The 142,800-nt window shown below is 47.5% G+C and overlaps 2 protein-coding genes and 1 long non-coding RNA gene across 5 annotated transcripts; 2 read left to right on the forward strand and 1 right to left on the reverse strand.

The window, feature by feature from the left end:
• Positions 1–32,590: 32,590 nt before the first annotated feature.
• On the reverse strand, positions 32,591–41,922 carry LOC132497676 (uncharacterized). The gene is made up of 3 exons (XR_009533631.1): positions 40,938–41,922; positions 37,884–38,134; positions 32,591–35,799 (listed from the first exon to the last, which is right to left on the reverse strand). It is a non-coding gene; the product is annotated as an uncharacterized LOC132497676 (long non-coding RNA).
• DUSP22 (dual specificity phosphatase 22) lies at positions 41,486–93,489 on the forward strand. 2 transcript variants are annotated; one of them, XM_060111062.1, is made up of 8 exons: positions 41,486–41,985; positions 53,592–53,625; positions 57,540–57,622; positions 77,034–77,083; positions 85,774–85,848; positions 87,476–87,647; positions 88,083–88,155; positions 89,322–93,489. In XM_060111062.1, exons 1-8 carry the CDS (start codon positions 41,965–41,967, stop codon positions 89,366–89,368), a joined length of 555 nt encoding a protein of 184 aa, XP_059967045.1. In that variant the 5' UTR covers positions 41,486–41,964; the 3' UTR covers positions 89,369–93,489. The 2 variants fall into 2 exon arrangements, with proteins under 2 accessions (XP_059967045.1, XP_059967044.1); XM_060111061.1 differs by lacking the exon at positions 89,322–93,489 and having other exon boundaries at positions 88,083–88,817.
• A 31,833-nt stretch (positions 93,490–125,322) lies between these two features.
• IRF4 (interferon regulatory factor 4) lies at positions 125,323–137,926 on the forward strand. Of its 2 annotated transcripts, none has more exons than XM_060110379.1 (8): positions 125,323–125,538; positions 126,662–126,848; positions 127,632–127,720; positions 128,319–128,463; positions 130,517–130,624; positions 132,759–133,112; positions 135,521–135,633; positions 137,081–137,926. In XM_060110379.1, the coding sequence occupies exons 1-8, from the start codon at positions 125,323–125,325 to the stop codon at positions 137,222–137,224; spliced, it is 1,356 nt and encodes a 451-aa protein (XP_059966362.1). In that variant the 3' UTR covers positions 137,225–137,926. The 2 variants fall into 2 exon arrangements, with proteins under 2 accessions (XP_059966362.1, XP_059966363.1); XM_060110380.1 differs by having other exon boundaries at positions 128,322–128,463.
• The last annotated feature ends 4,874 nt before the right edge of the window (positions 137,927–142,800 follow it).

Consider the following 142,800-nt stretch of genomic DNA (forward strand, 5'->3'; position numbering starts at 1 on the left):
CTCATTCCTCAGCCTGAGATGCTCATGGGAAGCCCACGTTTGCCACGGCTCCTCCGCGCTGCAAGTCCTGCAGAGACAGACCTGCCACGAGGGGAGGACTCTGACATTACCTGTGACTGGGTTGGGAAGTCCATGCTTGCCTGTAAATATAAGTTATTTCTTCATTAATATATCAACTCATCTACCTTATTTCTTAATTGGTTCAAGCCTCAGGCGGGAATGAAATGTGAGGATCGTTAGGTTCCCACAAAGACTCTAACAATTGCCTTCCAGGCAAGAATAGATAAAAAGCTCCCTGCTTCTCTGAAACTAAAACTGGCATACCTGATTTAAGCCTTGCTAAAGCCTTGTAGAATTATTATATAAGAGTATCAGCTGACTTTTATTTGTTAACTTTTAAACAGCTTTCATTTTGAGGAAAATTAAATCTACTATTATTTTTGATGCTTGAGAATGAATTAATGACACACAGACACAGAAGCCAGATGTGGATCAACATATTGGCTTTGCTACTGGTAAGGTTAGATTAAAAATCTTGGTTTGCACCCAAGGCCCAAATGGTCTTCAAGTTACCACCCACCCACAAGCAAAACAGCTGTAAGCCTCCCCCAGCAAGGGCAGCACCTGGCTCCTTGGGCTCACCCCAGGAGGGGACGAGGACAGGTGCATCCTGTGGCCAGGCTGTTTTAAAAAATGTTGAGAGAGACAGACAGAGCACCAAGGGGAGGGAGGAGGGGGAGAAGAGAACTATATATGTTGACCCTGACCCGTAATGGGTAGCATCAGTAGTTATCCTTGCTGAGGAGTTAGAGAAGGGAAGAAGAAGAGAGGGAAAAGGTTCTTTCCAATACTTCTGAAAAGTTGGGTTGAGGCAGGAGCAGGTAGGGTCAGGGAGATGTCTCCCATTGGTGGATGATTCCAGTAGGTCACCGAGAGTGTTATTGTGAGCCAAAACTGAAACTAGGCTTTGCCTAACAGGCCTTTGCTTGTAATGCACCAAAACCTGAGAGCCCAGCAAAAGTTTTAAATATCATTTTAAAAAGACTGTGCATGCATTTAAATCCTACCTCCCCAACAAATACTCTGCCACCAGCACTATAGCCTCACCAAAAGAGGTCATGAGCCCAGATCAAGTCTCAGGCCAGCCTGGGAACCAGCAAAGATCATGGGACTAGAGACTCAATGTCCCTCTGTGGGCATAGGAAGTGTCCCTCTCTTCCTCTCCCCTTCCGTTTGCCTGCTGCATACCCTGGCACTTCTTTTGATTTGAGGAATTTTCCTTGCTGCTTGTCTCTAGCATCCAAATTGGTAGTTAGGAAGCTGAAGGTAGAAGAATTCCATTCCAATAAGTGTTGGAATTCTCTCAGCAGTGACCTATTGAGTACTTACTATGTGCTATTCTAGGTGCCAGATATGCTATACCAAACAAAATGGCTTATATTCTAGTGGAAGGAAGCAGCAGTGAACAAGTGATTAATTTTTGGAGATAATTTTGCTTGTGTGTGTTTGCCTTTTACATGCTTTCACATAAACCAGTTCATTAATAAGACATATTTCAGTTACTTCAAAGACAGTCATTGAGACAGTTCTTCGAGGAGTGATTATTGTAAGAAGGCATGAGTGACAAATCACAGACGCCAACACAGATACACAAAATTGATTTATTGACCATCCAGGCTGTGCAACAAACACTTTCATTTAAAAGCTTACTATATTGCAGGAAGTATATTAAAACCAAAAACTGATTCCTTTTTAATTGTGGACAATAAACCTTGAACTCACAACTCCGCTTTGTTTTAACCAGATAGCCAAAAAGAGCAATAGTAAAAGCTTTTGGCCTTTTCTCTTTTTTTTTCAAATAAAGACAAGTTTGAGAGGCAGATTTTCAAACTTATTCTTTAACCAAGTCACTTTATTGATCTGTGCCCAGTGACAATTGTTTCTTGGAGCCCACATCCTCGGGCTGCCTATGGCTTTTGCCCTTACTGGCTCTTTATAAACAACCATTTATTTATTTTGCAATCCAAAGAAAAGACACTTTTGTCAGATTGCAGCCTGTTGTCTGTATGTAGACTTATAGACTCAGCATGGGAGAAGCCTGAGACACCATGAAGTCCAATCTTGCCTGCAACATAGCTAAGAGATGGTCATCTATTTGGTGGCTGCAGGGCCCCAGTGAGCACATGCACTTCTGAGAAGGAACAACTATTCAACTGTTGTCCAGATGTGACTGTTAGAAAGTTCCCTCATATGTTGTGATACACCACATTAACAAATTGAAGAATAAAAACCATATGATCATCTCAATAAATGCAGAAAAAGCATTTGACAAAATTCAACATCCATTTTTGATAAAAACTCTCCAGAAAGTGGGTATAGAGGGAACATACCTCAACATAATAAAGACCTGGTATGACAAGCCCTTCACTAACATCATACTCAATGGTGAAAAGCTGAAAGCATTTCCTCTAAGATCAGGAATAAGAAAAGTATGCCCAGTCTCACCACTTCTGTTCAACATAGTATTGGAAGTCCTAGACACAGCCATCAGACAAGAAAAACAAATAAAAGTCATCCAAATTGGAAAGGAAGAAGTAAAACTCTCACTGTCTGTAGATGACATGACATTATACATATAAAATCCTAAAGACACCATCAAAAAGCTACTAAGGCTCATCAATGAATTCAATAAAGTTGCAGGATACAAAACTAATAAACAGAAATCTGTTGTATTTCTGTACACTAACAATGAACTATAAGAAAGAGAAATTAAGGAAACCATCCCATTTGTCATCACATCAAAAAGAATAAAATACCTGGGAATAAACCTACATAAGGAAGTAAAAGACCTATACTCAGAAAACTATAAGACACTGATGAAAGAAATTGAAGAAAACACAAACAGGTGGAAAGATATACCATGTTCATGGATTAGAAGAATTAATATTGTTAAAATGACCATACTACCCAAGGCAATCTACAGATTCAATGCAATCCCTATCAAAATACCCATGACATTTTTCACAGAACTAGAACAACTAATTTAAAAATTTGTATGGAAACACAGAAGACCCCAAATAGCCAAAAAAATTTTAAGAAAAAAGAACAGAGATGAAGGACTTACATTCCTTGACTTCAGACTATACTACAAAGCTACAGTAATCAAAACAGTATGGTACTGGCACAAAACAGACACATAGATCAATGGAACAGAATAGAGAGCCCAGAAATAAACCCACCCACCTATGGTCAATTAACCTATGACAAAGGAGGCAAGAATACACAATGGAGAAAAGACAGTCTCTTCAATACATAGTACAGGGACAACTTGATAGCTACCTGTAAAAGAGTGAAATTAGAACATTATCTAACACCACATACAAAAATAAACTCAAAATGGAATAAAGACCTAAATGTTAGACTGGAAACCATAAAACTCCTAGAAGAAAACATAAGCAGAACAGTCTTTGACATAAATCATAGCAATATTTTCTTAGATCAGTCTCCCAAGGCAAAAGAAATAAAAGCAAAGATAAACAAATGGGACCTAATCAAACTTGAAAGCTTTCGCACAGCAAAGGAAACCACTGACAAAATGAAAAGACAACCTACTGAATGGGAGAAAAATTTGCAAATGGTATGGATAAGAGGTTAATATTCAAAATATATTAACAGCTCATACAACTCAGCATCAAAAATGCAAACAACCAGGGGCTTCCCTGGTGGCGCAGTGGTTGAGAGTCCGCCTGCCGATGCAGGGGATACGGGTTCGTGCCCCGGTCTGGGAGGATCCCACATGCCGCGGAGCGGCTGGGCCCGTGGGCCATGGCCGCTGGGCCTGCGCGTCCGGAGCCTGTGCTCCACGGGGGGAGAGGTCACAGCAGTGAGAGGCCCGCGTACCGCCAAAAAAAAAAAAAAAAAAAAAAAAAAGCAAACAACCCAGTTAGAAAGTGGGCAGAATACCTGAATAGACATTTTTCCAAAGAATACATACAAATGCCAACAGGCACATGAAAAGATGCTCAACATCACTATTCATCAGTGAAATGCAAATCAAACCACAGTGAGATATCACCTCCCACCTGTCAGAATAGCGATTATCAAAAAAGCAAAAAACAAGTGTTGCTGAAGATGTGGAGAAAATGGTACCCTTGTGCACTGTTAGTGGGAATGTAAATTTGTCCAGCCACTATGCAAAACAGTATAGAGGTTCCTCAAAGAACTAAAAAAGAACGCCCATATAACCCATTAATTTCACTTCTGGGTTTATATCCAAATAAATCAAAATAGCTTATTCAAAAAGATATATGTACCCCTATGTTCATTGCAACACTAGGTACAATAATCAAGATATGGAAGCAACCTGTGTCCATTGATAGATAAATGGATGAAGATGTGATGCACGCGCACACACACACACACACAATGGAATATTACTCACCATAAAAAAGAATGAAATCTTGCCATTTGAGGCACCATGGATAGACCCGGAGGATACTATGCTAAGTGAAATAAGTCAGACAGGGAAAGGCAAACACCATGTGATTTCACTTATATGTGGAACCTAAAAAACAAAACAGGGGCTTCCCTGGTACTGCAGTGGTTAAGAATCTGCCTGCCAATGCAGGGTTAGGGTTAGGGTTCGAGCCCTGGTCTGGGAAGATCTCACATACCACAGAGCAACTAGGCCCGTGCGCCACAACTACTGAGCCCACGTGCCTAGAGCTCATGCTCTGCAACAAGAGAAGCCACTGCAATAAGCAGCCCACACACCACAATGAAGAGCAGCCCCCACTCGCCACAACTAGAGAAAGCCTGCGTGCAGCAACAAAGACCCAACACAGCCAAAAATAAATAAAATAAATAAATTTTTAAAAAGAAAAAGAAACAAAACAAAACAAAACAGACTCATAGATACAGAGAACAAGCAGATGGTTGCCATAGGGGAGGGATATGTGGGGGACAGATGAAAAAGATGAAGGGGATAAAGAGGTACAAACCTCCAGCTATTAAAAAAAATAAGGCTTTCTATAAACTTTGTATAAAATAGATACATAATAAGGACCTCCTGTATAGCACTACAGGAGGGAACTCTGCTCAATAGTCTGTAATGACCTATATGGGAAAAGAACCTTAAAAAGAGTGGATATATGTGTATGTATAACTGATTCACCTTGCTATACAGCAGAAACAAACACAACATTGTAAATCAACTATACTCCAATAAAAATTTTTTAAAAAATTTTTCCCAAAGGGAAAAAAAAGTTACAGAGATGTAAGATACAACATAGGATATAATACTGTAAAAACTTTGGTGACATGTGGTAATTAGATTATTGTAGTGATCATTTCATAATGTATAAAAATATTGAATCACTATGTTGCTATGTTGGACACCTGAAACTACTATAATGTTGTATGTTAGTTGTAATTCAATAAATAAATCCAACAAATATAAAAATAAAGAATTAGATTTAATGATTCATTACAAGAACTTACAGAGTTTGGCAAAGCTGTTATACCCCTGGTTACAATTTACTACAGCAAAGGATACAGATTAAAATCAAAAAGAAAAAGGCACATAGGGCAGAATGCAGGAGATCAGGCACAAGCTTCGAGGTGTCCCCTCCCACTGGAGTCTTTTTGATAACATTTAATTCTTCCAACAATGATGTGTGACAACATGCAGAAAGTGTTGCCAACCAGGTAAGCTCACCCAAGCCTTTATGTCAAGAGTTTTTATCCAGGGTCAGTCATGTAGACATGGCTGACTCTGTGGCTGAATTTGGTCTCCATTAAGGCCCAACCATAAGTCAGGGTATCAGCATAAACTCTCTGGTGTGGCCTCAGGTACTCTTAACTGACAGGGCTTAGAGGCTATCTCCTGGGAGCCCAGCAGGAGCCTGACCTTCCTTTGGAAACTACTAGTCTGGATGACCCAGGCCTGTTGAGTTAAACCTTTACTGCACAGAAGGTAGTCTTCTATTTCAAAAATTTTGCTTTGATCCATTTTAGTTAATTAAAACAAATTGTAAATTCAAAAGAAACAAAATGGTATACAATGAAAAGTATTCCTCTCACCTCTACTCAGTTTCCCTCCAAAAAACAACCTGTGTTCTCAAATTCTTGTATGTAATTCCAGTTATACTTTAGGTGCCTATGCATATATAAGCAAATATATGTTGTATGTTTGAAACCTCTACTACAAATAGCAGCTGAGAATTGTGAGTGGAAAAATGACACATTAACCACCAGGTTTTTTTTTTCTTTTGAGGCCACTGTTTCTTCTTCTCCTTCTTTTTTATTGTGGAAAATTTATACAACATGAAATTTATCATTTAAAATATTTTAGGTGTATAATTCAGTGGTATTGATTACATTCACAATGTTCTGCCACCATTATCACTGTTTCCAAAACTTTTTCAATCACCCCCAAACAGAAACCTTGTACCCAGTGAGCTATAACTCCTCATTGCCTCCTCACCCCCACCCAGCGCTTGATAACCTCTAATTTATTTCTATCTCTGTGTATTTGCCTATTCTAGATATTGCAAATAAGAGAAATCATGTGATTTTTTTGTCCTTTTGTGTCTGGCTTATTGCATTTAGCATATTGTTTTCAAGGTTCATCTGTGTTGTAGCATGAAGCAGAACTTCATTCCTTTTTATGCCCAAATAAGATTCTATTGAATGTATATACCACATTTTACGTGTCCATTCATCTATTTGTGGATAATTGAATGGTTTCTACCTTTTGACTATTGTAAATAATGCTGCAGTAAACATTGGCATAAAGTATCTGTTTGAGTTCCTGTTTTCAATTATTTGGGGTATATACCTAGGACTGGAATTCATGGGTAATGTGGTAATTCTATGTTTAACCTTTTGAGGAGCCACCAAACTGTTTTCCACAATGGCTGAACCATTTTCAATTATCATCAGCAACTTCTAATTCTCATTCTAATTTCTCCACATTCTTGCCAACACTTATAATTTTCTATTGTTTTAGTTATAGTCATCCTGGTAGGTGTAAAGTGGTATCATTTTGATTTTGATTTGCATTTCTCTAAAGATTCAATGATGTTGAGAATCTTTTCATGTGTTTATTGGCTGGTTGTATATCTTCTTTGGAGAAATGTCTATTCAAGCCCTTTACCCATTTTATTTATTCTTTAATTTGTCTTTGTGTTGTTGAGTTGTAGGAGTTCTCTATATATTCTGGATATCAATCCCTTATCAAATATATGATTTGCAAATATTTTTCTCCCATTCTGTAGGGTGTCTTCCACTTTCTTGATAATCTCCTTTGATGTACAAATTTAAAAATTTTGATAGTCAACTTATCTATTTTTTTCTTTTGTTGACTGAACTTTTGGTGTCTTATCTGAGTATTCATTAACAAATTCAAGGTTATGAAGATTTATTCCTATGTTTTCTTCTAAGAGTTTTATTATTTTAGCCCTTATATTTAGGTCATGACCCATTTTGGGTTAATTTTTATATATGGTGTAAGGTAGGGGTCCAACTTCATTCTTTTGCATATGGAAATTCAATTGTCCTTGCACCATTTGTTGAAGAGATGATTTCTTCCCCCATTGAATGGAGTTGGTACCCATGTCAAACATCAACTAGCCATAGATGTATGGGTTTATTTCCAGACCCTTGATTCTATTCCATTTGTCTATATATCTGTTCCTCTGCCAGTATCACATTGTTTTCACTAGTGTAGGTTTGCAGTCAATTTTGAAATCAGGAAGTGTGAGTTTTCCAACTTTGTTTTACTTTTTCAAGATTACTTGTCTATTTGGGGCCCCTTGTAATTCCCTATGATTCTGAGGATCAACTTTTCCATTTCTGCAGAAAAGTTTATTGGTATTTTGAAAAGGACTGCATTGAATCTGTAGATTGTTATGAGTAGCATTAACATATTTACAACATTAAATCTTCCAGCCCATAAGCATGGGATGCCTTTCCACTTATTTTTGTCTTCTTTAATTTCTTTAAGCAATATTTTATAGTTTTCAGTGCAAAGTCTTTCCTGGTTAAATTTATTCCTAGGTATTTATTATTTTAGATGCTAATGTAAATAAAATTGACTGTTAAATTTCCTTTTTGATTGTTTACTGCTGGCATAGAGAAACACAACTGAATTTTTGTGTGTTGATCTTGCAACCTACAACTTCACTGGATTTGTTTACTTGTGGATTCTTTAGGAATCTGTATATATAGAATCATGTCCTCTGCAAATGCAGATAGTTTTCCTTCTTCCTTTCCAATCTGGATGCCTTCTGTTTCTTTTTATTGTCTAATTGCTCTAGCTAGAACATTCAGTACAATTTTGAATAGCAGGAGTGGAAATGGGCATGTTTGTTTTGTTTCTGATCTTAGGGGAAAGGTTTTAGTCTTTCACAATTGAGTAATATATTAACTGTGGGTTTTTAATAAATGACTTTTATCATGCTTAGGAAGTTTTCTTCTATTCCTAGTTTCTTAGTGATTTTTCAACCATGAAAGGGTGTTAAATTTTGTCAAATGCCTTTTCTGCATCAATCTAGATGATCATATGTTCCCCCTTCTTTTAATGTGATCAATCTATTACATTGATTGCTTTTCTTATTTTGAAACACCTTTGCATTCCTGGCATAAACCCCACTTGGTCATGGTGTATTGTCCTTTTAATATGCCATTGGATTCCATTTGCTAATATTTTGTTGAGGGTTTTTGCATCTACGTTCATAAAAGATATTGGTTTGTAATTTTTCTTTCTTGTAATGTCTTCTGACTTTGACATCAGGGTGATTCTGGTCTCATGGAATGAGTTAGGAAGTATTCTCTCCTTTTCTATATTTTGGGAAGAGTTGATAAAGGATTGATTGTTAGTTCTTCTTTAAGTGTTTTGTAGAATTCACAAGTGAAGCCATCTGGTCCTGGACATTTCATTGTTTGGAGGTTTTTGTATTGCTGATTAAATCTATTTACTTGTTACGGATCTGTTGAGATTTTCTATTTCTTCTTCAGTCAGTTTGTCCATTTTATCTGGGTTATCTAATTTTTTGGTTACAATTGTTCATAGTATCCTCTTATAATCTTGTTATTTCTATAAAATACATGTCCCCACTTTTATTTTTTATTTTAGTTATTTGTGTCTTCTCTTTTTTCTTTGTCAGTATAGCTAAAAGTTTGTCAATTTTGTTATTTTTTCAAAAAAACAATTTTTGGTCTTGTTGACTTTCTATTTTTCTATTCTTTATTTCATTTATCTCCACTCTAATATTTATTATTTTCTTCCTTCTTTTAGTTTTGCAGAAGGGTGTGTAGTTTTCCCTCTCTCTCCCTCTTTTTCATAGATCCTCCAGGTGTAAATTTAGGTTATTGATTTGGAATCTTTTTTCTGTTTTAATGTAGATATTTACAGCTATAAGTTTCCCCTTGAGCACTGCTTTTGCTGCATCCCATGAGTTTTCATTTTTCTTCATCTCTAAGTATTTTCTAATTTCCCTTGTGGTTTCTTCTTTGAGCCATTTGTTGTTGAAGAGCACGTTGTTTAATTTCCACATATTTGTGACCAGTTTTCCTTCTGTTTTTTGTTTCTAGCTTATTCCACTGAGATTGGAGAAGATACTTTGTATTATTTCAATCTTTTAAAATTTACTGAGACAGTTTGTGCCCTAATATATGTTCTATCCTTGGGAATGTTCCACATGTACTTAAAAAGAATGTGTATTCTGATGTTGTTGGGTGGGGTGTTCTGCATATCTCTGTTAGATCTAGGTTTATAGTATTATTTGAGTTCTCTATTTCTTATTGATATTCTTTCTCTATGTCCTCTCCATCATTGAAAATGATATATTGAAATCTTCAACTATTATTATAGAAATATTTTCCCTTCAATTCTGTCACTGTTTGCTTAATATATTTTAACTCTGCTGTTTTATGCACATATATTTATAATTATTAGATATTTTTCGTGAATCTACTCCTATTCTCTTGCCAACACAGTGCTATCAAACTTTCATCTCTGCCAATATGCTTGGTTTATTTGAACTTTTCTTATTATGAGTGCAATTGAGCATCTTTTTATGTGCTAAAAGTCATTTGTTTTTTCTTTTCTATAAACCCTCTGCTCATATTCTTAGCTCATTTTTCTGCTACTTAAATATTACTGACATATATATATACACATATACATATATGTGTATATATAAAATCACAATATATTGGGGTAATTAGTCCTTTGTTTCAATGTGATTTGTAAATATCCATTTACTCAGTGTATCATTTGTTCTTTGACTCTGTTTATGTTGGCTTTTGCTATGCAGAAATGTTTGACTTTCATGTATCTAAATTTATGAATATTTTCTGAGTTTAGTATAATAGTTAGCCAGGGATACTTCACTCAATGGTAGTTTTAAAAACTTTTTTTCTTTAGTTTTTAGTTTGTTTTGTTTTGGTTTTTTTTGCACCTTCTGGTTTCATTTTTTTTCAAACTTATTATTAAATAAGTTCCATTGGGAATGTATGCTGGTGCAAAGTGTAAGGTATGGATTCATACTTATTTATTTGTCCAGATGGCTTTCCAATTATCCCAGACTATGTATTGACAACAAGCTTTTATGTGACTTAGCTTTAACAATCTGATGTTCTCCCTGATCAGGCAGATTTCTACTCACGACAGCATTACTTAAGAAAAGCCCACCTAAGAATGTACCTCTGTCCTGTATTTTCCTACCAAATCTGTCCATAGTAGAAAAGGCATCTATGGATCCCTAAGGTAGATAATTTGTCACCAAGTCAATATTCCTGTTTGTTCTACTCTGGCCTGTTCCAGTTTAGTAAATGGGCTTTCTGTAGTCAAGACTCCATCTGTACCCCATTTCAGGACCATATCTTTATTTTGTACAGATTTAAGTGGGCCACTGCCTTGAAAACTTGTTTAGTACCCTTATTTCCTTCATGACTGAGAAATGGAGCCCTATTATAACTTGTAGTGAGAATACTCTAAGGCCAACCATTTATCAGATGATCTGTACCTCTGAATGTTGTTTCCTCAGACTTCCTATTGTGAAGCTCCATGGAGAAAGTATTTGCAAATCACACATCTGCTAAAAACAAACAAACACCTTGTTTCGTTCCTTTTTATGGCTAATATTCCACTGTATATATGTACCACATCTTCTTTATCCATTCATCTGTTGATGGACATTTAGGTTGCTTCCATGTCCTGGCTATTGTAAATAATGCTGTGATAAACATTGGGGTGCATTGTCTTTTTGAATTATGGTTTTCTCAGGGTTTATGCCCAGTGGTGGGATTGCTGGGGCATATGGTAGTTCTATTTTTCATTTTTTAAGGAACCTCCATACTGTTCTCCACAGTGGCTGTATCAATTTACATTCCCACCAACAGTGCAAGTGGGTTCCCTTTGTTACAAAGTGAAGTAAGTCAGAAAGAGAAAAATAAATATCGTATATTAATGCATATATGTGGAATCTAGAAAAATGGTACAGATGAACCTATTTGCAGGGCAGAAATAGAGACACAGATGTAGAGAACAGACTTGTGGACAACGGGTGTAGGAAGGGGAGGTGGGATAAATTGGGAGAGTGGGATTGACATATATACACTACCATGTGTAAAACAGACGGCTAGTGGGAACCTGCTGTATGGAGCAGGAACTCAGCTCGGTGCTCTGTGGTGATGTAGGTGAGCGGGATGTGGTGGGGAAGGCAGGTCCAAGATGGAGGGGATATAGGTGTACATAGAGCTGATTCACTTCGTTGTACAGCAGAAACTAACACAACATTGTAAAGCAACTATACCCCAATTAAGAAAAACAAAAAACCTTGTATCTGGAATACATAAATAATTCTCAAAGCCCAATAATAAGACAATAAACTACCCTATCAAAATGTTCAAATTGTATAGACATTTTAACAAAGCAGAGTAACATATAGAAAATAAGCTCAGGAAAACATGTTCAGTATCATATGTCATTAAGGAATGAGATACCACTTCACATCTATTAGAATGTCTAAAATTACAGAGAGTGACCAAATTAGGTGTTGGTAAAAATGGGGAACAACTGGACCTCTCATACACTTTTGGTGGGAATGTAAGTCAAACATATTCAAACGTACACCTACCATATGATACAGCCATGTTTATACAAAGATTATACATAAATATTTATGACAGCTTTATGTGTAATAGCCATAACCTGAAAACAATCTAAATGTCCACCAACAGGTGAATGGATAAACAAATTTGGTATATCCATACAGTTGAATAGTACTCAATAATAGAAAGGAAATCAATATTGACACATGCAACAATATGGATGAATCTCAAAATAACTGTGCAAAGTGAAGGCAGACAGACCAAAAAAGTGTACAAACTCATGATTCTATTTATATAAAATTCTAGAAAGTACTAACTAATCTTTAGTGACAGAAAGCAGGTCAGTGGTTGCCTGGGGATGGAAGGTATACAAAGAGGGGAAGGAGAGAGAAATTACTGAAGGGTTCATGAAGAAACTTTTTGGGATGATGGATAAATTTATTTACTCACTTGATTGTGGCGATGGCTTCAGAGGCAAAACAACAAATTATACAGTTCAAACATGTACAATTAATTGTATATCAATTACACCTTTGTCAATAAAGTTGTAAAAGATAGGTATATAAGCTGAGAATTGATATCCGAGTCTGTATGCAATAAGCAAGTCACAGGAAGGTTTAGAGAGAAAGGTGATGCCCATAGGGCTATATGTAAAATTATAATCAAATTGATGAAACTGATATTTATGGAAAATTTTTTCAAATTATTACTCCCTAGAATGAACTGTGGTACTAGGTTAGAGTTAGAGACATCAGAATGAGCTCATGTTTAGCTTAACACAGACATAGATGGATAGATAAAGAAATTATAGATATTTGTGTATACATGGGTTAGTGTGTGTATATATATATATGGTATATATATATACCATATATGTCCTAACTCTGTCTACTAAGAGGGTCTAGAAGCAGTGGGACCACAGTAGCAATGAGCATACTCAGATCTTGATTTCTAACAACACCATTCTCTGATAAAAGAAACAAGGGCTCTTTGGAGAAAAGGCTAAGTCTGCAGCAGGGAAAATACAAGGTGAGACTGGAGCATCTAGTAGTGCCAGCAATAAAGGAAGTACTCAAGAAACAAAATGATTCAATCATGTCAAAGGGACACAAGAGCCAAGCTGAAAGAGCTCCCAATGGCAAAATTTGGAAAACTTTGAGCAACAAAATAAATAACATAGTATTGGACTCTAACCCAAAGTGTAGAATAAACATCCATGAGTCCATACTGATATAAATAAGTGGTTGAATGAGTGAATAAATGAAGAAAGAAAGAAAAAGAAAGAAGGGATCTTATATATAAAAGAATGACAAACAATTTATGTAGATACTTTGCCTTCCAAGAGATATTGCTTAATCCTTCCTCCCTGCCCCAGACTCCTCTTGAGTATGGGCTCTGTTTGATGACTTGCTTCCAAAGAGAAGAATAAGGACAAGGTAGGGGTAACTTTACAGTAAGGATACCTGAAAAACACTACTTCAGCCAGGTGGTCAAGATTACCATCACTGATAAGTCACATTGATAACATGTAACCCTAATATGATCAGAATGGCACTTCACCTCTATGGTGTTCCTTCTAAAAACCCGTAACCATAGTCTAACCATGAGCATCAGACAAACCCAAACTGAGGAACATTTCTACAAATACCTAACTAATACTCCTCAAAACTTTCAAGGTTATCAAAAACAAAGAAAGGGCTTCCCTGGTGGCACAGTGGTTGAGAGTCTGCCTACCGATGCAGGGGACATGGGTTCGTGCCCCAGTCCGGGAAGATCCCACATGCCGCGGAGTGGCTAGGCCCGTGAGCCATGGCCGCTGAGCCTGTGCATCCGGAGCCTGTGCTCCGCAACAGGAGAGGCCACAACAGTGAGAGGCCCGTGTACCACAAACACACACACACACACAAAAAAAAACAAAGAAAGTTTGAAAATCTCTCAAAGGCCAGAGGAGATGACTAAATTTAATAATTGTATCCTTGATGGGATTCCAGATTAGAAAAAAGACATTAGTGGAAAATTAGTGAAATCTGGATAAAATGTGGAGTTTAGTTAACAGTAACGTACCAGTGTTGGTGACCTAGTTTTGACAAATGTAGTATGGTTTTGTATGATGTTAACAATAGGGGATAAGTCAGACAGAGGAAGAAAAATACGGTATATCACTTATATGTGGAATCTAAAAAATACATTAAAGTAGTGACTATCGGGCTTCCCTGGTGGCGCAGTGGTTGAGAGTCTGCCTGCCGATGCAGGGGACACAGGTTCGTGCCCCGGTCCAGGAAGATCCCACGTTCTGCGGAGTGGCTAGGCCCGTGAGCCATGGCCGCTGAGCCTGCGTACCCAGAGCCTGTGCTCTGCAACGGGAGAGGCCACAACAGTGAGAGGCCCACGTACCGAAAAAAAAAAAAAATAGTGACTATAACAAAAAAGAAGCCATCTCACAGATATAGAGAACAAACTAGTGCTTACCAGTGGGGAGAGGGAAGAGGGGAGGGGCAATATAGGGTTAGGGGATTAAGAGGTACAAACTATTGGTATAAAATAAGCTACAAGGATATATTGTACAACACAGGGAATATAGTTATACATGGAGTATAACCTTTAAAAATTGTGAAACACTATGTTGTACACCTGAAACATATAATATTGTACATCAATTAAACTTCAATAAAAATTAAATAGAGAGATAAAAGACAATGGGGAAAGATAGAGCAAGTTTCTGCCCTTTTTTTGCAACTTTTCTATAAATCTAAACCTATTCTAAAATAAAATGTTTATTTTAAAAAGTATTATCCACCTTATTCTGACCTTTAGGCAGACTATTACAAACCAAAACAAACAAACAAAAACAAAGTAAAAACTATGGCCAAGATCAACTTTGTTCATCTCAAAGTGATACCTCATGAGAAAAGAAGAGGAAGTCCTCCTATTCCAAATCTAACACTTGGCTCTGGGTGTTATTGACTAAATTCCCAAAGTTTTATAGCTGAAATCTGAGGTCTTAGTATTCCCAACCTGATAAATGAAGTCCCATAAAGGAAATCATTAGTGGGCTAACAGGGGTCTAGTGAACTTGTTGAAGGTCCCCAGGGAAGCAAATTATGTTGATGGCTTCTTCCAGTTGGGGAGAGAAGCCTTAGAAGAAAGGTGCTGGAAGGCTTTATCCAAGGACAGAGGGTGAGGGGATGATCTCCACTATCAGAAATAAAGGCTGAGAACACAAGTCTTTGAAGTTCCCTGTTGTCATATTTTAAGTCTCCTTGAAATATCATGAATTTCCTGTATCCTCCAGCTGGGTTAGATCCCCTACACTGCTTTCAAAACACATTAAATATCCCATTTTTGCACCTGTGATTATTTAGTTAGTATTTCTTTCCCTAGCCAGATGGTAAACTCCATGAAGGTCATGCCTCTGCCTGTAGCTTTCCCCACTCCCCTCAACCCACTCTGACCTTGTGCCTTGCACTCAATAAATATTTTGTATTAGTTTCTGCCCTAACATTACCACAAACTTAGTAACTTAAAACAACACAAATTCATTAGCTTACAGTTCTGTAGGTCAGAAATCTGACATGGTTTTCACTAGAATAAAATCAATGTATTAGAAAGGCTACATTCCTTTCTGGAGGTTGTAGAGGAAATCTGTTTCCTCCGAATTTGGCTTGCTGGCAGAATCCAGTTCCTTGCAGTTGTAGGATGTAGGCTCATGTTCTCTTGCTGACTGTAACCTGAGAGCTATTCCTAGCTTCTAGAGGCCACGGTATTCCTTGGCTCTTGTCCCCCTTCCTCCATCTTTAAAGAAATGGCACTTTTCACACTGCATCTTTCCAACTCACTCTTCTTTTGTCATCTTCCACTTTTAAGGGTTGAGCCAGGATAATCTCCCCATCTCAGGGTTCTTAACCTTAATCATATCTGCAAAGCCCGTTGTGCCATTTGAGGTAAGATATTCACAGATACCAGGGATTAGGATGTGGACATCTCTGGGGGGAGAGCATTTTTCTGCCTACCACCACATTTGTTGAATGAGTCAAATTATAGAGTGAAAAGTTCTGTTTTAATACACTACAGGAACTTTATAAGTTTTGTAATTTCTTTACATTCGTTATTTGTTGTTACATCATTTCATTTTTTCTGTAGTGATTAGTTTTGTTATAATTGGCAGTGACACTGTAAAAAACAAAAGAAGAAAGTGTTCCACTTTAGAAAATCAAATCATAAAAGCACTTACTAAGCACTAAGATGTCCCAGGGACTCTGCTAAGTGCTTCAGATGCATTACATCCTTTGATTCTCACAAACCCTAGGAACTTAATACAGGTATTATGTCCCCATTTCGCAGATGAGGAAGCCAAGTTTAAAATATTTAATAAATCTCCCAAGTTTATACAGGTCATCACTAGTGGGGGAGCTAGAATTCAAAATCAGTTCTGACGAAGTCCAGAGCAGAAGTGGCTACCCAAGGAGCAACTCTGCCTAGCAAGGAAGAGGTTAATACAGGAAACCCTAGCATTAGCCCTTAACTGAGTTTCAGAGTTAAAAAATCCCAAGAGTTGGAAAGGATGGTGTCTAACTACCAACAGAGAGAAAAGAAAAATGAATTATTTGTGTCCTGAGCAAAGGAAAACATAAGAACAAGTAGGACAAGGCTGAAACTCGGGGTGGGTGAGAGGAGCTGATCTGAGCGTGGGAAGGGATCCAGGAACTGACTTGTGTCACTCTACTGAAATTGTATAAGTATAAAATTTATTTTTGTCATCTTTAAATCTTCTCAGCATTTCCCCCAGCAGCGTTATTAAGATACAATTCATTGCCATAATATTCACCCTTTTAAAGTGTAAAATTCAATGGTTTTTAGTATATGTATTCAGACAATCATACAACCATCATCACAATCTAATTGCAGAATATTTCTAATTACCTAAAAGAAACCCAGTACCCACAAGCCGTCACTCCGCATTCCTAATTCCCGCTCCTCAGCCTGAGGCAACCCCTAATTTATTTTTGGTCTGTATAGATTTGCCTATTCTGGACATTTCATGTGAGTTGAATCATGCAATATTTATCCTTTTGTGTCTGGTTTCTTTCGCTGTGCACAATGTCTTCAAGGTTCATCCATGTTACAGCATGTATTAGATTTTCATTTCATTTTAAAGCTAAATATCATTCAAGTGTATAATATACCACATTTTGTTTACCCATTCATCTGTTGATGGACATTTGTGTTGTTTCCACCTTTTAGCTATTGGGAATAATGCTGCTATGAACATGGATGTACAAATATCTGTTCAAGTCCCTAATTTCAATCCCCTTGTGTTTATATTCAGAAGTGGAATCCTGGATCACATGGTGATTCTGTGTTTAAATGTAATTACACAGAATGTAAAAGCGTCTGCACTATTTTACATTTTCAATGAAAGTGTGAAAGAGTTCCAGCTTCTCCACATTCCCACCAACACTTGTTGTTTTCTGTACTTTGGGGTTTTAAAATAATAGTCATCCTAGTGCTGTAACATGGTATCTCATGATTTTGATGTGTATTTCCTTAATGATTAGTGATGTTGAACTTTATTGGCCATTTGTATATCTTGTATATTTTCTTTGGAGAAATGTCTGTTCAAGACGTTTGCCCATTTTTGAATTGTGTTGTTTGTTTTTTATGGTTGTTGAGTTTTAGGCATTCTTTATATATTCTGGATAGTAATGCATTATCAGATATGTGGTTTGCAAATATTTTCTCTCATTCTGTGGGTTGCCTTTTTACTGTATTGATAGTGTTTTATGCAAAGAGTTTTAAATTCTGATGGAATCTGATTTGTGTATTTTTTCTTTTGTTGCCTGTGATTTTGGTGTCATATCCAAGATATTCCAAATCTAATGTCATGAAATTTTGAGCTAACTTTGTATATGGTGTTGGGTAAGGGTCTAAATTCATTCTTTTGTATATGGATACCCAGTTTTCCCAGCACCATTTGTTGAAAATAACATCTGTCCCCTCGAATGGTTTGAGTGTACTTGTCAAAAAACATTTGACCATATATTTGTGGGCTTATTTCTGAGCTCTCTGTCTCATCTATTGGTCTATTCATATGTCTTCATGCCAGTACCACACTGTTTTGACTTCTGTAAATTTGTATTGTAGTAAGTTTTTAAATCAGGAAGTGTGAGTACTCCAAATTTGGTCTTTTTTTCTGGACTTTTGGGGCAATATAAAGTCCCTTTCAGATTCCATACAAATTTTAGTATGAATTTTTTACTTCTGCAAAACAAATTGTTGAGATTTTGGTAGGGATTGTATTGACTCTGTAGACCCCTTTGGGGAGTAGTGACATCTTAAAAATATGATAATTGAACATGGGATGTATCTCCATTTATCTCTAATTTCTTTCAACAAGGTTTTATAGTTTTCAGTACAAGTTTTTCACCTCCTTGGTTAGCTCCTAAGTGGCTTATTATTTTCAATACTATTGTAAATGAAGTTGTTTTCTTAATTTCCTTTTTGGGTTGTTTATTGTGAGTGTATAGAAATGCAAATGGTTTTTGTGTGTTGATTTTGTATTCTGCAACTTGGCTGAAATTGCATATTAGTTCTAACAGTTTTTGCTTCTCTCTGTCTCTGTCTCTCTCTCTCTTTTGCTCTGTGTGTGTGTGTGTGTTTGTATGAAATTTGGGGGGTTTTCTACATATAAAATCATGTCATCTGTGAATAGATATGATTTTACTTTTTCCTTTCTAGTTTGAATATTTTTATTCATTTGCTTGCCTAATTGCTATGGTTATGTTATGGACTGAATGCTCCCCCGCCCCCACTGTCAAATTCATATGTTGAAGCCCTAATCCTCAAACTGCTGATATTTGGAAATGGATCCTTTGGGAGGTAATCTGGTCATGAGAGAGGAGTCCTCATGAATGGGATTCATATCCTTATTAAAAAAAAAAAAGAAAACACAAGAGAGATGATCTCTCTCTTTCAGCAAAGTGAGGGTACAGCAAGGGGGAGGCGATCAGCAAACCAAAAGTAGAGTTCTCACCAGGACCCATATTGTCTTTGATCTTAGCTTTCTCAGACTCCAGGACTGTGAGAAATAAAGGTCTGTTGTTTAAGCCGCCTGGTTTATGGTATTTTGTTACAGCAGCCCAAACTGACTAAAACAGGCTAGAACTTTCAATACTCTGTTGAACAGAAATGGTAAAAATTAACATTCCGGTCTTGTTTCTGATTTTAGAGGAAAAGCTCTCAGTCTTTCACCACTGAGTGTGATGTTAGCTGTGGGTTTTTCATATATAGGCTTTATTATGTTGAGTAGTTTTCTTCTATTTCTAGTTTGTTGAGTGTTTTTATCCATGAAAGGGCACTGGATTTTGTCAAATGCTTTTCCTGCATTAATTGAGAGGATCATGTAATGTTCCCCTCTGCATTCTGTTAATAGGTGTATTTCACGATTGGTTTTCATATGTTGAAGCATCTTCACATTGCAGGAATAAATCCCACTTGGCCATGGTGTATAATCCTTTCAATATGCCCATGAATTCAGTTGGGCTATATTTTCTTGAAGGCTTTTGGATCAATAATCCATAAGGGACATTCGTCTGTAGTTTTCTTTTCTTGTAGCGTTCCGTGGCTTTGGTATCAGGGCATTGCTAGCCTCTTGGAATAAGTTTAGAAGTATTCCCTTCTCTTGAATTCTTTGACTTTGAGAAGGATTTTGCTGCTATTTCTTCTTTAAGTGTGTGGCAGAATGTACCAGCGATGCCATCTGCTCCTGGGCTTTCCTTTGTAGGGAGGTTTTTGATTACTGATCCAACCTCCTCACTAGTCATAGATCTATTCAGATGTTCTATTTCTTCATGATTCAGTCTTGGTGGGTTTTGTGTCTCTAGGATTTTGTCCATTTCATTTAAGTTATTCAATTTGTTGATATACAGTTGTTTATGTGCCCTCTTATAATCTTTTGTATATCTGTAGATTTGGTAGTAATTTCCCCACTTTCATTTCTGATTTTAGTAATCTGAGTCTTTCTTTTTGCCTCAGCCCAGCTAGCTAAAGGTATGTCAATTTTGTTGATTTCTTTGAAGAACCAACTTCTGGCTTCATTGAATTTCTCCATTGTTTTTCTATTCTCTATTTTATTTATCTCTGTTCGAATCTTTATTATTTCCTTCCTTCTGCTAGCTTTGAGGTTAGTTTGTTCTTCTTTTTCTAGTTCCTTAAAGGATAAATTTAGATTGTTGATTTGAGATCTTTCTTCTTCTTTAAAGTAAGCATTTACAGTTATAAATTTTCCTCTTTACAGTGATTTCACTGCATCTTATCAATTTTGGTATGTTGTATTTTCATTTTTATTCAACTCTAAGTATTTTCTAATTTCTTTTGTGATTCCTTCTTTGACCAAGAAAGAAGAAATCTTTGCTTGTTAAAGACTATACTTTTACATGATTACATATTTGTAAATTTTTTTAACATCTTTATTGGAGTATAATTGCTTTACAAGGGTGTGTTAGTTTCTGCTGTATAACAAAGTGAATCAGCTATACGTATACATATATCCCCATATCTCTTCCCTCTTGCGTCTCCCTCCCACCCTCCCTATCCCACCCCTCTAGGTGGTCACAAAGCACCAAACTGATCTCCCTGTGCTATGTGGCTGCTTCCCACTAGCTATCTATTTTACATTTGATAGTGTATATATGTCCATGCCACTCTCTCACTTCGTCCCAGCTTACCTTTCCCCCTCCCCATGTCCTCAAGTCCATTCTCCACATCTGTGTATTTATTCCTGTCCTGCCCCTAGGTTCTTCAGAACCACTTTTTTTTTTTTAGATTCCATATATATGTGTTAGCATACAGTATTTGTTTTTCTCTTTCTGACTTACTTCACTCTGTATGACAGTCCCTAAGTCCATCCACCTCACTACAAATAACAATTTCCTTTCTTTTTATGGCTGAGTAATATTCCATCGTATATATGTGCCACATCTTCTTTACCCATTCATCTGTTGATAGACAGAATTTTTTTGTTTTCTTTCTGTTATTAATTTCTAACTTCAACTTGTGTTTAGAAAGGGTATTTTGTGTGATATCAATTTTTAAAAATCTATTGAGACAAGTTTTGTGGCCTAACTGGTCTATCCTGGAGAATGTGCCATGTGCACTTGAGAAGAATGTGTATGCTGTTGTTGGGTGAAGTGTTCTGCGTATGTTTGTTAGATCTAGCTGGTTGGTTGTGTTGTTCAAGTCTTCTGTTTTCTTACTTATTTCTGTCTGGTTGGTCTATCCATTATTTTTTTAAATAAATTTATTTATTTATTTATTTATTGGTTGCATTGGGTCTTCGTTGCTGCACGCAGGCTTCCTCTAGTTGCAGCGAGCAGGGGCTACTCTTCATTGCAGTGCACAGGCTTCTCATTGTGGTGGCTTCTCTTGTTGCAGAGCACAGACTCTAGAGCATGCGGGCTTCAGTAGTTGTTGCACACAGGCTAAGTACTTGTGGCTCACGGGCTCTAGAGAGCAGGCTCAGTAGTTGTGGTGCACAGGCTTAGTTGCTTCGCGGCATGTGGGATCTTCCTGGACCAGGGCTTGAACCTGTGTCCCCTGCATTGGCAGGCAGATTCTTAACCAATGCACCGCCAGGGAAGTCCCTGTTCTATTCATTATTGAAGGTGGGGTAATGAAATCTCCAACTATTGTTGTAGAACTGTCTATATCTCCCGTAAATTCTGTCAGTCTTTGCTTCATATCTATTTTGAGGGCCTGTTATTAGGTGTGTAAATATTTATAATGGTTATATAATCTTGCTGTATTGAAACTTATTAATATATAATGAATTTTTTGTCTCTTACAGGCTTTTTAAAGTCTATTTTGTATGATATTAGTATAACCTCCCCAACTCTCTTGGTTACTATTTACATAGAATACCTTTTTCCATCTTTTCACCCTAAATCCTTTTGTGTCTTTGAATCTAAAGTGAATTCCTTGTAGGCAGCATATAGTTGGATTATTTTTAAAAATCCATTCTGCAAATCTCTGTCTTTTCATTTGAGAGTTTAATCCATTTACATTTAAACTACTGATAAGGAGGGGCTTGCTTCTGTCATTTTGCTATTTGTTTTCTGTAGGGTTTATTGCTTCTTTGTCCTTCATTTCCTGCATTACTGTATTATTTTGTGTTTAATTGAAACATTTTTCTTCTCTTCTCATTTCCTTCTATGTACATACTATAGCTATTTTCTTTGTGGTTACCATGGGGGTTATATTTAATATCTTAAAGTTATAACATTCTAATTTGAGGTTTACCAGTTTGCGTTTAATACCAGACAAAATCTCTGCTCCTATACAGCTCTGTCCCCACCCTCTGTCAATTATCGATGTCACAAATTACAAAGTTGCACACACTGTGTTGCCTAAAACAATGACTAGTAATTGTTTTTCTATGCATTTGTCTTTTAAAACTTGTAGAAAATAAAGAAGAGTTACAAACCAAAATACAATAATACTAGTTTTCATAATGTCTATGTATTTACTTTTACTGGAAACATTTATTTCTTCAAATGGCTTTGAGTTCCTGTCTAGCATCCATTTATTTCAACCTGAAGAATTTCCTTTAGCATTTCTTGCACGGTGGTCAGATGCTAATGATTCCCCTCAGCTTTTGCTTATCTGGAAATGTCTTAATTTATCCTTTATTTTTGAAGAAGAGTTTTGCTAAATGTAGAATTCTCAGTTGACAGTTTTCTTCTCTCAGCACTTTAATTCTCTCAACCCAATGCCTTCTGGTCTCCAAGGCTTCTGGGTGTCATGTGTATGATGAATAACTTCTCTCTTCTACTTTCAAGATACTCTTTGTCTTTGTTTTTCAACAGTTTGAGTGTAACTTGTCTCAGTGTGAATGTCTTTGAATTTATCCTGCTTGGAGTCCATTGAGCTTCTTAGATTTGAAGATTCATACCTTGCTTTCAAATTTGGGAAGTTTTTAGTCATTATTTCTTCAAATATCTCTCTGCACCTTTCTCTCTCTCCTCTTCTGGGACAATGCATATGTTTCTTTTCTTGATGATGTTCCACAGATCCCTTAGGCTTTATTCCTATTTCTTCAACCTTTTTCCTTTCTGTTCCTTAGACTTGATCATTTCAATTGTCCTTTCTTCAAGTCTACTGATCCTTTCTTCTGCCTGCTCAAATATGCTTTCAAATCCCTTTAGTGAATTTTTCATTTCAGTTATACTTTTCAATTTCAGGATTTGTTTTTGTTCCTTTTATGCTTTCTGTGTCTTTATTGATATTTCTATTCTGTCCATACATTGTTTTCCTGACTTTGTCCATATCTTCCTTTAGCTCTTTGAGCATTTTTAAGAAAGTTGCTTTAAAGACTTTGTCAGGTCTGGCGTTTGGTCTTCCTCAGGAATCATTTCTATCCATAGATTTTGTCTCTCTGCATGAGTCATAATTTCCTGTTTCTTTGTATGCCTTATAATTTGTTGTTGTTTTTGTTGAAACCTGGACATTGGAATCTTATAATACGGTGACTCTGGAAATTAGATTCTCTCCATTCCCCAAGGTCTGCTGTTTTGTTTTGTTTATTTCCCTATGAAGAAAGGCAGACAAACTTTTGAAATATTGGGAGCATCATATGCCATGAATTCTGACCTTTACATGTGACATTTTATTGCTGAAAACTATTTGTGAAATGGAATGAGACCTTTCCCTTATGTTAAAAAATGTATAGTGTAATAAATCTTTGACATTTGCTAGATTATTTTGAGACCTTTTCCATTTCCCCAAATTTGCAAGTATCTTTGTGTCATAGCAGTTGAATTTCTTCTGAGGCCATCTCACAAAGAGCAAAGCTTTTATCTAATTATGGTGATGAATAGAGTACAACAAACCCTAAATGAAATTTGGATACTGATCAGTGGGTAAGCACACATATCAACTAAGTGACTTGGTCCTACACATTATAAAGCAAAAATGATTCAAATTTGCCTCAGCAAAGTTATACATGACCATATGTCAAAGACCTTTGACATCTCTCATACTTAATCTTTAAATGCCATGGTACAGATTTAGACCATAAGTAGAATTTATATTTTTCCTTTGTTCATTTTAGTTTTTTCTCTCTCTCCCTGCCTTCCTCCATCCTTCCCTCCATCCCTCTTTCTCTCAGGGCAGAAAAAAGAAAATCTGAGCTGCTTATTTAGGACAGGTCTTGTCATTGTGCTTAATTTAAAAAGTCACAACAGCCTTAATAAAAATGATAGAATCCTTATATTCTGTACATAAAAATGACCACCAAGTACTTACCATGGGCAAGACACTGAGTTGTTTACATGTTTCTTTGCCCTGCCCATGCAGTATAATCACCCAGGGAACTTTTTAAAACACAGATACCCAGGTCTAGGCTCAGACCTGCTGAACCAAAGGCAGGTAACCAGTGGATTCCTGGGTTCCTAGCTACACTAGCCACTTTCATACATATCACTTAATTCTCATAACTGTGCTAGGTGGTATCTTGTCACACACTATGCCTGAGATGACTGACTCACTTTAGCAACTTGCCCAGGGTCACATGGCTGTTGAGTGTAGCAAGATTTAAACTGAAATCTGTTTGATGCCATAGCCCATGTTCTTTCCACTGTGTGATAAGTTAACAAATGCTACAAAAATTTAATCTCTGTAGGGTTTTTTTTCTCTTTCCAGCGTTTCTCCTTGATATCCTTGGCTGTACTGTGCGTTTTATTTAAATGGAAAAATATATCAAGAATTTCCCTTTTGTAAGAACCACTTTTATTTTTGTGGTTCCTATAATACCAGCTCCTCCTCCATTTCTCTAATTCTTTTTTGTTTGTTTGTTTTATTGAGATATAATTAACATATAACATTGTATTAGTTTTAGGTGTACAACATAATAATTGATATATGTATATATTGTGAAATGACATCACAATAAGCTTAGCTAACACATATCACCTCACATAGTTACGAATGTTTTCTTCTGTGATAAGAGCTATTAAGATCAACTATCTTAGCAACTTTGAAATATACAGTACAGTATTATTAACTATAGTCACCATGCTGTTCATTATTATATCTGCAGTACTTATTTATCTCATAACTGAAAGTTTGTACCTTTTGACAACCCTCACCCACTTCTCCCACACCCCACTGCTTCTGGCAAATACCAATCTATTCTCCTTTTCTCTGAGGTTTTTTTTTCCCCCATATATAAGTGAGATCATACTGTATTTGTCTTTCTCTGCCTGACTTATTTCACTTACATAATGCCCTCAAGGTCCATTCATGTTGTCACAAATGGCAGGATTTTTAATGGCTAAATAATATTCCATTATAGATATAGATCTATAAAATCACATTTTCTTTATCCTTTGATCCATTAATGGACACTTAGATTGGTTCCCAGCCTAGGCTATTTTGAAAATGCTGCAGTGAATATTGGGTGCAGCCAGCTCTTTGAGATAGTGATATAGTGACTTCATTTCCTTCAGACATATACCAAGTAGTGGAATTGCTGGGTCATATGGTAGTCTTATTTTTAACTTTTTGAGGAACACTATTTTCCAATGTGGTGTATCAGTTTACATTCCCACCAATGGTGCACAGGGATTCTTTTTCTTCACATCCTTGCCTGCATTTGTTATCTCTTATCTTTTTGATGACAGTCATACTAATATGTGTGAGGTGATAAATCATTGTGGTTTTGATTTGCATTTCTCTGATGATTATTGATGTTAAGCATTTTTTCATGTACTTATTGGCCATCTGTATGTCTTCTTTGGAAAAATGTCTAGTTCTTTTGCCCACTTTGTAGTTCAGATTGTTTGTTTTTATGCTGTTGAGGTGTATGAGTTTTATATATTTGGATATTAACCCCTTATCAGATATATGATTTGCAAATATTTTATCCCATTCTGTATGTTACCTTTTTATTTAGGTGATGTTTTCCTTTGCTGTGCAGAAGCTTTTTAGTTTGATACAGTAGCATTTGTTTATGTTTGCTTTTGTTGCTTTTGTTTTTGGTATCAAATACAAAAAAACTTTGGCAAGGCCTATGTCAAAGAGTTTACCCTCAATGTTTTCTCCTAGGAGTTGTATGGTTTCAGTTCTTATGTTCAAGTCTTTAATCCATTTTGAGCTGATTTTTTGGTGTATGGTATAAGATAAGGGTCCAGTTTCATTCTTTGGCATGTGGCTGTCCAGTTTTCCAAACACCACTTATTGAAGAGACTATCTTTTCCCCATTGTATATTCTTGACTCTTTCATCATAAATTAATTGACCATATGTGCGTGGGTTTATTTTTTGGCTCTATATTCTGTTCCCTTGATCTCTGTTTCTGTTTTTATGCCAAGTCTATACTATATTACAAAGCCATCGCTTTGTAATATAGTTTGAAATCAGGAAGTGTGATGCCTCCAGCTTTGTTCTTCTTTCTCAAGATGGCTTTGGTTATTTGGGGTCTTCTGCAGTTCTATACAACTTCTAGAATTGTTTATTCTATTTCTTTGGGGGAAAATGCCATTGAAATTTTGATAGGGATGACATTAAATCTGTAGATTGCTTTGAGTAGCATGGACATTTTAACAATATTAATTCTTCCAATTTATGAGCACAGAATATCTTTCTATTTATTTGTGTCATCTTCAATTTCTTTTCTCCATGTCTTATAGTTTTCAGAATATAGGTCTTTCACCTTCCTGGTTAAATTTATTCCTACGTACTTAATTTTTTTGGATACAATTGTAAATGGCATTCTTTTCTTCATTTCTCTTTCTGATAGTTCATTGCTAGTGTATAGAAATACAACTGACTTTTGTATATTGATTTTGTATCTTGCAACTTTACTTGTTTATTATTTCTAACAGTGTTGGTAGAGTCTTTTATGATTTTCTATATATAATATTATGTCATCTGCAGATAGAGAATTTTCCTTCTTTCTTTTCGATGTCATTTATTTCTTTTTCTTCCTAGTTGCTCTGGCTAGAAATTCCAGTACTAGGTTAAATAAAAGTGGCAAGAGGAGGCATTCTTGTCTTGTTCCTGAGCTTAGAGAAAAAGCTTTCAGCTCTTCACCATTGAGTATGATGTTAATAGAATCCTCCATATAGGTAAGTAGTTTTGAGAGGGATAAACAGGCAACAGTAAAGGTTACCACTTCTGAAGTATTAGTGTAAAATTTTATTCATACGCTTCATATTTTTGGTAGAATCATCACTAGACATTTCTTGCATTAGCACATTAACTTTAGTTCTCATCAAATAAGTTAAATGAGATGTAAACATTAATTTAACTTAGTGAATATATTTCAATGTTATTTGGAAAAACTTCTGCCACTACACTGTGTTGGCCATCATTATCACATAATAAAATCATGACCCAGTCATCTAGTCAGAATTTCAATTTTTAAGTTTCATCCATATTTACTTTTTTAGCATTCACAGACATCACTTTGCTAAAGGTTCATCTAATAATTACCATTGCTCTAGAATAGTCTTCAATACACAGGGTTAGATGTCCAGGGTTAGGCCTTGTCTTCACTAAATGTCCCTGACTTCAGGGTCATAATTGATAAACCCAGGGGTGGGCATCTCACTTAACCTGGGCCAATCAAATTTTTTTCTCCCAGGGATTTAAAGTCTAGAAGTAAAAATGCAGATTTATATTAGGAGTTGTTGGAGGAGAGTCACATTATTGTATTATCTAGGGACAAGCTTCACAAATCTCTCTTGCTCAGATCCTTGGAGACATGCTGGGAATTTCTCTTCTGACTATTGGCTGCTTTATTTTTCATTTGATTCTGTGAGATAACTCATTGTTCACTGCCTACTCAAGAACCCTCCCCTATTCTTCTTTGCTTAAAACCCCCAGATATTTCCCATGATGGTCTCATGAGATAACTTATAATTGCTCTAAGACTTTCCAGACAATATAGTTCATCTTTGCCAGGTACTCTATTTTTTATCCTTTCTTGCTACAAGGGTGGCCACATGACCCTGTTCTGATCAAAGATATATAAGGAAGTTTGAAGGAGAGATTCTGTAATAGCTCTCCCTCTGTTTTCTAACCTTGAAAGCAGACGTAGTGCCTGGGACTGCAGCAACATCAGCAAGTCAAAACACTAAAGATGATAGAGTGGAAAGATGAAAGAGGCCAGACCCTGATGGGCACCCAAACCTAATCTCACTGCCTCCAGACCCCATTCTATCACAGAAAAATAATTCCTATTTCTTTAACTCACTAGCAGTCAGGTTTTCTATTTGCAGCTTCAAAATTCTTAACTAATCTCCATATATGGTAGGCAGAATAAATCAAAGATGTCCACATCCTAATCCCCTGTGAATATGCTGCTGCCTTACATGGCAAAAATGCACTTTGCAGGTGTGATTAAGGTTAAGAACCCTGAGATAGAGATATTATCCTGGCCCAGTCTAAACATGTGAATCCTTAAAAGTGGAAGACAATGAAAGAAGAGTGGTTCAGAGAAACGCAATGTGCAAAGGATTCAGGCTGCTAATGCTTTGAAGATGGAGAAAGCAATCTAGTGACCTCCAGAAGCTGGAAATGGCCCTCAACTTACAGCCAGCAAGAAAACATGGACATAGGTTTTACAACTGCAGGGACTGAATTCTGCCAGCAGACCAATGAGGAGGAACCAGATTCTCCTCTACAACCTCCAGAAGGGAAGGTAGCCTGCCAACACCTGGATTTTAGCCCAGTGAAACCCATGTCAGACCTCTAACCTGCAAAACTGTAAGCTAATAACGTTGTTTCGTTTCAAGCCACCAAGTTTGTGGTAAATTGTTAAAGCAGCAAGAGAAAATTAATTAACATAATATTATCTCAGGAAATTCAATTTCCCTCCCGTAGAACTAGAAGAATTTTTGTAATTCAAGAATTTAGTTTTATAAAATTAAAACCGTATCTTCTCTGCATTTAAAGGAAACTATGCTTTCCCAAGACTCTCAGACATGTGCCTGACTGTGCCCAGTATTATCATTTTTTTGTTTTGTTTTGTTAGTCTATACTCTAAGAAGACAAGGAAATTTCTATATTCCTCTCTGTTATTCTTCAGAATTATATCTGGAGTTGTGGTTCCTCTTTGTTGCTTCCTCCATCAACTTAGACAAACTCAGTCAAGCAGAGACAAATATTTAGCAGATGTTCTTTTTTAGCAGAATTAGAATCACAGTAGATGTCTAGAAATATAAGTGTGTGAAATAAAAAACAATAAGTCCTAATCTGTGATTCTATTAATCAGGTCAACATATGGAAAAAATTTTAATATTATTAAAAAATTAAAAACAATTTTATTATTTAAAAAATGGTTGTTAGAAATCCATGGGGGGTTGCTCTGTAATTATCTCTAATGAAATACAGTGTTGTAAGTAAGTGTGCACAGTACAGAGAGAATTCACGTTGGAGTAGCAGTTAAGTGCTGGTGCCCTGAAGACACACCACCTGGTAGAAAGACCACACTTTCCACTTACTCAGCACATGATTATGGGGAGTTACCCTCTTTTAACTTTAGTTTTTGGTCAGTTAAAATGGGAATCATAGAACCGTAAGCATTAATAACCCATACTAATGCTAAAAAATTATTTGTTGTGTATGTAAAATTCAAATTTAATTTTTTTTTCTGATAACCCTACCCATACTTGAGCTGCCAAAGATATGCAGAATAATTTGACTCCATGGGAAGAGGGGAAGCCCAATCCTGGAGTGCCAGGCACACAGGACCCATCTGAGACTGAAGCTAGACCAGGACAACAAAGCATTCTCCTGTTTCCCATCACAAAGATAGTGAGTGCTAAGGAACAAGCAACGGCCGTCTACCACTGGGAGGTGACATACTTACACAGAATTTTTTTTATTGTTTTTGTGAAATTCAGATTTAGCTCTAGCTTTACTTGCTAAATCTGGTAACCCTAGTGTTGCAGTTCCCAGCCCTCTCCCAGTGGCAGGAGCCCTCCAAGGTACTGGTATGGGATCCTGGGCCAGGACTGTTTTCTGTCCCTCCCCCAGAGATAGATCGTTTTTAATCTTTCCTCAGACACAACGCATGCTCCTTTGTGCATGTCCCTCTCCCAGGGACGTAAAGCTTTAGTCGAAAAGGGGAGAAAGGCCTGGATGGGACTTGGATTTCCCTGGACTGGCAGCACTCCCCTCCTCCATGCCTGCGCCCCACAGGGGCTGCCTTCCACCTCCTACCCCCAGCCCTGATGAGAGTCTGTGGGGAAGAGCCTGTGAGTGGGCACACACTCTCCTCATGTCACCTGGGGGCCTTTCACACTAGCTCGTACTTGGCCTCTGGCAATCTGTTACCAAAATTTTAGCTCTTACCTACTTGTATGGTGCCCGATATCTTTTCCTGCTATGTTCTACCATGGGTGGGCAAGTGCTTGTATCCTCTCTATCGTTGAAAGGGCCTACCTTTCCTTGGACTTGGGGCTATTTGGTTTACCTGTGACCTCAGGTCTCTGATGAGTTCAAGAAAAGTTATAATTATATTGTTTATCTAGTTTTTACTTGTTAGAGTAGGAGCAATACTCCTTGTCTTCTGTATGTTTAGAACTCCTTGCCTTTCTATTTTTTATGTCTTAAGTGAAATTTCAATTAGGATATAACAAAGTACATAGTTTTTTTATTGCAATAAAGAAAATGCATGGTGCCTTATCTTTCGTATTATCCAAATATATATTAGGGGCATTTGTTTGACCAACAGTATAACCACACAGATGTTTTTGCAAAGGGCCTTTTAGGAGGACTGAGAGCCATTTTTCAAGGAGGCTGTCTCTCTTTTATACTACTTGGCACCTGAGGAATTCCTGCTGACCATAATTAGGGTTGTCAGAACTACCAAGCCACTGAAGTTGAGGTGGATGATAAAATAAATTACTTCGAATTAAGATCTCATAAAACCATCTTTGGAGTCTCTTATTTAGAATACACAGGCATCTTTACTATCTTTACAAGTTTCGGTATTTCATAGTTCACTTCCTCATTATTTGTTGCCTATTAGAGCTAATTTGAAATGATACACTAGAAAGAGGCCTCCTGCATGACATGTATAATGTGGGGGTTAAGACTTGTTGCCTTTATCTGGCCCTTATTCCTATTATTCTTTTCTATTGCTGACAACATAACTGGAATGTGATTTATGAGTAGCTTAGTCATCACACTAGTGTTTCAGTTGGAAAACTTGAGACATACCATGTCCATATTTAAGTCCATCCTCTTTGGGTCACTCTTTTGTTTCATTTTTGTAACTCCATCAGCTATTCCTGGAAGACTCTATTTTATTCATCTTTCACTATTACCTTACTATCTCCCAATACCTATTTTAGTACTTTATGTAAAATTGGAACAATAATTGTTGTTTAAAAAATTATTGAAATAACATGCTTATAACTATGACCTAATCATGGTGGTATTTGTTTATCTCTCAGAACAAAGGTAGGAAAAATAATCACTTTTTAGAGCAATCAAAATATTGTGATTTATGCTGTAAGATACAACAAAATTTAAGTCATCATTGGGTTTTCCGTATTTTCTGGAGTAATTTAGCTCTGTATTTTCTACCTGGATAACCCAGAGGTATCTGAAACTCGGCATGTCCAGACAATAATCATCACTCTCCCACCAACCCTGTCCCTCCTCCTGTGTTCCCACCCTTGTGAATGGCGCCACCATCTATACAGTTACCAAAGCTAGAAACCTGGGGGTAACCCTTTGCCCTTCTCCCTTTCCAATCTCCTATATCCAATTAATCTTCAAGTCCTACGAATTCTCCCTCTTCCCTTTTCCCCAACCAGCCCTTCTCTCCATCACCTCTGCCAGTCTTTATTTCGGGCTCTCATGATTTTTCACCAGGCAACGGCCTTCTAAGTGATCTCCCCATCTTCAGTCTCACCTACTAAAATGCGACATACTCCAAAAAGCCCTCAGGATGCTCATTCTAAAATCCAAATCCTGAAAAGGGTCCCCAACATCTCTGAAAGGGAGTCTAAACTTCCTGGCATGGCATATGAAGATGTCTTTAAACTGCCTCTGCCCCCCTTCCACTGATGTCTTGCCTCTCTCCACTTTGCATTCTATGTTGCCACCTTGGTAAACCACCTCAGGTCCCCAAAGCTGCCACAGTCTCTCTTGCCAACATGCCTTTGTGTCTGTAACATCCTCTTTCGGAATTGTCCTTTATTCAGGCTTCATCATCTGGCTGATGGCTATCAGGGATGCAACCTGGACTGGTGGCTTCTGAGCTAGGCAGGCCTGAATATGAAAGCTGGCTTAGCCATTTGCTCAACCTCTTTCAGCCTAATTCTCTTATCTGTAAAAGGGGGGAAATAATACCAACCTTCCTGGACCGCTAGGATGAACTAGAAATAATAAATAGAAAGGGTATGGTGGTAAAAACAACAACACACACAACTCATATTATGGTACAAATAAGCTTCTAAGTACTTTATTCATATTAACTCATTTATTATTCCACACGCAGTTCAAGAGCCACCTCCTCCATGGAGCCCTTCTTGATTTTTCAAAACTTGATGAGATATCTTTGCTGATCATTTTCTATTTGTCCCCCCGAATCCATTCTTACCATTCTCTGTCCTGCAAGTGCCCTGGGAGAGTGTACATATGGAACAAATCACTTGGGCTCCTTTGCCGGCCTCCAGGTAGGTTCATTTTTTAAGTGAGATCAGAGAGCAGTTGGAGAGAGAGGCTAGGGTATCTCTTCCCCATGGCCTCCCTGACAAAGTCATGGTTCTGGCAGTGGCTGCTTCCTTCTCTGTATTAGTTTGCTAGAACTGCTGCCATAACAAAGTACCACAGACTGGACAGACAACATCTGTTATTTCTTTTAACAGCAGAACATTATTGTCTCACAGTACTGGAAGCTGGAAGTCCAAGACCAAGGTGTCAGCAGGGTTGGTTTCTCCTGAGGCCTCTCTCCTTGGTGTGCAGGCAGCCGTCTTCTCCCTGTGTCCTCATAAGGTCTTCCCTCTGTGTGTGTCTGTGTCCTAACCGCCTCTTCCTTGTTAAGATAGGATGCTTACTTTTATAGAAAAGAAGAGCCAGCTAAGGCAGTTCTGAGTGCCCTCCTCTAAGTTCCAAAAAGCAAGCTTTACAAACTCAGAGTATACCACATTACATGGAAATTATTTATATGTAAGTTCCTATTTCCAATGAACTTATAAATAAATGTGAGTTAAGTGTGGGGCAGTTTTGTTTTTATTTCTGTATCCTAAGCTTCTGGCACAATGCCTAGAACCTAGTAGGTTTTCAATAAATGTTGGTCGAATGAATAAAAATGGCACCTTAATGCTTGGAAATGGGGTTGCAAAAGGATATCTAAGGCCATGTTACCTGGGGAGCAGTAACTAGGCTGAGGGACAGTAGGCAGTGAGGGGGTTTTAAGAGGAGAAAGAAGATGCTCAATTAAAGCACTTATGTACCCAAACCCTCCACTTTATGAAAATCTAACCGCTTTTAGGAAACTGTCCATTTTCCTTGAAATAAGTACTCTTTCAAGCATTGTGATCTCGTCAATTTAATACTATAAGGAAAATCTATTAGGCTCTCATGGTTACTCTGAGATAGTTTCTAGGGAAAATATTCAAATTGAACCTAACACAACTATTGATTTGTTTGGGGGAAGATCAATATGCATTTTTCTTCAGGGAGAAATACTGACATTGACTTTTCTTTAGCCAATACTTCCCTTCTGGAAAGTAGCAGCTGCTATAACTGTTGAGGAGAGACCAGTTCCCGCCACATAGAAGCAGCTGAAGACAGCCTGGCTCTGTCCAGTAATGGGAGACAGCTGCCCCTTTTCAACATTTCACACCTGGAACTATTTGTAAATAAAGAGGAAGGTGCTTAAATAACAATTAAGTATTTTTTCTTATTTAAAGCTAATGTGTATTTCCCCAAGATACATCATAGATCTAGGGTAACCAGCTGTCCTGGATTGCCAAGGATTAAAGGGCTTCCTGGGACACAGGACTTCCAGTTGTAAAATGAGGGAAATCCTGGGCAAACTGGGACAAGATAGTAACACTCATGACAGATGCTTTATACTGAGTGAAGGGACCAAACTGTCCCCTCTTTTTTTTTTTTTTTTTTTTTTTTTTTGCGGTACGCGGGCCTCTCACTGTTGTGGCCTCTCCCGTTGCGGAGCACAGGCTCCGGACGCGCAGGCTCAGCTGCCATGGCTCACGGGCCCAGCCGCTCCGCGGCATGTGGGATCTTCCCGGACCGGGGCACGAACTCGTGTCCCCTGCATCGGCAGGCGGACTCTCAACCACTGCGCCACCAGGGAAGCCCTGTCCCCTCTTTTTTATGTGATAACTAAACATTTTAGAAATAAGAAATTTCATAAAATTAAAAAGAACAGAAAGTGACTGATACAAACTAAAACCATATATTTTTTTAGGAAATAGGTAAAGAGGGCTAAGGGGTTATTATCTTGACTCAGTGAAACTTTACACTTAAGAACCAGAAGGGAACACGGTCTGTTTCAAGGTAGTTCTGCCTCTACCACACAGCAGACATTTTACCTCTGCAGCCCTGTCATAGCCAGATATGTAATTCTGGAGATCAGAGTCAATACTTATACTGACTCTGAAGTCCTAGAGTTACTATTACTCAAGGGAAAAAAACACACACATACCTTTATACCAAAAAGAAACTTCATACATGGCTTGAATAAAATAACCACAAAGCAGAGAGCTTCCTGCCCCATTTGCTTGGTTGTTATGACTGCAATGAAAATAGTGAGATTTTAAAAGCAAAAGTTTGCCTTAAATTGTACATTTTTTTATTATATTCAATATCTTGCAATAACCTATAATGGAAAATAATCTGAAAATGTGTAATATATATAACTGAATCACTTAGCTATACACATGAAACCAACACAATATTGTAAATGACTATACTTAAAAAAATTATACACATTTTTAGAAGCACTGCAGTGAGGAAAGATGTCCACATACCATACTGTCTTATATATCAATTATCTATCTCTCTAACCAACCACTGCACTTGCCCTTGGGCTGCCTTACGAAACCTTGACAAGCAGGAGAGGAGACTGATATTTAAAAGTCACAAAGTTTTCTATGTTTAGAGATAGAGATCTCACATCACCTTGAAGACAAACTGTGCCTTTGATAGGGTAAAAGCACCATCATGGACCCTTTAATTACAAGAGAGGTAAAGTAAGGACTTCCTTGTATTTTGGAGCAGAATGGGGGAGAAACTGATGCCATTATAAAGCCAAATATAAATGTTTTTAGATTGAGACATCACTCTAGTCTGTACCGTATGCAAGTTGTGTGTTGGTGAATCAGGGCGAGCATTGCCTCAGACTTTCCTGACCTCTCTCAGGGATTACTGGATGTATAAGAGGTGAAAGAGAAACACACCCTAACTTCCTGTGAACTGAATTCACCTCGTGCTACAGTGGCTTGATCCTCCTTGCAGCAGTTGCTCCTGTGCTAGTGGCTGTCTATGCAGACCTGGAGTTGAAGCCCTGCATAGAAAGGACACACAGGTATGACAGAGATGGTAAACAGTGCAGGCCACCTAGCACTGGGAAGGTGCCAGGCTTTGAACAGCGATATGCAGCTCCGAGTGAATTTGTCTTGTCTGGGCGGAGGCAGGTGGTCTCCTGCAGACCAAGAGATGGTCAGTGAGAAAACACAAATGCCCTGTCATGTATAAGAAAGAAAATGATCCTGATCTATTGTTTAGCCTGAGTAGCACTTTATGTATAATGGTCTTTCTGTAATTCACAGGATTTTAATGATGAATGACAAATCAAAATAATGATAAATATTAACAAATTGCCCAACAGAGTGTTGAACAATGACACCATTATGTCATATGAAATGGACTTCCCCTCTCACAATAAGTGAAATTTCTCTTGGGACATTCCATCCTCTGAGGAAACCCCCTTCTCCCTCCAGCCCCCTACCCAGACGCTTTTTAATGTCTTCAGATCTAGCTCAATTTCTCTTTCACATAAAAGGGGGGAAAAACAAACAAAACTAACCACCATGAAGCTCTTCAGTAGGAAAGGACTCTAAAGTAACATTCAGCAGATGGGGATCAGTTTCTCTAAGGAGCGCTGCCCTTGCCCAGCTGTTTCTCAGAGCTGAGGCTTCTCTTGCCATCTTCTCTCGTATCTTCACTTCAGGGCTGCCCCCAACCACCAAAGGCATTTGAAGAAGCAGAAGTACGCCTCCCAGAGGGCAGCTGGGCATGCAGGTGTGGTAAATGCAGATGGATCCTCTGGCCAGGGACACTTAGGGACTATCCCGCTCTCCACTAGATTGCAGGCCATGCTGTCACTTTGAATAGGGTTTTAGGAAGATCTAGAGACCGTGAAAACAGTCTGAACCACTTAGCTATACGCATGAAACCAGCTAACATCACCTACTAGTGTACATTTAAGTGGTTATCAAGTGAGAGAAAGAGAGAGGGAAAGAGACACACGGAGAAAGAAGTTTCGTCCCTAAAAGATCCCATCCCTATGGGCCCACTGCACAAACAACACTGGCAGGGGCTGCGTTTGCTCTCCAAGGGCTGGAGACATTTCTGATCGTCATCAGGGAAGTACCTAGTGTGTCTCCTTGCACCCAGATGAGCTAGGATAAAAAGTAAGGCCCAGGTTGTACCTTATGCCAGCCTTGTCACACACAGATGGAAAGGACAATTATTCTACTGAATCTAAAATACATTCGTTGTTCAGATTTTGTCAGCTCTTTTGGGCTGGGATCATCAACCATGCAAGGTTTCTGTTTTTTCCACCATGAAAAGTTTTAAAGGACCTGTTTGTTGCCTCAGGTAGACCTTCCTTAGTAGAGAGAGGGAAGTGCATAGGTGGAGTCAAACCATTCCAAATAAGAAAAAGAACCACAGCCAACCTGCAAGATGATGTTCATAAACCAGGAATGCTTTCCTAACCAAAGCTCAAAGAACAACATGATGTCAAGGGCAGAATGACAGAAAGTGCTGGGCTCTGCCAACCACAGCTATGGCTGCAAATCAAGAGGAAGGGTACAGCAACACATGAAAACACTGTGTTCAATCTCTCTCTCTCTGTCTTTCTGTCTCTGTCTCTCTCTCTCACCAGTATATACTGCATCAGTTTCAAAAACAAAGCACAGTAGGACTTTGGTCACTCCTAGATCACAGCCATCCCACATGGAAATTGCATTGCTCTAGAAGAGGCAGGCTAAGTAGATACAGCATTGATAGAGTATCTGGCATGTAAAGGGATGAATTATTTGTGAACCTTACATCTGGATAAATGCAACAGTCTCCCAGTTGTGCTTTCTCTCCTTAATCAACAAACATCTGAAAGTTTCCCCACATAGTAGGGGCTATTTCAGGTGCTGGATACTAAGACTGATGACAACCTGTCCCTGCCCTCATGAAGCTTACAATTTGGAAACGAGGTATACTGACAACACACAGGCACACGCGCTACAGCCTGCAGGCTGAAAGCAGTGTCACCATCCTCCAGTCTTTAGGCACCCGGGCTCTGTCTTATTCCCCCTTTGCCTGATCCTCTGCCCTATCATCGGCCTCACAGCTCCATTCCTCCACAACTGGCCTTGCCTCTGCCAACCCAGCTGGAAGCTCTACATGCCAACGTAATTTATTGATTCCCAACTACATGCCTGCTGGCATCTCTCCACTTACCTCCTCCCAGACTCTCCACCACGTCTCTCTGCCTTGCTTACCTACCTGGGTATTCATTTCTCCTGCTGTTTTCCCCTGACGCCACACTCTCCAGTTGTTAGTGCTCTGAGATCTGAGGTCCCCAAACCTCTTAAGTGGAAGAAGGAAACCAAGTTCATATTCAGGAGACTGCTTGCAGGGCTGGAAATTAGTGGCCTGTCAAACGCTGAGATCACTGAAGGGGCCATCCTCATGGTCAGACTGCTCGGCATAGACCGAAGCAGTCAACTGGATACCCACTCTCTTTCTGGACAGTTCTGGAGAAGCAGAGAAAAATGTTTTGTGCTTTTGTTTCAGTAGTTATAGACTTTTTTTTTTTTTTTTTTTACTTATTTCCACAATTCATTAGGTTCTAGCTTTTTTTTTTTTTTAACTTTTAGTCATGTTTTGGCTAGATTAGCTCTTCACCTTAACTTCTTGTTCTTAATTTGTTCTAATTTGACCGTGTGGCCTGAGGATTCTGCAGAGGGCTAACATCACCTACCAGTGTACATTTAAGTGGTTATCAAGTGAGAGAAAGAGAGAGGGAAAGAGACACACGGAGAAAGAAATTTCGTCCCTAAGAGATCTCATCCCCATGGGCCCACTGCACAAACAACACTGGCAGGGGCTGCGTTTGCTCTCCAAGGGCTGGAGACATTTCTGATCGTCATGACTGAGGGGTGCCCCTGGCATCCAGTAGTAGAGGCCAGGGATACCGCTAAACATCGTACAACGCACAGGACAGCCCCACAAGACAAAAAAAAAAAAAAAGATCTAGCCCCAAATGTCAGCAGTGCTGAGGCTGAGACACTCCAGATTACAGTATGTTCAAAAGGCCAAGGAAGATTACTTAACTACTTCCCACTTGGGCCAAGGTCTACCTCAATTCTCTGAATTATCAGCAACACCCGTAATGACTTGGCTGGTTCTAACGGCTGACCTTCTGCTTGTGGGCTTTTACCCACTCCCACCTTAAAGTTCAAAGTTACCGCTCACGAAATACACCACTAACCAGTTATCCGTAACCACATGCGTGCGGTCCCTGCTGGCCCACGTGACTAGTAACCATTCCGCACTGGGCACACATGAAAGCTTTATTTGTTTGGGAGTTGCTGCCAAAATTTGTGGTGTTGGCTGTGCTGAGACACAGGAAAACAGCAGGAAGAAAAGTAGAAGTAAAAATCTTACATGGAGTGAAATTCCACTAGGCTTATGATGCCTTAACAATTTTACGAATAAGAATGCAAGTGAATAGATTCTACTCTAAATGTGAAGCCAGCCAGCTTCGTCTAGGAGTCTTCTTCCCTCCCTTCTTTCCATTATCAGCAGCTATAAAGAACAAAAGAGGAAGACAGGAAGGAGCTTGGAGATGAGTATTGTCACCTGTTCAGCATGAGAGCTGAACCTGAAAATCTCTGAGGTGGTGCTGTGAAAATCAAAAGAGAAAACCAGGACATGTTGAAATGGATCGGACTTGCTCTTTTCCTTTTCTTTACTCACAGAATTGCAACACACGACAATGATAATTTTTGGGTTATGATGCAGAGAGTTGGGGTTAGCTTCAAGGATAAGGTGGACGGGAGTGCAGGGAGATAGAGTCCCTTATGGAAAACTTTCCCGACACACCCACGCACGCACACGCACGCGCACACCCACGCACACAGACACAGACACACACACAAATACAGACTCACAAACGCACGCACACACACACACCATAGCTGGTTCTGAGCTTAGGAGAGCTTGTTAAGCAGATGGTCTGAGCTAGAAAAATAAGTTTATAAGAAATGAATAAGAGAAAGAAAATGTTCCAAATGGATGGCAGAAGAAAAAAAGGGTGTGGCTCTGTCATTTATGGGCAAATGCTAACTCAAGACTTGTTCATGTTTTCGAAGGTTCATCTGAACTGGAAGTAACAGCAGCACAAGTAGAGGAGGGGAATAAAAGTCGCTCCCCGATTGCGGGCTATTAGGACCTTTGAAAACCCACAGTCCAATGCTCTATTTTAAGCAGGAAAACAATGGTTCAGAAAAGCTGATCATCTTGCCCAATAGCACTGTGAGATTTAGGGACACAGCTTGGTCTTGGGATTCCCCAGGCAGCCCACTAACCATGCTGTGCTGTCTATAAGCAGGAAGGCAGTAAAAGTAATGATGGTGAGGGGCAGAGGAGGTGGGCTGTCCAGGTGACTGGGAGGTGGGAGGGAAAAGAGGAAGTGAAGGTGGTGGGGAAGGAACACCCCAGAAGCAAGGGATAGGAAGGGTCCTATCCTACCCACGGGGGACAATTTTGGTGTACACCCAGGGGGGCTTCCTACACATGGGGCTCTGGTACCTGTTGTGGCCCAGAAGACATCAACAAGGAGGGAAATGACTAAGATGGAGTCTGCAAGTTCTTTTCAAAATGCCAGCATTCCTTAGAACCTCACTACTGTTTCCTCAGTCTTCTGGAATTTGTGAACTTATTCCACAAATATTTACTGAACACCTATTCTGTGCCAGGCCCTGTCCCGGGCCACGTGGCTGCAGCAGTGAATAAGACAGACAAGGTCCTTTTCCTCTGCAGGATGCTTTCTAGTGAGATAGATAGCAAATAAATACGAGAATGTCCACTCATCTTAAGTGCTATGAAGAAAACAATACAGGATAATATGATGGTGACTGGAGGATCTCCTTTAGATTGGGTGGTCAGGAAAAGCCTCTTTGAGGAGGTGACATTTGGGCTGGGAGCTTGAAGAGCCAGCTAGGGACTGAGGTGGCTGGGTGGAGAGCACAGCCCACACGAAGGCTCAAGGCCATGGTCAAGTGATCAAGCGCCAAGTGTGGCACGTTCACGGGACACACAGAAAGTCTGTGTGGCTGCGACTCGGGAAAGGAGGAGCAGATGAAATGAGGTCATCGGAGGTGAGCCCGGCCGTATCAGAATGAGGCATCCGTTCATTTAACAAATAATTATCAAGCACCCACGATGTGCAGGGTATTGCTGAGGGTATAAAAATGAAACGGCTAGACGCCTAGTTCAAGGATTCTGTCCGCAGGGAAGAAGTCAGGAGTTTAGTAAGGGTGACAGAATACTTACACAATTCTGCTACAGCTTAGAAAGTATTCCACTCCAGGCAGAACCACAGCGCAGACATTACCGTGTTGCTTAGCAAGGAAAGGGGCTTTCCGGAAGCAATTGTATCAACATACCCATGCAACTACTAGAGCCAGTTTACAATCTGAAGGGGACACACTGGCCGTCCAAAGTCACGGTATGACGTCTGACATCCGGACATCTGCTCCGCCAGGGTCGGGAGGTTAGGTCATCCCAGAGATGAGTCACCGAGCCCACCTTTCTCCACCGGGTGAGCCTTCTCGCTCTTCGTGGGTGCGGCAGGACCGTAGGAATCCCCCCACCAGGCCTAAATCGGTAGCACTCAGAAAACCCAGGCAGGGGAGCCTGCAAGACCAAGGCTTCGATTAGCACCTGATTCACCCAGGCAGTCAAGGCAGGGCGGCGACTGCCGGTAACAGGCCCCCAGTGGCCCTGGGGAAAGGCCTGCTGGAGTTTTGGTGACCCTGACCCCGGGGGAGCGACCCGTGACACGCCTCACTGGCCAGGGGCTGCGCCTGCGTGACCACCGGCCCCGCCCCGTCTCGGAACGCGCAGGGCGACGGCGGCCAGGGCGGGGGTGCGCGTGCGCCCTGGGCCCGGGCCCCCGAGGAGCCAGAGTCCTGGAGGCCCCCGCTCCCAGGAGTCATGTCCCTGCGCCCCGGCCCCCGGGAGACATAATCCCTGCCCCCCGGCCGGGGCCCTAGGAACCGCGTCCACAAGTCCCGGGGGCCGGCGTGGCAGGCGCCGGGCTCACTCCGGGAGGGGGCGGGCGCCGCGAGCCCCTTCCCGCAGGGGCGCCTGTGCCGCCGCCCGGTGGACGGGGAGCCCGGGAGCCGCGGGGGACAGGAGCGCAGCGGACAGAGAAGCCTGGGCACCGCCGGTCCCTCTTGCTGTTTACGCTGCGGGCGCGCAGTGCCCCCTGCCCGCCCGCCCACTGCTCCCCCGCCCGCTCCAACATGCCCTCAGTGCGCCTGCCGCCGCGCCCCGGGCGCTAGACCGCGCGGCCGCCATGGGGAATGGGATGAACAAGGTAACGTGTCCCTCGTTCCTGCCCTCTGCCTCCGCTCCTCAGCCTGCCTGCGCGGGGCTTCGCCGGCGAGGGGAGCCCTCCGCGCCCCGTCCGCGCCCCCGGGCCCCCGAGAGGCGGGGTCCCCGCGTGCCTGCGTCTGCGAGGCCCCCGGGCCCCGCCGCTTCCGGCTTGTGGCTGAGAACTAGCCGTGCCCTTTAGCGGCGCCGGCGCTTGTTCTACCCCGACTTGGGCTGAGCTCACAAGGATTGTGGTTTCTGCCTTTTCTCCCCTCCCCTTCACCCCCAGCCTCGGCTCTAGAAGCATCACCACCCACGTCATTACTAAAGTGGGGTAGATAAGTGTCTTCTCTTCCGTAATTTCCTCTTCCCAGATTTTTTTTTCCGTGTGCGCAGATAACTTTATCTTGTGGAGAGAAAAGTTGACAGAGGCCTAAATCCTGAGGTGCTTTTAATTCCTTGGGGGGGCGGGTGGGGCGGGTGGTGAGAGCACAGAGTCAGAGCTGATTTATCCGGATCGTATGGTTTCTGCGCAGGGCGACCTGTGCCTTCCGGAATAGAAAACCCGGCTTGCCTCTGCTCTCCGGCGCCCCAGACCCTTCTTCCGAGGCCGTGGGACGGTCTGTGCCTTTCCTGCCGGTGGAGGGGACCAGATTCCAACTCTTACAGTTAAGAGTTGCCTGGGATGTATTCATGTCAAACGCAAGGTTAAGGAGCTTTTGATCTGGTACTACTGGTTTAAGGAAAAGACTTACAAAACTTTTTTTTGAAAAGCCCTCATCTTCACGGGTCTTTGAAATGGTCCTGGATCAGCGATTAGTCCCTGGTCTGCTCTTCCCCGGTGTATTCCACTCACCCGCGTCTCCGCGCGCTTTCAGCTTCCCTACTGGGTGGGTATAAAGCTGATTTGTCAGCCCTGGGGTTCTTTCAGCTGGCGTGTCAGCAGTCCAGGCAGGTAGGAAAGGTGCCCACTTAACTCTTCACCTGCCACGTCAAGTTCACAGTCATGGAGACTCAGTTTATATAAAAGGACGATTGTGTAGTTTAGGCCTGCGTACCAGAGGTTTTTTGGTAACCAGAATGGTATTCCTTGTGAGGGCTTTTTTGGTGGGAAGGGTGGGTGGAAAGAGACTCTTTCTTTCTTGGATAAGTACTCGCAGTATGTATGTCCCCATTAGCACTAGAATCCGTCAGCACCACGTGCTTTTGCTTTTTTAATGCAGACAGAACAATAAAGGGGCTTCTTCGAGTTTGTGGGCTCTGTTTGCCTTCCCATTAGTTGTGGTCACACCTCAGCTTTACTTTGTTGTTTTCCTACAGTTATTTCCCCTTGAGGTGTTCACTCTCCACCTCTTTCAGCATTTAATTTGTAATGTTTTTCTATTACAACTCAAAGAACGTGTTTAGGAATACAAATCATTGCCTAAGAGTTCCAAATTAATTGCAGGCTTTTCAGCAAAAGCAGTCATATTCATATCATGATTTTTACCTTTCAAAGAAAGCACTACATTTCTTGATGATGTTATTCTCATGACCATCTTATATTTTAAGTAGAGCCACTATCTCCAATGTAGAGACGGGGAAACATACATACAGACAGATTTAGAGACACCATTAAATCAACGAATTGTTATTGTGTACTTCCTATTAACCAGGTGCTGTACTGGTTGAGGGGGCTAGGAGAGGTGCAGTGGTAAAAAACACAGACAGAGGGCTTTCACAGAACCTTCAGTATAGACCAGCAATTGCCCAATAGAAATATAATGTGAGCTATATATGTAACTTAAATTTTTCTAGTAGCCACATTAAAAAAGTAAAAAGAAACCAATTTTAATAATATATTTAACTGAAATATGTTGAGAATATTGTTGTTTCAACATTTAGCCGTGATAAAGTTACTCTTAAAATGGTTTGTATATATTTTTTTGTACTAAGTCTTCAAAGTCTGGTGTGTATTTGATGTTTAAATCACATCTCACTTGGGATTAGCCACATTTTAAGTACTCAAAGCCACTGTGGCTAATGGCTACTGTATTACACAACACGGGTTGTGTGCGTGTGTGTGTGTGTGTGTGTTTGAGAAAGAGAGAGAAAACAAACACAAGGTGGGGAGGAGTGGAGGCTCCAGAGGATAAGATAGGCAATTTCTTGAGAGTCGGGTAAGTAGATGTGATGAGCACAGCCTAGAAGCAGCATTCAGTCCAGGCCAAGGATCATGCTGGAGAAAAGATGTTTAAGCTGAGATCTGAAGAATTGCTCTAAGTTGCAAGGTTATTTCGTGGCAAAGTAGATTGCTGGAAGCGAGAAGTTAAAAGCCTTAATTAGAATTTGCTCATGTGTTAGTGTGTGACTTGGAACTAGGCTTCATTTCTCTGTTAAAAAAACAAAAAGAATGGTTGATTTGCAGACGTAGTGGAATTAGTATAAGGTGGTAGCCGTAGAAATGCTTTTCTAAGAACATTTACAGATAAAAACGCAGTGCCTTTGGAACTGAAAACTTTATTTGCGCTGTGTGTTACCTGAGGTGCTTGGGACAAGATTTATTTCCAGTCTCACAGAAGTCGGTCATCCTTGGCAAAAGGAAACTTATGAACTAAGCAATGCAGCAGTTTTTGAATACAGCAGTTTTCATTTCTATTCTTTGTCCTCGTGGAGGATCTTCTCATCAATACACCCCCAGTCTCCTGTGTGGCCAGAATATCGTGCCCATCTCAGTTAGGTGTACACAGCGTGCTACGTGGAGAGTGTTAGGGGAAGAAGCATCTGTGTTCTGGCCAATTAAAGATGATGAGGGAACAGAAGAGGATACAGCAGTTGTAATCTTTTTTTGAGCCTCATACAACGTGCCTGCAGTTTATAAATCTAAGCCTCACCGTAGCCCCAGGAGTCAGTCTGTCTTATCTTACTCTCTGTGCAGAGTAGGAAATGGAGACTCAGATTAAGTAGCACGTCTAAGGTCCTAATGCTAGGAAGTGGCAGAACTGCGTTTTGAACCCAGTTCCCACTGATGTTGAAGATAGAGTCTTTGAACTAGAACACCAGTTCATTCCAAGTGATTTGTGAAGACACTGAAAAAAGCTCCCCGGAGTCCCAAAGTAGGTGCAAAATAGGAAAAGCCATCTCCTCTCTCCCTTCACGTTTGATATTGATAAGGAGGAGAGGGTTAAGTCAGGCAACTACGACTATTTTTTCATTGTTTTTTGTGCAGTTTCCAAATAGATCCTCTAAAGTGACGAAAATTATAGTCACTGATGAACTTACGGTGTGCCAAGGCCTGTTTTGAGACTTCCCCACGTGGAGTAACTCAACGAATCCCCGCCACGGCTCCATGAAGCAGGTGCTGCCATACAGATGACCTGGCCAGAGTCACCCACTGTGTGAGTGGCAGAGCCCGGTCTCAAAGCCAGGTGGCCTAGCTCTTGGCTTCACGCAGATTGCCCCGCCTTGCTGCTGAAGGCCAGTCTGGCAAGTGTCTCTAGTAGGATTAGGTTAAACTAAACAGGCTGCTGCAAGCAAATGTGTTTCTGTGGAGCCTTTGAAAATTCCTAGCTGAGTTGAAGTTTTCTCAAAGGTCTGACCCCCAAATCTTTTGGGGGAGGGCCTGTAGAGAAAAGTCCTCATTCTCATCTTATTAGTCTTAAGTGCTATAATAGCCCATTAAAAACAAAAATCTAATCTCTCTGGCCAAGCATTCTATTAGAGAAATATGCATGTTTTTATCTTGAGCAACCTGAACTAATGATCTAAAAGTGGGCTGAAGCATTACCATTCTAGGGCAGATTGTAAGGACCCAGCATTTGGTTCAGTTCATCCAGCACACAGCTGCCCAGTCTGGTGGCCTTTTCCTTCCTCACTGCCCTGTTTCCCCTGAAAGCATCCTACTTGGTGGAAACGGATGCTGCCCAGTATTTCATGGGCAACTTGCTCATGGCAGCGGGAGGCAAACACTTAGCTTGGTGCATCACTTTTCTATGAGAAGCCCACTGTTGTGAAAGAGAGGGCCAGAGCTATCAGAAAGTCTGATTTGTGGTGTCTGCCACTCTGCTACTGCATGGGTGTGTCCTTGAAAAGGTCACTCAGTGTTTCTGAGCATCAGTTTCTTTATTGCCCTTGATTCATAGGGACGGTGGTTTGCTTAACTAGTCTCCTTATGTTACTTCCCCCAATTACTACCCAGATTCTTGGGAGAAGCAAATGAGAATGTATTAGAAGACATTTTTTGCAAACTGTAAAGTACAAATATGCACTGCTATTAGTGTTCTTGGATTTTTCCCATCAACGGTGACAGCAAAGACATCTGCTTTAGATATGGTTGACACCTGTTTTAGGATGACTTCTCAGGAAGACAAGGGAGTACAGTTGAGAAAGGAGTATAGTCCAAGGGCAAAGAGCAAGGAGAATATGTCCCCCTAGGCATAGACCGTTCCTCAACCTCTGCACTGTTGACATTTGGGGCTGGATCATTCTTTGATGTGGACCCCAGAGGGGGCTTCACGGCATGGTGGTGAACAGCATACCAGCCTCCACCCGCTAGGTGCCAGTAGCACTCTCCCCTCATGGTGACAACCAGAAATTTCTCTGGGCACTGCCAGGTGTCCTCTGGAGGGTAAAACTACAGTTGAGAACCACTGGCCTGGGGTTCTCCATTCACAGTCTCCTGAGCCCTGTGTGATATGGAACTGAATCATTATCAGAAGGTGGAATAAGGCTGAAAAGGTTGAGAAGCATGGTTTTAGTTTGGGAAGGGGCTAGACGGTCGGACATCCTTGTGCTGTTGGATGCTGTCCTTCCCACAGTGGAGCACCAGATGTGGCTGCCTTCAGAACTCAGTCATCTGTCCAGTCACCAGTGCATCAAATAAGGGTATGGAATTCCTGCTATCGTCAAGGCACCGTGCTCGGTCCTGTAGTGGGAAATAACGTGAAAGACAAGACCCTGCCACCCAAATTGGTCACAGGCAGCCTACAGGGGAGTCCTGCAGGAGGGAGCATGCCGCAAGCGGCGTGGTTGTGGGCCTGGTGGATGCATGGTTCCATGCTGGTGGTTTCTGTCTTCTCCACACCACCCCTTGAATGTTTTTTCTTCTCAACATTACAGTTTTATTTCATTTTAAAGAAATAGATGCTTAAGGCTCTGTTCTAAGTGCACACAAGAGTATTCTCGGATTCTTCCTTTCATAAATGCAAACGGTTAAGTCCATGGCCAAATGGCATTAAGAAAGTCTGTGATATTTAGACCTTCAGGGAATCCACCAAAGTCTTCCCCGTCGCCCCTGGCTTTGAAACCCACAGAGTCCTTTCTAACCTAGGAAGAATTAAGATCCCCCACCCCATGACCGTGTACTGCTACTTGATCAGGAATTATATCTTACATCTGTTTGGGTGGCGCTCTCGGATTCCATGGCATCCTGAAGTACTAAGAAAAATGTTTAAAAAATAAACTTAAAATATTTCCTGTCTTAGAAGCAATGTTGTTTTGTGCCCAGGTGCTTTTTTGTGGCGAAGGATTTGATTTTGTCCATGTGTCTGTGGTCAGCATTAGGACAGTGTGGCTGTGGAGGATGCTGACCAAGAGGAGCCATCAGCCATGGTCAGGCAGGGTTTCTGCAGGATATTCGTTATCTCTCCCAGACAGTGTTTTAGTAGAAAACAAGAATCATTTTTGACCAGCAGGGTGTCAGAGAGTGTTTCCCTTTGTGATGTGCTTCATCACCTTTTATTCAGTGATTACTGCTTCATGTGCCCATCTCTGGGCCTGGCTTTTGGGACACAGCAGGGAACAAGACAGACACAACCCCTGCTTCAAGGTCAATCAAAAAAGTAAGCAAACAAATGAAAAAATTTTAGGTACTGATCAACGTGATAAAGAAAATAAAACAGGGTAATGTGACAGAGGGTGCCAGGGAGTTTGATGGTCAGGGAAGACCTCCCTAGGAGCTGTGATCGCAACATGAGACCTAAGTGACAAGCAGCCACCCAGGTGGATGATGGGGCGTGAACATCCTCAGCAGAGGGAAAGAACAGTGGTTTCCAAGGCCCAAGGATGGTTGGGACCAATTCTCTAGTTTTCTTTTAGAGCCATAGAACATTCCCACGTTGCATTTACAGACGTTTTCCTTGATCTATCCTTACTTCTCACTATGTGGTGATAACTTCACTCCCCCTGTGTTCTTGCTTCGGGCTTGAGTTCAGACTTTCCATGAATTCACTGGTCAGCCACTTTGTCCCAGGTGCACGCTCTGCTCTTTCCTGGCCTCCCCCATGAGCCAAGAGGAGCCGTGAGCCTGCCGGAAAAATATTTCATTTCATTTTCTCTTTCTCTGTACTTAGGGATTACCAGCAACAATAATATCAGGGAAGTCAACCAGTCAAATTTTTTGAGTTTTAAATTTGAACTGAGGCTGACTGGTATAGAAATTTAAATATTTACGGGCTTTTTATTCTCCTTGAAAACAAAAATGTAATTTCTCTCCCTGGCAATGGCCAGTTCTCCAGCCTTCCTGGATCTTGTTTTGCAATTTTATATGGAAGAAACTGCAGAAACTGGGATTGAGCAATTTGCTTTCTATTTCTAGCCCCTGAATCTGTAGCTTATTCTCCTGGTCTGGAAAATGGAGTTAAAAGTTTACTGGCACAGCTCTGTCCTCTCCTTAAAATATTTAAGTGCATGTAAAATGTGCATCTGACGTGATGTTTGGTAAGTTGCCTCCTGGATTTTGCGAAGTTCAGACCTCTGTCCTTGCCAGCGCTCTGCCCCGGGGTCCCTTCTGGGAGCCTCTCTCCTTTAACACCAGCCCCAGAGCCAGTGGCCCTGAACAGAAAACTTCCCAGAGCAGAAAGGGGCAAAGCTTGATCTCTCAGGCCTCGCTCATCATGGTTTTCCATCTTTCTCTTCCTTGCTTGGCCCCCTCCCACCTGACTCACGTTGTCTATTTGTTCATTCGTTTGTTGAAGAAACATTTACTTAAGTATCTACCAATCAATGGAGAACCACTCAAGTTTAGAGAAGACATTCACAAATACGATGCAGGCAGCAGATAGAGGTCATAGACTAGATGTCTATGGCTCATACTCAGCCTACAGATGTTTTATTTATCACGGTATTTAAGGTTTTAAAAAAAATACAGTTGACAGTATTTGAAAATTGGGCTGTTTCCCATAAAACCCAGATGTTGGAATTGGGGATCCTGGCCTGCATCTCTGCATCATCACCTCGGCCAGGCATGGGGCCGGGCGGAGGCTAAAGACATAGAAACTTCCATCCTTGAAGGTCTTTCTTGCTGAGGTGTCGAATTTCTGATAGCTACTTGGAGCCCTAAGGAGATTTTAACGTGAAGTCCTGTGATCGACTTTGCACCTTGAAGGAGGCTTGAGGAATCCTTTGGAGAGACCAGTCCAGAGGTAGGCAGGTCTCTAAGAGCTGTTGCAGTAGGTCAGGCGGGAGCTGAACAAAGGCACTGCACCAGGGCCCAGAGGAGCGGACTAACTGGGGATCCGTGGAGGAGTGGAAGGTGGTGCTGACAGAGGCAGGACCGGTGTCCAGAGGAGGGAGGCATCTCCTGTTGGCTCCTGGAGTGCCCGTGGGGCTGCCCTTGCAGGTGGGTAGGGCTTTGCTAGTCTATGACTTGCTTGAAGGTCTGTGCAGTTCATTTGCATTTGTGCATTTTTCTGGGTTGAAAGGCCAACATCAGGGTCCCTGGTTGTAAGCAACAGAATCCAAATGTGACTCCTTTAGGTAGAATAGGTCAGAAGGCTGGGAAGTCTGGAGAACCAGATTTAGGCCACTCTGCCAGGAGCAGATCCTAGAACTGGTCTGGGGAGAGCATTTCTGCGGCTGCCCCGAGATGCTACTGCTGCTGCCAGTGGGTCCTGCATGTTCCACCTGCCCTGCTGGAAGAGAGGATGCTCTGAGTTACCTCTGGCTTCTAGTCTGGAGGAGCTGTGGAGACGTGTTGCACTTACGTCCCATGTCCCTGCCGTAGCAGGAAGGCAGCTGGGCGTGGGGATCTTACGGAGGAAGAGCTGGGCTCTGCTTCCCACTGAGACTCCAGCGTGGGGATGGGGATTCTCTAAACACAGGAAAGGGCTTCAGAGGCTAGGAAACCAATAAGATAACTGTCAATTACAGGGTTTATAATTTTCAAACATACCCATGGGATGAGGGACCCCAAAGAGTGAGCATCTCTTCCCTGTCTAGAGAGAGTGTTGGGAGCCGAGCAGGTGATAGTCCAAGGTGGAGCCAGTAGTGGGTGTTGGGGAAATAGGGGTTACCTGGCTTGACTGGAGACTGAAGGGAAGTGGGGAACCCTTTAGAGGTAGGACGCCATGTGGAAATTCTCAGTTCATTGTCAGTTTGGGCCTTCATTTTCTTGGGAAAGGGTTTGCCAACAAACACTTTGACCTAGAAAATGACCCAATGAGAATATGGCTTTCAGAAATCAATTTGATGAGGCAGAGAAGTTCAGTGGCTACTGCTCTAGCCTGTGAGGTTCTGCATTGGGACCCTTGGCCTCACTACCAAGGGGCAAGGGCCGTGATGGGACTTGGTAGCTCACTGAGGGGTGCCCTGCTGGGAGGGGACTCCACGTTGTTCATTCTGGGTGACGGGGAGAAGGTGACACCGTGAGGGGACACGTGGGATCAGTAGTGGGGGTGGGAGGATAATGGGGTGCAGAGTGTGGAAGACGCCCTGGAGGTGAGTTCCAAAGGATGGATTCAAGGATCATACAATCAGTTCGAGAGCAGTAGAGCCCAGAGATGAGCTAATCTCGTGCCCCTGTTTTATTTTATTTGAAAATAATATGAAATATATTCACTTATGTTTAGCAGAGAAGGTAATAGAAGTACAAAGAAGAAAAGCAAAAGTGGGCCATAATCTTTTCCCCAAATAACCCCACTTGACTTTCTGGAAAAACTAAATTGAAGTAATGCATGTGCACGATATGGAAAAGTGCAGACGGACATATAGAAGTGGTCTTTCCAGACCTCCCAGCCCCCAGTGTCCCCTTCACAGAGGTGAGCACGATAAGGAAGGCATTCCTTTATATTTATCATGATCTTTCCCAGATACCGTAGATAGAAATACTCCTTTCTAACAGCCCCACACACCCAGCATCTCAGCGGCACTTAACCTAGAGCCTGAACACTTGCCGCGGCCGCCCCTCCTCGGCACCTTCCGTCTCACCTCCTTCAGGCTTGCTGCCCGGAGAGCCGGGCCTTCTTTCTCAGGCTGGCTGTCTCCCCCGGCCCCCGCCTGCCCTTCCTCTCTCCCAACCCGCTTGTTTTGGACATCGGGGCCCCTGAGTGTCAACGCCTCCTGAAGGTCCTCGGGGGTCCCAGAGTGGTCAAGGCGCCTCTTCCCTCCCTAGGCAAGCAACTCAGCAAGGGAAGTGGGACACTGGCAGGGCCATGTCTCTTGGTCACACTGTATCCCGAGTGCCCAGAGGGTACCCGTGTGTGACAGGAACTCAGGAAACCATTCAGCCGCTGTAATACATTCTGCGACTTTGGGGAAGCAAACGTGCTCCATGACTGTGTTGTGGTCCATTGTAACTGTCAGCTGTATGAATTGGGAGACTTCTGTGGTCAGTGTTAGGAAAGAAAAATAACTTCGACACACTGGAAGTGGCGAGGAAGATTCTGTTCAAGACCATGACACGTGGGCGATGGAGCTCCACCCCCAGTGCCGCCGGGGCAGGTGAGGGAGTGGGTGGAAATCACTGATGGAGCTTGATCAGTAGCCAAGGGTGGAGGAAGGGGGGCTTGACTGATACCAAGAGCGGGTGGGCGCTTGACAACTGGCTCAGCAGGGTTCTTGGCTAAATCTGGCCAAGGACCAGCCAGGTGGAGAAGACTCGAAGTTCGGTCAGGGAGGAAGTCTGTGTCCCCATCAGCCAAAGGAGCTGGGTGATGATTTTGCCCTTGAGTATCTAATAAAGATAGGAGAGACCCTGGAAACCCGCAGATGACGCGTGAAGAAGCTCTGTGCAGGCAAGAGCTGCCAGAGCGTCAGTTCGAGGCGTCTCCCAGGTGAACTTGCATTGTTCTTACAACGTTGTTTTAAAACAGGAATGGTGAACTATTTACTCCACCCTTCCTCCCAGGAGAATCCCAAAGACTGATTATGTTTCAAGAAAGACCTGTCAAGTGTTTTAGTTCCTTGGCAGTTTTACATTTCCTGGTTCCAGGGCTAACCCTGCCCGCCTCAGTGCTGTGACTTTCTCAGTCCCCTGGGGCACTCTCCAAGCCAGTTTTGCCTCCCAGGGTGTTGAGTCAGCCAGAGTGACCACGTGTCTCCATGACGACGATGTCACTTCTGGATTTTGCCTTTTGTCCTAGATTATTAATAGTACCTCTTTTCACTCTCACAAGTGTCCTGTTTTGGTCTATTAGTTCTTTGGTCCCCCATGACAGACGCTGACCCTGGACCCAGTACTGCTGTGTCCCAGTAGATCCCCACAGTGACTTTTTAGCAGGCAGCTGGTTGTCAGGAAGATGCTTGAAGGAATCCAAGCACGTGAAGCACGCGTTACTACCTGCTGCTTTCAGCTTTCTTAGTGGAAGTGGGAAAAATAGGGAGTGTGAAGCAGATGGGGCTGAGAGGTGTGTGTAGCAGTGGTGCTGATGAGGGTGTCACCAAGGCACCAGGGGTTGCAGTGAAGTGTCACCACGGCCAGTGTGCTGTATGCACTTGGAAATCATATAGGTGGTGTAGCTTCCAAAGCAGTGTCCATATTTGGATTTCAGAGGTTCCATACAGAGTACTGGCAGGACAGGAATTAGCTTCGTGTTTTGTAAAGTGAGGGGTGCTTTAGGGTGAGAATTACAGTCACCCATTCCCATCTCAGGTCTACTGAATCATTCTGTGCGGAGCCTGGGGCTGGGGGCATCCCAGAAATCTGAAGTTTTAATAGATTCTGCTGATTCTGGTGGATAGTCGGGCTTGAGAACCACTGCCTTAGAAGTAGATGTTTTGCAGCAAATGTGTGTTCTTATTAACGTGAACGTTTAGACAGTTTTTTCATTCATTTAGCAGCTCTTTACTGAATGGTAATCACGGGCCAAGCCCTGGGCCGGGAGCTGGGTGTGCAGCCCAGCAGAGGGGACAGACCTCCGCATCACTGCAAGGGGAAGACAGTGGGCGCTGAAGCAGGGGTCACCCCAGACGCAGGGCTCAGGACAGGCCTCCCCAGGGCATGAGTCGGAGCTGGGGCCTGAAGGATAGGGAGAGCAGGGGTAGAGCTGCTGCCTGGCTGCGGAACAGCATGTGCGAAGCCTCAGACTGCAGAGGGCGGGTCTGCTGGAGCTGAGAGAGAAGTGGGAGAGGAGGAAGCGGGGGGTGGGGGGGGTGGGGGGGGGCGGGCAGGCAGGACGGGTGGAGGGGATGCTGGCGGTGCTTGGCTTGGGGCTGGAGTCAGAAAGCCAGCGAGCACTGCGAGCCCCGGAGACAAGGATGCCTTGTCCATGCTGTCCATCTGGGAGGGTGCTGGGAGGCGGGTGTGGTGGGCACAGGCCTGGGCTGCACTCCCACCTCCGGGAGGGCCCCGCCTCGTGCCAGATGCCGTCAGCCGCGGGCCTGTAACACTCGCGTCTGGTCTGTGTCTCCCCCTAGATCCTGCCTGGCCTGTATATCGGCAACTTCAAAGGTGAGTTCTCCTTTTTTATTATTGTGGTAAAATATGCAAACCATTAAATATGCCATTTTAACTTCTTTTTAAGCATGCAGATCAGTGGCATTAAGTACATTCACACCATCGTGCAGCCGTCTGCACCATCCGTCCACAGAACTCTTTCATTTTCCCAACTGAATCTGTCTCCATTGGACACTAACTCCCCATCGCCCAACCCAGCCCCTGGAAACCACACCCCTCCTTTCTGTCTATGAATCTGATGGCTCTGGGGACCTCGTATGAGTGGAGTCATGCAATATTAGTCCTTCTGTGACTTTTATTATTATTTTATTATTAGTCCTTTTATTTCACTGGGCATAACAAAGTTGATTCACTTTTGTAGCCTGCGTCAGAATTTCCTTCCTGTTTAAGGCTGAATAATGTTCCAATGTGTGGATGAACCACACGGTGTTTGTCCATCACCTGTGGACGGACACTTGGACGCCCCCGTTAGTGGTGAGTTCGCTTTTTTAAAGATTACCTTTAGGCTCTCACGCACGATGGGGTCCAGGTGTAGATGTCAGTTCATTAAGAGTCTGGTCTGGACACGGCCACCACTGTGCTCTGGTCCTTGTACCCCGACGCCTTGGCCAATGGCTGGCAGAGTGGCGTGGAGCCCTGCAGATTCCACCTTGACCTCTGACCTTCTTTTTAACTCTGCATGCTTGCTGGAGCTTTATTATCAAAAGAAGATGGCTAAAAGGCACATTCAGCAGCCATGTAACTTGTTTGTCATCTTTATCACTTTTATTTTCTAGTTATTAATAAATTTTCAGAAACCCATTTTTTTAATTACCTGGGGAAAACAAGTGGCAGTTTCATCCCTAGCAGATTATTCTTATCCTGTGTTGACTTTTCTGCTTACACATGTCTCTGCAGCTTGTTGAATATTTGTTGATATGCTGTCTGCTACTGACCTTTTATTTTTAGCTCGTTTGTCTCAAAATGCTCTGTAGATGCAAAGGTGAGTAGCAACCCATGGAGCAAAGTGCATGCGGAGGGGAGGGGCTGGTCTCCACGTCGTGAGGCATTTGAGTGTGTGTGATGGGGAGCCAGTTCTCCCTCGTGCTGGAGATGGACTGTGCGTCATCCAGGGACTGGGCCCAGGACACGTGCAGAAACAAGTCTCCTGTTCTGGTGGAGAGGGCCCTCCTCACCACGCCTCCCTCCCCAGACAAACAAGAACACACTCCTGTCTGTTTTCTGGTTGTTGCTTAAATCTGTGAGTTAGGTTCACATCGATTGTTAAAACAGTCTCAATGACTTCTCTGCATGATGTTCATTTCCTTTTCCCCCTGGGCTCCGAGGGCAGCTAACTGGCCTCAAAGAGAATTGAGCACAGTGAGCTGACAGCTGCTAATTGCTGCTGGAACATGTTAAAAATAGTCCTGGAGTTCCTAAATTAGTAAGCTCTGTAGTTCTGAAAAACTACAGAACTTTGTGGCAGGTAGGCGAGTGGTGCTAGAATGCATGAACATCTTTATGGTCATTTAGTGAATTATTATTAACGCTTTCATGGGGAGAGGGGAATGTCTTTGTTTTTGAAAACAACAGAATTTAGGATAAATTCTTGGAAGTAGAATTGCTGGGTGAATATTTTTACAAATCAAAGATTGTAATAAATACCAACCAAATTCAATACTTCTGCCAACAGTTTCCATCACGCTTACAGATGGTACCAGGCTGCTGCTTGCCAGACCTCGGTTTGAGCAGCAAAGGACTAAGTTCTCCTAAGATTTTGTGCTCAGGAAGAGCTTGTGCATGTGCACGTGGGCAAGCTGATGACCCCACGGCAGACCTTCCAGCTGCATTCACACTCATTACCACGGTGCCCATGGCTCTAGACAGCCATCCACCAATAACTTGTAGTCCTGAAGAATAAATGTCATCATTCCAATAGTGTTGGCTGAGCACTTATGCACGTAAATGGGTGGACAGAGCCTGTGCTATGGGAAAGAGTAATCCGAAGGTGGCGTATGCATGCGGACGGTGCTGCAAGAGAATAGAATGGAGCACAGAGCAGAAGGGGCACAAGCATCCCCAGGAGTCACTTCTGTTTTCTTTGGGGACCAACAGTCAGTTTTCTCATCTGTGGTATCAAGGGTGGTTGTATTCAAAAACAATTTTATCCCCAAACCACCGTTTTTGTTGTTGTTTATCTTAATCTGTGTTACAGAAGTATATTTATGGGGTGATGAAAATACTCTAAAATTAGATTGTGGTGATGGTTAAACAATTCTGAATATAATAAAACCCATTGAATTGTATGCTTTAAAAGGGTGAATTTTATGGTATGTGAATTATCTCAATAACACTGTTTTTTAAAAAAGGAAAACACGTATATTTAAACAGTCTTTAAAATTCAAGTCCTGGGTGGAGTCAGAATCTGGAAGAGCCTGGCCTGGAGTGCCTGGCGCTGCTCTGGAGACCCCAAAGGCCTCTCCCTCCTCGGCTGCCCCGCCTTGTCTGGGCGCCGAAAGCTCCAGCTTGACCCTGTTTCACCGCTCGTCTAAAATGCACATTACTGGTGGGGACTGGAAAACCACACTTTGGTGAACATGTGGGGTCTGCCTGCCTGTGGGACCCTAAATAATTCCAGTTCCCGCCGAATTCAAAACTCACTGAGGTACCGGCTTGGGGTAGTTAGTTGGTGGAGGGTCTACCGGGCCTGGTCCTGTGTGATGGGCGTGGAGGCTGCTTGGGGTTGTAGCGGCAGTTAAGAGAGTCTTAAAGTAAAACTGACGTTTTAAAATAAAAGGCTTGGGCTTCCCTGGTGGCGCAGTGGTTAAGAATCTGCCTGCCAATGCAGGGGACACAGGTTCGAGCCCTGGTCCGGGAAGATCCCACATGCCGCGGAGCAACTAAGCCCGTGAGCCACAACAACTGAGCCTGCGCGTCTGGAGCCTGTGCTCCACAACGGGAGAGGCCGTGACAGTGAGAGGCCCGCGCACCGCGATGAAGAGTGGCCTCCGCTCTCTGCAACTGGAGAAAGCCCTCGCACAGAAACGAAGACCCAACACAGCCAAAAATAAATAAATAAATAAATAAATAAAAATAAAAAATAAAAAAATAAAATAAAATAAAAGGCTTGCCCCAGGCCAGAACAGGGGCAGAGGGGGAGCGGACCTCCTTGATTCTTGCTGGGCTCTGTTTTGTAGATTAGCAGAAGTTCCAACTTGAGGGGATTTATTACGACTTTCTTCTCCAGGTATGATCACTGGAAGGGAATGTAATTTTGGTGTCTCCTTAGTTTCATATGCGGATAATTAATAACCAACTTATAACTTACGGACTATTTTGTTTGGAATTTCCAGAAAATGTTCCATTTTTAGTTTTGCCATAAAGTGAATGTAGATGTTATAAACCACAGTCTTACCTGCATCTGGAGCCATTCCCTGCTGTTTGACATTAGGGTTGATAAGTCTGGCAGATTCCTATATCTTATATAGTAAGTTGCTTTTTTGTATTTAATTTTAACTTAGATTACTAATCATTAAGAGGTAGTTTAAAAATATTTAAAACATCTTTCTTATTACATGTTTTATGTGAAAGACTAACCTAAGGGTCTACAACTTAACAAGTGTCAACTACGAAGTGACTTCCTTTAAACAGTAACACTCATGATTATGTTTATTAATCTAAATACATTTCAAGTTTTATATGACCACTTTTAACAAAAGATGTGCCAATCAGAAATAAACTTAGTTATCTGCAGAATACCTAAAAGCAATCATCCTAGATTCCCTAAGTCTAGATTATTCTGGTCTAGTCAGTTATGAATTTTTAAGAGAGAAATATGCAAGTCATTTTGTGTTTTTTTGCCGGCTAAACTTAAGGAGTGCTTCACTTGCAGAAAATATTAACATGTCCTCCTCTTTCTTCTATGACAGATGCCAGAGATGCAGAGCAATTGAGCAAGAACAAGGTGACACACATTCTCTCTGTGCACGACAGCGCCAGGCCAACATTGGAGGTAAGAGAACTGAGCTGCACGCATGTCTGCGCTGTGCTCCTGGGTCCAGGGGGCACTGACGAAGCAGCCATGTTCTCTCCAGCACCAGTGCGCTCCTCTGTCACTGGCTGTGTTAATCTTGTGCTCAGACCGTATCTGTGCCTGTGCCTGGGGCATGGCATGGCAGGAGGATGCCTTCTTTTTCTGATTGTCCTCCTGTTAACGTTGCTAGCTTGGCTTTCTTGGCTAAATGCCAAAGAACAAGCTGATGCTGCATTTCCCTTTGGATTTTCTTTTCTTTTTTTTTTTTTTTGAGAGCCATTCTGACAGGTGTGAGGGGGTTTCACTGTGGTTTTGCTTTGCACTTCCCTGATGATTAGTGATGTTCAGCACCTTTTCATGTGCGTGCTGGCATTCGTATGTCTTCTTTGGAAAAATGTCTGGATCCTCTGCCCATTTTTTAATCAGATTGGCTTTTTTTTTTTTTTTTTTTTTTTTTTTGCGGTACGCGGGCCTCTCACTGTTGTGGCCTCTCCCGTTGCGGAGCACAGTCTCCAGACGTGGAGGCTCAATGGCCATGGCTCACGGGCCCAGCCACCCTGCGGCATGTGGGATCTTCCCGGACCGGGGCACGAACCCATGTCCCCTGCATCGGCAGGCGGACTCTCAACCACTGCGCCACCAGGGAAGCCCTTCCCTTTGGATTTTAAGGACATTTAAAACCTATTTTAATTCCTTTCAAGATTATCTCCCGTTTTAGAATCCAGAAGAATTCAGGCTGCTCATTTCCTGATTTTTTCCATTTAAGCTCAATTATTTACTAGGAAAAAAAGGCAATAGAGGATAAATTGTCCCTGCAGATTTTCCGGGGCTTCTCTCTGCAGGCTGCCAGTGCAGAAGCTGTTGTTGTGTTTTAGGTTTTAAAGTAAACAGGGTGTGTCTGCCTTTACACTAATTCCAAAAGCATCTTCAATTTTACCCTAATGGACGGTTTGAGCTGTTGGCTGGGAGCAAAATATATTTCTGTTTATTAGCCTTGACAGAGCCCAAACTACCTCTTTTTAGAAAATAATACGAATGTGGTTGTGATGTGTATGTTTTTCTATTTTAGGGTTGGGTATTGGAGAGGGAGGTGTGGCTTGTTCTGAAAGAAATAATCCTAGTTCAATCAGTTTACACTTAAATTGATATTATACAACAGTAGGTATTATATTTTTATTTCAAATTTATCTCTTTTACTTGGCCATTAGAACTGCCAGATTTCAGTCAGTTTCAGATAAATGAGGATATAGAGTAATAAGTGATTCTAGTGACATCACCATACAGAGGACGGTGGGATGTGAACAAACCTCTGTTCCTTTCTCCAGATTTTTGAGCTTGCACGTCCCTTTGTTGTTTTAGCTCATGGGTTTTGTTAAGGTGCTGTAATTTGTGCTGCAGCATGATTTTATTGGAAACAACAACAACAACACATCATGTTTCTGGAGCCTAACGTTGCCCTTGAAAATAGCTACTCCATTTTTCATATATCAACAATTGTTTATATTAAACATATAGCCAAGCTATGGCCTAGATGATAAGTTAAATGTAAACTGGCCATGATTTACTTCCTCTTAAATCACAAGATGAGGCTTGAGGTTTCCTCTATTTTAATAAATTGCATAGATGTCCTCCCCACCCTCTCCCTCTAGGCTGCCTCGCACCCTTTTGCCCTGTTCAGCACAACACGTTGTCAGGTAGGAACACGGCCCCGAAATCCGTCCACGCTGCGGCTTCCGTGCAGATACCAGGTCTTCAGGCTCACAGAACTTCCTCCACGTGGGAGTTCTGTGAGCCTTGCTGCCCTGCCCGACACTGGAGGTGCTGCTGTGATGGATGAGATCAAGTTTGCTTATCCTCTGAGCCCTGGGGTGATGTGGTCAGTGGAGGGAAAGAGGTCCGAGCCTCCAGGTACCAGATCTGCTGCCTTTTCCCCACGGGACTGCTTTTATTTGGCAACATCCTGTTTCAGCCTTTGGGTGCTTTTATTACCTCTCTTGATAGTAAGTACTTTCCTGTGATTTCATTTTATTAAGGGTTAGACCTTCGTTTTATAGCATGACATACTTTAACGTTGCCCCTCTTACTTTATTCATTTTTAACTTCACAAGTAATTCATGAATATATTCTTAGTTTAAAAATTAAAACAATAGATTCTCTGATTGCACAAGTGGGGAAAACTGAGGCATCAAAAGTTATTTGATCGGGCGTGCTTGCCTTAAGTGATTGGGATCGAGGAAGTTCGCCAGGGTCCCAGAAGTTCCAGACCTTTGTTTAGCCCTCTGCCTGATGCATAAAGGCAGTTGTCTCTCTTAAATTTCAAACTCAGTTCCAGAAGCCATAATTTCACCCAGCCTGAGATGAGTCAGGGAAATTACTTGTTTGGAGTCAGTACGGAATTAATGGATAGATTTTATGTTTCAGCAGCTCCATGTTTTGCTGGCCCTGATCCTTGGATGGAAGTAGGGCAGGGATGAGGTGAGGGGGCAGATGGGTTCAGGGCCCTGATAAGGGGTGGAGGGATAAGGGATAGGAGAGGAGGGAGCTGGCACCTCGCGACCTTTCGGAGATCTTCAAAGCCATGCATGTTTATAGAACAGGCCCTAACTTTCTCTGGGCAGCCCTAGGCTGGGCTGGGCTGGGCTGGGCTGGAAGTGGGGAGGTAGTTACTATCTAAAATAGAAAGGTTTCAGTCCTGCCACATCCATGCGGGAGTTCTGTGAGCCTTGCTGCCCTGCACAACACCGTAGGTGCTTCTCTGGTGGATGAGATCAGGTTTGCTTATCCTCTGAAGGCTGTGGCGAGGTGGTCAGTGGAGGGAAAGAGGTCCAAGGCTCCAATTGCTGTCTCTTCAGAAGAGTATCTGAGGGTTAGATCTTCCAGAATAAAGAGTCTTAGAGAGTTGGCAGAAACTTAGGAGCCTCATGCTCCCTGAGTCAGCTCTAAACTAGTGTCTGAGATTTTGAGGAGCTCTGGCTCCATTTTTATGCTGCTGCTCTTTGTTTGCTGTAGAAATCCCAGCTGCACAGGGTCCTAGAGGTCACCTACCTGACTCCATCACTATGTGGACAGGAAGCTGAAGTTCAGAGACATGAAGGGACTCTCACAATCCCACAGCTGTTTTAGATGGCTTGATGGAAACCTGGATCTTCTCTCCCAGGCCAGAGATTTTCCCAGAATGCTTCACTGCCTTGGTCCTCTTCTAGCATGACTGACGCTTCTGACTTTGCTTAGCAGTATTAGTAGATATTGACACATCAGCTTTGGAAAGGTTGTACCATTTGTACCCGCACTGGCAGCGTATCAAAATACCTCTTTCCCCAAACCATCACCAGCACAGAGTTTTGCTCTTCTTTACTTTTAATTAGCAGTATTTTTGTTTTGTTTTATTTTCTGTGAATGCCTTCCTCACACTGTCGAGTCCCCTGTCCAGACAATTCTTCCATTTGAAGGCAGGCGGTGGATGGTTTACTCTTGAGCTCCTGCTGCATGCAGGGCCCTAGGACAGGTGCTAGAGATAAAGTGAATGCCAGTGTCTGCCATGGTGAAGCCCTCAGTGAATAAACAAAATACACACGGTAACTCTTTTATACATATTACTAATAATGACCATCAGGCTCAAGGCAGGAAACACTCAGAGAGCAAGGTTCCTCCTTTACCACATCAGTCTGGAGGCATTTGCGGTGCTGGGCTTTTGGCTGGGCCTTTGGAGACAACTGGGGATTTAGAAAATCTGGTTGGTACCGTTCTGGCTAGTAGAGTACCAGGATATGCCTTCTGGTGGGGCCCTGACTCCACGGAATCACATCGGTCCTTCTCATCCCCCATGGACCCTGGGGACCCAGCCTGGAGGATAGCAGTGTCCTGGTTCCTTTGTAGCATAACCAGACCTGGCGGCCTGCTCACGTCACCTGCTAGCAGATGGCAGAGCCAGGGGAGAAATCATTGCCATGTAGATGAATTTCAAGTAGGAATTAAGCCAAAATCTGTAATTATAACATCTAAGGGAGAAAAATCCCTTCCTCCGATTCCACATTGAGGACTGGGTGGGGCAGTGGCCTGCATTTGCTGAAAGTGTTTCCTTATTTGTGAGCCGTGTTTTCAGCGCCTACTGGTTGCTCCAGATTTGAGGGATGGTGAAAAGTCCTGTCACAAAGACAGTGCTTTTTCAAATCAGAAACCCCGTGTTGTTGTAGGTGCTGAGGAAGTAATATTGAGCAATGAAAGGTTTCTCCCTTCCTCTGAAAAAAGAACCAGAAGTCTATCTTTCTAATGTAAAAATTTCAGAGTTTGTTTCATTTTTCATGTTGGGTATTTAACCAGAGCACCTGCAGGAAACAACTATTTTTCACTATTAATAAAAATGCTTTAAAAAGTATTCTCATTCCTTCACTGGGCTAATAACAGAAACAATTTAATTTTTAAATGATTTATATTTTAGGATTAAATAGAAAAAAATAGTTTATATACATATATTCAAATCAGGGCATTGCATGCATGCCAGATAGATTTTTTTGAGCTTGAGTTCGGCTTGGATATTCTTCCCATTTTAAGTTGTGACTTTCGTATTTTGAACCATTTAAGCGTTTGTTTTTGTTTTTGTTTTCAAGAATAGGATGTTTTCGTAGGCCAGCATTTATTCCTGGTGATTCTGTTTTATATTTCCTTTAACACAAAAGACATTTTCTTGAGGTATCCAGACTCAGAAGTTAATTTTGTTAGTTTTGTTTGTAGTTGACCACTTCTCCTGGTTCTGATACTTACTGTTATTTATGTGTCTGTACATATAGGTGTGTATCTCCAAGAGATGCCCAGTCTGCTTGGACAGTGGTGCTGAGAGCCTGAGTGGCTCCTGTAGGGACCTCGTTCCCCTGCTGCATTTCTGTCTGGCGACCCACCCCGTTTCTCACCCTCAAAATTTTTGCTGGCTTCCTAAATGTAAAACAAGCCCAGTCCAAAGTGTGAAATGGCATTTGAAGTTTAAGAAGCTGTGCTTCTGTGTCCGCTTCTTTCTTCTACCCTTCTCTTGCCCACCCAAGTCCTACCCTCCCTCAGACCTTGGCCCAGCTCCTTTTTTGAGAAGGATACTCCCAGTGACCTCCAACCTCAGGAATTCTTCCCCTTTTCCTATACTACTTATAGTTTGCACTCTTTGTTGGGCCCTGAATTGTGCATGCTCTGTGACAGACCCTGCAGGCCATCAAATGGCTGTCTGACCTCCGTCTGATGGTCTAGCTCCTCAGCTGGTCTCAGGCCACTGCGGACAGTGGGTTTCTGCCGTGTTGGACTTCCTGGTCTCCCCAGCACTCAGCCTGGATCTGGTTCTGCAGATGCTTGCTGACAAACTCAGAGCCGAGTGCATTTAAGCTCCCCTCCCAAGTGAGAAGCCATGTCTTCGGTCATTTGTGGCTGACTTCAGGGTGTGAAAGAAGAGCAGTGTCAAGAATGGTATATTGACCACCAGTGATCTGTGAGGCCAGAGGTCTGTTAACGCAGTGCAGCCTCACTGCCCTCCCCCCACTGTCAGGACGCCTGGGCAGGTGCAGATGTTCTGCCATACACAGCTGGAGTGGCCTCCAGTTCAGAATTCCCTCTTGCTAAGTTCCTGCAACCACGTGACTCTTCTGTGACTCTCTGGCTGACCTCTCAGCGGTGCTTCATCTACCTTTGGTCTGCGTTGGAAGCCTGGTCCTACAAGGAAAGCACAGTCTAAGACACGGACGGTGGACGACCAATTAAAAGAAGACTGGCCACAGCCAAGGCAGCCCGAGGTCGGGAGGGCTGGCTGAGACATCCTCTCGGATCTCGGGGGCTTGTGGCCGGATCATGAAAGGCTAGGAGGACTTTCCGGGCACTGGGGCCGTGTTCTGATGCATTAGGGAGACCTTGGTTACCTTGTCCTCCTCTGGAGGCTTCGTAGGCAGACCCAGCTCTGCCTTTCTGCCTACCTGGTGACCGTGTCAGCTCAGCTCTTAGGACTCTGAGGCCCCTCCTGTCCATGACCTTGAAGTCACAGGGGCTATTGGCCACATTTGCCCTGGCACGAGGAAGAGAATTGCTGAAAGCCACATGCCTTGTCCTGTACACACAGGTATAGGCAGGGAGGTTCACTGCAGCTCTGTTTGTAATGCAAAAAATTGGAGCCAACCCACATATTCAGCAGAAGGGTACCTGTCAGCTGTGATACATCCATGTAAAAGAAACACTCTGCAGCAGTTCACAAAGAAGAGGAAGGCTTACATGTGTGCACAGGAAAAGGTTAATTGCTGAGCAAAAGAAGCAAGTTGTAGAATAATATACACAATATGATCCCATTTGTATAAAATTGCATATCAATCATGTATTCCTGTATGTACATAAATAAGTGTGTAAATGTACAGATAAGAGTTTGAAAGGACCACATCAGACTCCTAGGAATGGTAAAGAGCAGTAGGATAGGAGAAGAGGGTGGAAAGGATGAGTTTCACTTTTTTCTCTATTTATTTTCTACAATGGGAGTATCTTCATAGTATCATTTTGAAGGAAGAGAGGTAGGGAAGGAAGGTAAGCAGGTGGCCACACCTGGTGTCTGGAGTAGTGACAGGTAGATTGCATTTGGATGTGCAGGCTTGGCTGGAATGGGTTCTGTGTTTGGTAACAATGTTTCCCATGGGTTCACGTGTGAATGTGTGACCTCAGACACACTGCATGCTTGTCCTCCTCCTCGGTCGTGGATACAAAGCATCTCTTGTAGTCACCTTAATCTTCAAAGGGAGAAGAAAGCCCATGACACACCTTTCAACTATACACATTTTATTTTCAATATCAGTTATGTTGTACTTCTACTTGAATGTTTCAGTTAAATGAGTTTATGTCCTTTTTAGGAATCACAGATCCCCTAGTGATACACCTTGAAGCACTGGGCAGGGTTTCCTGGTCGGATTGGTCGGTGTGGATGAGTTCTGTTACTTTACTGGCATTACAGAAACCACCACACTATCATAATTGCTGATGAGGTCCAGGGCCTTTGAAAGTAAATCATTGTTCGACCTGGGATCGTTCTCAGGTTGACGGTTGTTTCCATCTCTCCGGTAAAGTGTTTGAGTATCGGTGGCACCTCCTGTGCCAAAAGTTTGCAGCTTTCATGTGTTGAGGTAAATTTCTTTGAAGCCAACCCCAGACTTAAATAGAAATGACTCAAATAGAAATGATTATGGTAGATATCGAAAACTGTCTAGTAATCGCTCTTTCTCAAATCCAGCTGTGTCTGAGTTCCCCGTGTGTGGGCCGTCAAGCGCGAAGAACGCAGCTCCCCTGGCTGCTGGCCTTCTGTGACAAGTGGAATTCTGAAGCCAGAATTCCAGCGCAGATGAGCCAGAGGGGCTGAAATTGCCGAGGCCTGCGTTGGTTCCAGGCGGGAAAGCAGGGCTTCTTGTCTCTAAGTGAAAGAGGTGTGTTAACTTCCCTTTGCCCGGCTCCCTGGAGCTCCTGGCACTTCAGCTGTGGGCACTCTCTCTAGTTCTCACACTTACTGACCAGCCTCCACCACGTAACTGAAGACTTTTGCAAAACACTCTTCTTCCTAGACTTTTCCTCTCAGTCAAGTCCCAGTTTCTTGAGCATCTCCTGCTGAGCTTCCGTCTCCTCTCTCTTCTGCAGACGCCCCTGTGCGATCACGTCCTGAGCATGGGCGCCAAGCGCTGCTTCTGGAGGGGGCTCTCCTAGCTCAGACCCTTCCCAGAGTCCTCAACGGGGAATATGCTAGTGGCAGGATCTGCCAGGCTTTCCAAACCAAGGTCTCAGGAGAAGCGTGTGACACGTGGTCTCTCCCCTCTGCTCCGGCTGGAATGGCAGTGTGCACTGACACACTGCAGCAGGATTGCCCGTAAGTGCTGGATGGTAGTTGGTCTGTTTATACAACGTCCTTATGCCCATGGCCTGGGGGTTGGGGAAGACTTTGTGAAGAGGAGCGTTGAGGCAGCCTTGCAGGACTGGTGTGTCCGCTTCAGTGGGGAGGTGTGTCTCAAGTAGGACCAGCCCTTCCGGGCTGGTCAGGAAGGGGGAAATAAGGACACGTGTGGATGTCGTCTGGTTACAGAGTGAGAGGGTGGTCAGCGTGGTGGGGTGAGGGTGGTGCCATCTTCAGTTCTCCTTTTGGCTAAATTGGGAGTTATTCCTTCAGATTCAGCAAGTGTTAATTGAGCACCTACCTTGTAGCAGGGATTGGGGATAAAATGCAAAGAGAAGTACCTGTGGCCCAGCACTAAGAAGAGACAGGCACGAGCTGCGAGTGCACGACAGAGCTGAGGGGCCTGGGGCACCATCCCCGCTGGGTCAGCCAGGCCTCGCCACAGAGCTGGCAGTGTGGAGTGACCCTCCAGGATAGGAGGGTCTGCTGGGTAGCGGTGGTGAGGAGGGGCAGTTGGAACGGGGGAAGGATTCTGGGTGAGGGCGTGTGTGCAGGGCACCAGGTGTGCAGAGCACAGGGCTCAGCAGGGCAGGAACGCCAGAGCCAGGCTGGAGGAGGAGGCGCGGGGAAGATGAGGAAAGGTCTTATTCGTCAAGCCGAGGAGTCTGAGCTTCGTCTTGTGTGAAGCAGAGACTCAGCAAAGGTTTATGAACAAAGTCAGGTGACTCATTCACATTTCTTTTCCAAGATGTTGCCTAGGGGGTGGGATGGAGTGAGGGAGACAGATACCAAAGAAACTGCTGGGAAGCTTTTATGGAAATCCTGGGCAGACATCGTGAGGGCGGAACTGGGACACCGGGACGTAGAGGGGTCACCTCCACAGCGTGGCACCGCAAGGTCAGAAACCAGAGGACGGGAGATGGGTCTCCAGCAAGCGTGAACCAGAAGAAAGGTGGCATAGTAATCGTCTTATAAGACAAAGTAGAATCCTTGTGGGCACCTTATAAAACCCTAAGCAGCTTTGCCATTTTCAGGTGCTCCTATAATTCCTTACCGGGTGGGCACTGCCAGTGGGCCCTGTGCCTGCCACACCTGCAAGGGAGGTGGCCCAACCTGACTCCAGAAGCTGGGTGTGAAGCAACAGTACCAGCTGGTGCCGTCGCCTCGCTGCAGCCGAGGTCCTGCCTTCCCCTCTCTGTGCTCTGACTCCTGGGATGTCGCGGGACATTTGCGTGTGTGCCGGGGCAGGACTGGCGGAGGCCCCGGGCCTGGAGTGAGAAATTGTTTCTCTCCTCTCAGTTGTCACCACGAGGAGCACAGTTGTGGTTCCAGCGTCCGTGACTGAGCTGGGCGTCTGCAGGCGGCCCTGCTCTCTTCTAAGGGAAAATCACTGAATCCGCGTTGAGGGTGGAGGCTGGCTGACGGAGAGGACACGGGTGCATCTGGATTCTGAGTGGGATCCTCCTCTTCTTGAGGGCCAGCTGTGGACAGGCTTGGTTGCTTCCCAGACTTTGTCCCAACTAAAGGAAGATCACCCGTAGAACTACTGCCAGAGCCAGAGCCAGAGAAAGGAGAGGCCACCCTGCATTGTCCCAGTGGCTGCAGAGGGACGCTGCCCTGACTTGTGTGATCACCTGAGGTATCTCAGATGACAGAGTGGAGCCTGGACTTCGGCTTGAGCCTTCCAGTCCTGGAAACTGTTCCTAACCAGAGTAGTTCAGAGGTCATTGCCAACTGTACCGGCCTTCAGAGTCATCAGGGCCTAGCGACGGTGGAGCTGGTCCAACCTGAACTTACCTGTGTAACCAGACCAGCCCCACGGAATCCAAGTGGAAGACACTCCCAGATCCCCAGATCAACCCAAAGGGACTGAATTCAAACGGCCTTGTAGAACACCCTGACTCACGGCAAAGAACTACCTTCCCAAGTGTTTGCTTCTCCCACGCCCCCTCCCGTGTTCCTGTAACCTGACGCTTCCCCACTTTTCCGCTGGAACCCTCTCCTGCCGCCACCCCTGCACTTGCAGTGGCGTCAAGACCAGTGGTTTCAACCAGTTGTCTTGACGTCCTGCCCACCCCCATGAGGGACCTCTGGCCTCCCCACACAGTTCTCCCCTCTGTGCCCACTGCGAGAGGATGCAGCTGTCAAAATAAAAATAGCCCGTCAGCTTGCTTTCAGCGGCAGCCCTCTGGGAGGGAGGGCTTGGTGAAGTGTTGCCCTTCAAGGAAGACCTGGGACACTGAGCACAGCAGAGTCACTCTTCGAGTAGAGCAGGGAAGGTGCCCCTCCCCTGTAGTGTCGGAGGTTGGACCCCCACACTGTGGTATGTCAGCGACCCGTGCGGCAGGGAGATCCAGTGCAATCTGACCGTCTGCATGTACCTGCCTTGGAGGGCGCGCCCTTCCTCACACCCAGGAGAAGCGGGAGTCACGGACTCACGCGCTGGCCTTTACCGCATCTCACCTCTGCGTGTCCTTACCCTGACCCCCCCCCACGCGGGACTGGCTGTCTCGCAGGGCAGTGCCCTGCTCTGGGTCAGTGTTTGCTTCATTCTCGAAACACACCATTTCTGGGGTCTGACCCCACTTGGAGGACGTGATGTTAGGCTCGAGGGACCTTGAATGCCGCTGAGAGAAAGCTCCTCAATTGCGGAGGACTGCGCCCCAGTGGAATCTGCAGCATTGGCCACTCGCCTGCAGGGAGGTCTCGTCCCATTGGGAGGGAGGGAGTCTGGACTCATTTGCTTGGCGACCTGCAAGAGGGACCGCAGACAACATTGCAAATGCTGAGCTCCTTGTGGAGGAGGGGCTGGGCGCCTCCAAACCCCTGGGCGACACCTCTGCAGCCTGGTCTGTGCTGGTGACAACACGCGCCTTGTTTCTTTGTTAGCACCTCCCACCGCTCAGTGCTTCACAGGTGGAATCAAATCTCCTTTTTTTAAAAAGTCCTGTGTTGGGGGGCTTCCCTGGTGGCGCCGATGCAGGGGACGCGGGTTCGTGCCCCGGTCCGGGAGGATCCCACATGCCGCGGAGCGGCTGGGCCGGTGAGCCATGGCCGCTGAGCCTGCGCGTCCGGAGCCTGTGCTCCGCAATGGGAGAGACCACAGCAGTGAGAGGCCCGCGTACTGCCAAAAAAAAAAAAAAAAAAAAAAAGTCCTGTGTTGGAGAGAAATTCCTCTGTGCCTCTCTTCAGAGTGAGGAAGAGAGCCAAGCACAAGTGATGGTTTAGGATCAGGCAATCCCAAGGCTGTCTCCTCACATCCCATGTGTGGAAGAGAAATGCGATGTGTGATTTACCGAATGAGCTCCATAGGAAGCGTCACTGTCCGATGGGGGCTCAGCACACCTTCTGTCAAGGGCCAGATGATGAATACGTTTGTTTCTAGGACCCTGAGGTTTCCGAGCAGCACTCCGCCGCCCCCTCCCACCGTGTCCTGAGAGAAGCTGCAGGCCACACGCAGATGAACAGGCGGGCTGAGTCCGGACACACACGGGCCTGTTTGTCACCTCTGGTCTTGGTGACCAGGTGGCAGGGAACGTAGCTGGGGTGCACCTCAGGGACTGAGCCAGCGGCTTCCAGGGGCCTGGTTTGGGTCTGAAACTTGGGGCCACTGAGTCCCCAGTTTAATGCGCTCCTGGAAATTTCTGAGCATCTGGCCAGCCTCCACCTTAGTAATAGTTTTTCATTGTTAGTGAGACCGGCCACAGCATCCTGCTGAGATTTAGAGCTCATAGGACCCTGCAGATGGAGACTTTGCCCTTGAAGACGGCTTGGCCGGCCTGCCTGCCTGCCCTGGGCGGTGCTTCCTGACAACTCTAGGGACCTCTGGCCCCCCTGGACACGGGACTCTCAGGGCACATTGGAATTTAACATTCTAAAGGTGGATCTCCCTTCCTTCACTTAGTGACCATGTATTGATGATCTCTGGAGACAGAGGTGCTAGGGTGCTGCAAGAAAGATGAATGAAATGGGACCCAGGCACTGAAGGAAACTGGGGTCTAAGGGAGATACCGTCAAATCAATTATCGTCCTCTCTCCTGGGGCCCCGGCACCCTTGGGGTCTAAGGGAGAGACTGACCCTCCAATCAATTACTGTCCTTTGTGCTGGGGCCCCGGCACCCTGTGCGGCCCGTTGGGTGCTGGGGGGCAGTTAGAGAAATCGCTGGAGTCAGCCTGGGACGGGGATGCTTTCTGAGGAAGTGCCCCTCAGGACTCCTGAGGGAGAGAGCCTGGGGAGGCGTGGGCAGGAAAGTGCAGGACACCTGGGGGACTCAGGCAGCAGGTGCCCGGGCTTGGTGGGCTTGGTGAGCTGGAGGAAGGGGGGTCGTAACAGAGCCACAGAGCTTGGGAGGGGGTCGTTTTACTTTGCAGACGGGGTGTTTCACCAGCCGAGACACATGATCAGATAAAAATCCACCTTTGTGTCTTTTACAGGCAAACTTGGTCCACTGCTGGTCACTCCTGAGGAGTGTTTCATTCACGGTTACTTTCAACATGGTCGTGTAGCATTAACGCCCATTAGGTTACACCGTAGAATTGCTCGATTTGGAGAGATTTTGCCGAAACTGCCCTGTTTTCACGAGTCATGTCGCGCGCACCAGCAGGTCCTCAGAGAGAACCCAGATCGCAGAAGAGGGTTGGGTGGTTAGGCTGGCGTGACCTCCCCATCGCCCGCCCTCGCAGCCTGAGGGACTCCAGCGGACTGTGCCCGTGTTAGCAAAAGGAGTTAGAGCAAAAATAAGCCTTTGGGTTCTCCACCTGTTGACCTGACGAGTCAAATGTATGTCGTTTTTTGACTAACCTGAAAGAAGCCAGCAGGTGCTGGAGGGTTCTCATTTGCATTTTTTCTCACAAAATCAAACTGAGGGCTAAATCTTGTCTCTCCACTCTGACCTTCCCACCCCTCCCCTCCCCACCAAACACCACAGAGTTCTTGGAAGTTGTTATTTGTGGTGGTGTTTCCTAAATTTAGCTGATGCAGGAAGAATCAGTGGCAAATGGGGACGTTAAGAAAAATGCATCTTCGGTTTAGAACCTGGATTTAAAACGTGTATTATATGGCACAACTAAAGGGCCACATTTAACTTCTGGGGTGATTTTCTACAGTAGTTTCTTTGAGATTTTTGCTGCGGTATAAACAACCAAAAAGAGAGATGGCGGGAACCTCACCCTCTGGACCTACCCTGTTTGGTGTTTTGGTGTTTTATGCTGATTTCCAGTTCTTAGTCCACAGACGTACATCGGGTTTTCCAGATGTAATCTCTTTATGGATATAATTTTGTACTGTACTTTTCCCCTTTAAAATGTTATTGACTGGGTGAAAATTCTTAAATCGAGGAAAAATACTAATCAAAATGTATGTGCCAGGAACTGGGCTTGGCTTCCACGTACATGAACGATTTGGGCATCTCTGCCCTGAGACTCTGCCAGGAGGGGCCCTGGAAACAGACAGTGAGGCTGTCAAACCTGGTATGTTTGTCCAAAAGCAATTTCAAGTCAGCAGTTGCCATCTGTTGGGTATGTGACCTTTAAGAGTGTGGCCAGACTAATTTTTGCAGAGTTTACCTACCTTTAGGTTTATATAAAAGTGCAGAAGTTGTCAAATTCATAGAGACAGAAAGTAGAAAGCTCCCAGGGGCTGGGAGGTGTGGGAACTATTGTTTAATGGGGACCGAGTTTCCATTTGGGAAGATGAAAAGGTTCTGAAGATGGGTGGCAGGGATGTGAATGTGAATACATTTAATGCCTGTGAGCTGTATACTTAAAATGGTTAATTCTATGTTACGTATATTTTACCACACCAAAAAAGTGGAGAGAGTGATTGTCTCAAGTGAGAGAGACTTTTTAAAAATTAGTATATAAGCTGTGGTCCTGCTTCTGATCAGGTGTGAGACAGTTCAAATTTACTTCTTCTTTTTTCAACACTGTATTTCCAGTCCTATTTATTTATTTATTTATTATTTTTGGCTGCGTTGGGTCTTCATTGCTTTGCACAGGCTTTCTCTAGTTGTGGTGAGCAGGGGCTACTCTTTGTTGCCGTGCACGGGCTTCTCACTACAGTGGCTTCTCTTGTTGCGGAGAACAGGCTCTAGGTGCACGGGCTTCAGTGGTTGCAGCACATGGGCTCAGTAGTTGCAGCACATGAGCTCAGTAGTTGTGGCGCACAGGCTCTAGGGTGCGGGGGCTCAGCAGTTGTGGCGCACGGGCTTAGTTGCTCTGCGGCATATGGGATCTTCCCAGAACAGGGCTCGAACCCATGTCCCCTGCATTGGCAGGCGGATTCTTAACCACCGCGCCACCAGGGAAGTCACCACACTTAATTCTCTTTAATTTTATGTTTCTTTTCTGGACTCAGAGTTTTTTGGGAAGGTGGTGAAACTAGCTCTTCGTGGGGTCTTCAGCGTATTTTCTCAAGCCGTGCGGTACAACCCCCAAACATGCTGGTCAAAGGAAAAATGCAGTCTCTTCAGGGGTCCTCCCATGCACACCCAAGTTGCTGCTGGCACTGAATGGGATAAATGAGAAACCAAGGTTTCTGATTATGTCGTTTCTGCCTGGATTTCCCGACTCTGGCCCCTTAGTGAGCCCCTGCTTCTCCTACTGACGTTTCCTCTTAGGTTGTAAAGAGGCAGAAAGGAGTTATTTTCTGTAACTGGTCTCCATTAGCTGCCTGGGAGAGAGAAGACAGCTCTGAAGGGCTTGGCCTTGCCTTTGAAAAGTAGAACGTCAGCTAGGTTCTTCAGAAGACTCTTACTTACGATGTTTCAGAAAGAAAAGAACAGTGAACTTTAGAAATTGTCCTTGAAACAAGCGAGAGTGTGATCCCTTCACGAGTCCTGAAATCAGAGCCTCGGCCCTGCTTCTCAAGTACTGGCCTACGTATCGTTTTAAGTGTAATCTTTAGTTTCAGACCCAAAGAAAGGCAAAAACCTGACTCTTGGTGGTTACTATGCTTGCTGAAACAGAAAACTGAAAATTATTAGAACTTTTGAGAATACGGACTTAGAAAGCTTTAACCTTTTGTTCAAGAAGAGCCTCTGGAATACTTTCTAAACTTTCTTTTCAGTCAAGTGATGACTACCGCTTCTTTGAAAGCCTAACAAAAACAAAAACTTCATCCAAAAAACGCTCCTTGGCAAATCCCACCTAACTCTTACTTCTTTCCTGTATTTTCCTAATTTTTTCCTACGTTGTGTCACATTAGTGTGACATCATGTCACACTAATCGATGTGTCACTTGGTATTGTGAATATTTAGTGTATATGTTTTTTGCCTTTTTCCTCCCTCTGGTTCCCATTTCATCAGTATTGGTGCCATTCTCAGGACATGTGAGGCCATTCAAAATGTCACGTAGTCCAAAGCATTTGGCTGCTCTTTCTTTGCCCCTCGTAGAAACCATGGCCGTCTTAACTGAGCTTGTTTTTGTGCTTCAGGGGGCACTCCTGGACCAGCTCTCTAAGTTGAGAGTCTGTAACTCGACACTTATTAGCTCCGTAAAAGTTTAATGTCAATTAGCTTTCCAACAATCACTTTTTTGAAGTATCATGGAAATACTGAATTTTTATTTATTTAGTAAGAATTTTGTTTCAAAGAAGATAACTGATTTTAGGGTTTAAAAAAAATATTAGCGGTAATATGAAGGAGGAAATACCACCTAGCAAATGCTCTAGTAAGGGAAAACATTGCTGCTGTTTCTATTACTTGTGAATTTTTCAGATTGCTCTAGAATTTTGTCCTATAATAAGATGTTCTTTATTTTTTTTTGCTAAACTTTCCGTAACTTAGCTAAACATATGTCTCTCTGAACTCCAGCAGAATGGTCCTTTGTTTAGGTCCAAGTAGATGAAAAATTCTATTCCACATCATATGAAAACATTTGCAGAGCCCAGTCCTTTAGTAATTTTAAGTCTGTCCAGCTTTCTCATTAGCGCTGTGGTCCTTCACGCTGCCAGCACTCTTGCTGCTTTCTGAATTAGTAATTAACTGAATCGTACACATGTGCAGGCATCTGAAGCCTTTTTTCAGGCACCTTATGTTCTGCAGTCTGTGGCCTCCAAGAAAGATACTTTTTGTGCTTTGTTAATGACTAAGCCAGGATAAGTAGACGTTCTTGGGTGGTGAGCAACTGAACCTTTTCGACAGTTTTGACTCCTTTCTTCACTGTATTTGCATAGTTTGTTCCCTTCTTATTGTAGATCACGGTGAGCTGCTTCTTAGCTGTATCCCGCTGGAGCGTGTGTGCGCGCGTGCCCCCAGCATGGCATGACTCTTGTTTTTGTGGTCACCAGAATAAGGCCTAGGCACTTCACAATATTTTTCTTCCCTTGTACTATTCTTACGATGTGATCTTCATGTTAACTGACTTTCACCTTGTCCTTATCATCCAACAGACATTTAGTAAGTGCCTGTGGTATGCCAGGCATCATTCCAGGGAAGGTTATTATTGCTGTTATTCTGTCTTTGAGAGAACATGATCTTATATTTTATATTTTCAGCATCCTTCCTTTGCAGTAGGGGATCCCCAAACTTGTGGCCAGGAGCCCCTGTGTTCCTCCTTAAACGCGTCACAGATGGGAAGCTGTCATTGCCACGTGCCCATCCCAGCTAGTGAGGCTGAGGGGACCCACATGGCCGAAAGGTGATTCCTCACCCTCGGCAGGCACGGAGTGGGGACACCCCTTGCCACCTTCTCCGGGCTTGCTCCTGCTGTGTGGTGCTGGCCTCTTTCCCTTCGTACATCAAGCACCACAGAGGGGAACGAGACCCCGTCCAGAGAACCCTGAAGAAGCAGGGCGCTTCCCCCAACACCATGCTGGCGTCAATGGTGGACGCTCTCAATAAGCTAAGAGCCATTTACCCTCCCCTCCTTCTCTTCCTTTTCTCCATTTTTTTCTCTCCTCCTGATGTATGGGCTGGGCAAGTTCTGGATTCTGCAGAATTAAGGGGCTGTCAGTCGGAAAGTATGGCAGCCGCTTTCATCCCACATTAGAGGGACCCACCTCAGCATCGCTGACTGACAAGTTGCTCCACCTGCCAGTCGCAGGAGAAGGGAAAGTGGAGCCCTGAGAGCCCTTCCCGTCCCTCTGGAAGGGTTGGCCTGAAGGAAGTTGGGGGAAGTGTGTGGGAGGGAAGTATTTCACAAGCTTCTGGGCCTGATCCAACCAACTCTCACTTAAGAGTAAAAGGAAAAAAGTAAATGAGTCATTTCAATGGCGGATTACAAGATGAGCAGTGTGTGTCTACACCAGCGAGCCTGTTGGCCTCCACGAGGGGAGGCGCGAAATGACTCTTTTTAACAGTATCGTTTCCTTTTCCATTTTCTTTCCCTTCAAATCAGGGCTGTCAAACCTCTCTGGGTTTGGAGGTGCTTTAGAACTTCAGGCAGCTGCTTCACTGTTTCCAGCAGAGCACAATGCCCGGAGTCCAGGGGGACGGGGACAGAGACAGAAGGAGACAGTGAGGTGACGAAGCGAAGCTTGAGCGAGGGACAGCCTGCTGCTTCACGTTCTTCTCCCAGCAGCTAACCCGTAGCGTGTTAGCACGTTTGGCCACACGTGGAGTGTTCCTCTGCGGACAAGTAGCAGTAAAACCCATCTTCTTGGAGATCCAAAGGAGCCTTTGTTGGAAGATGTCATGACTGACTCAAAACTGAAAAATATATATATACATATATTCATATACGTGTGTGTGTGTGTGTGTGTGTGTGTGTGAAATAAGCAGGAGAAATGATTTTTCTGACCTCTCATAACGGTGGGGGACAGGAAGGGGAATTGTGTCGCTCAGATCTTAGTTGCAGACAACAGATTCCACTCTGAGGCACTTCAGCAGAAAGGGGCTTGTTAATAGCCGGGGGCCATGTCTTTCCTCCGAAGAGCTGGAGAGACAGGCTGCCAGCTGCAGCTCGAGGAACGACACCCAGTGCACAGCCTGCGACTGCCCACTGCGACCCGCTGCCACGTCCGCCCAGCACTTCCCGCCTCTGCCACCACCTGCACCTGTTGAGCAGGTGCTCTTTACCCATCTGACCCTTCCCGTGTCCTGTTTCCAAATCTGCCTCAAGTAGGTGTGTCAGATGATGCAACCAGGTCTCGAGTCTGCACCCTAACAGCAAAGGAGGTTAAGAAACATAGTTTCAATAGCTTCTGGGTTGGAAGGTGGGACCCACAACGGGGAGAAGGACCACATGTTCCTCACAAGACTGCACTAGCAAATACAGCACAGAAATTCCTAATGATATGAGTTGAGTGTAAAGTTTTAATGACCAACTGCAAAAAAATTGCAAATAGTTCTAGAAATAACAATTTTATGCCTTCAACTGCTAAGGGACTTGTGGTTGTCTGCACCATGATTTCACATACTTCTCCTCCTTTGACTCTCTTAGGTTGGTTACTTTTCTAGTTTCTGATAATGTTTCCCCCCATTAATTACCTATGACCTGGTGGCTAGATTCTGTTAGATTAGGCTATCAAGAGAGAAAGGTTTAAAAGTGGTTTATTTAAGTCTTCATGAAGCCATATTCCTTCGCAAAGTTTGCTGAGATTTCTAGACTTTGTATTTTTACTTGACATTGAAGATCTTCTGAATTATACTTTAAATGCCTCCAAAGAAGAGGCAACCAAGCTTTTAATAAAACTCAAATTTGGCATGATTTTTTACAGTATGAATTTACATAAACATTTTTATAGATTTTTATAGTGAACAATGTGAAGTTCATTTTTTTTCAAATTGGGTCATTCTTTTAAAAACATATTAGTTTGGTATGTAAACTTTTACTCTTCTGAAAAGCAAGCAAAATAAATCAAATTGTTTCCAGTGTGTGAAGCTCCTACCATTGCATCAGTGAAACTGTAACTCTCCTCCTCCTAAGACTGTCATATAACATGTCATCATGATAAGGCTTTTACTATCAGTGCTTCCTTTTTGGCCATTCAGGATCTTTTTTTTTTTTTTTTTTTCTTTTTGCGGTATGCGGGCCTCTCACTGTCGTGGCCTCTCCCGTTGCGGAGCACAGGCTCCGGATGCGCAGGCCCAGCGGCCATGGCTCACGGGCCCAGCCGCTCCGCGGCATATGGGATCCTCCCAGATTGGGGCACGAACCCGTATCCCCTGCATCGGCAGGCGGACTCTCAACCACTGCGCCACCAGGGAGGCCCCATTCAGGATCTTAAATGAAATAGATTTAAAGAGTAGAGTATTTGAACAAGCATCAGAGATGATAGTTTTGAAACTTGTAGACACTTCCTGAGAAGGACTCAATTATCTCGCTTCTTTGATAAACCCTGTCTAACCTACCAACTAGAGCATGAATATATTTGTGTGCATGGTCATAGAAAATGACCAGGAACTTAACTAAGAGTTTTCCTCCGGTTCCTTGGCGATAGAAGATGAGTGAAAAACTTCTCCTTTTTACTTTTTATTTTTTGACCTGAGTAAATAGTTCCTTTAAATATTTTTCTCCACAGAGTATCATCTTTTTATCTTATTTTATTTTTTATCATTCCACAGGGGGTTAAATACCTGTGCATTCCAGCAGCGGATTCACCATCTCAAAACCTGTAAGTTTTTTTCTGTATTATTTGGACATGTTAAAGATAAAGGACTCAAAGTCATCAGAGCAGAGGGACCTCGATGCACAGCTGCTGCCCTGCAGTGAGGTGGGGGGCCCAAGAGGTCAGTGCTCCTGGTTTGCCGGTCCTTCCATTGTGCAGCTCTGACGGTGGGGTGTGTATGAGGAGCCTCATTTTGTAAAGGGTGCCTCAAACCAAACCTTGAGCATGTTCACCCTTTCCCTGGAAGCTGTTGCACTTTGTCCAACAGAAACAGAATATGAGCCACAAACACAAGCCACACATATAATTTTAAATATTCTAGGAGCCACATTAAAAAGTAGAAAAGAGACAGGTGACAATAATTTTAGTAATAGGTTTCATTTAACCCAATATACTCAAAATACTATCAGTTCAACATGTGCTCAGCATTTAAAAAATGAGATATTTTATATCCTTTTATTCATACAAAGTCTTCAAAATCTGGTGTGCTTTTTACACGTACATCACATTCCATTCGGACCAGCTCCGTCTCAAGTGCCTAGCAGCCTCACGTGGCCAGTGGCCACCTGAGGGACAGAATCCTTGGAAAGCTGGTCTGAGTTGAGAGACCAGGTTTTTCTGGTTAGGAAAGTCCTGCCCTCTCTTCCCCACAGCTGAATACATGTCTGGTGCCGCTTTAGCTCTGTCTGTCCCTCCAAAGAGAGATTCATAGTCGCTCTGCTTTCCAGATTCCCCACAGTCATATAAGACCTGTGGGACTGGGCTTTGGCGAATGGGAGACAGGGGTTGGAGACCACCGAGGTTACAGCTGAGACACCACACTCCTCGGTGTCTGGAGGTGACGTGGACTAGATGAAAGTTTTCCTGAGCCTGGATTTGAACCAGGCAGGCTGAGAGGCACAGGAGCCGAGGACATGGCTGTTCAGTATGTCCAGCAACCCAGCCTCTGCCTCTCAGGCTCACCTGTGCTGCCTGTTTTAGGTCAGACACAACAACCCTTCCAGAATGACATGTTGCTGCGTTTCATCAGGGAAGAGGCTGTGGTGTTTGAGAATTTGGGAGTCCACGGGCTTGTCAGGATTGAGAACCTTCATGGTTCTCAAGCTTTATCGCCTGCAAGGCCTACATGTCAGAAGTACAGACCATACAATCATACCCCTCTGAAGTCTGTCCAATACTGAATGTCAGCCAACCTTGGTTCTTCACTGCTGGAGAGTAGCGAAATCACAGGTTATGCAATAATTTTGTGAGGTCTACCTGTTTGGAAAAACGGGAGGCTATAGGCAGATGGGCGGGTGGGGGAAAGAGTCCAGGTGAGGGCAGGGGCAGGAGGTGTAGAGTCAGACCAGGAAGGGGCAGGGGAGGCTGGACGCAGGGCCCACACCTCCTACCCAGAGCCCGTGTTTCCACAACAGCTCTCCACATTTCACAGAACAAGTCAATCTTTACGATCGAGGATGGTGAGGGAAGAGTTTATAGGATCACCAGGAAAACAGGAGTAGCCTAGATCTGGAAGGAGAAGAAGTACCAGAGAACTTCCTTGGTTACTAGTCGTGTCGAGAAACAGAAGTGGTTGGAGGGCATGGTGTATACGGAAGGAAGCGAGCCACTGCCTTTCTCTCGAGACCACGGCAACCTTCGGCCCGTGTTTTGGTGGCTGTATTTAGACTGGTTGCTCTGCTCTTACCTCAAACCGAAATTCTAACATACTGTTGAACTTGTCGGTACCTGATTGGCATTCTGACCCTTCCGAAGAATCCGACTGCAGCAGTCCATGGGTGCTTGTGGTCAGGGCAGATGGCCACTGTGCTCCAACCGCCCCAGGACTCTTCAGCTTTGGTGGAGGCAGGCACTGTGCTCCACATCTGGGGCAAGGACCCTGACTCACCAGGTGAAGACAGCAGTCAGCGGTCCTGCCCTGTGCAGACAAGTGAGCGGTCGACCCAGACCGCTCAGAGATCTCAGGTTCAAAAGCAGCTCCCTCTGCCTCGGGCCCGTCATTCTAACGCCCCTGAGCTTCAGTTCTCTCATCTGCAAACGCCTGCCTCCAGGCTTTGTGGAGATGAGACCATGTGTGTGGAAGTGTTCTCTGCGACCTCCGAGCACTTTTGACAATAAGTGTGTTTTTACTCAAAGTGCATTGGTGCGGCCTGAGAGTTACAGGAAGGGTAGTTCTGGTGCTCAGGAGGCCCACTACGGATGCTGGGAAGGTGTGATCCAGGGAAGGATGGGGACAGAGGGTGCAGCAGCCGGTCCCCTGACTTCCGACGTCTCCTGGGTCTGTTCAGATCTGGCAAAACCAGCCCCGAGCCCAGTCAACCTGGGGCCAAAGGACTAGCTCCTAAGATTTGAACTAGTTCTCTCCTGTCCCAAGTATGTACAGATGTCTTGTTACGATGTGTGGTTTGCCTTCTTACCCTTTCCTTGAATCTGGCCAAGAGTGTGGTCCAGCAGGTGGGTGCTGCGGCGTCTGAGCTTGGGGCTGGTGACAGGTCGAGCTGGGCAGTGGCCATTGCTGCCATTGTGAGTGAAGCCCTGCAGCAGCCCGATCTCGGGTTCAGTTGGAAAACGGGGTCCAGACCATAACTCAGGGAAAGACAGTTGTGCTCATAGGCACGAGCGTGATTCTTTCGGGAAACTTTCATCTTTGATCCATTAGTAATAGCAAAGCTTATACACAAGTAAGGATTTAGGTGCATAAATGTCCACAATTCTATAAATGTTCCTTGCTTTAGTGAAGTTTTATAGAGATCGTGAAGTTAAGCTTGGAATTCGAGGGTACTTCGTACGTTAAGAGACAGCCTATGAAATAGTTTGAGTTTCTCTACCTGTTACAGATATTTCATTGGGAAGCACAGCCTGCCTTTTAACAGCGAGCATGCGTTCATTATAGAGTGAGACGGTGAACGCTGGCAGGCAGAACTCTTGACTTCTCTGTATCACCCACCTCGCTTTGGGTAGCTTGTATTTATTACTCACCAAGTAGTAGGAGCATGTGCAGGCTGACCGTGAACCCTCAGTTTCTGTATCATCAACCAATGTAGATGGTCAGGAAACAAATCCTCTTACTGCTCTGGAAACCCAGTTAGAACCAGGCGTCCTTCAGTCTAGCAACTTTTACTTCCTGGTGCCTAAGAGTTCCTATATTTAATGACAAAAATTAATTCTAGAAAACTGTATTGCTTATTTTTTTAAACTTAGTTAAAGATTTTAAAAATTATTTCCAACTTTGGACATAATTTAAGGTTTTATATCCTAACACTTTCCCCACAAATCCCTATACCAGCAGGAATTCTTCTTGCTAATTATGCTTGGTAAGAGGGTTGTGACCTCTGGGGACTAACTGCGTTCGGTCACCGCAGACGCGCCCGAAAGGTCAGTTTTCTGTCTTGGCCGAACGCCTCGCAAACTCCCCTCTGATCCTCCAGGAATTTGAAATGCAGAACCCTGGCTGGAGACGACAGTCACACATCAGGATTCTAGCTTGGTCCCCACTACCGCCCCGCCTCACAAAGTCAGGACACGCGGAAGTCCAGCTTCTCACAGTGGCGACAACCCCACAGACCCAAGGCTGACGCGTTCTGTGTGATTTGCAGAATTGGAGGTGGCGTTGGGTTTATTTCAAATGCACACCCCTTCTGCCAGTGGCAGACGTGCAGTGGTTGAGTGAACTGAGGCTTCTGGAAATTTTTGCTTTTGCTTTCTGTCTGTGCTTCCCTGGGCAAGTCATTTGAACCTCACTTGTCTCCCCTGTGAAATACCTGTCTCACACGATTTCTGTAGCATTAGGTGAGGTAGTGCAAGTGTGTAAAGACACTAAGTGTCTCCAAAGGATCAGATTCCATATCCTGCCTCTTCAAGAAAGGAGTGTTAACGTATCTTGAGAGTGAATGGTTGGAGGTATCGCAGCTTATTTTATTCATTCTTAGCTTAATATTTATCAGATTGGCACTTGTATTTAGACACCATAAGGGAAGGGTTATCTTTTTTGTCTTCTCTGTGGAGCTGCAGCATCGCATCTTCGCAGCAGAAACTTGGTGACAACAGCGGCTTGAGAGTCGAGCAGGGTCTCAGGTTCCTGGGGTTTTTGTGGAGAGAAGAGGCACCAGAAATGCAGAGAGCTTGCATTAAACCCTCCTTGCTTTATTCCACCTCCTGTCTTCTTGTGTGTGTTTTCTTTAGTTTAGCTCATGTCTTCTGTACTTCCAGCTCTCTTTTTCTCTCATTTACATTTTTCTTTATTTTTATTATTAAAAAGCAGTTTTGCAAGATCAGAGCTAAGTGGGCCCTGATGTGCTCTGTCCTGCTTCCAGACAAAGATGCACATGCACACCTGCACATACATGACTCCTGAGGACTTTGCAGTCGCAGAAATGAGAAATATGTGGAAAATGTGTATTGCGTTTTTCATAAGACTTCACTTATTCAACTTAAAAACCTATTTTTTAGTCTTAGACTATGTCGTCCTTGCTTTTTTGGGATGGAACTGTTCTTTGTAAAATGATGTTGTAGATGGTAGAGAGGGGATGTTTTTCTGTTTGTTTTTAAAATGACCTTATTTGGCAAAATGAAAAGTACAGAACACATTTGCCCCGCAATTTTTCTTTAAATGTTGACAGTGCAGGAAATGTAAAAGTTGCGGAAGCCTCGACATAAATGTGCTGCAGGCTGTGTGCAGTCTGCTCCGGGTGAGGAAGTTTCCTTCCCGCTCACCTCGGCTGCAGTGAGAGCTGCCCGGTCAGCGCAGGGCCTGGGGGGCTGGACTGACTCTGCCCAGGGGGAAACAGCTCTCTGATCTGAGCCCACCCTCCAGAGCCTGCGCCCAGAGAGGACACTCCACCCATAGGCTTTTTCTTTTCTGAGGGAAAGAACCCCTAAGGGTGCTGGCCTTTCCTGGTCTTTTTCTCCTTTGCTTTCCTATATGCATACTGCACACACGTGCATACACACGTACACACACATGTTCGTACTCTGATGAGGGGCAGGAGAAGTGGCCTGGATCTTGTTGTGGCTTGTGCTGTCAGCGCAGCCTGGTCTGGCACTGCTGGCTTTGGGGTGAGCCCAGCTGCCCCCCAAGGTGCTGGGCCAGGCCTCCCACAAGCAGAGTCCTTCCCAGCAGGACAGGACCGCCTCAGAGCCCCCAACAGTGGGGACCACAGCCTCCAAGTCTTGCAGTCTTGGAGTAAGAAGAGATTGTCCAAACTCAAAGAATGAGCGTCATGTGGTGTAGCTTTGCTAGATTCGTCCAGCATCCTTCCCCAAAGGTCAGGAAAGCCCAGCTGGTCCTGCTCTTGGCCTCTGGATGGAGAGGGTGGGCTGGGATGCACTGGCCAGTGAGGAGGGCCAGCACAGACTGGGGAGGAGGAAGAAAGGGACAGTGGCACAGCTGCCGGGCTGTGTACCAACCCCACGGAAGGGCACCTCTTGCCCGGCCCCCGTGCTCTTGGCGACTGTCGGCAGCTGCACGCTGGCAGCCACGCGCGCGTGTAGGTGCGCGTCCTTGTGGACGCGCCCAGTTGGCTGTCCTCGGACAGAGCTTGCCCGCGTGTCTTTGTGTGGAAGTAAAGGTACAGCACGAAGATCAGGAATAGGGAACCGGCGTTCAGTGAAACAGCCTGTGGCGGATGTGCTTCCCTCTGGGCTTCTGCTTTGATCCAGGGTTGAGTAACGTGCGGCCCGGAGCCCCGGGTATTTCCCACTGTGGAGGAGGGGGTGTGATGACCAGGCCAGGGCTTATGTCACAAGCTTCCCTGGAAATAACCTACCCCAAGAGCACTGAGCGCACCTGCCTCCTGGCTTTCCCTGGAAGAGGCACTTCTAGGAGTGTCTGTCCGGCTTGGCCTCGTGCCCAGTCTTGCCGGTGAGTCAGGTTTCGAGGTGGGGCTCCAAGCGGGCCCTCCGTGGGCATCATTAAGCTCCTGGGCCGGAGCCCTTGTCCCAACACAGCAACGGGCAGGAGCCATCGGTGGGTTTTTCCTGGACTTGACGCCTGATGCAGACAGAGCTGAAAGAGGAAAGGCTGGGGGGAGACCCTCCTCACAGCTTCCTTGTCTGGGGACCCCTCACACACACGCTCTGGGCTCTGGCCACTTTAGATGTTTCCCTGCTGACCACACCCCACCTCAGTCTCTCATGCTGAGATGCGGCAAAACTGACCCTTGAACCCGGCACCACGCCTTATTTAGGACCTGGGTTTCATCCTGCGTGTGGTTTCGGACATGCAGGCGTGAAAGGCAGACAGAAGAGGTTCCCACCCTGGGGTTTCAGTGAAGGGGCTCACTTGTCATCTCTGCAAGGTGTCGGTGGCCTCCCCAGGGCCGACAGGTCCCCGGGACAAGCCACCCGCCTGGTGTAGCCTCCACAGTATGTTCCGAGGCCGTCCGTGCTCCCCACGCGCTCAGGCCGTTGTCTCTCGTTTCCTGATTAGCTCTTCCTTTGCTGGGAGGGTGTTCTTCCCACCTGTCTCATCTCAGACACAGCTCTCCTGGACCAGAAAGAGCCCCACAGAGGACAGGAGAGAGCGTGGGCTGCAGGCGTGGAGAGGCCTTTTGGGGACCCTTGGATACTGCAGTGTGGCCACAGCCTAGGGTACGGAGGCGTGTGCCCTCGGCCACCAGCCTGCAGTTGAGATGAGCCTGGGTCCTGGGCGAACTGCCTAGCCCTGGACCTACAGTCAAACCTGCCCACCCTCTGGCGTGTCTGCAGGGGAAACCACGAGGCAGAGGGTGGACGGGCAGCCTGCAGCCACTCCTTGGCCACGTGAGTGGCTCAGTGTCTTTAAAACCGTCGCACTTGTTAATATCAGGTAGACAGTGCTTGGCTGTAAATAACAGAATATCTGATTGACAGTGTTTTAAGTTATAAAGACATTGATGTACTTCACTCCCTGCCCAAGAAGCCTGGGGTGGGTGCTCCAGGTCTGGGCAGCAGCTCCTGGAGCCCCCTTCCACCCCGGAGGCCTGCCACCTGTGGTCGCAGAGCGGCTGACGCAACTCTGGGCACGAGCCACTTCCCAGTCCCCTGGCAGGAAGCCTGGGGCAGAGATGCCCTTCCTTTTATCAGGAGGGGCCCCCAGCCCACAGCCTCCCCTTTACTTCTCTGTGGCCGGAACTGGAGGGAAGACGGGCCTCCGAGGGACTGGGAACTGCTGCCCCGACAGCCTCAGGGTGACGGAGGAGACCCCCTCAGCCCCAGCGCTTCCCAGTCATCAGAAGAGTTCACCGCCAGCTCCGCCTGCTGGGAGACGGGGTGGGCGGCATCACTCCCGCCTGCGCAGGGCAGCCTCGCCTCCAGGGCCACACCCTCTGCCCCTCCCTGCTCTGCTGCCTGGCCTTCCTGGCTTCTGCCTCGCAGCCCTGCTCCGAGGAGGTCTCCTCGGATTTCAGGATCACAGCAGGCATCTTTCCTTGCCTGATTAACAACAAGTCAGTTTGGAGGAGTAGCGTTGCGGCGCCCTGCTCACTTTGTACGTTTACACTGGGAGCGTTTGCCCCTGGGAAAGTCAGCAGAAGCACCCCTTGCCCTGCTCTATAGTCAGGTTTCAGGGGAGAGTCTAGAGTCTGTGGGTGGGACCCTGGCCCCTCCACACATGGTGGCGTCAGGCCTGCCACTACAGTTTCCTCTGTGCCAGCTGCCCTAATCTAGCCGGGCACCGGCACTTCGGTTGCTGCCTTCTGCAGTCAGTAGCTGGCTGAGTTTGTTTGTCCCACCACCTGAATTTCCCCATTCTTACTAGATTCATTCACCCTGACATGAGACAGCTGACGTAGTTTGGGTGGCTGGGAACTACACTTTATTCAGCTCTGAATCTCTTGCATCTTAGCAGAGTCCCTGCTGAATAATCAGTACTCAGTAGGTATTGTGACTTTAGTCCATGGGCACCTTTAGGTGTTTTGCTGCATTATAAGCCCTTCAAAGGCAGGAGACATTGAGAAGCATGTACTCTGCAGTTCCCCTCAGAGTACTTGTACTTAACCACCTACCCATCTAGAACATGCTCGTGCACACAGCTGGGCAGGAACCCGGGGCAGGGGAAGGGGGTCGTGTAAAAGCCGGGGGTCAGGAGAAACGATCATGGTTTCATCTTCATGCAGGACCTCAGAGTTTGCAAAGCACATTGGTGTATGTTTCTTCATCCCAGCCTGTGACACGTAGCTCCCACTTTCTAAGTGAGATTAAGGGAAGCCAGGTGATGTTCCAGAAGTCCATCCGGTGAGGCCGAGCGGGCCTGGAGCTGCGGTTCCCCTTCCCCGGCCTGGAGGACGGGCAGACAGGACCTATCCACAGATGGTCAGAAATGAACTGGCTTTAGGGCTCAGGGAGCCCACACTGGGTGGGCACCACCCAGGTACAGTGACCTGGGTGGCTGTTAAGCAGGTCACTGTACTGCTGAGTGTTGAGGGACCCAAACTGACCATGGGGCTGGGCAGGACCCACCCCCCAACAAGTCAGTGGCAACTGTGTGTTTCAGGGATCCCTTGCAGAGAACTTCTGAAAATTCCAGCGGACGGGCTGCCCTCCCAGACCTCAGCAGTGTGGGTCGGATTCAAAGCTGAGGCCGTTCCAGCCCCGGGCAGTGACTGGGGTCTGAAGCTGTGAACTCAAGACCTTTACAATAAACCTCAGTGGATTTTTCTTTTCATCATATGTTGAGTAAAATACAGAGATGTCACGTCTCTCCTTTTTCCTCACCCCAGGACAAGACATTTCAAAGAAAGTATTCAATTCATCCACGAGTGCCGCCTGCGAGGTGAGGGCTGCCTTGTTCACTGGTACGTGTGCCCCTGCCAGATGACCCCGGGCCTGTTCTGCTCACCTCCCCCAAACGCCCAGTGCACACCCCACCTGACCCCACCTGTTTGTTAGCCATTGTTTGCTTTTGTGCAGAGAGAACCGTACATTCTTTCTTTCCTTTTCACTTAGGATTTTCATTTTCTCAGTTAGGTTTCTGCAGGCACTGTTGAGGTCACGACACAGACACTCCTTTTCCAGCCTTCCTCCGAGATCCCGTCAGAATACGGGCTCCGCCCAGTGCCCATGCAAAACACTGCTTCTTGCTGGAGAGTTTTGATTGCATGTGTGGGTGCTTAGCATTGCGTTACTGTCACACCAAAATGCCCATTTCTTCTGTTTATAGATTGGAGCTTTTATGTGTTTGGGGCTTATACTTTGCTTTAAAGAGAACTGCACAGACTCTTAGAATTGAGCAGTTCCTATGCAGCTGTCCGCCTGCATTCAGCTGCCGTCTGTGTGGTACATACACATACACCTGTGCACACATTGTGCAGAGAAGGCTGCTCTGAAAAACAGAACTCAAGCACAGTGCCCTGCACCCGACACATTGCAAGTACTCAGGGAATGTGGGCCCTTGTTTCATCACTGCCCATTTTCATTTTACTTTTACAAAGAGCAGGACATGTAATAAACACAAAGTGCAGGTTTTGTGACATTTGCTCACATTTGCTTCAAAACACTTTGCGGTGCAGTCAGAGCCGTTTCAAGGGGCTCTGGAGTCCTGTGCCTGGTGAGTTAGCATCTGCCCGGGTGCAGCCCAAGAGTATGTATTTTTTTTTAACGCTCTCTCAGTTTTTCTGATACACAGGAAGAACCGCTACTTGAGAGTGGTTTTTTACTATTATTTATATTTGAATATGTGCAGGCCTGATATTCTAGGAATTTGTATCTCATACAGTTGTGTCAATCTGAAGATAGGCTTTTCTAAAAATGAGAAATGTGCTAAACTTCCCCATCTTAAACCGTTGCTGAGCACTCCAAGTCTGATGCAGCACAACCTCTCTGGGACCGCCGTAATTTGCATGTGCATTTAAAATCAGTCCCCTTACTCAGCCTGTGAGAGAAAATTGACCGTTATGGCCTGCAGAGCGTGCCCACGCTGGCATTCTGCTTATGTATGTGAAGAGGATCACAAAATATTTGGTAAGGGCTTCTGTATTTAATGAGTTGTTTAAGTTATAGACTTGGCCCTTATATCCCTAAGAAAACCAGACTTTAAAAACGTGAAGCTGTCTAAACGGCTGCAGATTATACCTGGGTTTGTTGCTCAGATCCTGGACCCGTCCAGTCCCTGGATGTCCTTTAGTTACTTTATCTGTCCAGGGAAATGGGGACTATCTGAAGAGGAGCTCAGGAGCAATAGAGAATCCGAAAATGAAGTGTCCGGAGACACAGCCAGTAGAAAACCAATAGAACAATGAGGCTACACAGGTAAAGGACGCCTGAGGTTCTGGTGTCGTGAAGGAGGGAGAGCTGGTATGTTCTGAGTCATTTCCTAGTAATGTGCTGGCGTGCTGTCCACTCGCACTCCAAGGCAGGAAGGCTTCCTCAGTGAGCCTCAGAGCCCCCGACCCTCCCTTGCCTGTGTGGTTCTTGGCCCTGCAGCCTGGCCGGCGTCTCCAGGAGTGTGACTCTCGTGGTCGCATACATCATGACGGTCACCGACTTCGGCTGGGAAGATGCCCTGCGCACTGTGCGTGCGGGGAGGTCCTGTGCAAACCCCAACCTGGGCTTCCAGAGGCAGCTGCAGGAGTTTGAGGAGCACCAGGTGCATCAGGTGGGCGCTCAGGGGCTGGGAACACACCTCCGTCCTTCCATGCCCACCTGGACTTGTGGAGGCGGCTGGAAAGGCCCCCATAGGTTGGCTGGTCCGAGGACACCCCTTCAGCCCCTCTGCAGCATCACTGGCCCCTCGTCCACCAGCCGCTGCGGTCATTCCCTTTTCCCACCGTCCTCAGGCCCCATGTTAGCTTCTGTTTCTCTGCCTTGGGGTCAAGTGCCATTTCCTTGGTCAGGCTTGCTTTCACATTCTCAGGCCAGAACCTGGAAGAAGCCGTCATTTCTCTTGCTAGACACTGGCTGGCCAGCCTCAGAGCTGACTGCCCGATGCCCCTTGGGCCCCTGTTCATAGGGGCAAACCTGCACCATCAGGTAACAGGTGGGAGTGTAAGGGGTGAGCTGTGTGACGTCCTGGCTTGTTTCACTTCTCCAGTTCCGCCAGTGGCTGAAGGAGGAGTACGGAGAGAGCCCTTTGCGGGATGCAGAAGAAGCCAGAGGCATTCTGGGTAAATACAAAGAGCAGGGGCGCGCGGAGCCCCCGCCTGGCGCCAGGCGCTGGGGTGGCCTCCCCGCCTCACCTCCTCTGGCCTACGGCGGCTGCACCACGGAGACCTAGCCGAGCCCTCGGCGCCCCTGCCCGCAGACAGGAAGGGGTGTCCCGGTGGATCCAGGCCCCCGCGAGACCCCAGCAGCCCCACCCCCAGCTTCTGCGCCGCCCAGACGCCGCTGCCTCGCACCCGTGGGCAGGCTGGGGAGCGTGCGCGCGCGCGCGTGTGCGAGTGAGTGAGCGTGAGTCCTGAACGTGCGCGCTGCGGGAGCTGCCGTGAAAGCCGCACTGCCGGCGGCGGCCTCACGGCCTTTCCCCGGGCGAGGTCGGCTGGAAGGCACTTGGAGGTGGCCGTGGAGGGCCCCCTGCTGCAGCCGGCCCTGCCCAGCCCTGCCCTTCCACGCCCTACTCGGTGGTGCCCGCCTGAACCACCTGCCCTTCGGTCGTGTGGGCAGCACCCCAGACGCCCACCCTCGGCCCCCATCCGGCTTCCCCTCCTCCCAGCCCCCCGCTGCTCTCACTCTGGGGGCCTCTTCGCAAGGCTTGCATGCACCTTTGGGGTTTGGGAAGGCACTGTCACGGTTTGCACTTAAAAATATATGTAAAATGCCTGAGCACTTATTAAGCGCCTGCGTGTCTGCTGTGGGTTTGGGCTTTGATCTCAGCTACCTCAGGAAATGGTGTTTGAAAAAGTGTTTTTCATTATTCCAACCAACTCCGCCTCACGGTTGAAAGCGTTTGGTCACGATTGCTTTTGAAGCCAAAGGGAAAAGGATCATGTCATTGGGCCCCTCGAAGCTTCTGACGCGGGCTTTGGGAGCACTTTGCGGTGGGTAAATCCGACGTCAGGCCAAGCCGGCTGGCAGGCTCCACACTCGTGCAGGCCCCAGATGTGCAGCAAGAAAGGAAAGCACAGCCGCGGAGCTTCTCACCTACAGCCGAGACAGTTTGCTCTAAAGCGATGTTTTCCTTAAACCAAAAAGAAATGTAAATATGTTAACAGAAGAAGTATTTAGGAGTCAGCTGGAAGGCTTAAATGCGGGCACAATGTGAACGCCTAGATCTATTCCTGTGACCTGACATGTTGTCCTAATATCGGTCGCCAGTAACATTCTTTCTCCACAGCCACCCCAGGGATTCTGAAGTACTGGGCCTCTCTCAGAAGACTGTAATGTACCTGAAATAGTGCAAAGCCAGAGTTTAGGTGCTGCCCAGAAGAAGAGCGACCAGAGTTCATTTTTCAGTGTCCAGAAGTAACTTGTGAGCCCGCCTGTTTTCATTTTAAACAATACATATGCAGTTGTGTCACCGTACGTTGGGAACTACGCGTCCTCTTTGACAAGGGAAGGATTTTTACCTGATTCCCCCGCTGCCCCACCCGGTGACCATGCGGTGACCCCGTCGCCGCTCCTGAGGACCCTGCTGGGCACACCTGCCCCTGGGGACTGTCTCCTGGGCTCTTTCGTCCTGGGGTCTCGCCTCCACCACACGTGCGCTGCACGCGCTACGCCCGCCCTCAGCTGGGGTGTGGATCCCACTTGCTTCTGCCACGGGTGCCGCGAGGCACGTTCGGAGGCTGCCCCTGGCAGTGACGCTGCTTTATTTTAAGGCCACTGCCTTCCTCCGGAAGGAGGGTAGTGACGGCAGGAGACGTGAACTACTTTCCCTGGGAGAGAAAGCAGGTCCCCCTCTCGAGCAGAGGGAAGTCCGGGGTGCGCAGGGCCATCTTCCAACTCCAGGCTCAGCTTCACTGTGAAGGACACTAGCAGGTGTGAAGACCACTTGAAGTCAGTTTCCCAACGTTCTCTCGTCTAACTCCAGCGGGGGAAGAAGGCAATGGAACGTTTTACTTAAAGGAGAGGTCTGGTGGGATCACAGGAGCTGAGGCGCGTGGGCTCAGTGGCGGGAGGAGGCTTGACCTGTGCGCTGCGTCTGCAGTGCCTGGACGCTCCTGGCAAGGGCTCGGGGCAGGACACTTTGTGCCAGAACGGCCCCTGATGGGTGTGGGAGGACAGGCATCACAATGCTTATGCTGACTTAACAGGCCTACCGGGGTGACGAACAGGTCATCCAAGTGGAGGTGCCAGGCCTCGAGGCCCTGAGGTGTCTCCACTGCCCACCTGTGAGGGCATGCCAGGGGGCATGAGGAAACAGCATGAGGGAAGCAGGGTTTCTGGTGATGGCCCCAACCCTGTGGGCTCCCCTACCCCTCGTGGCACCCACGACAATCACCTGTAATCAGTGCTCTGCGGGTCACGAACTATCACTTTGAAGCTGTATAAACCCACAGAGAAGGTATTATTTCATTCACTCGAGGCTCAGAGAGGCCAAGAAACACACCGAAAACTAAAAACGTCAGTGCTACTTTACCTGAACCTGGGTCTTTTGATCTCAAATCAGTGTGCAGTGTGAGAGGGAGGGGCAGAATGCCCTGGGCTTTGCACTTAGAGGTTTGTGAGGCTCTAACGCCAGGGCCCCTGGGAAAGCCAGCACCGCTGCCGTGTGCACGGCCGTCCGAGCCAAAACCTCTGCCCGCTCCCCCCAGTCTCTCTGGAGGATTTGTTTGGGGTCATGGTGGGTGGTGGCCAAAAGCACACGGACGTTTCCGTTAGGATGGTATTGACCGTGCTTAGATGTTAGAGGCAGAGGCCCCTTCTCCGAGACCAGAGCAGGTGTTCAGGTCACATGGACATGGGGACGGTGAACCCCCCTGCCCCAAGGGCCTTGCCTTGTTAGAGGAGGGGATCGTGGCCCTGGCAGTTTCTTTAGGCTGTCTTTTCTGTGATGTTCTTTGAACACAGGTCTGTCCAGCCTGGGTCTCAGGATCGTGGCCCGTGGTGGAGGAGACCTGCACTGCCTCTCTTCGTTCATTTGCCAGTTTGCTTGAGAAATGCTTATTCATCCCAGCAGGTGCTCTGGGACTCAGGCAGGATGCATAGACCCACCCCTGATTCTCAGAAAGACTAGCTTGGTGGGGTTGGCTGTTAGGAAAGCTGGCGGTTACAGAGCAGGCCATAAGCACTGGTATAAGTGCTCCTGGTGCTGTGTGTGGGGAAGGGAGCAGAGAGGCCATTCCAGTTTGGGTGAGGGAGGTCGTGTCTCAGGACGGCATCTCAGAGGAGGTGGTACCTAGTCGGGGCCTGAAGCATGAGTGCTGGAGTTGGCTGGCACAGTGGGTGCGGGGCAGTCCAGGCAGGGGCCTGGCATGCGTGCAGGAGAGGCACAGTCACTCTGAGTGACCAGAGCAGGCACGGGTGGGTGCTGATGAGAGGTGCAGACAAAGCTGCAGAAACAGGCAAAGGCCCAGGCTTTCGCTCTCTGCTTGGTACAGTAACTGGTTTCCTTCTCACACCAGCCCTGGAGCTGACCAAGCTCAGAGGGCGGGTGCCCTGCAGCTTCCCGGGGTCTGGTCCCCAGGCGTGGAGCCTTGCAAGCGCGTGGACACCGTTTTGCGGGCACAGAGTGGGGCTTGCCGAACGTGCTGGGCAGGCAGGTACCATGATGGTGCGGGGGAAGGGGGCCCACGCTGGGGGCCTGTCGGGAGGCAGCAATCACGGCCATCCAGGCGACAGTCGTGGCGCCCAGAGCGGGGCTTTGGTGTGGAGGCGAAGGGGCTTGAGGGAGACTGGGGAGGGGGAGGCCAGTGCTCCCAGGACCAGAGCCCGTGCGGGGCTTGCTTCCCCGGCGATGGCTCTTCCCACACCGAGGTAGGGTGTGGACTCTGGCACGTTGGGGGCAGACTGAAGGGGCCACTGGCCAGAGGCATCCACGGGGCTCACCCCCTGCTGGCACCCAGCTTCGCGCACCAGGGGCTCAAGTCTGTCTACAGACCCGGAACAGAGTCCCAGGCACCATACTTGTGACAATTCATGTCCAATCCAAATGTCCAATTTATTAATTTATTGTGAAAGATAAAACATTAGCTTTATGAAGACTAATTTTATCCCCTAACTAGGCTGTCTGTCATTATCAGATTTTTGGAAGCCAACATGCTGTATACCTTAACTTACACAATGTTATATGTCAGTTATATCTCAATAAAGTGGGGAAAAAAAGGAGTAAAGCACCTTGTAAATTAGTCCTGAGGTATCTCCCTACGCTCCCGGATGTGGGGCTGAGATCTGGGGGCGGGGTGTCCTGACAGGCGTATCCAGAGAGGCGTGCTGTTGCCATAGCGCCCTGGAGCATTTCTGCAGCCTCCAGCCTCCTACGTCCCTGTCCTCGTTCTCAGCAGCCACCCTGGTCCGCGCTCCCTCTGCCTGAGCTGGTTCTCTAACTTAACTCACGTCTCTCAGAGCAACTTTGTCAACCTTGGGCTTCTCCCTGGGGATAGGTTCCCACTGGGGGCTTTTTTATGTATGGGGTGCTGGTTCTCTCCAGCTTCCGTCTCAGCAAGGGACCCCACTTCCAACTTCTGGGGCTGCTTCCTTTTGCTGGTGCATGAGACAGCCTACAAATTCCAGGGACTGCTGTGCATGCGTGTGTGTGCACGCAGCTGTGTTCTGTCCTTCACTTTTGTTTTAGAGGACTCCTTAGGCTTCAGGGGAGCCATGTGGACCACATCAAGGGGCCTTGGGACCTTAGGCAGCAGAACCTGGGCGCCCAGGGAAAGTCAGAGCTGGTCACGGCAGGCTGCCCTGCACACCAGCATCTAGTCTTGAAAATAGGGAACATGCTAAGTCTCAATATCCTGTGATCCCACATTAGGTGACCCCTCCCATCCTGACCCTGCGTTATTAATAATTTTATCGAGAATGTGCTTTCAACACACTTGTATTTATAGATGTACTTAAGAAGAAATCACCAAGACTTCGGAGGGAAGTTCCTCTTCCCTTTCCTTTTTATTGCCCAGAGAAAGGGAGGGGGAAAAAAAAAAAAAAAAAAAAAACGGCCTTTGACTTGTCCCCAGAGGCTTGAGAATGTTCATTGTCCCTTCTGAGGATTTACTAGGGTCTCGCTAGGCCCCCAGCTAGGACACCCAGGCTGTCAGGTGCTTGAATCCGGTGACACCCGGCTGCATGTCACCGGGACGCTTTGCTCTTTTGTTTCCTCCCAGCTGCAACAGTGGGACGTGATCATCGCAGCCAGTATCAGAATTAGCATTCTCTTTTGCAGCCTGGGCTCCACCGCCTCGACGTGGGGCCGCGGGGCCGCTCTGGGCTCCCTGTCGGGGAAGCGTTGCCGTCCACGGCTGAACAAACACCTGCAAGTCTGGTGTATTTTGGCTCCAGACAATTATCAGGAGTTAACAGTTCGCAGTTCATTTCCTGAAGCTTCTGGTTCAGTTGTGAGAGTGGGTGTGTAAAGGGCTCTGTCAGCCTTGACTGAGCACAGGCTGCCGGTGTTCTGATCCAGGCGGTGTGCTGCGTCTGTGGGGATGGGGTCAGACCTGAGAACGTGCTTTATACCAAAGCCTGTGTAGGAAAACTAGACGGGGCAGGGGGGCTGGTTCTGGGGGAGAACACTCCGTTCTAGTATCGATGGTTCGGGACAGTTTTTGGGAAACATCGCTGACCATGCCAAGTCGTTTTGTGAGCTCGACCCAGGGAGACACATCAGCTCACGGGGGTCGGGGCCTGGCCCCCCAGACACTCTCACGATGAGCACGTGTGTGATGGGACCTTGACATGTGTGTCCCTCCGGCTGCAGAGAGGGACAGAGTCCACTTGCCCCAGACGTGGCCAGACCAACACCAACAGGAACCATGCTTTCTGGCAAGCGGCCCTGCCTGTCAGTCGGCTCTGGATTTCCCCAAGGCACTGATGGGGGCCTTTTTGGAAAATAATAATCAAAAGGCCTCCACGTGCCCCAGAGAAATGTCACCTGCTTTGCAAGGGGTGTGCCCTTCACAGCAAGAGGCCACGGGTGCCCAGCTTCCTCAGAGGGCATCCAGAGAGGCCCGGCCCGGCTCTGCCGGACGTCCCATTCCCCTTGGTGTGTGTGAAGCACACAGATGCCAACAGGAACAGCAGGACGGTGTGAGAGCAGGTGCATCTCAGGTGTGCTGCACGGTGGGCCATTCCCGCGGCACGAGGGCCCCTCCTGAGTCATCCGCTGCTGGGAGCTCGGAGCTGCGGGTACCGATGCGCAGCTCGGGGCAGAGGTGGTACCGGGCCGGGAGAGTGCAGCCGAGGCCTGGACCCGTGACCAGGTGGCCTGGTAGAAGTCCTCTGCGACCCCAGTTCCCTGGAACACCTTGGGAGCCCCCGAGGAGGCAGCCCACTCCGTGGGGACTTCTTCTCAGACCCGCCTGAAAGAGACTCCCTGGGAGGGATGAGCGGGGCTGGACGGCCAGAGCCCACCTCGCAGCCCCCCGGGGTGGCCCCTTATGGTCCAGGAAGGCCCCTTTGGCCCCCCTCCCGCCATCTGACAGGACAGGCAGCCTCTGGATGGTCAACAGTCACCGAGCACTTAGTGTGTGATGTTCCCGAAACCACATCCTCTCGACAATCTTGTCACATAGGTTTTACTTTTATCCCCAATTTTGAGATGAAGAAACTCTAGAAATTCTAGAGAACTTGAGTGTTGCCCAGTCTCAGGCCAGAAAGTGGCAGAGTGAGGCCTGGAGTCCAAGCAGCCTGACCCCACTGCGCCAAGGCCACCACTCCCTTGTAAACGCCAGCATCCCTGGGGCAATGCCAGTGGGTGCGGGCAGCCATGCTGGAGTCCTCTCCTGAGGTCGGGGCCGCATGGGGAGACGGGGTAGCACAGGCGAGGCACGAGGGGAGCCTTTCTTTCCACCACGTCCCCTTGCGTGGGCGCTGTGTCCACCATACGTGCCTCCACTGGGCCTTCCTGATTCCTCCCAGGGTGGCGGGCAGAGTCCCGGGGTGTCGTGACGCCCCAGGAGGCCCTTTGCAGGAACACGGAATTGGACCAGAGTGGGGTTGGTGCTGGGAGCCCAGCACCCGAAGCAGGTGGTGTTCTGTCCTTGAGATGCAGCGTTACACAAGCGGAGGGGCTCCCGGGTTGGGGGGGGGTGTGTGTGTGTGCAAGAAGCCCAGGGAGTTGCTGCTATTCAGCTCAGATAACTCAGTGGAGACTCATCAAGGACAGAGGCAGGGGAAGCAACAGTGGGTGCTGAAGGAACTGGGGGCCTCCTTCCGACTTTGGGGCTGAGGGCAGGGCTGGGGGCAGGGGGGCAGGGCAGGTCTTCAAGAAGGACGGGAAGGCTGGGGGCAGAAGAAGCTTCCCGTCCCGTGTCCTGTCCTGACTCCCCAGACCCAACGGGATGCTGGCTGGCAGGGTATTCTGCTCGCCGTGGGCCAGACTCCTTCCTACAGGCAGCCCTGGCCCTCAGCATGGGTGGGATGGAGACTCCGCCGTAGGAAGAGGAAGTACCACGGGCTTCCAAGAAGTATCAGTGCCAGCAGCTGATGCTAAAAGTGGGTCTGAGAGAGGAGCCTGGGTTCTCCTCCACACTTTGCCCCAGAAGCATGCTGTCGGGGGCTTGGCCTGTGACTCACCGCTTTCATCTTTAAAACGCATCCTAGAAGCATCCATGCCTGCCAGTGTGCCCAGTGTGCCCCCCGAGCTGTACTTCCCGTGGCCCATCTGGAGAAATGACACCCTCCAAGGGAAGGCCAGCAGGGTCGGGTGGCCTCTGACATCTGCTATGAACTGTGCCCCCCTGTGAAGGGCGGGGGAGGATGCACTGCATGCCTCAGTCAGGCCCCAGTGCCCAGCTCGTGCAGGCGCCCAGCTTGTGCAGGCCGCCATGGGGGAGGGGAGGAGCCAGGCTTGGCGGCCCTGCCTTCAGAGGCTTTTTAACTGAGTTGGGGAGAGGGGGCAGTCACTCCGGAATGTCCTGTGAGCAAATGCTGAGCTAGAAGCACAAATGCAGGCCAGGAGGCCCCTGAAGTGGAGGGTGCGCTGGCTGGGGCTGGAAAGAGAGGGGAGTCAAGGGCCTGCTGGGCGGAGGGTGAACGAGGGGGGCGGCACGGCCAGGTGCACTTGGAAGCAGATGTGCAGGGCATCTGGGGGCCTGGCTATGACTGGCGGGCAGGATGGGCTGGAGGCGGGGGAAGAGCTGTGAAGAAGGGCAGGCGTCAGCCCGATGGGCTCCCGCGGGACCTTCCCTGATAGGAATCCACCAGGCAGGGGGACTGACGTAGGTAGGTCATCGGCACCTTGAAGTAGTGGCGGGCGGTGCTGGTGTGGGTTCCCCAGAGGCAGAGGGTCAGGTGCCAAAGGTGACTGGCGGGTATCGCCTGTAACGGGAGGGGGAGGAGGCTGGCGGGGCAAGGGGCTATGAGGCCGGGGGCGGGGCCGGCGGCCCCAGAGAGTGGCCCGAGCCGGGCTGCGCTCACCGTGTATACAGGCTGGGGCGGCCCGGCCGCTCTCCGAGGTCCCCAGGTGCTGCAGTGCGACCCTGCAGAGGTACTTCTGCACAAGGGTGTCCCCGGCAGGGCCGCCGAAATGCTTCAGCCGAACTCCAGACTCCAGAGCTGGAGCTTCCAGGCAGCATGGTCACCGGGTGCCCCTGGCGACCTGAAGTCCCCTCCCCACCCCCAGATGTGGCACCAGGACTTGGGGAGTCCCTTCTGCCCCTCCTCACAGCCGTCCCTCCAGGGGGGCAGCAAGGCCTCACCGCTCCCAGTGCAGGAGATGTGGAGACGCACTGGCCACAGAGCACTTACTACAAATACCTTTTAGTAATAAACAACTAAACGTTGATCTGTCTACCAAGGGCCAGCACTCCGGAACCATCCCAGTGCTAAGATGCTCCTCTCCCAAAATTTCTTTGGTGGATCCAAGTCTAAATAACGGCTGTGTCTGCTGTAGAGTCTTAATAATATTACATCACCTTTAGATGTGGGTGTTTTTATTACATCATCTTTATTAACAACGTTTTCTACACGATGTGAATGTAGAGAATCCCAGTTAACAGGCAGCGCCGGCACAGAGGGAATCAGCTAGTCCTAGTTTTGCCTTTTTCTTTTTCACTAAATTCAGAAAGACTTGGAATCCGAGCCCCATGGGGGCAGTTTGGTCTCCAGCCTGCAGAGTAGATGTGAAATAACCAAGGGCAGCCCCTGTGTAACCACCTGAATGTGTCCTCGCCTTTACAATTTTGGGGCTGGAGAGGTATTTGAAAGCTACCAGAATTGGTCCCCAAGACACATAGACATGCTATTTATGGAATTTGATGTGAAATGGGTTTTCTATGAATCTCTCCCAATCTTATGCTTTTAAAACTTTTCCTAACTATTTGTATCGATATATCTGTTGCTTAACATGAAAGAAATTTTTCAAAATTAAAATAAAGCAAGAGGTCTGTGATCAATGATGAGTGAAGATAGATTGACAAATCTGACATAAAGAGAAGCTCGGTTCTCCTTATGTTGATTTGTTAACTTTTGCAACAAATTTGCAAAAGCTAAGGCTTTAAAACAAATTGTCATTATTCATTAATGTGACAGACCAACATACAGGTACATGTGTATTTCCCCAATTTTCAAAATATACTTCATTGCAATTGAACAGTGTTAGTCCATGACTTTTCCTTCTTTTTTCTGTGACATTTATTTTATTTTTCTTCTCATTTATTTACTGGAATGATAAGTATAAAATTCAACAAGAACATTTTTAACAGCACGTGTTTCTTTTCTGTCCCGTATTCTTTTTTGTTTAATTCCGTGACCATTACTGGCTGTCACACAGAGGACCCTGGTGTCATATATGCTGTGTGGACCTGTGCTCACAAGGTCCCTAGGAAACACTGAGGCCCTGAAGCCCACTGGTTTTACTGCAGCCTAGGTGCGTGGGTCCCCCGACCCCATTCTGATTTGGTTTTTTCACATTTCCTAATACCCGAGACTTCACTAATCTGTTTCTATTTCATTCTCTGTAGAGGCACAAGTGAAAACATAATGAATATTCTCTGATTTTTCAAATGTTCATTTTTTTCTGGTCCTTTCTTCAAAGATAATTGAAGATTACTATTGTTATTTGGGGGGACCCTCGGTGAGAAAGCTGCTCTATGTTTCCTGTGCAGTGTTCTCCTGTGGGTGTCCCTTCCATTAAGAGGCTCACATATGATAATCTGCACTTCACAAGAGGTGAGCGGAGGTGAGGCATCCCCCCCCCATCAGTGTGACTTTAAATTGCCATCTCTCCTTGTGCATTTCAGAGGCTCAGATATATAATAATTCTACGTACATACAACTTATTACGACTATCTCCTCTACTGCAAAAATCATGATGCTCCTGTTTGGTGAGGGACCTAATTTAAGTGTTTGTGAGATTTTGATGAATCCCAGTCATAAAGCATATGCCCTTCCCCTGTGCCAAAAATCAAGTGCATTTCTTTCTTTTCTTTACTGAAGTTTAGTTGATTTACAGTATTGTGTTAGCTCAAGTGTACAGCAAAATGACTCCGTTTTACCTACTTTTTTCACATTCTTTTCCATTGTAAGTTATTACAAGATACTGAGTAGAGCTCCCTGTGCTGCACAGTGAATCCTTGTCGCTCACCAAATGCATTTCTAAGGTGGGAGTACCAGCCTCGGCAGCAGGCCCTCAGCTCCCTGGGGGCGGGACCTGGGGGCGGGGCCTGGCTCGCAGCAGGTGCCTGAGTCTCGGGGTCATAGCTCCCGGAGTCTCGCTCCCATCAGCTGTCCTGCCCCCTTGGGCCAGCAAGCACCGAGCAGGGCACCTCAGAGGCCCCAGCTCTGCCCTGCTCGCTCCCCAGACCCCAGGCCCCGGTCTGTGCTTCCCTCCTGGCCCCTCACGACTGCACTGTGGGAGCCCCATCTTCACTTTTGGGCTCGCGAGAGGGCGGGCTGAGCCGTGCGACGGAGGACAGGAGCCCCTCTGCTCACCGGGTCCTGCCTACCCACCCACCCAGTTTTCAGAAACGTGCTCAGGACCTCGTTTGCCCCCATACAGTTAGCACCTTGGAAACTAGGAATCTGAGCCCACTGTGGACCAGGCAGGACCCCGTTCAGCCCACCTGGAGTTTCGTAACCTCCCCTGTGTGCTGACATCATTTGTTTCTGAGCGTTTCTTTAAAAAATAAATACATAAAAGTCAACTGTTCTGGGAAATGAATCTTAGCCTCTTAAACATTCTTTTTATCAAGGCCTCACCACTAGGACCCTAATCTTATTTTATTTTGCTTCTTAAGCTAAAAAAATAATTCTGCTGACATGTTTATTTCCTTTTTCTGTATTTAAGTCAATCAGTCAAAACTATTGGTGGCCCCGCTGTGCTCACAGCCCTGGGCCAGGTCCCCGCCCAGCCGAGCCCATGTGTCCCCCCAGGGTGCAGGGTGCCTCTGGTGCAGAGGAGAGGCCTGTTCCGGGGTCTCCTCTGCAGCTCCCTTCTGCAGCCGCAGCCAGAGCCCAGCCACACGTTTCTGGCTCCAGCTACCTTCCTGTGGCTTGGATTTTTACACTCTTACATATTCCTTACAGTACCGTGCACCTCATTCTTGTTACCTTTCACTCCAATCCATGCACTTGCTACCTGATAGCCTTGTTCTGTTTCCTGGATTTCTTCATTCACTGCCTTTCTCACAGTTTACATTCATTTCTCAGAAGAGTTTTGATGCTGATTGTTTGCTGTGAAACTAGCTCTGGACAAAGTTCACGGTACCAGTTGAAACGGTTGCTTAAAGCCACTTTTCTTCTCTCTAGAGAAGCACAACTTCTGGTCCTAGAATCACACACCTCTTTGGAAAAGACACGAGCTGACGTCGGGCGACCGGGATGTTGCACCGTAAGCCAGCCTGCTGGCGGCCAGGCTCCTGTGCAGCCTCTCGATCGGATCTGAAGTGCTTTACTGTATTACAGTCTCCAGACATATCTATTCTATTTTACCACTTCTTTTCTTCAGAGTTCTCTGGGAAAAGTCCAGACTCTCTAGATTTTCTGTTCAATAGCTTCTTCCTGAGATTATGAAAATTTGTTTTCCCTCACAAAATGAAAGAAGTCTACAGTGCCATTCAGAAAATTACTTTTATTTTGTAAATCCTATAACGCTTCATAAAGTGTTTCCATATAGAGGGCACCTTCACGTACATTAATTCATTTTCCCAGCAAAGCTGTGGAATCACCAGCACCCACGTTCAGCTGCTAAGTAGCAGAACAGGACCGAGAACTCAGGTCTGACTCGTAGTCCATTGGTCTTTGCTCTATACCATGCTGGAACCAATGAGCAACGAGCTCTCCATGTGAGCAAAACGAAGATAAGCTGCCAAAATGATTTAGAAACCAAGGTTGAGGCAACGTTATCATGTGACATAGTCGGGTCCCAGTGGATTAATTTATGAATTAATAAAGTGGAATTGAATCGCAGAAGAAGCCACAGTTACCTGGTCCACGAGAGACCAGGTCATGTCTCCACATGATACATTTACACAGGGAAGTGTCTTTCCTCAAGGACTGTGGATCTGAAATCGTCTTGAGGCTTGTAGACTTGAATTGGTTGTGTCTGAGATCCACTAAACAGGTCTAGACATGCCAGCGGGTGGCATCTCGGTTAGAAGGGGCAGCAGGTAGAGATGGTGTCTGTCTAGGAGGGACCTGCTGGAAGAACCAAGACAAAGGTGCAGAAAATAAGCCAGAGGCAGGGCAGAAGCTGCCCGGGAGAAGTAATGGGGCAGGTGGCCCAAGAACTGAGCAGACAGGAAGGAGGGACATTGGTCCAGGTTGGGATGAACTGTCCAGGAGCAGTGCCCTGCGGTCCTGGGGACCTGCTAGGCGGAGTGAGGGATGCTGCTGTCTACACTGCACAGGTCGGCACCAAGTCACACGGTCTCACAAACACAACTCTGGACCAATGACAGCTGTTCCGTCTAACACCAAATCATCAGACATATCTTAACATACTTTTAAGACCAAAGAATCAGTCTCCTCTTGTCCAGAATTGTTTTGCCCCAAAACAAAACAAGACAAAACAAAAGCTCTCAAGCCCATGGAAAAGAATTGACTTTTTCAAAAGCAAAGTTTGTGTAGGAAAGGAAACAATGGGGCAGTTGAAAAGTAGTTATAACAACCATTATAAAAAGGCAATGAGTAAATATTTTAACAGACGACGGTTAAGTATAGTGGTGAATACATCTCTGACTTCCTTAGCTAGAATAAACCCAGTTGGGTTGTTGAATCAGTAACCCCGCCCTCCCTCTTTGGTTTCTATAAGTTTAAAACTCAAAGCTCAGAAAGCAGGGAACCATCATGCCCTTTGGAAGTAAAAGACAACTTCGTATTTTGGAAAATAGCCTAACCTGCGCCACTTAGGTAGTGAGGGTTTTACCCCAGCCATATGCCTCTCGCTCCGATCCTGGCACTTGACAACTGCCAAGACCTGGAAAGAAAACTTGCAAAATTACTTCTGAAGCTTATATTTATGTATTTTTCAAAAAGAGGTAGGCAGGGCTTCCCTGGTGGCGCAGTGGTTGAGGGTCTGCCTGCCGATGCGGGGGACGTGGGTTCGTGCCCCGGTCCGGGAGGATCCCACATGCCGCGGAGCAGCTGGGCCCGTGAGCCATGGCCGCCGAGCCTGCGCGTCCGGAGCCTGTGCTCCGCAACGGGAGAGGCCACAGCAGTGAGAGGCCCGCGTACCGCAAAAAAAAAAAAAAAGAGGTAGGCAAAAAACCACGACCTTGGATCTTCTCTAGCGATGTCACCTTTTTCTTATCCCCATGTTTTAGGAGATGCTTATTTTTAACATGTGTTTGTTGCCTGGACCCTGTTCAGCAAAACGTAGCTGTAAAATTGTGCACATTTCACAGAATACGCATGAGACAAACAATTTTCTAGGAAACCAGTGGGATTTAATTGGGTAGATCAGCATCCTTCCTGCCCTCAGCCCACTTCGGAAGTTGGGCCTAATCAGAATTATTTATCGTTCAGTTATTTTTCCTGAAATGTTGGCAGGCGTCACCCGCCTTCCTAGCTGCCATATCCGTCAGGGCCAGTGTGAGTTCTCCTGTGCTCAGTTTACCGGGTCTTAAAATAGAGACAGAATTTCAGTGTTTTGTCTCGGGTCTAATGTAGAGTCATTAAAAGAGAAAAGTATCTTTTTGTGTGCGTGGCCTTTGTGGGAAATTTAAATTGTTGGAATTATCTCTTCCAAGCCCGCACAGCTTCCAGCTAAAGGAGATGGGGTGAATTTACAATCAACACCTTCCTTTACCCGAAACTTGGCCACAATGAGGTCTTGGGATAACTTACCCAACAGCCTCAATTTCTAACCATTTCTCGATTTTCTTGGGTCCATCAGAGCTGAAGATTCTAAAAATTTCAATACACACACTTAGGGCTGTGTATGTATTGGGTCAAGTAGGTATTTATAACTTGACCAGGGAAAGCTCTCCCGCCTGAGACAGGTTACCAACCCCTGGAAACGACTAGCCCTCCAGGTAAGAGAGGATATTTCCATTCCCCAAGGCATGTGCTGTCCCATTTACAATAAAAGAGACCCCAGAATTTCTTTGAATAGCAACAACAGCTGTTATTTAAGGCACACCAAAGGAGATAGACTTGTTTTTTTAACTGTGACAGAGGTTTGAGTCGGCCATGGGGGATTCTGGGGGGTTTCAAACCTTTTTCCCCTTTGCATTTCATGTCACGCTAGGCGTGCTTCACCATGAATTATTTCACATGCTAACAGAAAACGGAGAAGGTCTTATAGGGCAGACCCCTGCTGATTGCCCGTCTTCTTCCTGGCTGGGTTGGACATGGGTGACCATGCGTACACAATGTTTTCCATAGAAAGACACACACCAGCACTGACTACACAGCCCGTTGTGTGGCATCAGGTGCTAACAGACGATGCAGCTGTTTGGCAAAAACACCTCAGGCTTGTTCTAACGGTCGCTCGGGCCAGCAGAAGGCGGGGCTCTGACCCCTGTTTGGGAAGACTGCTGTCCGGAGTCAAAGCAAGTCGCTGGGATCAGGGTGGCCCCTGTTTTGATTCTTCCTTGGGCAATACATTTACCCTCCTGTTGTTTTTTTCATGTTTTTTTAAAAACAGCTTTATTGAGGTCAAATTGACATGCTCTATGTAAATAGCACACATCTAAAGTGTGCTGTTCAGTGAGGTTAGGAACACCGACCAAGCTGTGCAGCTGTCGCCATAACCAGATGCAGAGCGGTGTCACCACCCTTCTTCCCACATTGACACCCGCCCACAGATGCATGTCTTTTCTCTGTAGAGCTGCCTCGCAGGCTATTTCTTATAAATGGGACCATACGGTGTGTGGTCTTTGGGTCTGGCGTCCTTCCTGATACAAAGTTTTTGAGAGTCATCCACGGTGTATTTTGTGTTGATGTTTCTTTCCTTTTTATTGAACAGCCTGTGTTTTTTTTTAAATTGGAGTTGAGGGTCTCCACGGGGCCTGCCTGTGTGATGTCTGGGGGCACTGTGACTGTCACACGTGGATGGGGGCTGCTCCTGGCATCTGATGGACAAAGGCCAGTGATGCTGCTAAACATCCTCACACGAATAATGACCTGTCCCAAAATGTCAGCGGTGCTGAAATTAAGAATCCCTGGCTGGGCTTCACAAAATTCCCTCTTATCCTCAGGGTACATGTCTAAAGCCAAGTGTTGCCTGATGGGAGCCTTCCCTTTGATTGCACTGCATATCACTGAATTGGGATTCCGTTTGTCTAATTTATATGTATGTTTAAAATATAAACTCATTTGTGAAACGTAATTTTTTTACCATTTGGGAAAATTTTGGAATCTCCTAAAATATTATTCATTGGGTTGCACTGTCCACCAGAGAGAAAGGTGAGGAAAAAGAGTATACAATTCTTGTTTCCTGGTTGAGATCTCAGTATTACTTGGTTTTGGAAATTTAGCGGCAGAAAAGTAGCAAATGGCGTGGCTTGTACAGCTTTAAGTTCCAGGAACTGCAGGAATCGTTGGGAGGCTTATAATAGAGGAATTTAATGAAGGACATTAAGTTTATTTAGCAACAAATTGCGCTATAATTTTTGTGCTTAGGGTCCAACGTTACGTACTCTGGTTATATTTTTCCACTTCAGCTCCAGAATTTTGACTCTACTATGTTATTCTTAACATTAATGAATAAAGTTTACAGGGGGCAGGGATTAAAAGAAACAGATCCAAAAATCAAAAACAAAACTAAAGAAGTTCTTATCACCCAGCATAAAACCCCTCTTGGGAAAAAGAAGAAATCAGTCAGGATTTAAATATTTTGTTTTATCCGAGACCAGGGACCTCAGGCTGCTCGATTTTTCCTCTGGGGTTGTTGAGGTGCCAGGAGGCGGGATTCTGTCTTGGTTCTTTTGAGCTTTGTGTGATGATGAATAAGAAACACAGTTCTCTGGAGCTTAATAATGTAAGAGGAGACCCAAGTGCTGTGAGTCGGTAAACCATCCCTGGCAGGGTTACCTTTGGGACTTTGACAAATAAACAGTGCGTTTCAACTGCCCTGGGTAACTTCTCGCTCTGACCACACTGGGGTCCCATTGGGCGGTTCTGCCTCAGCCCCGGGGGAGGGGAGGCTGGGCAGGAGTGCTGGTCGGCAGGGGCTGGCAGAGCTGGGTCTCCTGCAGGCTCCCCTGCATCTGACCTCCTGCACCGCCTCTGGGTCTCATCAGCACCGCCTGCCAGAAATACACGGTGGCAGTAAAATGAGGGCAAAATGCAAATGTACATGCACATGTGTGCACACGTATAACACACATGTATACACATGGGCACCTGCATATGCAGTATATGCCTGTACAGTCCTACGTGCACACACAGCACACATCTACACATGCACACGCACATTCCTCAGCATGACCGTAAACACTTTGTACACATTTATTCATCGCTGCCAGATAATTATTTTGTGTCTGTATTACAGTTGAGGATGCTTAGGCTCAGAGAGGTTGAGCAATTTGATCAGGGCCACACAGCTGATAAGCAGTAGAGCTTAGAAATTAGAACGAGGTTTTCTGTAAATCCAAATTCCAAAGAAAGAAGCAGTACAAAAGGAGATCTGGCCTTTAAAAAGCTGTAACCCAGGGACTTCCCTGGTGGTCCAGTGGTTACAAATCCACCTTCCAATGCAGGGGATGTGGGTTCAATCCCAGGTCAGGGAACTAAGATCCCACATGCATGGGGCAACTAAGCCCACAAGCTCTGGAGCCTGCCCAACACAACCAGAGAGAAGCCCGCACGCTGCAACAAAATACCCTGTGTGCCGCAACTAAGACCCGACGCAGCCAAATAAATAAATATTTTTTAAAAAAAGCTGGAACCCCAACATAAAAATACCAGTGGTTGTGGCAGTGGAAGGAGATGAGTAGACAGTGCAAATACTGTGTATGATGTTATAATGTGGATACATATCATTATACATTTGTCCAAACCTGCAGAACGCACAGCACCGAGAGTGGACCCTGATGTGAACTATGGGTGATGCTGATGCCATAACTGGGTGTCCATATAGATTCATCGATTGTAACACCTGCATCATCTGGTGGGGATGCTGATAGCAGGGGAGGCTCTGTGTGTGTGTGTCTGTGTGTGTGTGTGTGTGTGTGTCTGTGTGGGGGGAGGGGCAGGGGTACATGGGAGATCTCTGTACCTTTCAATTTTGTTGTGAACCTAAAACTGCTCTAAATAAAGAAAGTCTGTAAAAAAAAAAAAAAAAAAAAAAAGATATAACTCCACTTGTGCTCCAGCTCAGTTGTTTCAACACCCTTTACAGAAGATTCAACTTGGTTGATCAAATGCCTGAATCTAAAACTCTGGAATATGATCAACCTTGGTCTGTCTGTCTCTCTCTTAAAATAAACGTAGCTTGTTTTCTGAAGATAAAAATGACATATGCTAATTACTGAAATAGTATACATGTATATGAAATATTTTTTTTAAGTAAAAATTATCTCCACCTCTGCATCTAGAGATAAGCAATGTGAACACATCCAAATAGCCCTCCCGCAGTCTCTCTAGGCAGGTTAGATAGATGACAGAGAAAGCTGGTAGAGTTTTACGTAAGTGATACTAGAGTATAGAAAGGTAATTAAAAGAAGGAGATCTAAGTGAAGGTCTCCTTCCCACTCTCACTAAAAAACAAACTATTGTGGGCATAAGTAATTTGATGTTCGCTGGCGGATGGGGAAGTGTTCTGAGAATTACCTTTGTGTGCATCTTGGCTCCACGATTGATTAACGGATGAAGCTCCCAGAACCTCAGAGAGAAGCAGTCGTTTGTTCTCTTCACCATCTCCCCTGTAAGAATGTGTCTGTTCTTCCACTATGGTGATACTCTGACCCCTGGGAAATGCTCACTGCCAGCACAAACCAAAAATCTCTGAGTGCAGGAAATTCTCAGTTCAGCAGGAAACTGTTCCCCTTCGGAACTTTACCCCCAAACCTGCGTTCCCGGGACAAAGCTGTTCTGTCCTGACCGCGGCCTCCTCCCCAGTACCTGCCTCCTCTTTTCAAGCCTCCCTTCTGTGACCTCCTTCTCATTCTAAGGTCTTCTTTGAGACCTTTTCTTTTGTAAGTAAGAGGATTTCAATCACTGCTATTTTTAGCTGACGTCACTTCTATATGCTGAGCCCCCTGGTTTTCAGATTCACACACCATCTCCTCTGACAAAGAGCACATGGCTCTCTAACGAGATTTTTAGCCTTCACGCTACTGCTCTTAGGAAGCAGAGGTGCCTTTCACTGGTCCTGCCAGGAGAGACCCGTTTCCTGTTGGCTGCCTCACGGAGAGCAGAGGGTGGTGCCAGCTCCCTCCTCCAGCCCCGTTTGCCGAGGGCTCCACTGCCCCACGTCACTCGGCGGCAGGTAGATCTGACCCTTCCGTTCGAAGACTGCTGGTCACATAGTTGGAAGCGGTGTCTCCAGGACCCAGACGAGTGTGGCCTTGACCCCGCTGTGCACTGGGTCCGAGGCAGAAATGCCCCCATGAGCTCTTGCCCTGCCCCAGGCCAGGGACGAGGCCCACGGGAGTGTGGAGAACTTGGGTCCTGACCACACAGGTGACCTGCAGGCAGGACCTCACAGGCAGCTTCAGGCGGGTTCTTGCCCCACCCTTGCCCTTGGGGAGCTGTCGGGTAAGCCCCCCAGAGGATTTGAAGAGAACGTTCTGGATTATGAACTGTGAATGGAGCAGGGCTGTCAGCCACCTGGGGTCCCAAGCTTTGCTGGCTTTTCTAAAAAAGAAATCCAAAATATACAAAGTACAATATAACGAACAGCCAGATTTCCACTATAAGTATTGGTACTTAATAGCTTGTCATGTTTACTTTTCTATAAAATGCTACAAATATAATTTCTAGAACCTTTATAAAAACAAGCAAAAAATAGCATGTACTATTCACAGGTGTACATATAAAGGCTAGAAATAGGTGGGGAGATAATGGGCCCAAATTGCTGTCGTGGTGCCTCTGGGGAGGGTCTGGGGCAGGACCGGGGCGGAAACTGCAAAGCCAGGAACATCCATGCAGAGCGAGTGACCTCCCCTGCCCCCCCAGGACAGAGAGATTCACTTGAAATCACAAGGTCTTCCGGAAGGTCCGCCTGGCCTTCGGTACAGGCATTCAGCTCCCTGGGAGAGGCTGTGAGGCAACGGGCTGTGGAGGGCATGACGTGGCAGAGACTGGTGGCATGAACACGCCTCTCCCAAGAGCCTCCTGGGCGCTTCCTTCCCAGGCTGCTTTGCTGTCCCTTGGGATGCCACGCACCCTAAGGCATCCTTGCTTCTGCACAGCTGACCACTCAGGCTGGCCTGCTCCCTTTCATGGGGGCCTGTCTCGGGGGAAGACACCGAGCTCCCTCTCTCCCAGGATTCGGCCCCTCCCCCCGAGCCCTCCCTGCTTCCCCCAGGCACGTCCCTTGCGGCACCCACAGAACCTCGTCCTACAGAAGCCTTTTCACATATCACTTATCACACTGTACTGTGCAGTGTGCGTGCACGCGTGTGCATGTGTGTGTGCATGTCCGTGTGCATGTGTGTGTGTGGAGAGAGGGCTTCGTTAAGCCGGGGTAACGTCTTAGCTCAGCGCCCAGCTTCTTACACGCTGTCTGGCATAGGTTATTAACCGAGTCATTCATTCAGTGAGTGTGGCATTTGGGTGAGTCTAAGCCAGTGTCCTCAAGACTTCTACATGATCACTGGGATAGATCATTAGCTGATACTTCAGGGTGAAACGTATGTCTGGTGTGAGGTTTGATGTCAATGACACAAGGCAGAAATCCACCGTATCGGTTTGACTGGACTGAGGTGCAAACCCCCACAGGCAGCTTCAACACGTGTGTATTTCTCTCAGTTCCAGAGGCTGTGACAGCAGGATCAAGGTGTCGGCAGATCTGGTGTCTGGTGAGGCCCCTCCCTGGTTCACAGATGGCTGTCTTCCTGCCGCGTCCTCTCGTGGCAGAAGGGGCGAGGCAGCCCCCTGGGGTCCCTTCCGAAGGGACACTGACCCCATTCATGGGGATCCATCCTCCTCACCTCCCACCTCCTCACACCGTCACCTTGGGGTTGGGGTTTCAGACGTGAGTTTTGTGGGGACACAAACATTCAGTCTATAGCATCTACATTTCAAATAGCCATCCTGAGAATCGCACATGCTGGGGACTGGTTTCCTGTTAGATTAGTGCTGCATGTGTTTAACCTGGAAACAGCTGACAGAGAGCTTGTGCTCAGAGTGAAGAAGGCTCTGGGTCGCTGTTTGCTTGCTCCTCACCACCGCCATCTTTCATTCACAGTTTCTTGCTAATAGTTCTTTTGGGGGCTGTCTGCCCAACACCAGAAGATGCTACCTGCAGATCCACATAAGGGGCCCCGCAGTGCCCGGTGGCGGTCACCACTAGGACCCTCCCCGTGGAGGGGCCACTGTTGCTCTCTAGGCTAAGCGTGAAGTTGGCTCATTTTTTAAACTTTATATTAAAACAAATAGAAACAGAAGTTCTGATATATCCTTTTGGAGATGCTTCTGTGCTCTGCTGACTAAGGAGGCACTCACCTGGACCTGTGGTACCCCAGCCCCTAGAACAGCGCGGGGCACGTGGCAGGTACACGACACAGGCTAGCTGAAGGAGAGAAGGAATTAGGACCAAAGTCACCTTCATGAATCAAAGACTGACGTGGTGGCAGGTGATAAGCGCTCGGGCGGAGCTAAGCCTCAGTGCCTGTCTCGGGACTGGAGCTCGCTCCAGCCTGGGGGGCCTCGGGCGGCTCGCCAGACTTCCACGCATGCGCCCCATGGAGTCTGAGCGGGCAAGTGATGCCTCGGGAAGTGCAGGGAGTAACGGGGGGCCTGGGATGAGGACTCGGGGGTGTCCGTCTTCAGGCTCTGCCTTTTGTGCTGTCACCTCCCAAAGTGAGTCGGGAGCCCGGCCGACACTGAACAGCTTGTGCATCCCTGTGAGTTGGCCCAGCTCCCAACGCTGCGAACCCGGGAGTCCGCCGGGCCCCGGGGCATCACGGGCAAACCAGGAGAGGGGTTTGGTCTCACTCGTATCACTCAGACCTTATTTTCGAAAAGTTCGATGTCAGAGTGTCTCACGATAATAAAGGTACATGTTAAAGTGCTTCATTGTAGATGAATTCAACAGCCATGCTCAGCGGCAGCACCTCCCCCTTGCTCCTGGGGCCGCCCCACCCCCACCCCCGGGGCTCTGGACCCCCTCCCCCCCGGCGCCCCCCACCCCCAGGGCTCTGGACCCCTGGTGCCCCCGCTCTCCTGTGGGCTCCTGCGTCCGGCACGTGTGGGCAAAGGAGCTTTTCGGATCCGCGTGCGTGTGCGCGTTAGAGGCCGAGCTCCCTGAGGTCCTGTGACACACGTGTCCCTCTCTCTTGGCTGCTGGAACGGCACTCAGTTCTGTGGAGGTGACTTACACTCTCCTGGATTCTGTTTCCTTGGGAGCTACTTTTAGAAAAATGAGGACAGACGCCTGGTTCCTAGTTTCCGGCTCCCCAGGCTGGCGGAAGCTGGAGCTGTTTCCAAGCCCGACGCCTGCGGCCCACTTGCCAGCGGCCGCTCCTGAGCGATGCGAGTCCGGGGTCGGGGCGGGGTGGCCCCTCTGCTCACTGCCTGGACCGCCCGCGGCTCGGCTGAGCGGACGAGGAGGCCTCGCTCCGGGCCGAGGCTGTCCCGGAAGGTGGTGTTTGGCTGCAACTGTGACTGCGATCCGGAGACTCAGAAACCGGCGCGAGGTTCCAGCGAGGCCGCCCTGCAGTGTGTTCCGAAGAAGGCGACCTTGCCGTGGGGTCCGGTTGTGAGCCTGAGACGTGTGGGGCTAGAAAACTGGGACGGGTTTGAAAAACAGAGGGAGGTGCCACGAGGGCACAGACAGCCCCCCGAAGGAGCCCCTGCCATCAAAACCGGCCTGATGTGAGCAGCCAAGTGGACAGTGGCTCCTAAAACATCAATTACAAGAGTTGGATCCTAATCCACAGAAGAAAATAAGTATTCATGAGTCCACGGTGATGTAAATAAACAAATAAATAGATAAACAAACGGCAGAGACGGGCAGCTCTTCCTTACAGAACTCAAGTTAACAAATGTGGGAGAAAGGAGGAAAGTACCAAGTCACCAACAGGCAAACGTTACAGTAAAAGTCACTGCAGGAAGGATCCACTGACGGATCCAAAAATCACTGGGCTAAGCTCTGAGAAAAAACAAGGTATCTTCATAGTCTCAACTTATCTCCCCCAAGAGACTGATCAATTAGAAAGAGAAAATTAATAACTTTATAGTCTTTACCATGGAGAACATCTGCAGCCATCGTAACCAAGTGCGGAAAGTAACATCTCCAGGAAGAAGATGCACCCCTGATGTGATGCTCCGAGGAGGACCAAGTACCATCTCCATGGGATTCCTGCCAAAATGCATCAACTCAGCCAATCAATACTGAGAGAACATCAGACAAGTCCTCATTCTGAGGCTTTCTGCAAGCTCACTAACTAGAACCATCAAGGGTCAAGGGTGTGAAGGACAAGAAAAGATTGAGAAACCGTAAAAAAAAATTCCAGTGATCTGTCTGCTCTCCTAAAAAAACAAAGAGATGAAAAACAAACAAACAAACAAAAAAGAGATGAGGGCTGAGATGGAGAGCTGTCCGTAAGCCCTAGCTGAAGCTGGGCGTCGCCTGGAAGCCTTGAGAGTCCAGTGAAATGTGTCCCTGAGGTCTCTGCAGGGATGAAATGAAGTATGAGAGAAAAGCACCTGAATGTGGCCAGTGTAGTTGGACAGGTAGGATAGTGCAAACTCAAATTTCTTATTTTAAAAAAATTAGCTTCATTTGAAAAATTACCTGAATTCTTGACTTCATGTTGGCTGCCAGAGAGCTTACTTCGTACAGAGCGCTAGTCTAAGTCCTGCAAAAAATAAAAGAATTAGAAAATGTGATACTTACCTTTAGCACTGGGGGGGGGGGGGAAATAAGATATTACAAGAGAAATACACAAATCAAAGATTAAAATGTGCCTCTAAGCACTAACCACACACTTCCCTCAACTTCAGTGTTAGCTCCCAGTCTGATCTTTGCCTCTAAATTGCAATCGTTTGAGGACAGTTGTCGATCTATCCATGGCTCCTCTCACAGCCTAGGGAGTGCCTTGCATGCTGTAAAAGGCACTCAAAAATGTTTGCTGTATGAATAAAATGTCTTACAATTTTTAAAAATGCTTATAACGAATGGATAAAGAAATGTCGTGTATACACACATGGGATATTGTTTGGTCTTAAAACAAGGACATCCTGCCATTTGCGACAACATGGACAGAACTCGCTGGAGGACATTGTACTCAGTGAGGTAGGCAGACTCAGGGCAGATCCTTTGTGGCCTCACCTGTAACGTGGAATCTCAAATCGTCACACAGAAGAGGGGAGAAGAGTGGCTGCCAGGGGCTGGAGGAGGAGGGGAGAGGTAGGTGATGGTCAAACGGCACAGTTGCCCTTGTGCAGGACAGACAAGTTCTGGAAGTCTGTGTACAGCCTGGTGCCTGCTGCTGAGAGCACCGTGAAGCACTTACACGCGGGTGAGAGCGCTGACCTCATGTGAAGTGTTCTTACCACAGAACAACAACAACAACAGTAGTAGTAACAGTAATAATAAAAGGGCATGGGAGGAAGCTTGGGAGGTGATGGGTATGTTTTTGGCCTTGACAGTGGCGATGGTTTCACAGATTCTACTTATACCCAAGCTCGAGTTATATACATTAAGTATGTACAGCTTTTTCCATGTCAAACATACCTCAATAAAGCGGTTTAAAATTTAAATACATAATTAATTAATTTTTAAAAGCCATGCCCATAGGTATTACACATACTCTGATGTAGAACTTCTGCTAAGCAAAGGGACAGCCCATTAAAGGTGAGTGGGACAGATGGGACCAGCCCAGGAAGAGGAAGTCGAAGCTGTGGTTGAATGCTTGAATTCAGGCTGCAAGGAGAATATTCTGGGATGGAGAGAGACCTACCTTTTTCTGCTGAAGACACAGCACTGAATCACGAGGAGCTGGTAGAGGTGAGAGGCAACAGTGGGGTTTGCTTTTCTGGTTGAAGAGGGCAGAATAGGCCACTGGGCCCAAGGTGATGGGGGAAACTGGTGTCGGGAAGATAAACATCTCTGAAGTGATTGGTCAGATAATCGGGGTTGGCTCAAGAGCACTGTGAGGCCTGGAGATGCTGAAAAGCAGGAAAGGAATTCAGTTAGACGCCAACAGAATATGAGAGAGATGATTACAGAGCAGGAGGTCCTGAAGACCAGACCCGAGCGCATCATGGAGAAGGGGCTGGTCGGCCTCTGCAGAGGAGCTAAGAGCTCAGGAAAGGGCTGAGGCCATTGGATTTCTGCCAGAAGTATGTCATTGGTGGTTTGTTAATAAAAGTAGTTCCTCCAAGGTAAAGACCAGAGAACCAGAGGTAGTCAACTGAAAATTTATTGAGGGCAGGAAGCATACTCTAATATATCTTTGTATTTTCCCAAAGCACCTCGCTTGCCCACAAGACCATCTTTGAATTTTGACAGTGGAGTTCTGCGTTTCCCTGCCAAGAGCTTCAAACCAAGCCAGACTTCAAGCCATCTAGAAAAAGACACCAGCGTGAAAATAGGAGTAACTTGAACCAAAGACGTTTCAGGAAGGAATTGTACAGCAAGAAAGAAGAGAATTCAAGCCTAGCACAGACTGAGGGCTGCAGAAACGTGCAGGTCAAGAGGTGGTATCATAGCGTTTGACATAAACCAACATGGGCAATCAGTCTTAGTGTGTGTGGATTTTCTGTCCTTAGAACATGGTTTTATGGTTTTGGTTATACCATATTTTATCCCTAAAAAAGTGTAAACTTCAGAAAGAACATGGAGGAAAGGACGATTCATATGAACAACGCGTGAGCTCCCGCCATGGGGTCCCTAATTCTCGCGTGTTTTCTCAGTTAAGACCACACGGTGCATGTGATTTGCACCCCACTCTCCTTTAACTTCATATCATAAGCATTTTCCCAAAATTAACAAAAATTTTCAGAACTATAATTTCCCAACTGTGTGGATGTACTAACGTGTATTGAGTTGTTCCCAATGATTAGATATTTAACTTAATTCCAAGTGTTACAGTAACAAATGCTGAGGTGAGCATTTTGAACAAGGATGTCCAGCCACACATGTCTCACGTGGTCTCGTTTAAATGGGTGTGAACTTGCTATCCCTTTGCAATGATCACTCACTCGTGTATTCGTTCATGGAGCATCTAATGTGTGCGGACACAGCCCTGCCCTCACGGGGCCACACTTTGGAGAGCGGAGGTGACAGGCGTGGACGGTGAAGGCAGCAGAGGCCGCCCTGCGTGGGACCTGAAGGCCTGTCCGATCCAGGGCTGCTCCTGAGCCGCAGTTTTCAGTGTTGGTCACTTTGGGCTCAGCTCAGAGGAGGCGGGTGGCCGAGGGGCCTCTGTGCCCAGCTCGTCTGATCTCAGGGGTTCATCCTTAAGTGTAATCACAACACCTGCGCCCTTCCCCACCAGCTCTCAGTGGGCTACAAGGAGGCAGAGAAGGGAGCCCTGCATGGCAGCCGCAGACCAGACACAAGGTTGGGCCTCTGCACTTGCCCCGAACCCTGACCCAAAGGGAAGCCTGGTGGAGGCCTCTGACCTCCCCGCAGTCATGGGAACGGTCATGGCCGTGGGAACCAGCCCCTGAGTGCACACGGCCCTGCTGCCCACTTCCAGGAGGGCTGAGCAGCTTCCTGGCTCGAGCGTGCTTGGGGGAACCCTCCACAGAGTTGCTGTGCCCACAGGGCGCCCCCCGCTGTGTTTGCCCCTCTTCTCTCCTGATCCTTTGCCCTCCTCCCCTTGCCCTCCCAGCGCGTCTGCGCTGAGCGGCCAGTGCGGCGTCTCCTTCCAGGGCCGGGGAGCCTTCACGGAAGTCACCTTGGGCGGCTCCCACCAGGGACACCCCAAAGCCGTGCCAGTGAAACCTCCTGGGAGGGAAGTGTGGCACCAAGGTCAGGGGAAGCTGAGTGCCTCCTGGCCTCCCCCTGCCCCCAGCCTGAGCGTCCTGGGCGGGCAAACAGGGAAGCTCGCCGGCCACCAGCCGCAGGATCCTCCCCTGCCGCCAGGGGCCTGTCCGCCCGGTGCCAGCCTGTGCCCTGCGGGCCTTTCTCCGCTGCCGACTCCACCCCTCTTTACAGGCCCCCCCCCCCCAAACGTCCCTCTGCCGCCCCGCGTCCGGCTCCCGGGTCAGACTTGCCACCCTCCGTCCTAGACGTGGTCACCCTCTGTGCTGGTCTTCGGCGCACCCTGGCCCACCTGGCACCCGCGCCGCCCTCGCTGGAGCCTCCCAAGCCCTCAGGCCCACCAGCGCCGCACCTCCTGGCCCACCTCACCCCGCCGCAAAGCGGTCTTCCTGAAGCTCGAGCTGGGCTGCGTCACTTTCTGCTCTAAAACGGTCAGCGCGCCCCCCATGGCCCCCCTTTCTCCCAGCTGTGTTCAAAGTGAGTGGTGCTGGGACCCTGGAGTCAAACTCCCACCCTCTGATGGAAAGGCAGGCTCCCGGTCCCAGCGGCTGAGTCTGAGCCCCTGCACTCACAGTGACGCTGAAGGGCCAGTGTCCGCCCATGCAGTGCAGGTCCCTCAGCTGTTCGGGAGGCTCCCGTGGTCCTCCTGGGGGGCACTGAGCCCCCTCCCTGGCCCTTTACCCTGAGTCCCCCTCCCCCCGGAGCACCCTCCCCCATGGCATCCCAGCCTCTGACGTCCTTCGCCTCTTCTGTGACACTGAAGCCTTCAAGGTTCAGGTCAAACACCATCTTCACGACGCTCTGAGTTCCCTCATGGCCGCCCCCTTTCTGTCTGTCTGATAAGATTTTCTTCTGGGGGGGAGGGCGGGACATGTGCACAGCGGGAGGGGGCAGGGGAGGGCGCGGCGGGGGGACTCCAGGCAGGCCATCCTCCTGGCTTCCTAGGTTCCTGGTGCCAGGCCTCCCAGAATCTCAGAAGAAAACCTTTGCTGAGATTCAGGGTCTAGTTCTAGCCCGAAACGGGTGCGAGGGAAATCAGGGTCCTTGCTTCCAATTTCGGGACTCTGCTTTCCAAAGCCCCGCCTTCCTGGAAGAGGGGGGCCTGCAGCAGAATCTTACTGAGGGAGCATCTGCGCCAGGCTGGAGAGGGGTCTCGGGACGTCACAGGAGTGTTCATTACCACGTGGGGAGGCCAGCCCCTGACCCCATCTGGGACCCGCAGGGCGGGCACGGGGGCCAGATCACGGGCGGGGCACCTGTTCCTACTGAGACCTGGCCGAAAAGTGGGGGTCGCAGCCTGTGGCAAAGATGGGGCCCTGAGGTTCTGCTGCTGCAGGTTGAGACAGAACGGAAAGCTGGGGACGCACTGATGGACGGACGCCGGCGAGCTCATGGAGTCTCCTCACAAAGCACTGAAGCGCCCACATTACTGAGACCTGCGCGTGATTTTCAGTGTTTCACGAATAAGCTTTTTCCCTGAACATTATTCAGTAAGCTAATGCAAAAAAACAGCACCCACTAAATATATGCTCGCCACCTGGGTGCTTTAACTTGAGAATCAAAAAAAAAACAAAATAAACAGGGACTTTGCTGATGGACCCTGAACTTGATTTTCAAAAGGAAGAAATTTTGAAGGAATTGGGAAGTTTCAATGAACTTTTAAAAAAGAATATTGATTTTTAATTTATAAAGATGGAGGCAGAGAAGAATGGACTAGGAGGACTTTTGTTATAGATGCTACAAAAAGAAGTCAAGAAATAGCAAATATTTACCCCCAAAAAAGATGGCATGTTAATTTATAAAATAAAAAGTTTATATAAGTCACAAATTGCCAAAATGCAAAATTCTAAGGCTCCCAAAAGTTCTATGTAGGTCACCCAGGACAAACACCCCCAAGTACAACCTGTAAGAATCCATTTACAACCTGTGACCATCAGGGACACTGGCGACGCTTTGTTCAAGATAAAAGCAAAGTGCATCTACCAAAGAAACTGAATTAGGGTGTTCACAGTGCATCTCCACTGAAGCCTTATCTCCTGTCTAAGTTGGTTCCTTTCTACATTTGACAGACGATACCAAATAAAAACAGAGAACCGAATTCAGTAAGCAGAAAGGAACACTCAAGTTCATGGGTTTATTCAAAATGCACTGCCTACTGGCTTTGAATGATGATTCTGCAAAGTGTTGAAAGAAAAAGCACAGCGTTTAGAAGAGAAAGGGAATTTCTGAAGGGAGTTTCAAAACAGAAATTTCAGTTTAAATGAGACGAAGGACACAGGCTCTTTCAGGAACCACTGAGAGCCTCCGGGGTGCTGGGGGCCCGGGACGAGCTGCAGGGGTCAGACAGTTTCCAGGGCGCTGCGAGACCACACACAAAGGGCCAGAGGGGCAGAAGGGGAGGACGGCCCCCCAAGGTCAGCAGGGAGGAGAGCTCGCTGCCCGCCAGAGACCTTAGCCATGTCCTGGCAGAACCATCCCCAGCCGCTCACGTCAGGCCTGTTACTGGTGCGTTCTGACGAGCCTCATACAAATCAACCTACCACGACGTGCGTCTTTCGACAAAGCCAAACACCTGTCACTGTCCAGATTCTCCCCGTCACTCCCCAGGGGCCATGAGTACCTTGGCCACATGGACCTTTCAGAATTCTGAAGAATGGAGGCGAATCAGCCAGTCAGGTCACCAGGACCTGACTCTGCGTGGGCACCTCCAGCCACCCCTCCATACCCTCCTATGGCCTGTGGGGCAGGAGCCCCTCTGATAGAGGAAGCGCCTCGGCTCCACGTGAAGGAGGTGGCCGAGGGCAGGTGGCTTTGCTCCTCAGGTAGGGCCAGCTGAGCGAGGGAGGGGCAAGTGGAGGTGCTGGTCCTGGGGGCCTGGCAGGAAGGCCGGGTGAAAGGTCCGCGGCCAGGGGGCTGCGGTTGTCCGCAAGGTGGGTGGCCTCAGTGACCAGCATCTTCTGCTGACGTCTGTGCCTCTAGTTACCCCTCGATCACAAGTGTCCACCTCTCCCATGGAATGAGAGCACTCGCCTCACTTCCCCACTGACCAGGGAAACTACCCTTGACCACGTCACAGAGCCTGTCTGACGTGTCAGGCCATTGCTGGGCGTGGGGAGGGGAGAGCGCCAGGCCACGTCCCTGAGCTCGGAAAGGGCAGACCACGTCTGGGGGCCAGGCTGGGCTTCCTAACCAGATGGGGCAGGCCTCGCTTCGCCCTCAGTGTCCCAAGAAAAGTGTCAGGTGCCATGCACCCTCCCGGGGGAGACCCCACTTTCGCAGGGCCAGGCTTTGTTCCATTCAGAGCTCGGAAGCAGGAATTCCACATCACATTTCCCAGGGTGTCCGCTTCCACAGCTGCAGGTGGCTTGGCAGGATCGGTGGGGAACGTGTAGCTGAGCCCCTAAATCAGATCGCGGCTGACTTGGCCTGGTAGCCCTGTCACACTTCTCCAACAGGGCTAATCATCTGCATTCATAAATGAAGGCCTTACAACATTAAAAAGAAAATACGTTCAGATTTTTTAAGCTAACCATATGTGGAGAGTAGTTGAAAGAGAACTTTTTGAGTTGCTTAACATCCAGGTTAAAGTAAAGTTAGCAACTCTTGCTAAAATCAGTTAATGTGTATAAAGCACTTAAACGGCTGTGTGTCAGAGGCTGTCTAACATATATAAAGCACAGAGCAAAGGAGGAACCAATGATTTCCAGCCGAAAATACCATCTGTGAATCTTCCCAAGCAGCAGGGGGACGATGCTCCTTCCTGGCCAGCCTCTCTCCTTCCCGACTGATCATGGCCCTACTCGTGCCAACCACCCCTCAGTCCCCACACCAGGCCTCGATTCCCCTGCCGGAAGCCGGGATCAGTGCGGGCTTTTCTGCTCCCACCTCAGGGACAGGTGCCGTGCCCTCCACCAGACCGAGGGGAACTGGCCTGGTGCATCCCGTCAGCGGACTGCACAGTTAAGGACCGAGGTCCAGAGGAGACGTGCACTGCACCCTGCGGCAGAGTCCTGACCTGCCTGGCTGCCCTGGACTCTCTGAGCTGGCAGGAGTGCCCCCTCCTACAAAAGCTACTGCTCCCCTTATTTGGAAACGATGCAGAGGCCCCTCTTCTGCCAGACAACACGTGCCCGCTCAGGCTCGGCCCCATTGCTCCTCCTGGCTGGCCACTGGGGTCAGGCTACTAGACAGCCTGGCTGGGGGTGTGCGGGGGGGACCAGCAGCATGCGTGGTGGTGCTCCTGGACCTGGGCTGGTCCCCTGGCCACTGCGGGGGACCTTCAGGGAAGACAGACAGGACTGAACACCCAGCACGGAGATGCCGGACACACGCAGGAAGGAGGAGAGAGTGACGGCCACACCAAGGAGGGCAGGAACGCCTCGGGCAAGGAGGGTGGTGGGACCAGGGGTGGGACCTGCATGCCCCACAGTCTCTGCAGCCGCGCACGTGGCTCAGGGAGCCTGGAGAGATTGGTGGGGGGGGGGGGTTAGGAGCAGCTGTGTCGTCACTCGCAGAGACCCGTCAGGGAGGGGCGCCCCCACATCCTGTCTGGTCCCCGTCCAACCTGCTCCTCATCCGCCATCTTTGAGCCTGGAAACTCCAGTCATGTTAGCTCGAGCTCATCGCACATGCACCCAGGCCCCCTGCGCGCTGCCGCCCTCCTCTGACCACCCTCCTCGCACCCTGGTCCGAGAGGCCCTCGCTCTCCCTGGGCTCCCCCCGGGCTCCTGCCTCAGCCAGGCCATGCCAGGCCCTCCTTCCTTCCACCAGGGGTGCAGGAGTCACGGGGAGAGGAAGCTCAGAGAACAGCACTGGCTCTTCCTGACCCCGTCTCTGTGCCCTGTGGCCAGGAAGGTTCTGGATGCACACGGCTTTGTTGGCATGAGTTCTCAGAGCGGGGATGAGCCTGGCAAAGGACTCGCATGAGCAAGAAGCAGCCCCGCATGGTTCCAAGCCCCTGAGGTTGGGGGGACTGGGTACCGGGGCATAACCAGCTGTCACAAGCTGCCACCGAGAGGACCCTCAAGTCTCAGAAGTGACACTTCTTATGCGACAAGTGACAGTGTGCCCCACAGCGTCCAGCTGGAAGGAGGGTCGAGCTGGAGAACAACCCAGCCAGTGAACTGCTGCAAGTGGGAGGAACTGGCTTTTCACCTATTGCTTCAATTTTCAGAAAATTGCCCAAAGTCTTTGCAAACCATTTGCCCTTTTGTTGGCTTGGTGAAGGGAGCTGGCAGAATCATAAGGTCCCTTGTTAAAGCCAGGTCACTGCTCATGTAGAGTCATAGAAAGGACGCGTCATAGGAGACTTCTCAGAACGCTGGCAAGAAGGGGAGGCAATAGGGAGCCGCTGCTCACACAGCGCATTTGACTTCGTGACTCTTTACTGCAAAATTGGTGAAAATCACAAGTCCAGTTTCCTATATGCCTGGCAGTGGGCTGTCCTCTTGCCAGTGGGCAACAGGGTCCCAGAGCCAATGCTCGAGGCTGTTCTGCAGAGCTCATTCATTGAAGAAATGCAGGGCACTTAGCAAATTAAATTAGGAAAGTGTATACAGATCTGCATGAAAAAAGATCCAGGTTTAGGTGCCCTGTTGGTATTGCCAAGGAGGTCATCACATTACCAAGTTCAGCGCAATTCCTTCAAACTGGGTGCGCTGTGACAGCATTTAACATACAATTTCTTTTCCAGAGCACTCCACCCTAACTGCTGTCCTGTATAAGTAGCTTATAATGGTAGATTTTCCCAGAGGATTAAATATTTGAAAGCAGGACCTGTTTCCTCAGAGTGAATATAGCTTCGTGGAGAAGAATGAAGTGAAGACCAGAAGTCAGGTCAGTAGCTTTTTTAAAAAAAAAAAAGGCAGGGGCTTCCCTGGTGGCGCAGTGGTTGAGAGTCCGCCTGCCGATGCAGGGGACACGGGTTCGTGCCCCGGTCCGGGAAGATCCACATGCCACGGAGCGGCTGGGCCCGTGAGCCATGGCCGCTGGGCCTGCGCGTCCGGAGCCTGTGCTCCGCAACGGGAGAGGCCACAGCAGTGAGAGGCCCGTGTACCACAAAGAAAAAAAATAAAAAAAGGCAGTTTTTCTTACTCTGAACTTACCGTAACCAGAAAGGCCAATGGTTCTAAGAGCCGAAAGAAGAAAACAATTGTTTAGGGTTGGAAGAAGCTTCAGTGGTTGCTGCTTCCAGCCTCAACGGAGGCTGGAGAAAAGGTGGGGAAGACCGTGTCTCACCCGCTCACGGGAGGGGGCCAGGCTGCCATGCAAGTGCCACCAGGCTGACAGACCTGCGCTCAGAGGCTGCTTTTGAAAGATTATCGCGACAGGCAGCCAAGGACCTGTAGACCCCGGTAGAGGACAGGATGGGTCTTAGGGTAAGCCACATGGACCTCAGCGGACCCCCTTTGAATTTCTTTTCTTATCTGTACTCGGGCCTGAGCACTGCCTGCCCTGCCCCCTGGGGCAGCTTTGGTTGGAGATCAAGTGAGATAAAGTCTATGAAACTTCCCTAAATGCTGAAGCACAATGTAAGTGATAATAGTCTTGACTTGTTGAACACGGGATGTGCCAAGCATGGGCTCAGCACCATCTCATTATCACAGAACGCTGGGAGGCAAGAAAGCTGTCACCTCCACTGTACACAGGGAGGTAAGACTTCTGTTAAATAGTCCATCAAGACCTCAGGAACTTGAACCAGCTGTCCCACACCCGATCATTTAATTATTAATAATATCATACAATAAGAATACCATATCACATACTACAACATTATGTCACGATATAATACTATGATACCTTAATATACAGCAATACTGCTATGCTACACTAGTACTGTGATACACGAGCACCATATCGCTGTAGTATCAGAGTATATTGTATGGTATATACTATAGCATATTACTATATTACTGTATTATTACTGTATACTGTACTATTACATAGTATATATTACTATTTATATGAAGGCATAATAATACAATAATAATATAATAGTACTGCTATATAGGATGCCACGGTCAAAGGCAATAATTAGCATTGCATACACATACAGCCAAAGGGCATTAGAGGAGCTCTTTATCTTATACAAACTGCACCATAACAAAAAAAATATTTTTAGTATTTTCCTGTTTTTTTACAAATAACAAAAATCACTGCCCTTTAAATGTTTTCAGTGATATCATTGCACTGTTTTTAATACATTTAGTTCCCTCCTTCTGAAAGAATAATTAGTGAGAAAATAGGTTTACCCACAACAAGGGTTTCAATAATTTATTTTTTGTGTCTAGTATGTGTTTTTCTAAAATACTTTTCTTGCATACGAATGTATAATTTTAAAAGATTGATTTTTAAAATATTGAATTTACATAAATTCAATTTCTCTTACAGTTTCTTTACAATAAATATGAAATGAAAATTGAGCTACGGCATTCAGACTAGGCTGCATCCACAACAGCACTTCCACATCTGGACAATTCACTGAAGTAAATCACCTCCTCACAGAACACAATGATCCGCCCTGTTTTGGAGAGACATTCAATTAACTGAGTTCTTACTTGTTTTCACTTTTTTACATGCTGTGACATTTGAAGATAATATCTAGTTTTTCACTGAGGGGCACTTTGATTTCCTCAAGTGTTGGGGGGATGGGCCAACTTTAAAACTTCTGTCATTTCTGTTTCAACTGTGACTACGATGGAAAAGTCTTCTGTGAGCAGCTGGCGGGGCCTGCCTGTCACCCACCACTTCCCAGGGCCAGTGAGGACACCAAGAGTTTCAGTGATTATAATACACTATTCTTTGTATCCGCCTCATCATAAAAGAGAAAATACCACTTCTGGTAGATCAATATGACAAATGAGTAAACCAGAAGATGGCGTTGAAGGTTTGCAATCACATTTTAAAACAAGGTAAACGTGCTTTCCAACGTCTGAAAGCGGATGAGCGAGGAGAATGTTGAAACAGCTGAGTCTGCGCAGAGGACACGTGTGCGAAAGTGCAAAACGCTCAAGTGCGCCATTTCTGTTCTTAGCAATCTCCTGTCTGTTGTTGATGAGCACTGATTAAAGTGTAAAGATGTTCCCTTTGTTCACTGAGGTATCCCAGGTGCCAAGAACGGTTCGTAATAAGCAGAGGTGCTCGAAAAATATTTGTCGAATGAATGAATCCATGAAAGAAGAAGAAAAACCGCTGTGACCATAATTTTCTTTGAAAAAAAAAAACCCCCTGTTGTTTATTACATAGATTCTGATGATGGAAAACTTACTTAACTGAATAAAAACATGGCATCCTGTTAATTTCTGAGAAAGTCATTGGTTTGAGGAAGAGCATCCCCACTCTGCACCTCATGCCTGTTTTGCTCTAGCCTGAACTTAGTTTGTTCTTTGGGTAGGAGACAATGGCCCAATATATAAGATTAAAAGAAAAACTGAGAAATCAGTGAAATCAAAAGTTGCGAGTTGACCTGGGATGGTGGTGGTCTAAAATCATATAGAAACCAGTGATCTGATGGTTTACCTGAAATTGTTAGCTACACAAACATGCTGAAGCATCCAGAGGCTCTGAGGGAGTTTCGCGGGCAGGTGCTCGGGGAGTTTATTTTGATATTAAGGAGATCCTGGAAAATTAAGTAAAATCACTCCGCTTAAATATTGTTCCTATTCTGGACATTTAAAACCCCACTTGTAAATTGTTTCTTACCAGGTTAAGCTTAAAACTATGTCACTTGGAGGTGAACTGAAGCCCAGAAGCAGTTAAGCACTTGGATACTTGGGGATCCTTCCCGTTCTTTCCTGTTGCCATAATTAAAACGTCGGGGGCTGTGCATTGTCTGAGTCACGGCAATTCACCAGTTTAATAGACACACGAGTATGTGAGCGTTTCAAACATGCGGGCAGTGGGTGAGCCGCAGTTCATAGCTCAAGGGATCTGGGACATTTCTTTTTTTCTTTTCAATGAGTGTGACGTTCTCTAAACACCGCGGAGAGGCGGGGCTCTCGGTGACAGCGGCCGAGCCAAGGGTGGCCCCCAGCTACCCGCAGGCCTTCGATGTGGACAGCCCTCTGTCTTTTGTTACGCCAAGCCCCCTTCGCGCCAGACTGCCTCTCCTGCACAGGCCCTGCTACCCGCCCTTACAGCGCCGCTGTAGTGTAACTTTCGTTAGTTACCGGCGGGCCTCCCGCAGTCCTTGCGCGCAGGCTAAGTCCCCATTCGCGCCTTGCCCTTGGCAGGCAACCGCCCGACTGAGGTTCCCGTGCGCCCGACTCGAGGTGAGTCCCCAGCGCGGCCCCGCGCGCCCAGCTTTGCGCCCGCAGCCCCCCAGTCCCGCCAGGAGGCGCCCCTGGTTCGCCCCGCCCCGCCCCAGGCCCCGCCCCAAGCGGGGCTTTTAAGCTTTATAAAGTTCCTCTTTCGCACTTCGGAGGCTTAGTTTCACTGCTTGAACTTGGGACTCACCGCTGCCCTCAGCTCCGCGTCGGGGTCAAGGTAAGACTTGGGTCGGGAAGGAGCACGGCTGCGAGGCGGGCACCACAGCGAACCTGGCGCGAGGCCAGAGGTCTCGGGATCCATCTCGAGGGCAGCGCAGGGGACCCAGCGTCGGCGCCAGCAGGGAGCACGCCCCTCGAGGGCGCCCCGACGCCCGTTCCATCCGCTCTTGGCCGGGCGCTCCCGCGGCCCCGGCGCCCATGGGTCGGCCCAGCCCGGGCCCGGGGAGGCCACGCTCTGGACCGGGTCGGATAACGAGCTCGTCGGGGCCCAGGCGTGGGCGAGGTGGGGCCGTCGAAGGGACCCACAGCGGGCGGCAGGCTTAACCGCAGGGGACGGTTCCCCCCCCCCCCCCACGCTTCTTCTGCTCCTCCTTGAGGGGCTCAAACTCACCTCGGCCTCCGGCTCTCGGCTTCCCGGCTGGTGGTGGAAGAGAGGCGCTCCGAATTTCGGCCGCTCCGGGCCCCGCGCTCCGCGATGGCACCTTCCCCGCCTCCGCTCTCCCCGGCCGGCCTCCGGCTCCAGCTGAAGCTCGGCGCGCGGGGATCCCCCGCTGCGAGGCTGCGCGGCTCGCTAAGGCTGGCTCGCTCTCTGCCTCTTGGGGCTCGCGGGGCCCACCTGATGGTCGCCAGCTGCCGGGGCAAAGAGTGCGGGTCTTGGAGAAGGCCGCGGGGGGAGCTGCGGGCGCCGCGCGCCTGGAACGCCGGCCCGAAGGGGATCCCGCGTGCGAGACACGCCGGGCCACCAAGGGAGTGGGAACTTGGGAGAGGGCACGAGTGGAAACTGACAGTGGCGCGGGAAATGGACTGGCCTCGGATCGGGCCCGGGCAGGGGATCGGCAGCTACGAGTGCGCAGAGTGTCACGCGCGGTGGCGGCGGGAGCGCGAAGGCCGGAGCCGCGAGTCTGGGCAGCGCGCGGGCTCCGGGGCGCGACAAGAATGGAGAGTCCGGAAGGTGGGGTGGGAGGACGGCCTCCGGGGAGGCGGCAGGACGGCGCGCGCCCCGGGCGCCAGCCGGGCAGGCTGAGAGGTGCCTTCTCTTGGGACCTTAGGCGCCCCCGACTCGGTAGCGCGCGCCTCGCCGCCGCCTCGGAGACTCCGGGGCCTCGTGGTCATTGCCGGAGGGCGGCCCTCCTTTCCCCCGCAGCGCAGAGCGGGCGCAGGAGCGGATCTTGGGCGCGCGAGGGAGCTGTGCCGGCGCGCTGGACATGAACCTGGAGGGCAGCAGCCGAGGCGGCGAGTTCGGCATGAGCTCCGTGAGCTGCGGCAACGGGAAGCTCCGCCAGTGGCTGATCGACCAGATCGACAGCGGCAAGTACCCCGGGCTGGTGTGGGAGAACGAGGAGAAGAGCATCTTCCGCATCCCCTGGAAGCACGCGGGCAAGCAGGACTACAACCGCGAGGAGGACGCCGCGCTCTTCAAGGTGCCTGGGGCGCGGCTCGGGGGGGGTGGGGGCAGCGGCCCGCGCGGCCCGACCTGACCCGGGCTCGGTGGGCCCCGTGCGCAGCCGGCAGGCCGGCGGTTCTCAGCGCGGAGGGAAGCGCGGGCGCCCCGGAGCGCCGGCTGGCCAGCGTCCCAAGCCCTGGGATAAGGAGAGGGCTCAGCTTCTCTAGTGACTTCGCAGAGGGAGGGCCGGGTCCCAGGTCAGAGCGCGTGGGGCGCACCGTCCCCGAGGGTCGCCCACCAGGGAGAGGGGCGGGCGGTCCAAGGCCGCCCCGCTGTTTCCGCCGGAGCCTCTCTGTGAACCTCTGGATCCCTCTTCGCCTCCCTTGATCCACACGCGTCTGCGTCTCAGGCTCCCCTTCTGTGAACGCCGGCTGCTGTGCTGGGCTGTGCCCCGCGCTGTCCGGGCTGTGCTCCTCTGCGTCTGTTCTCTCCCATCTCTCCCAGAACATGTTTTCCTCTTCTCACTCTCCGTCTCCGGCCTGCACTCTCCTAGCTCTCTCTCCTCTCTGGTCCTTCCATCTGTGTGTCTCCCAATGTCTCCCTGTCTCTGTCTGACTCCGTCTTTCCAAGTCTCTCTGGAAAGTTCTCTGCAGGTCTCTCTCCCATCCCCATCCCTTTTGTGTTTCTCTCTCTTCCTCTTTCTCCCCTCTGTCCCTCTCAGGGTCCGTCTGGGGGTTTCTCTCTTGCCCTCTGTGTGTGCGTCCCTGTCCTGACCGTTCGTAGTTTACCCAGCGACCTGCGCATTAGGGCCCAGCCCTACCACCAGTGGGCAGAGCAGGCGAAGGGGACTTCCTCAGGGAACTGGCTTGCAGAATACCTCAGATCCTCTGACGTCCAGAGGTGCTCTGTGGGTGGGCCCTCACCCCACAGCTCTGTCCCTGCTTCCAAGCCAACGCGCCAGACCCCGTGGGTGGAGCCCTTCCAGGGGCCCTCCAGTCTCACCCGCCTTTTACAAACACCCGCTGTCTTTCTGTCCCATGTTTTGGGCAACGGTGTGAACCTGAAGGCCCTGACACCATTCTTTCCTTTACAAATACAATTCCCAGATTCATTTTTGAAAGACCTGTGTTTTAACTTTTTTCCCTCTTCTTTCCCACCAGGCTTGGGCGCTGTTTAAAGGAAAGTTTCGGGAAGGCATCGACAAGCCGGACCCTCCTACCTGGAAGACACGTCTGCGATGCGCTCTGAACAAGAGCAACGACTTCGAGGAACTGGTGGAGCGCAGCCAGCTGGACATCTCTGAGCCCTACAAGGTGTACAGGATCGTGCCTGAGGGGGCCAAGAAAGGTGGGCTCCCTGGGTTGGGCCACCAGGCACTTCAATGCTGCACTTTCACTGTGAGGGTCCCTTTCTCTGCTGCATTTTATAGCCTGCCTGCCTCAGCCTCCCATTCACGCCCAGCAGGCGATTTGCCCAAGTTCTCTGGGTCGTAAACTGAAATTCTCGTGGTTTTAGTGCAGAATAATTTCTCACACTCCAAGTCTCTACCTGTGTGCATGCATGTGTGTGTGCTTTCCAGCAGTTCTACTACGATACGGGCCAAACTTCCAAGCCGCAAATGGAAAAGCTGAAGCTTTACTCATCCGTCAGTCTCTCGTGATTAGCCGTTTTGTAGAAGGGAAGCGTTCATGATCCATATATTGTTACCATTCATAGTAATAGAAGTGTCAACATTTAGAGTGTGCCATGGTCAACTGGGGTGCTTATTAAAATTCAGATTCCCACTTGCCAAGATTCTGACCTGTGTGTCAGAGTAGAGCCCAGGAATCTGCAATTTAGACAAACCGCTAGGTGACCTCACTAGCTGCACATCTGGCTGGGGAGCCCTCGAGGCCACAAGGCCCATCACGCACGGGCTTCATCTGTTTCTCTCCTGTGCGCCATACATTGGACCTTGTAGGAACCAGTTTAATGGCCTGGATAAATAATTGCCCAAGGAAACTGTAGAAAAACGCCTTACTTGTCAGGACTGTGTTATGCATTCTAGGAATTAAACGCTCAGGTATTTTTCTAAGCCCTTCCAGTTCCCTTTTTCAACACTGTGCGTCTCCCTTTGGCCCAAACACTCAGGAGCGAAGCAGCTGACCCTGGAGGAGCCACAGGTGCCCATGACCCACCCGTACAGCATGCCGGCTCCCTACTGCTCACTCCCAGCCCAGGTATGGGAGGGGCAGGGCTTTGAGGAGGGGAGGCCGGGTCTGCGTGAGGCCCCTGAGCCAGATCCCACACACCGGGAAAGCCCTGCAAGCAAAGCAGCAGAACTCCGTTTTTGCTGTTTGTCAATCTGCCAAACCAAATCCCGGGTCATTGGATGAACGTCTCAGTTCCCACCTGGTGTTGCTGGTTTGAAGTTAGGGAGGGGAGGGTGGGTGTGTCTGCCTATCGGTTAGACTCTGAAATCTGGGAAACCGACCTTAGAGTCCAAGATTTTGGGAGCAGGGCTTTATCATGTGAAACCACAGGGCAGCTGATCCCTGCAGACGCTTCTGATGTGAATCACAGCTCTGTTTTATTCACTTTGCTGGTAAAGGAAGGCACATTTCCCTGCGGTACTTTGGTGCCAGGTTTACCCATATGATGAAGCCTCACATAGATCATCACTTTACAACACTGTCTCCATTGTGCCTTTTGGTTCTTCATGGCGGGTTTCCACCAAGCCTCTTCGGAAGATAAGGGAGCTCCCAAGGAGTCTGGGGGCTCCCCGAGGCCATCCCCGGGCTGGTCGCTCTCCCCTCAGCTCCCCTCTGGCCCCTCCAGCAGGCTCACACCTACATGATGCCGCCCCACGACCGAGGCTGGAGAGAGTTCGTCCCTGATCAGCCCCACCCGGAGACCCCATATCAGTGTCCTGTGACCTTCGGGCCTCGCAGCCACCACTGGCAAGGCCCAGCCTGTGAAAACGGTAAGGAGGGCGCTGGGGCAGCTCCTGTGGCCAGAGGGCCTGGCCCCGCCTGGTGTGTCCTCCGCGCCGTCCCACGGCTCTCACCTCCTCCGAGCCGCTAGGAAAGGCCCCGCGTGCAGTGAAGGAGGGAAAAGGCCCCCAGAGGAGGACACCGAGGTTCACTGCCACCTGGTCTGCTGTGTGCCAGGACCCAGGCTCGGGGCTGCCTCATGGAACCTTCTTTAGGCGTTGCAGGGATCTCGCCAGGCTCCTGGAAACTGCCCTGTTTGTATAGGGATTCGCTCACAGAATGTAAGCAACGTGCCCGAAGCTACTCGGTGAGAGTGAGGGCTGGGTTCAACTCCAGATCTCCCAGCTCCGGAGCCCGGCCACATAGGACGGGGATGTCCGATTTCAGACTGGTTGGCTATATGTTTTAAATTAGCTACTTCATAAGTTAACATGTTTCTTCCTTCCTGAATAATCTTAAAGTTTATTTTTTAATCTTGGGCAAAAAGTGGTCGGTTTTGTCAGTCTTCCCAGAGAAGACTAGACTGTCCCTTAATGCTGACTGTCTCTGTCTACACTTCTGTGAAGTCAGCGTCCTGCAGCTGAGCGCAGGCACCCCTCCACAGGGACACCAGGAGATGGTTGCGCTGGAGGGTTTCTCTCAAGCAGTGGTGTGCCCACGGCAGTTGTTACTGGGACTAGAGTTGATAGTAAGAAGGGGATGAATAAATACTGTGAAGAAAACATAAACGGTCTCCACAAAAGGGTGCCCGGTTGGTGTTGGTGCTGGACTAGATTAGATGTGGTCCCCCAGAGGCCTTCCCCAGACACCAGGCTGAGATCTCTCAGCGAAAGCACTCATTTGCTAGGTGCAGAGAAAATTTCACACAGTACGTTCGTGCAGCAAAGCACAAGCTTTCAGGACTTTTGAGCTGTTATTTAAATAGAAATCCTGAGACCGGTCAACATGCAGATGGTTTCGTATGTTCTAGGAGTATTTTCTCCTTTTTCCAGCCAGGTCCGGGTCACCCTTGGCTTGTGGGATTGAAGACGTATGCCATTATTTAAGATCTGTATTGAGTGGCATGTTTACAGAAAAGCTGGGAATTTGGTTTTATTAGCTTCTCAAGAGTGATTTGCAGTGAAGGTTTGTTTTCCGTACTGTAGTGGGGGAATCAGCTGATGTTGGACGGGTTTCTGGAATTCAGACCCGGGTCCAGGGCATGAGCTCTGCTGAACTAGTGACCCTGGTGAAGAGGCAACGCCTAGAGCTGTGAGAGGATAGACTGGTGGACATATCTTGAAGCATGTGACATTAAATGACGCGCCAGCTCAACGAGGTTCTACCGCGTACTCTGCTGGCATTTAACACAGCACGCGGCAGCTGTGCTGGCAAGGGACATGGCGCAGCCCCTCCTGATTCCAGAAGCAGCGACACAGGGAATGGGGACAAAGCCACGTGCAGGGTTTTGACCCGGCTCTTGGGCCTCAGGTCTCACGTAGAGAGACCTGGGCTCACAGCTCTGCTGCGAACTTGCTGTGTGAACAGGGGTGAATCACACTGTCTCTCTGAGCCTCAGTTACCCTGCGTATCAGGGACGGAGGAATGTTGGTCAAAGGGCACAAACTTCAACTGAGGAGATGGATAAGTTCTGGGGCTTCAGCCTGGTGAGCAGTTAGCAGTGCTCTGCTGTATCGAAAGTTGCTAGGAAAGTAGGTCTGAAATGTTCTCAGCGCGCACGCACGCGCACGCACACACACACAGGTAATGATGTGAGGGTGGGAGGTGTTAACTAACAAAAAAAGGAAGGAAAGAAGGGAGGGAGGGAGAAGATGACGGAGGGCGACTCCAACTTCCCTCCGGCTGTGAAAAGGCTCCTCCCTCCTTCAGCCTTGGTTTTCCCGACTGGACCTCAGCCTCCTGGCCTCTCGAGGGCCCAGGCCCTCCCCTACCGGGCTAGTGCACCCCAGGGGCCGGCGGGCCCCCCTCAGGGAGCCACCGCCTCTCCATCTGCCTCCGAGGGACTCTGTTCAGACCGCATCTGATTTTTATTTGTAAATGCAGGTTGCCAGGTGACAGGAACCTTTTATGCTTGTGCCCCGCCCGAGTCCCAGGCCCCCGGGATCCCCATAGAGCCAAGCATAAGGTCTGCCGAAGCCTTGGCACTCTCAGGTGAGTGGGGCTCCCCGGAGGCGGCATCTGTGAGGGTCCCCTCACCTTTGGGTGGATTCATGGGGTTGGTGAGCACAGCTGGGGCCTGGAGCGGGTGGACACCTCTGACTCCCAGCTGGGAGAATGAGGTTAGTGACGTTAGCACCGCGAGGCCCGCTTCCGACCCTGATCCACTTCTGCGGGCTGGGCTGAACTGAGTCACTCTAAGCTCTGCACTGGCGTCTGACCGTCCAGGAATGTGCAGACCCTCCAGTTCCGTTTACCGAGGGCCTGCCTTCAGCCAGCACCCCCATGACACAGTGCAGCTTCTTGCAACAGCGCAGGGGCTGCTCGTTTTTGGAGCGCTCGTCATCCTTGCAGGCTTGGCCCCATCGGTTTCCCGGGACACGAGCTCTGGGTTCCCTGTCCTCGTCACGCTTGGTGTCTCGGAGGAGATCTCGCTCTTCCTCTGGGCATGATACGTCTTGCAAACAAATACAGGTCAGATCTGGCTTTTAGAGTCTGTTCTCTAAAGGAATCCCCATACCTCAGCGGTCTCGCCTGTTTTAAGGTAGATACCTCGAGGTTTACTGAGCACGTGTAGTGTATGTATATTTACTTTTTAGATAATGTTTTGATTGTTTTAAAATGAGATTTGCATATATTGAAAATGGATAGCTTAAGCTTCAGAATTCTCACCTTGCCCCCTGGCCTCTTTGAAAATCAGCGACAGAAAACCTAAGCTGAATTCTCAAGGTTTCAGGAGAGGAGAGCTGGGGGCCTTTCCTTGCACCCAGGGGAGCCGGCCCACTATTGGGTTCCTTTCGGTTCTGAGATTCTGAAGGAAGCTTGCTGCCTTTCCTCTTAGGTGCTCCTGGACGGTGGAGGGAGGAGAGGTTTCTGAGCAGAAAGCCCTGGGTTTTTTTTAGGAACTTTCAAACCCTTTTCTTGAGCACGTAAGACTTGTGTGGGTGCCTGAAGAGTAGGAAATAAACAGCTATTTATATCCCCGTGACCTCGTGATTTCTGATGACGTTCAGTGAAATGAAACCTCGAGTGGCCGACACCCACTCCTCGGGGTTCACAGCGGCAGGAGACACACAGGAGGCTTGAGGCAGTGATGTGGGTTGTTTGAGTCTCAGAACCTGCCCTTGAGGGATGAGAGGCTTTTGTGGGTTTCTCTGGGTGTGCGCAGTACAGACTAATTACCAGCCTGGCCCGCTTATCGGAGGGCTGCCACCCGCTCGGGTTTGAACCCCGCGGTCACCGTGGGAGCTGCTGCTTCTCAGGAAGCCCTTTGGCACATCAGGGCAGTGGCCCTTGGCAAACCCGGCTTGGTCCTTTCAGCCCATGGGTCGCATTTTAAAGAGGGTTCTAAAATCGGCAGTTTCAAAAATGAGTTCATCTTGTTTAGTGTTTGAGAAGCACAGTTCTGGAGCCAGCCTCAGACTCAAACACAAAGCGAAGTGGGTCTCAGCGGACTTTACGCTTGGGACGTTTCCCTCACGAGGTAATTTTATTATACAAGTGGTACGTACACAGTGGAAAAATAACTTAAAAATCAGAAAAGCAAAAAATGGGAAATAGAAACGTCATAGTCCCACCACCCAGAGATCACCACTGTCAAGGCTTATGCTTCCCAAAACTTCAATGCGTACTTGGATGTGTATAATTTTTTTAATGTAACTGGTATCATATTGATATTTTAGGGTAGTTTTGGATATGTGGACATATTTGCTTTTTTTTCTGAAACACCATTGTACTCTTTTTGCTAGTAGAAATTATTTAAACTTAGGGTTTACTTCTTCCAAAATCAAAACTGATTGCCGTGCTTACAATGAACTTCTGTTCGGTGGCACATGGCTCACTGTATCAGACCTAAGTGCTGTCAGCACCAGCACCCCCCCCCCCCAAATCCATGTCCCACACATTTGGAAAATGCTGAGCTAGAGGACATTACACAGGCTCGTACAGAACTTCTCCACCATGGGGTGAGTCTCCAGGAGGGACGTAAGGCCTCGCAACGTCTGTCCCCCAGGCCCCTTCTTACGAGCATCCCACCAAGGACACCTTGCTCTGGGCGGTCATTTGGCATCCCAGTGGGCACCAGCACCTTGACTCCTTAGCACTGACCCCGATGGGTCTGTATTTGCAGACTGCCGGCTCCACATTTGCCTGTACTACCGGGAAGTCCTGGTGAAAGAGCTGACCACGTCCAGCCCCGAAGGCTGCCGGCTCTCCCACGCCCACACCTATGATGCCAGCAGCCTGGACCAGGTCCTCTTTCCCTACCCGGAGGACAACGGCCAGAGGAAGAACATCGAGAAGCTGCTGAGCCACCTGGAAAGGGGCGTGGTCCTCTGGATGGCCCCCGACGGGCTTTACGCCAAGAGGCTGTGCCAGAGCAGGGTCTACTGGGACGGGCCCCTGGCACTGTGCAGCGACCGGCCCAACAAGCTGGAGAGAGACCAGGCCTGCAAGCTCTTTGACACGCAGCAGTTCCTATCAGGTGAGGTGGCGCGTGTCTGCCGGAACGGGCCCTACCTATGAGGCTTGGGGAGGCTGGAGCTGGCGACGGCACGCCCGCCACGGGCGCAGGCCACTCCCAGCAGGTCTTCCTCCTGTGAGCCCTTGAGCCCGCGGGGCCCGATCCCAGAGTAGGTCTCCTGTTGGTCCGCCTGCCACCCCATCAGCAGAGGGTTGTGGAGAGAGGAGATTGTCGGCCGCTGTGGTTCAGCCTGAGGTCTTGAAATGCTGGGATTCATCCAATACTCACCAACTAATAAGGTTCATATTTTACCAGCCAGTGTTCTCAGCAAGCATATCTGTTGATGTTTCAGCTCTTTTAAGGTTCCTAGAAAAATCGTAAGGTTATACGTATACTGTGAGTGTCCGTGGTTCTGAGATGTATCAGCCCTGAGCAGATGCTTTCCAGCAGCTGGGACCACGGGGCGACTGTGTTGAACTGATTTTGCGGAGGGGAAATTATGAGACGGTTTTGATTGTTTCTAGGTTTCAAATCACATTTTCCAGAACCAGTAGGTTTTGTTTTCCTAGTTTTGATTGCATGACAATTCAGTCAGCCCTGGGCCGGCTTTTGTGAGGCCTTCGGCCGCCTTCTGGTGGAAGGTGGTCCAGAGTTTCCACTTAGCTGTCCCCATTCACAGTGCTGCTTCTGGACGGAGAAGCGGTTCTCCCTGCTGGCTACTGCCCGTGCTTCCTCGACCTCATTCTTAACTCTTCTCGTACAGGCGCGTCCTCAGAAACACCCTGTGTCTTTGGGCTGTCACGGGCCCCTCCTTTCCCTGAAGCTGCTTCGCGATTCAGTTTGCGTAAAGCACAAAGCGGCTGTGTGCTCCACCACCAAAGACACTCGCTCAGCCTTTGGGGCTCAAGTGGCCCACATTTGCTTAGGCTCCTCCAAATTCTCTTTTGCTGCCCCAAACAAACATGTCCCTGGATGACTCTCCCTCCCCCAGAGGCAAAACGGGAGGAAGAGGGAGAGCTGAGGCTCTGGTCTCCAGGCAGCCCCTCCCGACCCAAGCCGTGAGCTGCCTCCGAGCGGACTGTTCTGTCCATCCTGGGGCCCAGCGTGTGGACCGAGGGGGGCTCCGAGGAGGGGCCGAGGGCCGCACCTCGGGGGTCTGAAAGAGCCCTGGCTTTGGATCTCCTCCAAGGCCGTGGGTCTTGGAAGCAGAAGACATGCTGGGCCGGGGGCTCCATCCGGGGAAGGGGCCTGCTTCTCTGGCACGCGGGACGCCGGCAGGCGGCCTCCTGGGGCGGTGCGCTCACTCATGTTTGCCTGCGACCAAGAGCTGCTTTGGTTTGGCTGCTTCCTCTGTGACCCAGGGCTGTGCTCCGTGCCCAGCGTAGCCTCTTATCTTGAAGTGTTTACTGAGCTTCAAGGAGGAAACTGTGAACTAAGAAGCTGCAGCTGCAGACCAGCCCCGCGGCCGCGGATTCCCGCGAACATTCTTGAGCTACCAGGCATCTCGGCCGACTTTTTCAGAGAACTGTGCCAACGCGGCAGGCGTGGGTGTCACCTCCCACCCGCACTGTGGAAGCTTTGCACACGTTCTGCCGAAGTCGGTTAGGTTTGATTTGAATTCTGGAAGAAAAAAAAGCAGGAAGTCAAATGGTCCAGTGAGTGAGCTAGAAACTTCTCTTCGGTTGAAGAGAACAGTGGAAATCTTTGACATCCACCACTTCAGGCCCCGCAGCCTGCTGGGGACAGCCCTGCCGTGCAGCGGCTCACGTCTGATGACGCAGCAGCGCAGCCCTGCAGACGGGCGAGCGCCTGCGTGAGCGCGCTTCTGCTGGGGACCTGACGTTTGACCCTAGAGGACAAGCAGGACAGCCGGAGGCCTGAGGGTGGGCGGGGACAGTGTCCCGTCAGGGTGAACGCAGGCGCCTTCGGGACACGCATCCACAAAGGTGGGCCCAGCGCTTCATCCAGCGCGCCCTCCCACCTCAAACCCACGGCCGCCCCCGACGGGCTCAGTCTCCCAGATTCTGCGGCGCCCAAGTCACGCGGACCAAGGGTTTGAGGGCTCAGCAGCTCTGAGATGAGGTTTTTAAGTCATCCTGGATCAAGTCAAAAAAGTCTGATTTTAACAGCGCATTTCTCCTTGTGTGAGTGATTCTTTTGGCTCCATTTCCTTTTCTTCCTCCTTCACCCCTTCCTGCTGCCTTCGCCTCCTCTGGGTCCAAGGCTGCAGAGCAAGGTTGCCCCTCTTAGGGCGTGGCCCCCTGGAAGTGGAGGCGGGGCCTCGGGAGAGAGCCGCGTGAACACGCGTGCGCACTCCTGGGTCTGCTCCCACCCTCCCCCCCGCTCTGCCCCCACGTCAGCGTGGGCTCCCTCCCCAGCCTGCGTCAAGCGCTCGGCTTTCTGAGCGGTTTCTCTCGCGGTCTCTGCAGAGCTCCAAGCCTTTGCTCACCACGGCCGGCCTCTGCCAAGGTTCCAGGTGACGCTGTGCTTCGGGGAAGAGTTTCCAGATCCCCAGAGGCAACGGAAGCTCATTACTGCTCACGTGAGTGTCCGGTCACCTTCGGGTGTTTGAGTTTCCCTGACCTTCGTCAGGGGCAGGGCCCCATTTAGAGAAGTTCAGATGAGAAGTAAGTGTCCAGGGACCTGGGCAGAGGGGATGGAGGGAGGGAAGGTGTCCAGTGAGTGGTGCAGGGGTGCAGCCCAAGGACCATGTGCCTCCCAGCCCTGGACATCTGCTCATCACCGCTAGGGGTGACCTCCAGCCCTGGGCGGCACCCGTCCCATCTTTTTTATTTTTCAAGGAAATTGTCATATTCCCATTTTATAGGGTTTTAAAAGGATGGTGCTCAAAGTTGCCCTTTAAAATTCTTCACGTTTAATATTGCTTTTAAAATGCCATCCACCTGATCTTCACTTGAAGGGGAAGCTTTTCCCAAGTGGGAAGCTGTCCACTGACTTGAGTATTTTATAGGCCCCCTCCAAATGTCCCCCCCAAATCCTCTTTTATCTCTGGATTTTTAGAAACTATTTAATTTTTGGAAACCAAAGGCCATGTGCTATTTGGAGGCGTGAAATCTCTCAAAGACTTCAAGTAGCTCAGGCCACAGTCATGTTCTCCAGCAGAGCTTAAGATGCATTCACCTGTGCAAAGTAAACATCTTTCACAGAAAAGGAAAGAAAAGGGGTTAGATAGATAACATGTAGCATTAATTTGCCACAGAAAACAGAATTTTGAATACTTAAGATTTTTGAATATGAAATTTGAAGACTCTGTATTGCTACATACCTGCAAGGGTTATTAATGGGCCCAGGTAATGAGCAGCAACAGGTAAAAAGTTACATCAAATAATAACAGAATTCAAGTCAGATTTTATTTTATTTTTTTAAACATCTTTATTGGAGTATAATTGCTTTACAATGGTGTCTTAGTTTCTGCTGTATAACAAAGTGAATCAGCTATACGTACACATATATCCCCATATCCCCTCCCTCTTGCGTCTCCCTCCCACCCTCCCTATCCCACCCCTCCAGGCGGTCACAAAGCACTTTCTTTTATCTTTGGTTTAGAAATATACAGATTACCAGGTCATCCACGAATTGTAAATCACTGAGCCCCTCATCCCTGTCAAACTGGAGATGTGGAAAAATAAATCCATTGGCCTAAATTACCCGATTACCTTAAATTTACCTTTAACTTGGTCGTTTTATCCGATTTGCTTCATTCAGTCCTAGTTTAACGTAAATTTCAAGCGGCAGTTGGTTTACAAGTACCATCTTTACCTTTCCCTTCAACTGAAACCCAGAATTAAGTATATTTTATTTATAGGTTGGTGTATGTAAGGACTCACAAAAAATCAGTTCTCCAGAAGGCTCCCAGTATGACGTGTTTTGATGACTTTAGACTTGACTGTATACTTAGATATGGAGGGTTATTGCAGGATGTTAGAAAAAAGAGCTCAGTAACATCTTTTTTCAATCTTTCACTAAAGGTCGAACCTCTGCTAGCCAGGCAGCTGTATTATTTTGCTCAGCAAAACAGTGGACATTTCCTGAGAGGCTACGACTTACCCGAGCACGTCAGCAGCCCCGAGGATTTCCACAGGCCCATCCGCCACTCCGCCATCCAAGAGTGAGAGCGCCAAGACCAGAGACGCTGCTTCACTGTAAAGAAAGAGAACAGCTGACTGAAGCCCTACTTTTTCTTTTGAGGAATGTGGAAACTGGGGCTTCAGTCCCACACCTGAGGAAAACATTTAATTGGCAGATGAGCTTTTTCCAAAAGGAAGAATGGTATTCAGGGTCTTCTGTAGACCCTGACGATAATGTGAAAACTCACTAAAATGTGTTTACATTTACTGAAATGCCATGTCCAGTTTGATGTGGACTCTTTCTTGCGTGAAGACTGAGAAACCTGTGTTTCAGTGCTGACCACTAAGGACGGCATGAAGGCGCCCAAGTGCCGTTCTGTTTCTCAGGGAAGTAGAACCTAAGTTTGAGTCTGCTCTGCCCACAGGAGAAATGTACCAACACCTGTGGATGGCTGCTCTGTAGGAAATGCTTGCTGATAGAAGGACACAGACTCAGCCCTGGGGGTCCCTCCCCAGGATGGCCCCCGCCCACCTCCCATCCACGCTCCCTATGGCCCCAGAAGCCAGTAGGCAAGACTCTGCCATGTTTTCTTGAGCCAAAAGCATTAGAGCCGCCCTGAATAGCATTTTGTCTACTAATGACTGGTTAAGATAGTTGTCTTTTTATCTCTCATTCTATAGAAATTATTGCTAAATTTTTTTTCTTAAAAACAGCAACAAAAAAAGACAGATCAACAGTCCAAGTACTAAAGGTGTATTTTTTTTTATTAGTTTCTGCTTTATAACAAAGTGAATCAGTCATACATATACATCTGTTCCCACATCCCTTCCCTCATGCATCTCCCTCCCTCCCACCCTCCCCATCCCACCCCTCCAGGCGGTCACAAAGCACCGAGCTGATCTCCCTGTGCTCTGCGGCTGCTTCCCACTATCTATCTACCTTACGTTTGGTAGTGTATATATGTCCATGCCTCTCTTTCGCTTTGTCACAGCTTACCCTTCCCCCTCCCCATATCCTCAAGTCCATTCTCAAGTAGGTCTGTGTCTTTATTCCCGTTTTACCCCTAGGTTCTTCATGACAGAAAGAGAAAGACAAATACCGTATGCTAACACATATATACGGAATTTAAAGGTGTATTTTTGAAACTTGGTCGACATTTCCCCTCTTGTCCTGCTTGTTTGTTAGGCGACCAGTTACCATGGCAACACTAAGAGGAGGAGCCCCTACTTGTCCCGGTGGTGAGTCCTGTAGGGAAGGGAGGACAGGGCTTCACAGATTGAGTAACCGCAGAGGCTCAGTGAGCTGTTTTTGCTTATTTGGTATATTATATGCTTCCTCATGCCAGTGACGGTTTGACAGGGCCTTAAAAATGCTGGGCTTTTTCCAAATACAGCTCTTCATAGAATTACTAAGATCTCCACTTGCTTACTTAAACCTGATCACTTATTTGTTGTTCCTTCTGGAAAAGTAGAGATGTTTAGACTGTGATGTAGTAGCTGTATTTTTGTCATACTGGGAAATAACTGCTGTTACTTTAGGCTCAGCACAGGACTTGATAGTTCTCTTAGTCTAGTCTATATTTTAAATTCATTCAACAAACTTGCATTAGACAGATTGTAGCTTTTATCCAGCTTAGTAAGCAATGAAGCCTGAGAATGTCATTTCTTTCTCTTTTTTCTTTTGAAGAAGTTTTTAGGGATAAAATAATACATATCAACTACAGAAAATATAAACTGTATAAAAGGGCAAAAACTCAGTGAATCTTCCTTTCTTCCCGCCCAAATCCTCCTCCCTAGAGCTGTCCACAAGAAGAGCTTGATTCTTCCAACACGTTTTACTTTTCTATAAATATACATCAACTTAAAAAAAAAACTCGGGGGTCTTTCGTGCACTCACTTGTATGCAGTATTCTGTTCATCCCATGACACAGGTTCACCTCATTCTTCTCAGAGGTGGAGCTTCAGAATCCACCTCGTGGTCGTCAGCACAGTTTAAGGTGATGCATTAGCCACTCGGAATAAACACATTTGGACAGTAGATTGTATTCTGTGGTCTGCAGTGACCTATGCATCTTATAGATGTGAGTATTTGGGGTATATTACCCCAAGGGGGAGACAGACGAGCCGCTAGTGCCCAGAGCAGTAGGTGTGTCCCGGCTGTGCCACCCTCCCGGCTCCTCAAGGAAACGCTCAGTTTCAGTTGCTGTTGTGGACCCTTTCCTTTTTCTCCCTTTTCAAACATTAAGCTGCTTTGACTCTGGAGTTACATTTTCTGGAAAATGCCGTTGGCCTGGGCCAGGCCCCCTTCCCACCTGCACACTCAGGTGCGTTGGCGTTCTTTAGTTCTGAGGGATCCAGAGCGTGAGGGGTAAATGGACTGATTATGAAACGGTCCCGATGAAGGATCCTGGCAGCCATCTCGGGACCTTGAGAAGGGGCCTCCTTCCCTGACAGTGGCCTCAGCAAACCGGAGTTTAGTTTGTTCTCGGTGGAAGATACTGCAGAGTTTAGGCCCTTGTTATTCGAAGGAGCTTTTAGGTTTGCAGGAGGAGGAAGTGTAGGCCACAGGGACGTTCCTGGCTTATTTCTTGTTGTTGAGATTTAGGAACACCATGGGCAGTAACCGGAGTCTTCCGGAACTCTACGGAGAGCTCGTTGAAACCAAGGCTTTGGAAGCCCCTTGTTCACCGTACAGGGCACCCAGAAAGACGGCCCTGTTTGAGACTGTCCCCTGGGAGAGCGCCCACCACAGTGCGGGAATCCCCTACAGTAGCCGTGAGCAGAGCAGTATCCGTGGGGCCCAGGTGTGAACAAGACCTTCTTCCTGTGTCACTGCGTGCAAGCCTTGGTGCAGGCCTGCCGTGGGCTGGTGTCCGCGAGGCTGGTGATGGGGCTGCATCCACAGGGAAGGCTGCACCAGGGAAGGTTTTTTTGGCATGAGTCATTTTTTTAGTAAAAATCCAGACACAGTTCAAAGCCCCTTCCATCCCTCTTTGGTCACGTTTCTCCCCTTTCTCCACGGGGGAATGCCTCTCTGACGGTGGCGCGCTTCCCTAAGCCCTGTATTTTAACACGCGTCCCCCTGAACAGCTTGTAGCTGGCTGGTGCCGATCCCAGTGCCGCTTTCGGGCTGCCCTGCCACAGGCATCATTGTGCAGCTTGCCTTTTCCACGGCCCGTCTCAGAGCTGGACCCCCGTCAGTGTGCAGGGGTCTCGCTCCCCTCTGCTCACTGCGGTGGGAGAGCCGTCACGTGAATGCAGTGAAGGTCGGCTCTCCTGGTATTTCTCTTCCCGGCTTTCAGGAGGGCATGTGTGTGGAGTATGGCTGAAATGCAGGAGAGACGGGCCAACTTCCTCCAGGGTCAGCTCGCGTCTTGCCTTGGACCCTTGGAGACGGGAGGGGCCTGACAGGTCGCGGGTGCTCCCTGCGTCCCGCTCGGCAGGCGGAGGGCCACGTGGCTCCCTCACCCCGATGCCCTCCGGCGCAGCCGCCCGGGCGCCGGGCTGAACGCTCCTTGGACAAGCGTGCATCATCGTGTCACGAATTCTGCTGTAAATCGCTTTTCAAAGCAGACTGATATTTGTGATAGCGTGGTGTTTTAGATACTTGATAAATAAAGACGTTTTAAGAAGTGATCTGTTACGGGCCGTGCGTCTTATTAAGCCCTTATCTGGACAGCTTTTAATACTTCCTCCTCCTGCTGCGTCGGTGGCCTGTTTCCTTCCTGGTTCCCGTGAGCCTCCCTAAGATCAGATCTCAGAGCGCGCAGCTTGTTCAGAAACATCTGCCCCCCGCGCCCACCCTCTGACGCCCGCTAAGCGGGGCAGGAACGACCCTCGGCCCCCGGCTGCGTCTCACAAGTTCCCGCGGAGCCGAGGACCCTGTGTCAACATTTCCTTCGATTCTGTCGCTGTTGCTAAAGGGCAGGGGCTGTAGGTTCACCAGCGTCTTGAACGTGGAAAATGACGTAAAGCCGCGTGTGGGGAGCACGGATGCGGCCGTGCGCCCGCCTCCCCCGGCTCTGGCCGCTGTGACCCGCCCTTCAGCCCGCCAGCTCCTGTTCGCGGTCCTGGTGTTAAAATCCTTGCAGCGAAGACGGAGTGGAGCTGTCAGCAGTGACTGCACTTTGCATCCAGGAGCCCAGGATGTTAGCTAAGAACAATTTTGGATGTGCTAAGTGGTGACCAGACAGAAATAATGGGAAAATAAACTATGACACTGCTTCTGGGGGCTCTGTCTGCTCAGAAAGTGTGGAAGGGTGTGAGTCAGTGTCATAGCAAGCTTCTTCACATGATCTATCAACTCATTACATCTGAAAGAGGGTTTAAAGGGATTCTGTGCCCTTGAACTTGTTCTCAAGTAATTCCACACCTCTGTCAAGTACCACATTTGTAAGCTTTTCCTCACACACAGGGCACGTTTGGCTGCATTGGATTCAGTTTCCTTGACAAGTAAACCCTTTTATGTGAAGTGCATGAGCAAAGCATGCCTCTGCCAGAAAAAAATCATTACCTTTCACATCGTCTCTCTGGAAAGAAACTCCAGGGGTCATACCAGGTCATTTTCTTCTAGGAGAAGCTACACCTAAATTAACCCTGGCAGCTGGATCAACATCTTCTGAATTAGAGGAGAGTTACGAATTCAAGGCTGTTACAGGCACCTGGAGAACTGGGAACTCTTTCAGTGACCCCTGTCCCCCAGGGGACAGTGTGTGTCCCATGGCTGCCCTTGGAGACTTCCTGGAGGGCAGAGGTTTTGGTGCCGTCAGCAGGCATCTGGCACAATATATCATGAAGTTCATTTTATCCCAGTCCTTGAGCGAATGGTCAGAAGTTTGGAATCTGTGGCCACTTTATGATCCTTGAAAGCTGTTACTTTGCTTCTTTAAAAATTACCATTCTCGGTTTCCCCCCTTTCCCATCTGGCGGGCATGACAGTGGCTTCGTAGAGCATCATCCCAGCAAACAAAACATCTTGGCCTCTTTTGTCCTCTCCTTCTGGGTCAGGTTTCCACAGCAACCTTCCTCTGGAGGAGAAGCGGCAGGTCACCCAACGCCTCTGTCTTCATGTCTCACCATCTCCTCGGTCCTGCTGGGCGGCCGCAGGGCCCCAGGCCCCTCCTGTCTCCTGGAAGACCTTTCGTGCTGCCACAGGGCCCCTTTCCTCCACCAGGTCCCAGCTCTGATGGCGTCCCTTTCTGGAGACATTTCTTCACCCCCAGGGAGCCTTTCCTGGTTGCACCCTCTGTTTGGCTCAGTGAAAGATAATGTTGACATACTGAAGAAATGCTCCTTCCATGTACACCCACCTTGCTCACTCGCAGGGCAGAAAGTGGACACCGTGGCTCTTGACCTCCAAAGACACTGGCTCTTGTTGAGAAAGGAGTGGACTCAAGGAGACTGGGAATTTAAGAAAGATCAACCCTTTCAGCCCTTCTGGACTCTCACCCAGACTAGAGAAAGATGCTCAGAGCCGAGGAAAGAAGACAGAATGAGAAGAAGTGAGGGTGCAGTTGTCAGTGGCTCCCAGGCGAAGGAGAGCTGTCCTCTGTCTCCTGGAAGGAGACTCCAGGGGGTGGACCTGAAAATAGCTTGTTGGAGGAGCAGTTCACACAGGTTCG

This window comes from Mesoplodon densirostris, chromosome 10 (genome assembly GCF_025265405.1).
Source record: "Mesoplodon densirostris isolate mMesDen1 chromosome 10, mMesDen1 primary haplotype, whole genome shotgun sequence".
Classification (NCBI taxonomy): Eukaryota; Metazoa; Chordata; class Mammalia; order Artiodactyla; family Ziphiidae; genus Mesoplodon; species Mesoplodon densirostris.

Excerpts from the sequence above, each read along its gene's own strand:
- DUSP22 (XM_060111061.1), top strand. The coding sequence starts at position 41,965 with ATGGGGAATGGGATGAACAAG. Across the intron at positions 77,084-85,773 it reads GATTCACCATCTCAAAACCT|GACAAGACATTTCAAAGAAA; the intron begins GTAAGTTTTTTT and ends TCCTCACCCCAG. Across the intron at positions 85,849-87,475 it reads GAGGGCTGCCTTGTTCACTG|CCTGGCCGGCGTCTCCAGGA; the intron begins GTACGTGTGCCC and ends TTGGCCCTGCAG.
- IRF4 (XM_060110379.1), top strand. The coding sequence starts at position 125,323 with ATGAACCTGGAGGGCAGCAGCCGAGGCGGCGAGTTCGGCATGAGCTCC. Across the intron at positions 126,849-127,631 it reads GCCTGAGGGGGCCAAGAAAG|GAGCGAAGCAGCTGACCCTG; the intron begins GTGGGCTCCCTG and ends CCAAACACTCAG. Across the intron at positions 128,464-130,516 it reads AGGCCCAGCCTGTGAAAACG|GTTGCCAGGTGACAGGAACC; the intron begins GTAAGGAGGGCG and ends TTGTAAATGCAG.